The following is a 123,856-nucleotide window of genomic DNA, read 5'->3' on the forward strand; positions in this document are numbered from 1 at the left end:
AGCTGGGGGAAATGCCATGAGCCCCGAAGCCAGTCCAGTTCTCATAAGGTCTTCCATAAATTAAAGTCACACCTACTGCAAGATGAAAAGTATTCAACCAAGATGAACCACACAAAAGCAGAGCAGGATGGAGCAGGTTTGCACAGGGCCACACATTCTTTCTCTGCTCTCGGTTCCACCTCCACGATTAGTCAGTTCTGCTCTGATGGATAGAAACGTGATTTATAGATTTTTTTCTTCCAGAAAGTTATATTTTAATGAAATATGGTAATAGGAAAGTTTCTTTGTTTCATAGGTTTGTCTTCTGGAAAGGAAGCCTAGGGAGACACACAGACTGATCATTGGTTTAATGGTATGGGCACTGGCTGAAATGAGAACCTGTCCTTCCCTATCTTCAAATCTTAACAGGAGGCAGGAACTGGCATTTTCTTATGAACTCTCCTTTTCCTCCAGGATATCAAATGGTGTTTTACTTTTAATATGGAAAAGAATCAATGTTTGATGTCTTCCACTTTTGATAGAAGGGATTTCTGCATTTCAGGACAGCACCTTGGCTTGTAGAGAATGCAGGAGACAAGTTCCGTGTAGCCTTCATGAAATGTCCTTGCACAACCAATCTAATGGCCAACTTTGATAACTCTGTGAATCCTGCTCTTCTCCAAGTGGATTGTACTGGAAATAAAACTAAAAAGAGTAAGAACTACACTGCTGACTGGACAAGCTTGTGAGAGCTTCTGACATCCACAGATCTGATCCACATCCCTTCACTACAGAGTCACCCTCAGTCTCACAGTGGTTGATCCTCAGCTTCAGGAAATCTCTCCCTCCTTCCACAGGTCTACTTTTCTTTATAGACAGAAACAGCTGAAGTCAAGATGTCATTGCTCTCGTTACCCCTGAAGGCAGGAAATTACTTCTTGTGATGGTGCACATGGTAAAACGTCATTTCTCTCATTCAGTACTTTGCATTTACTTTACCTTTCTGTGGCTTTATATACTGCTATGGCCAATATTTAATGAAGTCTGGCACAGAGGCAGACCAATTTTCTTTCTGCTTCTATCATTTATAATTCAATCATTTATTAAATTTTGCATGTAGGAAAATGGAGAAGTCACAAAAAAACTGAGTTTGTTTTGTTTTATTTCTCAACTCCAAGGAATCTCTACAATATTTCTTTGTTTCCAGTGCTCTCATCCCCAAAGGCTCTCTATCTCCAACCACTCCAATGTTAATTTTATTAGACTATGCTGTACATAGGATTACTCTCTTATAATCCATTTGCTACTTGTTTATCTCATGTATGATTAGTGTTTCTCTCCTGATTCTTATCTAACACTTACTAAGTATAAGGGTAATCTCGGTACTGGGGTGAATGACTACCCTCAGATTCCCCAAGGGATTAGAATACCATGATTGCTTCATGATACAAATAGAGAAATGAGACCTGCAGGGTTCTTTGCCATTTTGCCAGCAAATTTGATTCCAGATAGATCAAGAGGCTTATGATGTGTTTGCTGCATATGTGACCAGGATGAGAATAGAACCAGTATTTCCTGGGGCTAAGTCCTGTGTTAATCCACAAGAACACCCTTTTTTCATCTCCATGATTTAATGTGAAGTAAAATGTGACACGATGGCTCTGTGGAAGAAGAAAACAAACAGTGTGCTGGTACAACATTCATGAGCACTAGAACTGATGGACTTTGAGGCTAACTGGAAATGGCTTTGGTTGCTTATGAGAAATCTGTTAGAAAACTGTGCTTAGAATTCCACAGGAAATACAGAGGATCCAAACTAGATGTGAATGTAACTCAAGAAGGGTCTGGATGGGGGCTCTGGCAGAGCCAGAGTTCTTTGTGAACCCCTATGAGGTTTTGGACACGGGTTTGGCATGGAGCAGAATAAAGATACATCACAGTTGAAAAGCATTTATTGGCTACCTATTCTACACTACAGGTGGTAGAACCAGTAACTCAGATTCTGATTCTGATCAGGTTCTGATGTCAAGTGATTTGTTGTCAGTTCTCTCATGGTTCTCCGGTCAGTTCTCCGGTGCCAGGATCTGCCACAGGGCATTCTGACCACGTGCATCATGTTTCTACGCTGCCGCCTGCATTGAACAGGCAATGGGACTGCCCAGCATGTGCAAGGCAGCACCTCTTTCACACCACCAGAATGTTTAAGGCTGTCGGGATTGTTGTTAGCGTCCCATTAACACTGAGGCTAGAGATACCCTTAGGACTGACATTACTATTAGCATTACTTTGATGGTGCCCTATCTGGGTCATTTCCAGGGGATGTCTGGAGTAAGGCACAGTGTCAGGAGAAAAAGAACAGACTCTGTTACTTTATAAACGTGATAATAGAGAGAGTTCATTGGAAAAAATACAACTCTTAAATAATGCAAAGCATGATTCTGATTGGATGCAGGCATCATCTGGGCTCCGATTAATATTACTTCTAAGGTAAAGATTATTGTTACCTTAATGATTGTTTTTTGGATTATGATCAGGGTTAAGGCTCCTTTTGCTACAAACTTGTAGCATCATTTTTGTTGTTACATTTGGAGTTAGAGACGATTTTAGAATCAGGGGAAGGGTTAGGATTAGAGTTACATTGCGGGTTAATGCTGTTGTCTTTACAGCTCCTGTGAGGGTTGGGGTCTGGGTCAGGTGTTTAAAAAATGAAATGAAAAAAGAATTAAAAAATATATATATTGAAAGCTTCAGATTTCATTAATCTTTGTGGGAATCATATAATGTGCAACTCAAATCTACCTCTTCGTGCAGTGACTACCTGTAAATTTGCTAGAGCCTGATATAATATGGCCTTGTGCTTTCCGCTAACTCACCTTCATTTCATTTTCATTACATTTGCTTGGTAGTCAGATTTTGGTGTGTGGATATTTTAAAACAATCTAACTGACATTGGCAAAAAATTAAAAATAAATAAAAAAATGCACGACAGCATCAATTGTATCAATTTTTATAGATAAGATAAAGAAGAGCAGTTTCCCTTAGTTTTCTGTGCCTCTTTACTTTCTTACCCTCTCCCCTTGTGTGAGAAACTCTCAAAGTCAAAGATTTCTAGTTAGGCAAAGCTGGCAGCGATAGCAGCAGTGCTTATTCATTACTGCAATACTGCGCGCACATCCCCTGTTGGCAAGGGAGAAATTGCTCACCAGTCAGTGACATTAATTCTGTTCTATGCCCTAAACCCAATGCAGGTGATGCTCTCATGGCTCTCATTGGTTGAGCATCTCAGGCTCACAGACTCCTCCAGACTGTTGCTAGGATTCATTTCCATAGAAGGTCAATTACCAACCTCTTGTTTTTAGGTCTGCCTTGTACTTTTCTGCAGACAGAGCAGGGCAATGTTTCCAACAGTCAGTACATTCATTCTGTGCTGTGCTGGGCTCTACCCACCCTGCGTATTTATCTTGTGCTTGTCTCAATTCTACCCATGTCAGAATGCCCCCAGTCTGAACTTAACTCTGTTCAGCAACTTTCTTGGTGGAAAAACTACTTATACAGCTGTTTTACAAGAGGGTTATACATTCAGTTAGGGCCTACACTGTGTACTGAAAATACTGGAAACTTCCACTGCAAAAACACAATCTACCTCTCCCATCTGTGCAGCCTTGCAGACCCAGAGCACGCCAGGTTATTCCTGCTTTCATAGCATTTGCATGCTGTAGGGTGAGCAAAAGGTTCTGCTGCTTGATTCTTCTGCAAGAGCTGCCTACCGGCAAATGGTTGCAGGGATGGAGGATGTGACAGAAAGCATTTGTCTCCACAAGAGCAGAGTTACATTCAGTGCAGAGTGTGAGAGTCAGGTTGGTGTGGAAAAGCACTGACACGCTGGGGATGATGCAGTGCTCACATGTCTAACACTCACAGACATTACTGTCAGAAGGATGGTGCTGTGTTGTGCTTCTACCTTTGGCAGCCCCTGGAGAAATGCTGTGGCACACAGAACACCTTTGTATTGCACTGACTGCTGCCATGCAGCATGGATTTAACACACCAAATCCAGAGGAGCGTGACTGCATCTAACTGCCCTGAGAAAAACTACTGTAGCTGAAGAGATGAGGAGGCAGCTGCTCATCTGCAGAACAAGCAGCACTGCCAGACACTGGGCCAGGTGAGCACCTCCTGCTGCAGCGTGATGATGACAGGGCTGGAGATGATCTGCAAAGCCAGCTTAAAAGTGGGAGACATGAGTCAACATGGCAGGAGGACAGAGGTGTTAGGGAGCAGCCAAGGCATCAAAGAGTATCAAAAGGCTTTAAAAGGTATCACAGAGCGACAGCCAGGAAGACTGGGATTATCATGAGCAGCAACCTGGATGCTAGAGATTATTTGCTGCCATACAAAATGGTAGAGATCTTGCTGCTGACATCCCAAAGCCATGCAAAATGGGAATCCAGAGCTCTGCCTGCACGAACCCCACAGCCATAGCATTGCAAGCTGAGCTGCCTTGCTGTTTGTTGCATTCATCCCAATCCCTGTGAATGAAGACTCGGAATGCAGCCAAGGCGATGACTGAGCATGAGAGGTACTTTATTCAATAGAAGACAGGAGGGCTTGAGAGGTCAAGGGTGAAGATAGGACTCCTCTTGTCAAGATGAGAGTGGCTCAGAGCTGGTGCTGCTGCCTGGTGCCTGGGACTGGCAGCCTGACTCTAAGTCCCCATCTAAGATGCTCAGCTTCACCTCACTGATGCTGCCCTGCTCCTGCATGGTGGTGCTGCTGTTGGGGCACTCAGGCTGTGCTTGGGATGGGCAGCACTGCAAAGGCGCTGGGTCACAATCCAGGCAGGTGACTGTGGTGTCTGGCAGGCTCAGGTCAGGAGCTTCAGCAGAGCCAGGAGATATGAGAGCATGAACGTGGATGAGCCCCTTGTGTCCATCACTGTTACCATGTGGAAGGCTGTCATCCGAATTGCAGCGATTTGTGCTTAATAAGAACTCTCCATTGATGGAAACACACTGCACATCACTACTTGGTTTGGATCTTTGGGGTTGACAAGGGCTCGAATCATCAAGGAAGGCACAGAAACACAAGGGTTAGTGTCAAACGTTTGCAAGTTAAATCATGCAAGAAGTTGTTGATATTTGGTAGTAGAGCGGTGGCAGGAAGAAGCAAATAAGCTTGAAGCAACAGAGCCACTGTCTTGAAAGTGATCCTCGTGCAGGTCCATAAGTTTTGACTCTGCCTGGACTTCATATGGGGCAGTATGACATCACAAAGGGGTGATATGATGTCACAAATGGGCATTATGACGTCACAAATAAGCATTATGACGTCACAGAGGGCATTATGACGTCACAAAGGGGCATTATAACGTCACAACTGGGGCATTATGATGTAACAAAGAAGCATTATGACATCACAAAGAGGCATTATGACATCACAAAGTGCATTATGACATCACAAAAGGACATTATGATGTCACAAAGGGGCATTATGACGTCACAAAGGAGCTTTATGATGTCGCAAAGGGGCATTACGACATCACAAAGGAGCATTATGACGTCACAAATAGGTATTATGACATCACAAAGGGGCATTATGAGATCAGAAAAGGACATTATGACGTCACAAAGGAGCTTTTTGATGACACAAAGGGCATTATGATGTCACAAAGGGGCATTATGACGTCACAAAGGGGCATTGTGACGTCACAAAGGAGCATTATGATGTCACAAAGGAGCATTATGACATCACAAAGGGCATTATGATGTCACAAAGGGACATTATGATGTCACAAAGGGGCATTGTGATGTCACAAAGGGGTGTTATGATGTCACAAAGGAGCATTATGATGTCACAAAGGGCATTATGACATCACAAAGGGGTGTTACCATCACCCTGCGCCCAACTCCTCTCTCCCTCCTATTGGCTCCCTCTCCCACCAATCCCCGATCTCCCCTCCCCTTAGGCATTGAATTCTCTTCTCACTACCTCCTCCCAGTCCTCCCCTAGGAACAGAAACCATTCAGATTCTACAGCAAACTACAGCATCTGCACTGCAAGAGCACACTGAACCACCTGCAACAGTGAAACATGGTTTTGGAGAGTGGGTTTGAAAACACACCTTTAGACAGCTGTCTCCCTGTAGCCAAAAGGAAACCAAGCAGCAAAAGAAGAGTCCAGCCTGAAACATGCCCATGCTACTAGCCCAGGTTTTTCACAGTCAATGCAGAATCCATCCAGCTCCTGAGGTAACAAATGACCAGTGGGTCTCCCTTTGCTCCACCCCTTCTCCTTCAAAGCCAGAAAAAGAAACAACTAGAAGAAACCCAGACGTACCTTTCCACACACAGAGCAGAAAGTGGAACAGCAGTTGTCTCCTTCCTGAGACATGGTGGGGAGCATCCCAGAGGAAGCCCAAGTTCTTTGCTTCTCTCCACAGGGACTTCAAGCACTCTTGGCAAGAGATGCTTTGGTTCTTTCTTCAACTGCTTCCATCACCAGAATCTCCTTTGGAAAAGGAACACTAAAGAAAGAATCAGCAAATGAGAAAGAATGAGCAATAACCACTTTCCCAGCTTTCTTCTGACATGCAATTTAGACTCTCAACTCGGGCAAGGTCTTAAAATCAGCTGGTTACAAGAACTGTCCCACAATATATCCAGCTTCTGTACAGCTGCCGTTCTTTCTGGCAGCAAGTGTAATCACAGAATCATAGAATGGCCCGGGTTGGAAGGGACCTCAAGGATCATGAAGATCAATCACCTCCCTGTCCCTGCTGGCCATCCCCTCTTCTGATGGAGCCCAGGGGACCATTTGCTCTCTGAGCTGCAAGAGCACGCTGATGGCTCATGTTCTGTTCTTCATCCACCAGGACCCCCAGGTCCTTCTCTGCGGGGCTTCTCTTAAGGCCTTTCTACCAATCCCTTATCCACCAGGTGGTCCACCTGTCAAATCCACATCCCTCCAGTTTAGAGATAAGGATGTGGTGGAGGGTCATGTCAAAGATCTTGCTCAAGTCCATGTCAATGACATCAGTTTCCTTCCTTTTGTCCACAAATGCCGTCACTCCATCATAGAAGACCACCAGATTGGTTAGGCATGGCCCTCCCCTGCTAAAGCCACGCTGGCTGTCTTGGATCACATGCTCATTCCTTATGAGATCAAGCATGTCTTTGAGGCGGATCTGTTCTTCAGCATTTTCATCACAGTTCTACATTTGAATCAAATAATCGGTGTTGCTGTCACCAAGAAAACCTCTTTGTCTTCTACTCCTGCTGCAGCTGCAATGGCTGCACCAGCATGACTCACGTGTTTGACAAACCTCCAGCTCTGGCCTAGCCATGCACAGCAGCAGTCCGTCTCCCTCCCAGCTCACTCACCAGTGTGCTGCTGTGCCCCAAATTCAGTGCAGCAGCATTGAGAGCAGGCAGCACCCATCACCCTCCTCTAACTCTCACTGCCAGCTGCGATGAGGACTGACACAGCACGCCCACCCCAGCCCAGCTTTTCTGCTCGGATACCTCCCAGCAACCACCCAGCACCAATCCCAGCTGCTGCAAGCTGTCTGAGAGACTGCTGGAGTGCACTGACAATAACTTTGTGGGCCAAGCATTAAGCACACCAAGCAGAAGGGAAGCATTACTGGACATGCTGCACAGCAGGGGTTAAGACTGGAGGCGGTCAGGGCTGTAGTGACCATGCCCTCCTAGAGTTCCTCATCTCAAGGAATGCGGGCCTGGCAAAAAGCAAAGTCATGTCATGTCATCCTGCTTCTCCACCAGGGGAGTTCTGCTAAGGAAAGATACTGGGCTGGCAATAGTAGTTACAATTCTTTCTATATCACCCTGCTCTACCAGGATGGCCTGGTATTTCGGGAATCTTTGGGGTGAGAGCCCATGTCCCCCTTTTGCCTCCAATACAGTAAACACTGCATGAGATATTAAAACTGGTATCCTTTGGCCCAGTGTAGATTGATGGGCTTCTTGAATATTGAGCAGCAGTGCACCCTGGCTATCCCTTACTCACTTCAAGCTGTTTGAAGTTTACCATCAGTCCATAGCTGTGTATCCATGGTCGGCACCCTCCTGTCATTCCTGGCAATGTATGGAGTTCCTTGGCAGTTTGCAGCTCAGGGGTTGAGCAGATGGCTTCTTTCTTGGCAGTCCTTAAGGTTCAAAGTCCAGCTGTCATCTCCTATCCCAAATATGTTACTTGCTGCTGAGTTAGTTGTGCTTTCTGCCAACCAAGAAACTCAGCAAACTCTCAGTCTATTGTACACAGTCCTTTTGTTTTGGTGGCATCCACGTGCTCCAGTAAAGTTCCACCCTAGGATGGAGGATGCCAGGTCTCAGGCTCACGAGTTGACCAGTTCTCAACAATCATTCAGCTGTTCTCACAACCCTGGGTAACACTGTCCAGGTTCACTGAGTCTCTTCTCCCTCTATTACGGAGAACAGATACATGCAAGTACTGGTATGCTATCATGAGGAATTCAGTAGGTTACATTTAATTTAGAAGCAAGATGCAATCAAAAGCATGCTTGAATAAAAGCATACCCGTTTCTTTCACTCAAAATAATAGCCCAGAAAAAAATAAAAACAAACCAAAACCCTCATGATGAATGTTAAAGAAATTATCTACTAGATCTCGATGGAAAGTGGAACCTCATGCTAGATTTAGGAACACAGCACTTGTCTCATTATCTGAATGCATCTCAAGGCATGATCCTTGTGAAACTGTGAAAACTTCTATCATTAATAGACAAGTACCGTGCCCTGATAGATGGTTAAACCGCTTGCAGTGCACTGTCAGATGTACAGGCTGGTGGCTGTATGTGCTGTGACCAAATAAACCCCACACTGAAACCTTTCAGAATTTTAGGACCTACAAGGCTTGCATTCATATTTAAATTAAAAAACTCCTAAGCTACACATGTTCTAAGTTTCCATTTGTTAGACACAACATACCTTTGGAAGTAGGTGCCTGAAAGGGTTCTTCTAAGTGCCTTCTACTTGCTTCTCTGACTCTTTGAAAAGAGCAGGAGCAGGAAGTGCAAAGGGCAGCTCATTTCTTAACGCTGACTCTGCATCAACATTCTCTGTGTTTGCATGCTTCTTAGATGCCACTTTTCTTGTCACTGGAGTTGACAGTGTGAATTCCATATCACCCAGTTGAGTATCATGCCTCGAATGCTGCCAGAGATGTAACAAAAGGTTTTCTGATCACAGCCGGAGAAGTTACTGTCAAGGAAATTCTAACAGCTGAGAAGGTCAGACACAATGCTTATAAAAACATCATACACTACTTGTCTATTGAACAAAAGAGTTGAAACCTCTGATTCTCTCCTAGAATAAGTTCGTTTCTTATACACTGTCAAACGCCATTTTTTTATTTGTTCATCTCAGTTCTCCATTTAGGATTAACCCTCACCAGCTTATCTAAACATAACTATGAATTATCACATAGTTTTGCTGCAAAATTTCAATCACATCACTGTGCATGTTCTTGTCTTGAATTTCTTTCGGTACCTTTCAAGCTCTGTCTACCTCCAGCCTAACTCCAGAATCTTATGAACTGTGCCTTATCGCTTCCCGATGTGTTTTAAAATCCTCCCTGACTCCTTTACTTGTTCCTTTGCTTGCTGTTTCTGTGCAAACCAAACACTGGAGTTAGGTTTCTCATCAAACCAACCATGTCCTACAGGCAGAAGGCACCAAAATTTATGCTTAACATGCTTCTTTGCTGAATCTGTATCTCCCTTTGGTCAAGGTCCACTAGATACTTAAATACAGACTAAGCTCTATATACAATGAGAAGCAGATTTCTGGATTAAGTGCTGTATTTTTTCTGTAAGAAACTAGCACTACATCTTCACACACCTGCTTTGTTCTCTGAGTATTTAGATCGAGCGGAGATTCTTCAAACACTGAAGCTACATCAGAAAATTCCATGGATCCAAACGCATCTGGCACATGGCTGCAGTCTGGCACATCTTCATACGTCAGAGCCTTTTCAGACAGAAATGTTCCATTGAGATTCTTTTGCAGAATTAAAAGGAAGATTTCATCAGAAGATTTCATCACTAAAATCTAAATAAGATTGCTTTGCAAGTTCCAAACTATGGCTAACAGCTAATGCAGGTCCACAAGCCAGCAGCACCAACTTTTATATTATGTTCTTAATACTGTAATTGTGGATTTGACGTTCATATCAAGAGCAGAAGGGAAATTACTCTTAGAGCTCAAGTCATCTTTCACAGCCTGCGTCAACAAGAGCAGCACCTCATAGCCTTTGGTTTGAAGACCCGGACCACAAGCTAGCTAATGATTTTACACAGAATTACAGAGTTTAAGTCATTGTTTCTATTAGGGCTGCAATTCTAATGAAAGCCTTCAAGTTCATCACACTGAATTATCACTGGCACCACAGATATCTCCACAGTACATATTTGATCACAAGCAACCTGGCAACTTCAGACAATTCCAAAGCACTCCACTTGCACTTGGCTACTAAAGTACAGAACAAGGAATTAACATCAGAAATAGCTGCAGCCAAAACCATCTAAGAATCCAAGTCTCCAGGAAACAAGGAAAGCAAATCCTCTCCAGGACTGTCTTCTAAAAGGAAACTGATCAGAAAGGTGAGATCTTCCCTCCTTTGACCACCCACTCATGTAATGTCCATGTCATTTCTAAGTATGCTGCCCAGACCAAGACTGAGGATGCTTCAGAAGAAGACCTTCCTTGCTAAGACAAACAGAACAAGTAAGGTACCAAAATATGTAGAGCCAAACGAGGAAAGGTGCTCTAAGAAGGTAAGCATCACAAGAGACCAACAGGAATGCTTACACAATCCAAACAATGCACAATTTCTGTTCCACAAGCTGCCAAGAGGAATGTGTGCAGTACTCACAGCGCACCATGTACACTGCTTACTGCAGTCATACTACTTCATAGGACCAGTCCAACTTACTAAAACATTTGATCATGAAACACTAAAACACAGACCTTTCCAATCCAAAAATTCTATGGTTCTGTTTTCATGAGGCTATTTTTGTTCTCTGATTTGTTGTGCTTCCTGAGTAGAATAATCTTGCCCAGAACTTGCCTAGAAGATGTAGTTAAACTTGCTGAAGCCAAAGGCCACAGACTGCTGGACTTTAGCCCAGCTGAGAGTAAGGAAGGCCACAGAGCTTACTCTAACTGCAAGAGAAGGAAGTCAGAAAGAGGAAATGGACAGACTCTGCAAGCATTGACAGATCTTACAGCCCTGATGACTGGAGAAAAGAGATAACACCACCAAGAGATAACAAAAGGAACCCATCCAGAGCAGAAAGATCTCAAACCTCAATAGTACTATTGGTCTACGTGGCTGAGCGAGAGGTTGGGAACATGCAGCCAAAGGGACAGGATCAAAGGCCTCCCTGAAATCTAGAAAGATTACATCCTTTGCCTTCATACACTGAGTGGGTGGCCTTATCATAGAACAAGATTTGATGACCAAGACTGGTTGCACACATGCTCCCTCACCGATGTTTAGGCCACCAGACTGTTTACCCGGGCAGAGCTTCAGCACACAGAGGCATTTTGACCAGAACCTTGTGCTGAACTCTAAAACTTACCCCCAGGCTTCCTGACTGTGTGGTACTGGCACGTCCTGTTTGGGATGGAAATCTCAAGGAATGTGCTTGCCACGAGCCTTCTTAGACTGAAGCAAGAGATAGGTTGCCACAACTGGTCATAATTCCACTAGAAAACAAGAGGATTTAGATCTCTTCAGAAACATTGTCAGTACAAAGAAAATTTCTGCATGTCTGCCATATTTTCCCCTTGATGTGCAACCTTCACGTCTGATCACATTAGGGTAGTTTCAGGCGTCAGCTGATTCACACAATATGTCTGAGATCAAGAAGAAGACTATTCTTGTTTTTGCTTGAAAGTTAGTGTATTGTACAATTGCTGGAAGTGAAAACTAAAGCTGGTGCCAGAATCTCTCTACTGAAGTGAATGGCAAAGCTCCTACTAATTCAGTTTGTACAGCATTTCAGCTGGACTCCCATTTCTGGGGGCCAAGTTTCAGCCCAGCTCCAAGGAGCATCGGCATTCAGCTGGATTTTCAGCAGCTTTTTGACTACTATGAGAACCGTGGGTACAATGCTTGACAGACTCAGTGTAGTATAAAAAGCTTGAATTACTTATCAGGCATTAGAAGTCTTTTGAATTAAGACTGTGAAAATATCACAGACTTAAACTGAAGAAGTCTTTCCCCATGTAGGTCGATTGTTCTCTTTATTCCCTGTACATAAAGAAAAGAAACAGTGACTCCACAAACGATCTCGCCTAGATAAAACTTACATTTTACATCTAGTCTTACTGAAGTTATATGGAAATCTTAACAATCCTTCAAATGCTACCACTTTCTATTTAATAGAAAGACAACTCAATTGCAAGAGACAACTTTCAGATTCAGGTTAAAGTCAGAGTACCCATCATGTTTTAAATCTCTTCTACAGCTTGGAATGTTATTATTGACATTTATACAGCATCTCTAGCAGCACTCAGTTCAGCTTTTCTCATTTGTTTTCGAAAGTTAGTGGAATTAATTTATTTCCTGAAGTATTTGTGAACTGTAATTCTCCAAATTTATTTGGTTGCCTTACCTGATGTGTTGTTATTTTCCACCTATTAATGAAACATTTCAAAGCAGGGAGTTAAGCCAGCATGTGACATCTGCTGTTCATCAATCAGTTTCTGTTTTGAGTCTGCCTGGACTTCCAGAGATTCATAAGGATTTCAGCATGGTAAAATATAACAGAAAGGTTGAAAAAACACAATTAAAGGAGAAAAAAGGAATAAATGTGAACTTCAGAAATATAGTTATTAGGTAGACTATGAAGTTCTGCAGTGGTACCTTACCTCTGAAAGGTGTGAAATATTTCATGTTTGAGAATAAGTGAGTGTTAGAGTCTGTTAATACAGTAAGGTTATTTACTGTAGGAGTGGGCTTAAATACAGAGAATTACTGACATACGTTTCTTACCTCTGATGTTAATGCTGATCTACTCTCTCTTCTCTTGTTGTGAAACACAGAAAGCTGTTACACAGTCTTCATCAAGGTGTCCCAGCTGCAAGAATAAGACCTATACTGAGGAAACAGCTTTCAAGTCATCTCACAGCCCAATCTCACCGTGGTAGTGTTCTGCTGTGCAGCAGTCAATAATTAGCCATGATTTCAGATTCTTTTTTAAATAGTTAGTGTTACGGCTACATATTACAAGGAGTAAACAGAAAGAGTCATCCAACTTCAGCAACTAGTCCCTCTGTGGCAACAGGTCCCGAGTGCTGAATTCAAGTACAAAAGCCTGTCAGCAGATGAGACCTTTTACTAGAGCAGAAGTGACGCTTCTATCTCTTCTTGATTCCTAGTTCCATGGCGTGCACAGCATGCTGTGCTGCATGCACAGCACAGCTGTTCTGCAGAGCAACAGTGGCACCCAGTGACCAACAGCAGCCATTGTCTGCAAATACACAGCAACTTCCCAGGATCTGCAGCAACAATCTCCCCACACACTCCACTTCACACAGACACTATGACCCTGAATAGACTCAAGCAGCAGACTGAAAACAAGTCAGAGTTTTAGATTTCAGGATATTTCAGGATCTATAATGTGTGAAATTCAGTTACACAACAGTGCCGAGGTGCCTGCGTTTCAAGCAACTTTCAGATCACGGCCATGTAAAATAAAAACAAATTCTGTGCAGAAATAGCAAGCCTGTACCTTAATACCCATGAGATTATCCATTTTTTACTGCAATCTGACTAAGTTCTAAAACTTGCTCATCCCAGTTCACTTCAACAAGTTCCACCAGTTCAAGCAATGCAGTTCTGAGATCCTGTGTATGTTAGGCAGAGAGAATTGAGCAGTGCAGAAATAATCTCTGACAGCTGTAAGTTGGATCATCTGCCATTTGCCGCATTCTGCTTCTTGGCATCATGATTAGCACAAAGGGTTTTCTGCTGTCCTGCACAGATGGACCAAGTCCTGCTTACAAATGGACCAAGTTTCAGTGTACAGATGAGTTTGTACCAGACTGAAAAGCCACGTCATTCAATTCATGTGCTCAGGTTGTTATGCACTCCCAAAGGAAACAGAACTAACTGTTAAATTCTGAAGGCAATCTGTGGGGTCCTACATTGCCTCCTGATTCTGGAAGAGGAAATTCTAATAGCAAATGCAGAACTTTGCTCTTCGTAGACATGAGAAGAGCTGGCATTTAGGAACATTCATTTCTGGGAAATCAAATGATGTGTCTCTATTTTTACTACAGATATTATAGGGAGCAGCCAGTTGAAGAACCAGATACAAAAACTGCAGCCCATTGGCAAGAAAATACTTCTCCTTAAATTCTGTATGCTATCATGGTATAGAATCAAGCTACAGTGCCACATAGGCCAACCAAGCGTAGAACCAAATCCACAAAATACTGGTAGACAAAGCAGCAAAAACAAGGACAATATTCAGCAGACAGGCCTTTCTACCCACAGCTCAGCATGTTCTGCCATCCGAAAAGCAAGGCCTCTTGTCAAGCTCAGCTATTTCCCTTCTCAGTGTATTCTAGCACCACTGATACCCACTGGTATCCTCCTGTAGAGTGCCATCATATTGTCATCATCCAAAGGGAAAACCCACACAGCAGAGCATACAGCAGTACACCCATGCTCCAAATATCCACCTGAAAAACAAAACGACAAGCTTACAAACCTGAAGCACCTCAAATGGCTTCCTGACAGACTGGATTGTCTGCCCTTGCCAAAGCCCACATATAGCCCATGAAAAGCTGGCTCTTTCCCTCAGGAAAAAAAACTTATCGTCCCAGAGAAAGCATATAACCCTCATTCAATTGTTCTTCCACTAAGCTTAGTGTAGTACTAAAACCAGGATTTGCTGCTGTTCTATTTATGTAGAGGCACAACAAGGTTCAGACACCTCACAGTGCAATTCTCACTTGGACTGTAAAGAAAAAGGAGGCTTGAAAAGCAGCGTGTGGAAAACAAAGAAACAAGAATTAGAGCAACAGTGGGGCCATGGCACTTGTAGGAATTGCTCCGCCTTTAACAGCAGAGCGATTCAAGAAGGATGAGGGCATTCCAAACCAGACCAGTTTGGACAGATTAACAACTGCAAGTAGTGGGTTCCAAAATTCCAGACATCTCTCTTAATTTTTAGTACATTATAAATCACAATGCAAATTAATCTTCACATACAACTTGGATGCTAAAGACAAGTCTGACAAAACAGACTGCACAAAAATGATGGATAATTAACAGAGTAAATTGCTCTTTCAAAAACTTAGTCATAGAAAGAGATCTCTGAAGCTGCTGTTCTGTAGAGCCCCAAAGCAGTCGCTTGAGGCAGTTCAGGATTAGCCAGAGACAAACCAGCCAGCTGTGTGAACTGAGACCAATTGCACTTTTCTAGTCTGTGGCCACTGACAGCTTCTGAGAGCTACCAAGCAATGCAACCTAGCAGAATTCAGAAGGGAAACCAAGAGAGCCTACCTGAGCTCCACTGCCTTTCAATGCTCTGTGCAGAGGGAAGGGAAAGAGGGGAAAACAAACACCGCTCCACATCCCTCTGAGCCAATAGACGCTTTGCCCTGGATTAGCTCTGGTGCTGCATAAGCTGGGCTTCCACAGCATGTGTTCAGGCGCTAATCAAGGCCTCCCTGGAAGAACACAAAAAATAGAAACGTTTGCTTTAACAGAGTTTATGTCTCCTGGTCATAACACTTCAGAAGCCTCAGAGGCTTCTTCTCCTGTGTATATTTTCATTCATCTTCTTTTTTGCTTTCATTCAGTGTGACCTCACTAAGCAAATATTGTCTAAGACCATGAGTATCCCATAAATGTGCAGATCTCAAGCTGCTCACTTATCTAGTACCCTTGGCATGATGCTGTATTTTCCTCAGCTGATCATCTAGATTGTGCCTGTTGATTGTGCAACAACAGCCTGTTGGTCTCGATTACCTGTGAGAGGCTCTAACTTTGGCCAGGAAAAATCATTTGAGGATAAGTAATTCTCTTGGAATCAGTAAGGCAGTCTTCCCATGCTTTCATAACAGCAGAGATACACACACACACAAACTCATGGAACCCCACTGCTTTGCACAATGCTGTGCACACTCACGTGTGTCATGCACTGATTTCCCAGCCAGTCCTCGTGGGGTCTCTTACTTAGGACGGGAGTGCAGGGGAGCAGCCAGAAGCTGTTTGCATTCCCTGCTGTCTGCTGGGCAGCTTTGCTGGAGATGCTTGGGTTGCTTTGCTTTTCCTTGGGAGGTGGGAAGGAGCTTTGGGTTGGAGGCACATCCCGTGCCAGAGCATCCCAATGGCACGTGTGGGGCACTGATCTGCAGCAGAGGAAGGGGAGGAGGTCCCAGCACAGCTCTGCACCATGCTCTGCCACACTGGGCAGCTTGTTCCTGGCTCAGCAGTGCCATCAGACAAGAAGCAGGGAAGGAAATCAAGGATGGGGGGTACCATCAAACGCAGTCGGTGCATGCCTTTGCAAGACAAACAGACCCAGAGCTTGCGGGTTGTTTCTGGCTTTGTAGCATTCGTGTGCTGTAGCTGAGCAAAAGGTTCTGTTGCTTGAATCTTCTTCTGCATGAGCCGCCTACAGGTAAATGGCTGTGGATGTGACAGAAAGCATTTGTCTCCACGACAGTGTAGTTACACTTGGTCTAGAGAGTGAGAGAGGCAGGCAGCACTGCCTGATGTTGGTCAGGGTGAGCTCCTCCTGCTGCAGCGCGATGATGGCAGGGCTGGAGATGATCTGCAGGGACAGCTCACAGGTGGGAGCCAGGAATGGACACGGTGGGAGGACAGAGGTGTTAGGGAGCAGCCATGGTGTCCAAGAGCATCAAAAGGCCCTGAAAAGCATCACAGAGCCACAGCTGGGAAGCTTGGGGTTTTCATGAGCAGCATCCAGGATGCTAGAGATTATTTGCTGCCATACACAATGGTAGCAGAGCTCTCGCTGCAGGCATCCCAAAGTCAGGCAAAATGGGAACACACCCAGATCTCAGCTGCATGCACACCACAGACAGAGCGTTGCAAGCTGAGCTGCCTTGATGTTTCTTGCACTCATCCCAATCTCTGCGAATGAAAACTCAAAATGCAGTCAAGGCGCAGACTGAGCACGAGCGTGCCTTTATTCAATGGGAGAAAGGAGGGTGTGTGAGGTCTGATGGAAAGATGGGATTCATTCTCTCTTGTCTTATGAAAGTGGCTCAGAGCCCGCGCTGCTGCCCAGAGCCTGGGACTCGTGTCCTGATTCTACACCCCCCTCTAAGATGTTTGGCTTTTCCTCGGTGACGCTGACCTGAGCCTGCATGGTGGTGCTGCTGTCAGGGCACTCGGGCTGCACTTGGGCTAGGCTGCACTGCAGAGGCATTGAGTCCAGGCTGGTGGCTGAGGTGTCTGGCAGGCTCAGGTCAGCAGCTTCAGTAGGGATGGGATGGATGAGGGCTTCAACAATGATGACATTCTTCTCTTGAAAGCTGATGTTATATGGAAGGCTTTCATCCGAACTGCAGCATCCTGTGCTTAGTATCAACTCTTCATTGATGGAAGATTCATCATCATAACATGCCTTGCGTCTTGGGGATACACAAGGGCTTGGGTCACCTAGGAAGGAGTAGATGCACAGCGGTTAGTGTTGAACGTTCGCAAGATGAATCATGAAGGAGGTTCTTGCCATTTGGCTATGTAGTGGTGGTGGGCAGAAGCAAATAGGCTTCTAGCAACAGTGTCACTGTCTGGAAAGTGATCCTCGTGCAGGTCCAGCTCTTGTGTTGACAAGAGACTCATTTGGGAAAGACAGGGGTCAACCAAAGATGTCAGGCACGGGCTTGAACGCCAGAAGGAGGTACAAGCCCACTGAAAGCATGAATTCTACCTGTGTTGCTGACAAGCAGTGTTTTGAAAGCTGGATTTGCATGCTTACCTGCCAGGACCAAGACTTCTGCTTCAGAGGGCTCCCTGGCACTGCTCTGCAGTTGGCGTTTGGCCACAGGGGATGGTTTGCCCAGGCAGAAGCAGGAACGCCAACTGCAAGCTGCTGACTCTGCCCTCTTACTGGGAGAACTCATTCTGCAGAGAAAACAGAGCATGCTGTCAGTCGTGGTGCAGGGTGAGGGAAGAGCTGCACCGAGCCCTTGCCTATAATTGCCTGCTCCCGGCATTGCCTGCTTTCTGCTGAAACACAGCTTAGAAACGCGCTCTGTTTCAAACAGCAGAGGATGTCTCCATTCCTACAGCTCAGCCCTCAAGTCCTGTTGGCTAAATACCTCTCAACGATGTCAAGCAACGACATGGATCCGGAGAGTGTCGGAGGCTCCGGCTGCTTCGCTCTCCTGGGCCGGGCCTTCACCAGAGAACGAAGGCAAGTGATGAGCTTGCCCCGTTTCTTTGGCACTGCACAACAAAACAAAGAAACCAGTTCATTTCAGGCCTGGCTTGGTTGGACGAGGCTGAGTGCATGGGAAGAACGTTCCCAACAAGGACACGCAAGAACGAATTTTCCCCCTCCCTGGAGGTGCCCAAGGAGCTTAATGCAGTCCTCTTGCTAAGCTTGCTCAACTTGGGCATTAACGAAACCCCTGAAAGCCACGTTCTGACCCCATTTTACTAACCCGTGTTGTCAAATGTAACATATGTACCTGGCTCTGGCAAGGAATTGAGGATGGAATCGGGAAGTTTTCCCCTGATGAGCTCCACGCAGTCACCAGGGAAAAAACCAACCTGTAATAAGAACAAAAAGACAGGTGGGCATTAGCCCAAGCCCAGAGCCAAAGGAAAGGTCTTCTGACACTCACACAGGGCAACTGTGCAGGCAGAGCAGCTCAAACCTGAGATTCCCGACTCTACTGAATTTGTGCTCTCTAGTCAAAAACGTGTGCCTACCTCAAAGCCACGCTTGCCTCTCCACCAGGGGCTCATCTCCTTTGGTGGCATATCAATGATGCACACCAGATCTCCAACCTGCAAGAGATTGAAACGTCAATCCCAGCTTCAGCACAGCTCAAACGACTGCCTTTTTCTACGACACAAAATACCTGAGAGTATTCCTGAGGTGTTAACACCCTATACAGCAAACTCCTCCCAACCCAGAACAAGTCTAAGCTGCAACAGAACCTTCGAAGCTTCATCTCACGAGATATTCTAAAGGTCTCTGAGACTATTCCTGTGGCGTTCACACCCTATACTAATCTCCCGTGCACAACAACAAGGAACACCTGGAACTGCTTACCTCCAGGGAGAGCTCATCCGGCCCCTGGGCGACGTGGCTCTTGATAACATGGGCTGCCGCAATCGCTGGTACGTTAACAGATGACATAGCACGCACCAGCTGCGGCTCCCGCATGTTATCAGCCTGCAAAACAGAGCACAGGCCGTGGTCAGGAGATGAGGACAAACCAGGAGGATTTCAAAGTGAGGAGCACATCTGCACAGAAAGCTGCAGCAAATGCGCTCCGTCCTTCTCAGGAGCACTTCAGTCAGAAGGAGCTGCACGTCTCATCACAGTTATTTCCCTTTCTGGCGTGCATTGCCAGGCCATGCAAAGATGCATCTCTCTCTACCCAGACTAATCAGCAATGGCACTGGCGCAGACAGCTGGCCAGGCCCTTTTTGGCTTATTCTTTCCTGCAGGAGAGTACATCTGCAGCTCCTTCTAATGGCTCAACATAGGGAACAAATACCAGACAGAGCTTCATACTGTACCTCCGTCGCCGCCAACTCAAGCTCACGGCTGATCCCACTGCAAGCAGCACCCATAACAGCAAGTGTGAACAGCTGGAACAGAGCAGAAACACACTTCTGTTTTCTCTATTCACACAGCACAGTATGGACAGACTTCTTCAGAACTACATTCACATACCATGCGGCAAAACCATGTGGGGGGACAAATCATTGCACGTACCTGGCAGTGAGATCACCTCAAGCTCTCTGCAGCAGTTCCTTGTCGCTTTGCTCAGATCGAATGAGAGCAAAAGCTGCACCGAGGCAGTGGGCGGAGGATGAGGAGAGGAGAGAGAAAGAGCAGGTCAGTGAGCAGGGCTAAGACAGCCATGGAATAACACACACAGCACAACTGTCCCACCCACTTGCTGCAAGACATACTGAGTCTCAGGCTACGTGATGCCTGTCCACCCAGCAACTTTACAATGCTTCCACTACTGAGCAAAGACAATAAAAGAAGCACGGGACAGGTGCCAACTTTATTGATACCCCCTTTGGAACGTGTGTACCGGGGAAAATTACGTCTGATCGTCAAGAGTAAGCAATACGGTGCTGTGAGCTCCAACAGCCAGCAGTTCTCAACACCTCACTGCCCACCCATCCATCCCACGCCAGCTCAACTTACCTACAAGCTGCTGCACACGACGGTTTGAAGAAAAAGGCACTAAAGGCAATAACTAAAGGCACTAACTAAAGGCACTAACTAACAACACTAACTAACAACACTAACTAACAACACTAACTAACAACACTAACAACACTAACTAACAACACTAACTAACAACACTAACAACACTAACTAACAATACTAACAACACTAACTAACAACACTAACTAACAACACTAACTAACAACACTAACTAACAGCACTAACGGCACTAAAAACACAACAACCACAACGCAACCAACCACTCCGACCACTAGCTCACCCACAAAGGAACACAGAACGCACCGCTCCTCCCCTCATTCCAGACGCTTATGACATCACCAACGGCCAACAGCCTGGTCCACCATGACCCCCCACAAGGCGGGGAGCCAAGACCACGTGGTCACATCTGATTCCAACACGGCACCACAACATTCCAGGACTCAGTGTGGGCTTGGAATTCTATCCTGGTGTGGCAGCGCAATGGGAGGTGTTAGGGCACAGCTGAAGAGCTGACAGACAACGGACGTTTCCAAAGGAGGGTGCCAGATTAACTCTCAGCATTCTCTTGCGGGGCTCTTAGGAATGCTTCAAACCCATTTTCACTGCCTAGCTCATTTCTAGAAAGTCCAGTTGAGAAATGCTCACTTTGTCTGGGGAACGCCTCTATGCATCATGAATGAAAAATAAAATAAAATGGGCACGCGACCCTATGAAACTTACCTCTCTGCTCTTGCTGTCAGCCAGACACCTCAGATGAGCATGACGTGTCCCTGCTCCTGAATGAAGATCCACCCAAGTCTGTGTTCCTCTCTGCTCCATCTCTGGCTCTAAAAGAAACACAGACAGAGATGATTACAAGATCCTTTGTGCAGACGAAAGACAAGGGTGCACACGAATTCTGTTTAGCAAGAAATACTACAGTCCCAATGGACTGCTGTGGTAGTACTTGAATCCTCCTTTGGGGCTGGAGCTCAACAGGTCAACACATCAGAAATAACACAAAGTGCATCTGGAAGACGTGTCTCAAAGCCCAGAAAATCCAACACGGGAGGGGGCTGGACAGTGGACCACAAGTGTCCATTTCCATTGCAGCTCCCTGTAGAGAACAGCACCAATCAGCAGGCGTGAATCAATTCATTCACAAGCTGCACAATGACTCTGTTCTTTACATGATAAAGAAACACACAGAGATTCCTGACCAAAAAGTTGGGAGTTAATAACGACCAAAGAGGTTCCTGTTCCTACGCCTCATCCTCTCACCCCAACTCCTGGGTGATGCCCACAGGCTTCAAGTCAGCTCTCAAATCCATTGAACTCCAGTCACAGAACTCCATCAAAAAGGATGTCACACATGTGACACTTACATACATTTTGCATCAGAAACAGTGACGCCAGCAGGAGCAGAGAGGTGACTGTCCCCCTGTACTCAGCACTGGTGAGGCCACAACTTGAATTCTCTGTCCAGTTTGTGCCCCTCACTGCAAAAAAGACACTGAGGCATTGGAACGTGTTCAAAGAAGGGCAACAAAGCTGGTGAGGGGTCTGGAGCACAATGGAGCCATATGAGAAGAGGCTGCCGGAGCTGGGAATGTCCAGCCTGGAGAAGAGGTGGCTCAGGGGAAACCTCATTGCTCTCTAGAACTTCCTGAAGGGAGGTTGCAGTGAGCTGGGGGTCGGCCTCTTCTCTCGTGTCATTACTGATAGAACTAGAGGGAATGGTTTTAAGCTGCAGCAGGAGAGGTTCAGGCTGGACATTAGGAAATATTACTTCTCAGAAAGGGTGGCCAGGCACTGGAATGGACTGCCCAGGGAGGTGGTGGAGCCATCCCACCTGCGGGTGTTCAAGGAATGACTGGATGTTGTGTTGAAGGACGTGGTTTATTGGGAGCTATTGGTAATAAGAGAACGGTTGGACTGAATGATCTTTTAGGTCTTTCCCAACCCTGGTGATTCTATGATTCTGTGATTCATACACTAAGAAGCAAGGAGAGGCTCTTTTGTTAAATCTTTCAATAGAGAGAAGAGTTGATATCTGCTTCTCCCAACAACAGAAACACGGAAACAACTTTCCAAGCCCACCTGCCATACAGTAGGCAGAAAACGCACATTGTAAAGGAGCACGCACATCCCCTCTGGCATAAGTCGAGCCCAAAACCCACCTTCAGATCTCTGTGCATTTCCCTTGTTTTACACCAATGCAGCCTCGCTGCAGCTCCGTCGGTGTCACACAAGGCTCCCATTCATCATCAGCTCCCATTCTGAACCCCTCTGTGCAAAACAGCAAAACTTCTACTGCAAATGGCTGCAGTCACCAAAGCTCAGCCCACTATCCAGGTATCAGCCTTCTCCCTTCTGTTTTCCATCTTAGCCCATAGTTTTGCTCCCAAAAATGGAACTGCACTCCAACAGTCAAAACACAAACTAATACATCACTTTCACTGCTCCTTCCCGCACCCCCATAGGAATGGTTACCTGACATCCCCTACAGCACAGCACCTGCTCACAACTATCATTCAAACTCTATTCTTTCATACTTCTTGAGTGAGGACGGTAAAAACTCACTTATGCGTGGCGGTAAGGACAGTCTGTCCCCATCACATCCCTCTGTGTGCTGAAAGCTGCCATTGGATCTCTTGCAGCCTGCTGGCTGCTGCTCACAAACACAGGGAACTGCACCACACTGATTCTAAAGAGAGAAAGGAAGAAATGCTGGTGGGAATGGGCACCCAAGGATTGCAGAGATGCTCCAGATTGTGCCAGAGATGGAATCTCAGAGTGCTGGGACATGATTGATCACTAAGGAAAACACTTGGAAGCACATTCAATCTGCAGAAGCTGTAATTACTGGGCACAGTCAGCTTTCCTATGGCTCATCTGGAGGAGGCGGGTGCTCTCACACATCTGCTCAGGGGCTTCAGCTGAGACACTTGCACAATGCTGGGATCATTCTGATGGAAACTATGTCTTCAGATACCATGGTTAAATCCATCCAAAATGATCAAGCGGAGCCTTAGCTCTTGAGCAGCACTTCTTCCCCACCCTTCACTACTCCAAGCAGCTCCAACAAACTTCTCAGAAGAAATCCAGGCCAGCACAGACCTGGCAGACCAGAACCAAGTGCAGCCTGTGGGACGGCAGTGCCCACTCCTTGCTTCCACCCTGCTCCAGCAGGTTAAGGAGTCTGAGCCTCACTGGCCTTTGACAGCTCAAGACTTTCAGCACCTCATGCCAACATTTCTCACTAAGATACACCTCAGGCATTGAATTCTCTTCTCACTACCTCCTCCCAGTCCTCCCCTAGGAACAGAAACCATTCAGATTCTACAGCAAACTACAGCATCTGCACTGCAAGAGCACACTGAACCACCTGCAACAATGAAACATGGTTTTGGAGAGTGGGTTTGAAAACACACCTTTAGACAGCTGTCTCCCTGTAGCCAAAAGGAAACCAAGCAGCAAAAGAAGAGTCCAGCCTGAAACATGCCCATGCTACTAGCCCAGGTTTTTCACAGTGAATGTAAAATCCATCCTATTCATGAGGTAACAAATGACCAGTGGGTCTCCCTTTGCTCCACCCCTTCTCCTTCAAAGCCAGAAAAAGAAAGAAAAAACAAGCAGAAGAAACCCAGACGTACCTTTCCACACACAGAGCAGAAAGTGGAACAGCAGTTGGTCTCCTTCCTGAGACATGGTGGGGAGCATCCCAGAGGAAGCCCAAGTTCTTTGCTTCTCTCCACAGGGACTTCAAGCACTCTTGGCAAGAGATGCTTTGGTTCTTTCTTCAACTGCTTCCATCACCAGAATCTCCTTTGGAAAAGGAACACTAAAGAAAGAATCAGCAAATGAGAAAGAATGAGCAATAACCACTTTCCCAGCTTTCTTCTGACATGCAATTAAGACTCATGACTTGGGCAAGGTCTTAAAATCAGCTGGTTACAAGAACTGTCCCAAAATATATCCAGCTTCTGTACAGCTGCCGTTATTTCTGTCAGTGAGTGTAATCACAGAATCATAGAATGGCCCGGGTTGGAAGGGACCTCAAGGATCATGAAGATCAATCACCTCCCTGTCCCTGCTGGCCATCCCCTCTTCTGATGGAGCCCAGGGGACCATTTGCTCTCTGAGCTGCAAGAGCACGCTGATGGCTCACGTTCTGTTTTTCATCCACCAGGACCCCCAGGTCCTTCTCTGCGGGGCTTCTCTTAAGGACTGCTCCTCCCAGGCTGTAGAAATGCCTGGGATTCCTCCAGCCCAAGTGCAAAACCTTGCACTTTGCTGTCTTGAACCTCATTAGATTCACCTAGGCCAACCTCTCGGTTGAGCTCCCTCTGAATGGCATCCCTTCCTTCCACTGCATCAGCCCCACCTCTCAGCAAACAGCAGAGGGTGCACTCCATTGCATCATTGGTGTCACTGATAACCATGTTAAAAAGCACTGGTCCCAAGACAGACTCCTGGATGACACCACTTGTTATCAGCATTCACCTGGACATCGAACCATGAATCACCACCCTCTGTCTGTGGCCTTTCAACCAATCCCTTATCCACCAGGTGGTCCACCTGTCAAATCCACATCCCTCCAGTTTAGAGATAAGGATGTGGTGGAGGGCCATGTCAAAGATCTCGCTCAAGTCCAGGTCAATGACATCAGTTTCCTTCCTTTTGTCCACAAATGCCGTCACTCCATCATAGAAGACCACCAGATTGGTTAGGCATGGCCTTCCCCTGCTAAAGCCACGCTGACTGTCTTGGATCACATGCTCATTCCTTATATGATCAAGCATGTCTTTGAGACAGATCTGTTCTTCAGCATTTTCATCACAGTTCTACATTTGAATCAAATAATTGGTGTTGCTGCCACCAAGAAAACCTCTTTGTCTTCTACTCCTGCTGCACTACTGTGCTTTCACCAGAAGCAAAGGGAGAGGCCACCTCCTAGATCCAAATTTTAAGAAACCAACACCCAATAGGTGTCATCTGAAGTAAAATAGCAGAGAAATCAAGATGACTCTTCTGCATCCAGCTTGGATCACTCCCTCACTCAGGCACACCACCATCAGATCAAGGAGATGCTGCCTTCAGCTTAGAGATTGTATGGGAAATCACACCTTGAACCTCTGATTAATCAGCTGAGGCAAGTGTTGGGTCAGCTGCGGGAGCACAGGTGAGAGTAATGGAGCTGTGCTCACAGAAGGGGTGGACCTCGACTCCACCTCCTCTGAGACCTCATTTAAAGGCTGACCACCACTGAGGCAGCATCTCTTGGAGATTGCTCCCCAGCTGAGACTGCCTCAGCTTTCTGGTCAAGGCATCAACATTGGTGAGTTTTCCTTTGCTAACAACCTTTGACTATTTACCACCATCTTGGTTAACATCTTTTTATTAGCCACCCTTACAGAGACCAAAAGGGTTTGGGCTTCCAAACTCTCAGCAAGCATTTGGATCAGACAGCTTCCTGCTGGGGAGCCCCCTGCATCACTGCTGCCTCCTTTGGTACTGTACCTGCAGATGCTTCAGAGCTCATTAGCATGGACTTCCTTCCTCCCCTCAGCAGCTGCTCCTGCACTCACCTTCATTCCTGCTCAGATACCGGCCACTTCCAGCACCAGCTGACCTGCAAGACACAGAAAGGAAAGGTGGGAGTCATGCAAATCCCCAAGAAGCCCAAGGCTGCATCACCACCACGTATGGCAGCCTCGGGAAGTCAGCTGCAACTACAGCCTTTGTCAGAATGGAAACAGGAATCGTCAGTTAAGTGTGACCTCTGAACTCATTGCCACCATCAGAAACAGGCACTGAAATCGTTCACTTCACTGACTCTGGTTACCTCCAAATTCTTTTACTTTTAGGAAAATGCGGACACGGAATTGAAGGACACTAGAAAAGTGACATCTACTTCCCCGTAGGTGGTTAAACTTGGAAGCAGGACTTGAGCAAGAAAAGCTTCTCAGCTCAGAATCACGGAATTATCAAGATTGGAAAAGACCTAGAAGATCATCTGGTCCAACCATTACCAATACTTCCCGGATAAATCATATTCCATACACCACATCCAAACGTTTCTTGAACACTCCCATGGTCGGTGACTCCACCACCTCCCTGGCAGTGCATTCCAATGCCTGACTACCCTTTCCGAGAAGTAATATTTCCTAATGTCCAGCCTGAATCTTCCCTGGCACAGCTTAAAACCATTCCCTCTAGTTCTATCACTGATTACTCGAGAGAAGAGGCCAAACCCCAGCTCACTACAACCTAACTTCAGGAAGTTACAGAGAGTTATAAGGTCTCTCCTGAGCCTCCTCTTCTACAGGCTGAACAATCCCAACACCTTCAGCTGCTCCTTGTAAGCTTTGTGCTCCAGACCCCTTACTACCTTCATAGCTGAAGATGTTCCAGAACCGTAAGGTTTTCTTGCATGGAGGGGCCAAAAACTGAGTAGGTCAGACCTCCTTCTCTCCATCATTGCTGTCATGTGGAAGGGTGTCCTTGGAACTGCAGTGACTCATGCATCCTAAGTGCACTCCATTGATGGAAGGACACCGTGCATCATTGCAACTTGCCGGTGGGTTCCTGAGTTGGCAAGGGCTCGATTCGCCTGGAAGAAGTAGACACACAGCAGTTAGTGTAAACTTTAACTATCCAAGAGGGCAAAGGCTTGGTGCTGCCGGTCAAGCAGGTTTCAAGCAGCTTGCGAGACTCATTTGAGAAAGACAGGAGTCAACCAAAGATGTCAGGCACGGGCTTGAACGCAGGAATACAGAAGGAGGTACAAGCCCACTGAAAGCATGAATTCTACCTGTGTAGCTGACAAGCAGTGTTTTGAAATCTGGGTTTGCACCCTTACCTGCAGGACCATGACTTCTGCTTCGGAGGGCTCCCTGGCACTGCTCTGCAGTTGGCGTTTGGCCACAGGGGATGGTCTGTGCAGGCAGAAGCAGGAACGCCAACTGCCAGCTGGTGACTCTGCCCTCTTACTGGGAGAACTCAGTCTGGAGAGAGAAAACAGAGCATGCTGTCAGTCGTGGTGCAGGGTGAGTGATGAGCTGCACCGAGCCCTTGCCTATATTTGCCTGTTCCCGGCACTGCCTGCTTTCTGCTGAAACACAGCTTAGAAACACGCTCTGTTTCAAACAGCAGAGGATGCTTCCATTCCTACAGCTCAGCCCTCATGTCCTGCTGGCTACATTCCTCTCAACCATGTCAAGCAAGATGCGGAGCATGTATGTGAGCAAAGGCTCAGCAGCAGGAAAGGACAGGAGCTGGCAGGTGTAACTGCTTTCTGAGGAAACGGTGCTCACAAGTCATCACTGAATGCTCTCTTGTGGGTCAGCTTCGGAGAAGGTAAAAAGTCCTTCACAGAGCGCTCCATGGACAGACTGCTGTGTCTGCTGGGGGACCTGGTTAGGTCTCTGATTCTTACGTTAAAACCTCCTCGGCCTCAGCTCACTGCCATCTTTAATTTGTAGTGCCTGCAAGTCTGACCAACAGCTCTGCTTACAGGAGAAGCACAATTGGTTTCAGGTGTGTGGCCCTGAAATCTGGAAAACCCCAGTGTTTCCAGGTACAGCCAACACAGACCAGGATAGACGTCAGTGTGGCTTTCTGCATCTCGTGACTGCCTGCCCAACCAGGAAGGAAATGCACCCTTGAGTGGCTCCACTGAGCCCGTAGGGCAACTGTGTGTAAGTTGAGTCCTTGGAGATGTAACGGACAAAAAGTAAACCAATAAAAATCACCCAAATAATGATGATGGAGGCTGGAAAGGGAATTCCTCTTTCTTTATCTTTCAGATGGAAAATCAATGATTGCATCCAAGTTCCTTAGTACAGCTGCGGGGCCTTCCTCCGCTTGTATCTTGCTGCTCTGTGTTGCAACAGGAGAGCTGCTCTGACCTCTCCTCTCAGCCTGTGCCTTCTGCACGGTGAGCAGCTTTGTGGATGGAGGAGACACCAACACAGACTTGGGCCCTGCCAGAGAACTGTGCCCTGCAAGGGAAAAACACAGGTGAGACGGAGGAGGAAGCAGCAGCACAGCCATCCCAGTTCTGCATATCTCTCAGAATTGCTCATCCAAGCCACTGGAAGAAGAGGAGCTCAAAATAACCGTGTGCTCAGTGGTATGCTCGTGGCAAAGGACACAGCCACAATTAAGAGCAACTCACTGTATCGAAAAAGGCAAACAAAAAGCGTAGAAAAACTAGGGGGCAGGGATCTCAGAAAGCTTCACAGCCACACTTCAATCAAGCTTCACCTGCTTGCAAAAAATCTTAACAGCAGTGATAGTTTTCTCCATGTAAGGCTTGGACACTCTCATGACCCAGCAACGGGGCACAGTATTCTAACCTAAGCCCAGAAGCCTGCTGTCTCCTCGACAGTAATAGAATTTTCAAAGGTCTTGGAGAAGCCCTGGATTGGATGAAGCTGTCAGATCAACATCAAGCTAATGGAGGAAGACACTCACCTACTCCCTCTCCCAAGGCTGGTGTGGATTTGGAGCAGAAGAGGACATCTGCGTGGCTGATGAGGAATTCCACAACAGCTGACTGGGTCTGCAGCTCCATGCAGGCAGCTTCACTGGCGCAGGGAGATTGGCTCTGCTGGGATCTGAAGAAAAGGCAGATCTTACAAGTCATTTCCCCAAGATCATTTCCCCAAGTCTGAATTTCTGTAGCCAAAAACTGTCAAACTGGGCTCCGGAGATTTCCGCAGTGGGCAAACAGTGATGCCACTGACGAAATTATCCTGGATGATCAGGGACACAGCAGTCCCAGCTAAACAAGTGAGTAGAAACTGTCATCTAGAAATTGTTCCCCTGGGGTTGGAGGAGAGCAGAACTAAGCATCGTGTTGAAAAGGAAAAAGAAGTTTACCTTAAGAGGTTTGGAGCCCACACAATTGCTAAGTTCTTCGCGTCCATGTTTATCACCGAGCAGATCCCAGCCAGAGACACCAAGTGTCTCATTAAGTCCCATGGGGACAGTGCACTGGTGGTCAGCACTGAGGCAGACTTGATGACTTCCAAGAGGCATCTGGGGAACACAGAATCACAGAATGACCCGGGTTGGAAGGGACCTCAAGGATCATGAAGCTCCACTCCCCCTGCCTGGTAGGGCCACCTATCTTCCACATTTATTAGACCTGTCTGTCCAGGGCCACATCTAACCTTGCCTTGAATACCTCTACAGATGGGGGATCCACAACGTCCCTGGGCAGCCTGTTCCAGGACCTCAGCACTCTCCTAGTAAAGAACTTCCCCTACCAACCAACGTAAATCTTCCCTCTTTCAACTTAAAACCATTTCCCCTTGTCCTGATATTATCAGCCCTTTCAAAGAGTTAACACCCCTCCTGATTATACACACAGCCCGTGCCATCAAGGACAAGCTTCTATCTCTTCTTGATTCCTAGTTCCATGGCGTGCACAGCATGCTGTGCTGCATGCACAGCACAGCTGTTCTGCAGAGGAACAGGGGCACCCAGTGACCAACAGCAGCCATTGTCTGCAAATACACAGCAACTTCCCAGGATCTGCAGCAACAATCTCCCCACACACTCCACTTCACACAGACACTATGACCCTGATTAGACTCAAGCAGCAGACTTAAAACAAGTCAGAGTTTTAGATTCCAGGATATTTGAGGTTCTATAATGTGTGAAATTCAGTTACACAACAGTGCCGAGGTGCCTGCGTTTCAAGCAACTTTCAGATCACGGCCATGTAAAATAAAAACAAATTCAGTGCAGAAATAGCAAGCCTGTACCTTAATACCCATGAGATTATCCATTTTTTACTGCGTTCTGACTAAGTTCTAAAATTTGCTCATCCCAGTTCACTTCAACAAGTTCCACCAGTTCACGCAACGCAGTTCTGAGATCCTGTGTATGTTAGGCAGATAGAATTGAGCAGTGCAGAAATAATCTCTGACAGCTTTAAGAGCTCCGTTCTGCTTACAAACTCTCAGTCCAAAACTATTCTCAGTTTTAAGGAAATGAACACCTGAAGCAGTTGGATCATCTGCCATTTGCCGCATTCTGCTTCTTGGCATCATGATTAGCACAAAGGGTTTTCTGCTGTCCTGCAGAAATGGACAAAGTCCTGCTTACAAATGGACCAAGTTTCAGTGTACAGCAGAGTTTGTACCAGACTGAAAAGCCAAATCATTCAATTCATGTGCTCAGGTTGTTATGCACTCTGAAAGGAAACAGAACTAACTGTTGGATTCTGAAGGCAATCTGTGGGTTCCTACATTACCTCCTGATTCTGGAAGAGGAAATTCTAATAGCAAATGCAGAACTTTGCTCTTCGTAGACATGAGAAGAGCTGGCATTTAGTAACATTCATTTCTGGGAAATCAAATGATGTGTCTCTATTTTTACTACAGATAGTATAGGGAGCAGCCAGTTGAAGAACCAGATACAAAAAATCAGCCCATTGGCAAGAAAATACTTCTCCTTAAATTCTGTATGCTATCATGGTATAGAATCAGGCTACAGTGCCACATAGGCCAACCAAGCGTAGAACCAAATCCACAAAATACTGGCAGACAAAGCAGCAAAAACAGGGACAATATTCAGCAGACAGGCCTTTCTACCCACAGCTCAGCATGTTCTGCCATCCGAAAAGCAAGGCCTCTTGTCAAGCTCAGCTATTTCCCTTCTCAGTGTATTCTAGCACCACTGATACCCACTGGTATCCTCCTGTAGAGTCCCATCATACTGTCATCATCCAAAGGGAAAACCTACACAGCAGAGCATACAGCAGTACACCCATGCTCCAAATATCCGCCTGAAAAACAAAAAGAGAAGCTTACAAACCTGAAGCACCTCAAATGGCTTCCTGACAGACTGGATTGTCTGCCCTTGCCAAAGCCCACATATAGCCCATGAAAAGCTGGCTCTTTATCTCAAGAAAAAAAACCTTATCGTCCCAGAGAAAGCATATAACCCTCATTCAATTGTTCTTCCACTCAGCTTAGAGCACTACTAAAACCAGCATCTTCACCTTAGCTCATCACACTGCTGCAGTTCCTTTTACAAGGATTTCACTGGCAAAAATGAAATCAAAGCCGTCACAAGGGATTTAGCACAGTTACGTGTTACTGGCTACGAGAGCTGTCAGCACAGTCACCTGTCAGGCTTTGCTGCTGTTCTCTTTATGTAGAGGCACAACAAGGTTCAGACACCTCACAGTGTAATTCTCACTTGGACTGTAAAGAAAAAGGAGGCTTGAAAAGCAGCGTGTGGAAAACAAAGAAACAAGAATTAGAACAACAGTGGGGCCATGGCACTTGTAGGAATTGCTCCGCCTTTAACAGCAGAGCGATTCAAGAAGGATGAGGGCATTCCAAACCAGACCAGTTTGGACAGATTAACAACTGCAAGTAGTGGGTTCCAAAATTCCAGACATCTCTCAGTTTTTAGTACACTGTGCATTACAATGGAAACAAGTCTTCACCTACAACTTGGGAGCTAAAGACACGTCTGACAAAACAGACTGCACAAAAATGATGGATAATTAACAGAGCAAATTGCTCTTTCAAAAACTTAGTCATAGAAAGAGACCTCTGAAGCTGCTGTTCTGTAGAGCCCCAAAGCAGTCGCTTGAGGCAGTTCAGGATTAGCCAGAGACAAACCAGCCAGCTGTGTGAACTGAGACCAATTGCACTTTTCTAGTCTGTGGCCACTGACAGCTTCTGAGAGCTACCAAGCAATGCAACCTAGCAGAATTCAGAAGGGAAACCAAGAGAGCCTACCTGAGCTCCACTGCCTTGAAATGCTCTGTGGAGAGGGAAGGGAAAGAGGGGAAAACAAACACCGCTCTACATCCCTCTGAGCCAATAGACACTTTGCCCTGGATTAGCTCTGGTGCTGCATCAGCTGGGCTTCCACAGCATGTGTTCAGGCGGTAATCAAGGCCTCCCTAGAAGAACACAAAAAATAGAAACGTTTGCTTTAACAGAGTTTATGTCTTCTGGTCATAACACTTCAGAAGCCTCAGAGGCTTCTTCTCCTCTGTATATTTTCATTCATCTTAGATTTTGCTTTCATTCAATGTGACCTCACTAAGCAAATATTGTCTAAGACCATGAGCATCACATGAATGTGCAGATCTCAAGCTGCTCACTTATCTAGTACCCTTGGCATGATGCTTTCTTTTCCTCAGCTGATCATCTCGATTGTGCCTGTTGATTGTGCAACAACAGCCTGTTGGTCTCGATTACCTGTGAGAGGCTCTAAATTTGGCCAGGAAAAATCATTTGATGATAAATAATTCTCTTGGAATCAGTAAGGCAGTCTTCCCATTCTTTCTTACCAGCACCCATCTTACATGTTAATAAAGGCTTCTGGAAATCAGTTTTAAGATCAAGGAACAATTCAGTTCAAGCATATGCAATCACAGGATCCGTACGTCACCTGCAAACGTCATTTTACTCTATCCACAATCTCATCCTACATACAGTTCCTTAGAGGGTTCCTTAGACACACCAACCCCATGCTCCTATTACAGACCCTTGCATAAGACAGGTGATATACCTACAAGATTATCTACAGCTCAGACAATGAAAACAGCTTCAAATTGTCAATCAGCAGATTTTCCCGGTGGATGAGAAAGCAGTCAGGAATGATTTCCACCCATGTGCCCAAGGAAACATCTTTTCTCTTCTCTTCTTTCCTGCTGTGGACAGTGGTTCCCAGTCTACTCAAAGCTCGCTCGCTCTCGCTGTCTCAGAGATCTTCACTGACTGCTGGCAAGTTCCCATCTTCCAATATCCCAGGTGGGAAATACTAGCTTGTATCTGTTGGAAAGGACCTGGGGACTAGGAGGACAAGTGGTGAGAGACCACAGGCTGAATGCAAGCCAGCAGTGTGCTCTGACAGGAAAGAAGTACAACAAGATCATCAGCTGCATTAAAAAGCAGCACAACCAGACCAGGACAAGTCATTCCTGCTTCAACACTCATTGCACCACATCTACAATACTGTATCTGGTTTTTGGCCAGGAAGGATAACAACCTGAAACAAACTCTGAAGCAAGTTCTATGGATGACCTCCAGCCTGTGCAGGGGGCTGAAGCTCCCACTCAGAGAAGAGAAGCTGGGGAGAATGATCTTTGTTCAGAGTGCCTTCCAGTAGCCTTAGATAGAGGGATTTCATAAGATGCCTAGGAAAATGCTCGTGCTGTAATGATTTGCTTTACTCCGAGATACCAGCAGCTTACAAAATGCAAAGCTCTAACCTACTGGTGAGGAAATATTCAAGCCTTCCAGTACCTAACCTGTGCTTCAAGTCTTCAGTGACAGAAAATCCATTGGATGGGGCCAGAGGAATGCATCTCACCCCATACCCTCTGTATAGCCACCATTTGTTTAAAGGATCACTCTTCCTTGAGGCACAAAACTAGAGCAGGTTACACAACAGACTGACACCACAAGGGCTTCTCTCGAGATACAAACTGCAGCAAAGAGCATCACAAAAATGTGAAACCAACACTCAGATCAGATCTGTGTCTCTGCTCCACTCATTAGGAGCATCATGTTTTACTCCCCTTTCAGAGGAAGACACTTCTTCAAGGATAACAAAATCCAGCTCAGCTACAGGACACAGTACCAAGTAGCAGTAATTATCTAACATTTCCTGTAGGGAAACAATCCTAAGCACAAGTTATTGTCTGAGTTTCGGCTGGAACTGAATTATTTTCTTCAGTGTCTGATTTAATACTACGTTTTCACTCTAGAGAAACAATGGAGATAGCGCAGTGATGCTTACAGCTGCTGCCAGGCAGCGTTGTACAGAGCCACAGTCAATCTCAGCTGAGAGCCCAAGGAAGTGAGAAGGAACAGAACTAGGACAGCTGACTTAAACTGGCCAAAGGATATTCCATACTATATGACATATTGTGGAAGGAGTTTTGAAGGGGGTAGAACTTCATGTAAATCTCTTCCACTACTAGGAGGCTAACTGGACACTGATTGGTAGGTGGTGAGCAATTGCTTTTGCATTCATCATAACTATTATCCTTTTCTCTATCTCAGTAAATAATTCTATCTCAACACATGAGTTCTACTTTGTGTTTTTTTTTCCCCCTTCAATTCTCTCCTGCAATCCACTGGAATGGAGTGGAGTACTGTAACTTTCTCTCCCAACAGAAAGTGCATAATGCTTTAATTAGATGAAGAGGTAATCAGCACCATCAATTTCCAACTGGTTTCAGAAATTCCATTTCAAGTTTATCCAAATGAAACCTGACTTAGAGAACTGACAAGAGCTGTTAATCTATTCTCAGATTAATTCTAGAGTGGTGAGACAGACTGTTAGGCGTGCTGTTTCTGTACAAAGATGACACTTACCCGTTCCAACTGTTTCATGGAATTCCTAGTACTGGAGAATTTCCTCGTAGTCACTGACAGACATCCTGAAATGTGCAAGAACTGAAGATCCTCCAAGCACGTGCAATGAGGAAGTGCCAGCAGTGTTCACATCCTACTTAGGACATATTCTTAGAGGCAGAAGGGACACTCGTGGCAGATCCAGCAATGCTCATCTTCTCACCAACGTGCATCCCCCTCTCACCCAGCAACAACAAAACACAGTGCATGAAGCTGGCTTCACTTAGGTTAACAATATGGAACATCCCTCAGGGCTTTGTGCCACAGAGCAGTAGCAGGGCTGGACTACAGCTTGAGGAAGCAGTGGAAGCCTTTCCCTGTATGGTTACAGTGTCCCTGCACGCACCCCACAGCCAGAGCGTTGCAAGCTGAGCTGCCTTGATGTTTCTTGCACTCATCCCAGTCTTTGTGAATGAAAACTCGGAATGCAGTCAAGGCGTTGATTGATCACGAGCGTGCCTTTATTCAATAGGAGAAAGGAGGGAATGAAAGGTCTGGGGTAAAGATGGGACACATCCTCTGATGTTAAGGGGAAAGTGGCTCAGAGCTTGAGCTGCTGCCTGGTGCCTGGGACTGGAGGCCTGACTCCAAGTCCCCCTCCAAGAGGCTCGGCTGCTCTTCAGTAACGCTGTCCTGGTCCTGCTTGGAGGTGTTGCTGTCAAGGCAGCTGGGCTGTCCTGGAAAGGCACCAGGCCACAGTCCACGCTTGTAACTGTGGCATCTGGTAGGCTCAGGTCAGGAGCTTCTGGAGGGATAGGATGAATGAGGGCTTCAACAACGATGACATTCTTCTCTGCATAACTGATGTTATATGGAAGGCTTTCATCAGAACTGCAGCATCCTGTGCTTCTCAACAGCTCTTCATTGATGGAATCACTGGATGCATGATCGTAACATGCCCTGCGTCTTGGGGATATACAAGGGCTCGGGTCACCTAGGAAGGAGTAGATGCACAACGGTTAGTGTTGAACGTTCACAAGATGAACCATTAAAGAGGTTCTTGACACTTGGCTATGTAGTGGTGGTGGCAGAAGCCAATAAGCTTCTAGCAACACTGTCACTGTCTTGAAAGCTATCCTCGTGCAGGCCCAGCTCTTGTGTTGACAAGAGACTCATTTGGGAAAGACTGGGGTCAACCAAAGATGTCAGGCATGGGCTTGAACGCCAGAAGGAAGTACAAGCCCACTGAAAGCATGAATTCTACCTGTGTTTCTGACAAGCAGTGTTTTGAAAGCTGGATTTGCATGCTTACCTGCCAGAACCAAGACTTCTACTTCAGAGGGCTCCCTGGCACTGCTCTGCAGTTGGCGTTCAGCCACAGGGGATGGTTTGCCCAGGCAGAAGCAGGAACGCCAACTGCCAGCTGCTGACTCTGCCCTCTTACTGGGAGAACTCATTCTGCAGAGAAAACAGAGCATGCTGTCAGTCGTGGTGCAGGGTGAGGGAAGAGCTGCACTGAGCCCTTGCCAAATGCTGCCTGTTCCCGGCATTGCCTGGTTTCTGCTGAAACACAGCTTAGAAAAGCGCTGTTTCAAACAGCAGAGGATGCTTCCATTCCTACAGCTCAGCCCTCAAGTCGTGTTGGCTAAATACCTCTCAACGATGTCAAGCAAGGACATGGATCCAGAGAATGTCATTGGTTCCGGCTGCTTTGCTCTCCTGGGGTGGGCCTTCACCAGGGAACGAAGACGGGTGATGAGTTTGCCCCGTTTCCTTGCCACTGAGCAACAAAACAAAGAAACCAGTTCATTTCAGGCTTGGCTCAGTTGGACGTGGCTGAGTGCAATGCATTCGACAGAGCACATAACAACAGGAATTACGTTCCCAACAAGGACACACAAGAATGGATTTTCCTCATCCCTGGAGGTGCCCAAGGAACTTAATGCAGTTCTCTTGCTAAGCTTGCTGAACTTGGGCATTTACAAACCCCCTGAAAGCCACATTCTGACCCTATTATACTAACCCGCTTTGTCAAATGTAAAATACGTACCTGGCATTGGCAAGGAATTGACCAGTGACTCAGGAAGTTTTCCCCTGATGAGTTCCACACACTCACCAGGGAAAAAACCAACCTGTAATAAGAACAAAAAGACAGGTGGGCATTAGCGCAAGCCCAGAGCCAAAGGGATGGTCCTCTGACATCGGCACAGGGCAACCATTTGTGGCAAGAAGCCATCCTGTGCAGGCAGAGCAGCTCCAACCCGAGATTCCCGATTCTGCTGAAGTTGAAATTATAGTCGGAAGCGTGTGCCTACCTCAAAGCCACGCTTGCCTCTCCACCAGGGGCTCATCTCCTTTGGTGGCATATCAATAATGCACACGATGTCTCCAACCTGCAAAAGATGAAACATCAATCCCAGCTTCAGCACAGCTGGCAGGAAAGAACAGCTCAAATAACTGCCTTCTTGTGTGCTGCAGAATACCCTCAAGCTTGACAGCAAACTCCTCCCAACCCAGAAAAAGTCTAAGCTGCAACAGAGCCTTCAAAGCTTCATCTTGCAATATATACTAAAGGTGTCTGAGACTATTCCTGCTGTGTTCACAGCTTATGCTACTTTCCCATGCATGACAACAAGGAACACTTGGAACTGCTTACCTCCAGAGAGAGCTCATCCAGCCCCTGGGCGACGTGGCTCCTAATAACATGGGCTGCCGCAATCGCTGGTACGTTTAAAGATGACATAGCACGCACCAGCTGCGGCTCCCGCATGTTATCAGCCTGCAAAACAGAGCACAGGCCGTGGTCAGGAGCTGAGGACAAACCAGGAGGATTTCAAGGTGAGGAGCACATCTGCACAGAAAGCTGCAGCAAATGTGCTCCGTCCTTATCAGGAGCACTTCAGAAGGAGCTGCACGTCTCAACAATCGTTTCTCTTCCTGGCGTGCATTGCCAGGCCATGCAAAGATGCATCTCTCTCAACACAAACTAATCAGCAATGGCACTGGCGCAGAAAGTTGGCCAGGCCCTTTTGGGCCCATTCTTTACTGCAGGAGAGTACATCTGCAGCTCCTTCTAATGGCTCAACACGGAAAAAAGAACAGCCAGAGCTTCATACTGTACCTCCGTCGCCGCCAACTCAGGTTCACGGCTGATCTCACTGCACGCGACGCCCATCACAGCAAGTGTGAACAGCTGGAACAGAGCAGAAACACACTTCTGTTTTCTCTATTCACACAGCACAGTATGGACAGACTTCCTCAGAACTACCCGCGCATACCCTGCGGCAAAACCATGGGGGGGGACAAATCATGGCACGTACCTGGCAGTGAGATCACCTCAAGCTATCTGCAGCAGTTCCTTGTCGCTTTGCTCAGATGGAATGAGAGCAAAAGCTGCACCGAGGCAGTGGGCGGAGGGTGAGGAGAGAGAAAGAGCAGGTCAGTGAGCAGGGCTAAGACATCCATGGAATAACACACACAGCACAACCATCCCATCCACTTGCTGCAAGACAAGCTGAGTCTCAGGCTATGTGATGCCTGTCCACCCAGCAACTTTATAATGCTTCCAAAATTGAGCAAAGAAGACAATGGAAGAAGCACGGGACAGGTGCCACCTTTACAGATACCCCCTTTGGAACGTGTGTACTGAGGGAAAATTACGTCTGATGGTCAAGAGTAAGCAATACGGTGCTGTGACCTCTGACAGCCAGCAGTTCTCAACACCTCACTGCCCACCCATCCATCCCATGCTGGTTCAGCTTACCTACAAGCTGCTGCACACGACGGTGTGAAGAAAAAGTCAATAAAGGCACTAACTAAAGGAACTAACTAAAGGCACTAACTAAAAATACTAACTAAAAGCACTAACTAAAGGCACTAACTAACGGAACTAACTAAAGGCACTAACTAAAGGCACTAACTAACAACACTAACTAACAACACTAACAACACTAACTAACAACACTAACTAACAACACTAACTAACAACACTAACTAACAACACTAACTAACGGCACAAAAGGCACAAGACCAACAAGACAACCAACCACTCCGACCACTAGCTCACCCACAAAGGAACACAGAACGCACCGCTCCTCCCCTCATTCCAGCCGCTTATGACATCACCAACGGCCAACAGCCTGGTCCACCATGACCCCCCACAAGGCGGGGAGCCAAGACCACGTGGTCACATCTGATTCCAACACGGCACCACAACATTCCAGGACTCAGTGTGGGCTTGGAATTCTATCCTGGTGTGGCAGCGCAATGGGAGGTGTTAGGGCACAGCTGAAGAGCTGACAGACAACGGACGTTTCCAAAGGAGGGTGCCAGATTAACTCTCAGCATTCTCTTGCGGGGCTCTTAGGAATGCTTCAAACCCATTTTCACTGCCTAGCTCATTTCTAGAAAGTCCAGTTGAGAAATGCTCACTTTGTCTGGGGAACGCCTCTATGCATCATGAATGAAAAATAAAATAAAATGGGCACGCAACCCTATGAAACTTACCTCTCTGCTCTTGTTGTCAGCCAGACACCTCAGATGAGCATGACGTGTCCCTGCTCCTGAATGAAGATTCACCCAAGTCTGTGTTCCTCTCTGCTCCATCTCTGGGTCTAAAAGAAACACAGACAGAGATGATTACAAGATCCTTTGTGCAGACAAAAGACAAGGGTGCACACGAATTCTGTTTAGCAAGAAATACTACAGTCCCAATGGACTGCGGTGGTAGTGCTTGAATCCTCCTTTGGGGCTGGAGCTCAACAGGTCAACACATCAGAAATAACACAAAGTGCATCTGGAAGACGTGTCTCAAAGCCCAGAAAATCCAACACGGGAGGGGGCTGGACAGTGGACCACAAGTGTCCATTTCCATTGCAGCTCCCTGTAGAGAACAGCACCAATCAGCAGGCGTGAATCAATTCATTCACAAGCTGCACAATGACTCTGTTCTTTACATGATAAAGAAACACACAGAGATTCCTGACCAAAAAGTTGGGAGTTAAGAACGACCAAAGAGGTTCCTGTTCCTACGCCTCATCCTCTCACCCCAACTCCTGGGTGATGCCCACAGGCTTCAAGTCAGCTCTCAAATCCATTGAACTCCAGTCACAGAACTCCATCAAAAAGGATGTCACACATGTGACACTTACATACATTTTGCATCAGAAACAGTGACGCCAGCAGGAGCAGAGAGGTGACTGTCCCCCTGTACTCAGCACTGGTGAGGCCACAACTCTAATTCTGTTTCCAGTTTGTGGCCCCTCACTGCAAAAAAGACACTGAGGCATTGGAACGTGTTCAAAGAAGGGCAACAAAGCTGGTGAGGGGTCTGGAGCACAATGGGGCCATATGAGGAGAGGCTGCAGGAGATGGGAATGTCCAGCCTGGAGAAGAGGTGGCTCAGGGGAAACGTCATTGCTCTCTATAACTTCCTGAAGGGAGGTTGCAGTGAGCTGGGGGTCGGCCTCTTCTCTCGTGTCATTACTGATAGAACTAGAGGGAATGGTTTCAAGCTGCGGCAGGAGAGGTTCAGGCTGGACATTAGGAAATACTACTTCTCAGAAAGGGTGGCACGGCACTGGAATGGACTGCCCAGGGAGGTGGTGGAGTCACCCACCCTGGGGGTGTTCAAGGAACGTCTGCAGAAATCCCTGCTGAAATCCTGACCTCTGCCACAGGTGGCTGAGTGACACAAAAGCTGTGTCCTTGGTTCCCGGCCTTACCTTCACATGCTGTTCATCTTGCTCTGCAGCTCCTGTTCTGAATAGTCTTCTTATATTCCCATGTGATGTACCCTGAAATACATCATTTAGTGAGTCTGAACAAAACATAAGACATTAATTGGAACTGTGAAGAAATGTTTTTTGCACTTTACTTGGAGGATGTTACATGCTATACCTTCTTTTCTCAATTGTAACACATGATTTTTTATAAAAAGAAACATAGCAAGTCAGCTCTTCAGTGTGCATATTGATGAAACTTGGTGAAATACAACTTTAGAAAAAGGTAATTTGAAAATTTAAATATTCTTATCAGAATCTCTGCTATTAGTTACGGTTCCCATGTTCTGATTTGATGATGATTCTCTCAGAGCTGTTTTGTCACTCGCCACCTCAAATGCACTTCAAGTGCTTTAGGAGCATCACTGGAATTTTGAATAAACTCGATATATTTTAGGAAAGCTGCTACAGATGCACGACTGCAGTACTTTGGAAAAATATAATCTTGATTGAACGCTGAACAGTGTTATTTAATTATAATCCAGGTAATTAAATTAATTAAACCAAGGGAATCACCTCCCAGTCAGTCAGCTCCCACCAGGGAAATCGCTTTTCTGCCAAGCAGATGTAACCAACACAAGCTGCTACATCACTCTAGGGCCCCACTGAGTCTTCCCAAGGGGTCTGCAAAGGGTTCCCTGTTGACTTCTGGGAACCTGAGAACACTCACATGGAAGCCAGTGCCCCCTAATGTGCCCCAGAGGTTTCTCAGGGCCCTGTAATTAGCTCTACAGACATCCAGACATGCCCCAGAGCAAGTATGTGTGCTGTAGGGAGCCCAAGAGACATTCCAGAGCACCCTAGTACTCCTCAGTGCGCTCAAGGGTTCTTCACCTGTCTCTAAATATGCCATACTTGACTTTGTTTTCTCTTCTGGAGCCTTCCTTAGTTCTCAGCTTTGCTTTCTCATGCCATTTATCATTCAGTTTAGAGATTATTTTAACTAAAATATTTTAATCCACCATATTTTCTGAAAACTAAGAATTGATCCCGCTCAAGGAAACAGAAGAGAAAAACATCACCCACAGGCTGCAGATATTTACCTCGACTTCTCTACATGCCATCCCCAGTGTGCTTTTCAACTCACCTTGCACAGTGACCCTGGCTTTTGTTTCAGAGTCCTCTGTCTCACAGGTGTACTCCCCGCTGTCCTTGGCGGTAGAGTCATGGATGATCAGAATGGCCCCAGTTCCCTCCTGCTGCAAGTCGTACTTGTGGCTTTTTCTGATTGCTTTGCCATCCTTGTACCACCTGATGTTCACATCTGGTTTCGACAGCTCACGGCTCAGGCTGATGTCCTGCCCTGCTGCTGCTGTCTTATCCTCCAGCTGTTTTGTTACCTCAGTAGGTTTTTCTGAAAGAAAACATGCTTTTTGAATAACATCCACTTAGGGTAGGATGCCTCTCTCAAAATACACGCATCTACATGCTGGAGATAAGTTAGAGAGGCACTTGCAACAGAGGCCATCCTACAGCCAGCAGTAATCTGTAAAGTACAGACAATAGAATTCCAGGCACCATTAATTCTCTCTTAAATCTACCCCATTGAGGATGATGAACCATGTCTGAAAACTGCCTCTTCCTTCTCTCCACTCATCACACTGGGAGCCTCAGATGATGCTCTCAGATGCACATGTTCTAGATAGGAATTTGTTGTACAGCTAGATGATGTGAAGGCCATCCCTTCAGCTTATACTTAGAGGATATTGCTCCCACAGTTCCCTCAACAGATCATTCCTGATTTACTGTTAATGGAACAAGCTGTAGTGAGATGCCCATTTCCAACACTACCCCAGTGCTTTGGGTAGTTCTCACATTTGTGTCAAATGGTTCCTCCTTTTACTTATTTTTAAGAGAAATTCTCAGTGCTTCAAGGTTCAAGTAGAAGGTTGCTATTCACTTTAACCATATTATGAGTTAGCTCTCATGACAATCTTATCAGAAGACAGTTGAAGGAATCAGACCCCAGAATCTCTCCCATCTCGTTACCTTTCACAGACAGAGAGGCTTTGGAGGTTAGACCACGGGCAATAAAAACGACTTCCCCAGAGTCAGTAGGAGTCACACTTTTGATAAGGAGAGTCTCTTACCAACCCACGTTAGAAGCTTTAAATCGCCCACCACTTTCCACTCTGCTTCCATTCAGTGTCCACTTGAACTCATCAATGCTTTCATGGGACAGAATGCATTCAAAAGTGCAATCTTCTACCTCCTGGATTTCATTGTTTTTCAGCCGTTTGCTAATGCCAATATTCAGCTCTGGAAGATAAGAGATAGGTTAGTATGAGGTTTAGATGGAGAAAAGGCATTCGTGACCAATGTGAGTAGCAGTACTGGTGTTTGAACTCAGGATTTGCAGATCATGGCTGCGTTCCTCACTGATGTATTCTCTAAGACATTCTCCTCTCAGAATTACCAGAAAGCTATAAAAAAAAAGAGACGTGAATCTCTTGGCTTTGCTCTGGAAGAACTACAAGGAGAGCAGCTCAGTCCATGGAGCAGAATGAAGATTCAATGAGCTACAGAGGGAAAAACCTAACAGAGAGGACAACTCTAGGATGCTGCGTGAGAAAAAGGGTTTTGCCTACGACAAGACATTAAATGTTTCTATTAGCTAATTTGTTACCATCCTACCCCTACTGGTGTTCAAACCATTTCTCCATTTTAGGGATGTTTAGAAAGGAAACATTTCCAGGACATTCTTGACGTGTTTTGTGATTTTCATGGCAAAAGGAGATACATTTACTTCAAAAGCAATGGGAATTTTCCAGACATCACTGCGCTAAATTGCAGAAATACAGTTCTATTGTAGAAACTATTAAGGCTCGTGGGGGAATAGGTGTAAGACATAGTGACCACACTGAATGTGCTTTTAGCACTCCTTCACTTTCCACAGTACTTACCCTGAACGCCGACATTTGACTTGGCAACATCAGTGCCAATATCACAGGTATATAAACCTGCATCTGACTTCTCGAGGTCATGGAGAAGGAGACATAGGGTCTTCCCAGACTGCAGCAGCTCAAACTTGTTGCCAGAAGTGAGCACAACACCGTCCTTTTTCCACACTGGTTTGACCTTCTCTTTAGAGACTTCGCATTCCAATTTAATCACACCCCACTCCTCAACAAAAGCATCATTCAAACACTTCATGAAGACAGCAGGCTTCTCTGCAATTAAACAGGCAAAACAGAACAACGTGATACAGAAGTTGAGACATTTCCAGTTGTGTTCAGAGTTTTAAAGAGGTATCAATAAATCTTTACCAGTACTGACGACACCAATATAGAACCTAAAGTGGTTTCATGTCTGTTGACTGAATACGCTTTATGGAATTCTCAAGTATTCAGTAGGAGAATACAGGGAACAGGAGGGACAGCCTGCATTGCCGTGGGTGGGACTGATATCATATGAAAAAATTGGGATGTAGCTCTTCTAAAGCTGGAGAGCTGGCATTGCCCTCACGTGGAGCAGAGCTCATACAGCAGGCCACAGTATTAAGAGGATAAGCTGCTGAACACTTTTGATTTTCCTCTTTATTGACTCCTTTTATCTATCTTCTATTTCACACATCAGAGGTTTACACGGGGGAAAAAACATCCACCAAATGCAAAAGAAAGGAGAAAGAGGAAATCCTTCAAACTCTGAGCGCGTAGAGTAAAAGAGCTTAATTACTGGGGAGAGCAGATTAGAATCACAGTATCCTTAGAATTGGAAGAGACCCTTAAAGGCCATCTAGCCCAGCTCCCCTGCAATAAACAGGGACATTCACAGCTAGATCGGGTTGCTCACAGCCTGGTCATTAGTCATTCCAGAGGCAAAACACACACTGAATGATCTCTCCTTCAGTCATAAATCCTTGGAGACAACAGCATTGACACTGCATGGCACTGAAGCAGTAAAAAAATTTGCTCCTGTAACTCTCCTTGTGTTAAGTAAAATGATGATAAAAAGCAATTGAATGCTTTGGCAGGACACCAAAACCATCCTCCTTCGTTGATATCTGCTGCAATGGAACCTTCCACTGGAAGAAAGCCCCTGATGACTTGTCACCCCAGAGAGGTGAGCTTTAGAAGCAGGACTGCTGCACAATAGAATGAACTGTCGCTCCTTAGCATCTCTTACATCCAGGAGGGCTGTGATCAGACCCACCTATCACCTTCAGGCGCGCGCTTTCTGACACCTTGTCTGACTTCACTGTCACTGGGCCAGCATCCTCAGGCTTAACCTGCTTCATTGTCAGTGTGCAGCAGTTGCCAACGTTCTTGATGTCATTGTAATTGTTGGTGTAAAGGAGGTTGCCATTCAGAAACCATTCCACATCCTCGTCATCATGGGACAGCTCGCAGGAGAAGACAGCAGAGCTCTCTTCTTCAATTTCCACATCCTGCAGGTGCTTCCTTACTTCTATGTCGTGGGCTGTAGGGAAACAAGGTGAACTGTTACCACTGTTACTATAAAGCATACTGGGATGTGGTAGAATGGCTGGACTAGATAATCTTTGTGTAATCTTCTCAGTGAAGTTTATACATTTGCAAAGTTAGCAGGAGAGAACGGCAGAAATCAACCTCAAGAAGAGAAATCTGAGGTGAAATAGGACATGGAAGAGGCCACCCTCCCTGCTCATACCTTCAGCTGTCAGCGTGGCCTCAGTCTCTGCAATTCCCGCCTTGCACTTGTACACACCAGCATCATTGGGCTTCAGCTTCAGAATCTGGAGCTCTGCTGAATGCTTATCCCTCTTGATCTTGTACTTCTCAGAGGGCTCGATGGGTGTGTGGCCCTTGAACCATTTCACAACCTTTGGAGAAGGCCTGAAGTCACAGGACAGGATGACAGAATGACATTCCAAAGCTGTCTTGTCCTCCAACTTGCTGGTGATTTGTATATGGTAATCTGAAAAGCAGGGGTGGAAGAGAAGAAAGGATGAGGACAATTGGAAGAAGAGGAAAGTCTCTTGCATCTATTCCATTCCAATTAATTTCATGTTCACAATGGTTCTTTGAACAACTCTAAAGATAAAACAAATGATTGTCTATAGGGAAGGCCATTGATTACATTTCTATAAAGTAATACTGTATAGTATCTACCAAATGCAAGCTCCAGCTCTTGCTCTGTGCTTATTAAATTGCTCCCAGTTGAGGCTTTTATTCAAATAAGAGTGACTTGAAAATATAATAAGTACTTTAGGATGTGAATGGAGACTCTTACACTGGGGACAACAGGAGATAAAAATTCTTTCAGATAAAATCAATGACAAACTGCATCAAATTTAGGTGCTACCAAACTTAAACTTGTCTACTTCAGAAATACAATTAATTTCACCTGATTTGACTTCTTTGGTATAGCCAAGGACAAAACCTCAGCTCTGTAGATCTGAACAGTAAGCACATCACAACTATTCATACAGATCTTTTACTGAGACGCAGCTGTCTCATTTAGTGTCCAATGACTTTGAACTGGAAATGGAGCAGAACCTCCAGACACACACACAATATTTCAAAGACCCCAGTGAAGGAAGACTGGACATTAATTAATTGTCCATCTTCATGATGTAAACCAAGCCAGGATATGTTACCTCTAACAAGCAGATTGGCTGTGGATTTGGATCTGCCAATTGAGAACTGAATGGTGCCTGTCATATCAGTGGTGGTTTTCAGTATGGTCAGCCGGTGGATGGTGCCTTCTTGCTGCATAATCAAGTTTCTGCCAGCCTGTAAGACTTCCCACGTAGATACCACCTGCGAGGTTTCACAGAAGGAATGGATACCTCGCATTCAAAGTTGGCTTCTTCAGGCTCAGTCACATCCTCATCACACAGCTCCTTTACTAGATTAATGGATTGCTCTTTAAGAAAGATGGAACAAGAGAAAGCAGAGATATAGAAGGAATGTAAAAAACCCTTACATTATCACCCTACTTACTCATGTCAGCATTACTGCACATGAACACTACACCTATCAGCTCAAAATGCCTTAAAACATCATTAAAAAATAATAGAAAGAAAGGAATGTTGTTAAGAAGTAAGACAATAAGACTGACAACCTGAAGAGAGCCCAGATCTTTTGATTCTTACTCCAACATCCAAATCAAACCATGACCTTCCCATCCCGATATCAAACTCCTCACATTATGAAATGGAAAATAGGTTCAATGAAACATGGACATTGATAATTACTTTGGTTAAATACAGCAACTTAGCTCTGAACAACAAGTTTTCTCCTAGTAAAGGTCTCTGTAGCTCAAACGTAATGACTCTCCTTAAGAGAAATTCATTTTCCAGAATGTTCTTGCCCTTATAATTGTAACAGTGGCAAAGCTGGGGACTGAACTCTTGAGTAGTGTGCTAACTCAAATGTCTCCCTTTTCTTTATCGCACTTAACATCATATATATACCCTAACATTGTATATATTAAAAAAAGAACCCTGTGCTCTTTTCAAACAGACAGAAAAAATGAAGAAAAAGTCAAGCTATGTTTTTTATCCCTCAACGTTCAAACACAAATCTCAAGTCTAGAGGTAGAAAATCAACCTCCTAAGAAAATAATCTGTTTTACTTAGCAAAAGTAAATCCCAAAAGACAAGCTGGATACTTTGTGGGCAGAAAGGTAGGTAGCTAGGAGTTTTTATTTCTGTGAAAGGTCCTGGTGGTGTTTAACTTCTTAGACATTAAAGCAAAGGATGTTAGCTGGTTTATAATATAAGATAATTTAAGCAAAATTGTCATCAGAAGCATAATTACCTTTAACTGTAAGATGGGCACGAGATTCTGCCTTTTCTGCTACAGATTTGATTTCTGCTGCATCCTTGACTTGGACACGTGTGCAAGTCAGAGAGTAGGTCTTTCCTGAAGCAGAGAACCACAGAGTCACTAAGGCTGGAAAAGACCACTAAGCTCATCTAGTCCAACCGCCAACTCATCCCTACCAAACTGTGCTCTTGAAAGCAAACCCACAACTACACTTGGCTTCCTTGAGCAAAGAGCTCTGAGGCACATGGCCAGGCTGAGCATCATCCATCTGGTTTCACAGCATCACTGCCTGTTCTCTCATGTCAATGAAACCACCCATTCCACCCCAACCACATCCCACCAAAGCTGCTTAGTGCTCCCAAAGCGAATGCTCACCAGTTGATTCCAACTTGAAGGTCATCTTCTGGCCAGCAGCCTCGCAGATGTATTCTCCAGCATCTTTCTTCTCCAGCTGCTCCACAACCAGATGCCGTGTTTTGCCCACAGATTCCATTCTGAACTTTCTGGAGGAGGCAAGCAGTCTTCCATCCTTGTACCATTTTACTCCAGTTGGATCCTGTGCTACTTCACAGCTGAGGGAGGCACTTGCTGCCAGGGCAGCACTCACCTCTTTCTGCACCTTCTCCTGGTTTATAAACACAGGTTTTGGCTCTGAGGGAAGAAAAGAAAAAGTATTGACTGAGGGACTGAAATGAGACCATCTTGCAGGTTTGTATGTACAGCTTGGAACAGGTTTAGGTTACCACTTGTGCCCAAACTAATAGCCTTCACTAGAGAATATCAGCTCTTCTGTTGAAACAAAGTGTCAAATCTAGGCAAGAAAGAACCGAGGAACTGAAGGAACCAAGAGGGTCCTTGAACACCAGTCCCATGGTTGCAAGTCACTATGCAAACATATTGAACCCAAAAGAACATCTGTCCTGCAGGCAACCAAAACCTGAGTTCCTTTTACTTAAGACCCACTGTGAAACATCAAAACATATAAACATGTGATAGTCAAACCACTGGCTGCCTTTTCATGACCCAGAACAGTACTCCTGGCTTCCTGAACAGACTCCTCATGGCCTCTACCATTGCCACAACTGTGACTGTCAAAGGCACAAAGGAAATATGCTCACCAACGCAGTCCTTTCTTCTTTGTGTGTGATTTGCAGATATCTATTTTACTTTGAGCTCTGGCAATAGTCAGCTCTACCAGGTCTCTTACTGGGAGTAGCAGACTCACCTATCCAGATGCAGCCTCCAACATAAAGGCATAGTAAAAAGGCAGTGTACTACTAGGAGAAGTTCCTGCTTCTCCTGCCATGAAAGGCTGCACGTACAACATGCACTCCAGCCTCACTGCACATACTTATCTTAGTCAAATGTTTCGGTGAACAGGAATTACAGTTTGGGATCTCAGGCACAGGAGAGATTTGAATAATATCTTGAATATTGCTTCCACTGTACATATATCAGTAATTATTATTCTACAGACAGACTGAAACAGGTCTTTGTGCCATACTAAAACCAAATACTTTCTACAAACCCAGGCAATCAAGTCTAGGGAAAAAACCTCAGCACAGACTACTGCAACTGGATCACTGTATAATAGAAACTAGATTTTACTTTACTGTTCTCTGCTGTATTTCAGACAACACCTGTCTTACCTGTGACATGAATCTTGAAGGTGAGTTTCTGGCCAGCAGCCTCGCAGCTGTACTCCCCTGCATCTTTCTTCTCCACCTGGCTCACCACCAGCCGACGCTGTTTGCCCTCTGACTCCACCCTGAACTTCTTGCTCCAGGTGATCAGTTTCCCCTCCTTGTACCACTTCACCTCCGTCTTCTCCTGGGCCACCTCGCAGCTCAGCGTGGCATTTTCTGTTGGTGCAGCCTTCACCTCCTTCTGCACCTTCTGCTTGTTGATAAAGGCATCCTCTGCTTCTGGAACTGGAAAACATTGGGTAAAATACACATTAGATATGAACAGCTTGTGACTGGAAGATATTTAAAGCTGCTTCTGTGTCGTATTGGGCCATTTCCCGGAGCAACACTGCTTTACAGTGTTTATCACACATTCTACAGTCCTTATGGTCATCCCATCCCTCTGGGTAGTCTTTACTATCAGCAGGGACTCTTTATTTTCAGATTTCTTCGAATGAAGACAATGACAGATCTATATATATAGATATATATATACCACACCTACACCCCCACAATCTGCTACAACTCCATATTCCTCCCCATATTTGCCCCCGACAGCCCCCAGTAGCCCCATATCACCCTAAGGCCCCCACAACCCTCTATCTCTCCATACACCACCCCTTAAAGCCCCATACCTGCCCATATCCTCCAATAGCTCCCCACAACCCCTACACACCCTCAGAGCCCCCTAGAGCCCCTAGTCCTCCTATGGCCCACCAGAGCCCCATATCCCCCCTACAGTCCCCCTCAGCTCCCTTTACAGCCCCTGCACAGCTCTATAGAACAGTCTGATAGAACTACCTCTAGTAGAAGCAATCTCCACACAGAGATCCTTTCCCAGTGGCACTCGGCCCTTCAGTGGGGTCTAAGAGAGCTGCAGCCAGACTCAAACACAACTGCTCACACAGCTCAGCTGCCTTCACCTGTGCTCCTGACGCTGACACATTGCAGCCCCACATCCCCCTCTGCCCCCCCACAGCCCCACACCCCCCTGTCCTCCCCGCACTCCCCATCAGCCCATCCCACCTCAGTGCTGCCTCTGTCTCTTCTCTCCTCTCCCCGTCCCAGCGCCGGCCTCCCCCGGCCTCCCATTGGGCAGCGGCAGCTCCGCCGGCTCCGATTGGCTGAGCTGCAGTGCGCGGGAGTGGCCGTTGTGGGGGGGGGCAGAGGGGGATGTGGGGACTGCTTCCCAGTTGAGACTACCTCAGCTTTCTGGTCAAGGCATCGGCATTGGTGAGTTTTCCTTTGCTAATAACTTTTGACTAAAAAATAACAAAATAAATAAATAAATAAATGCCACAACACAAAGCAGAACACACACACAAAAACCCACAAAAACAAGGAACTTGGATTTAATGGATGCTGAAGATTCAACACCTGTGCATTTGTCATGTGAGTTACTTATTTCTTTTGCCCTTAGTTTGGACACAAATGGCATTATTTTCTTCACAGTAACAGAAATGGGAAAAGGAACTGAACTTCTGAAGTTCAAACTTCTGGGTTGTTTTTTTTCTTTTTCTTTTTTTTTTTTTTGCCTCTTGGAGACACCTGTATTTGGTGGTGGAATGGAATTCCCCCATCCCATTTTAGTGCAGATTTTGTTGTGCTCGATGTGGAATAAACCCTACCCAGCCTGTTCCGCACCGTTCCCTCTGTTTGCAGTACGTAGCCTTTCAGGAGTGTTTATTTGTCATTTCTTGTTCTATGTGACCCTCTGTTTGGCTGACTTTCTTTTTAATTCCGTGCTTTAATCAAGCATGTTGTGAGCTTGTTAGTGCACCAATTATTCTGGAGGGCCAGACTCAATAAAATGTCAGGCTGAGAAGTTGTTTGGCTGTGTTATGTGGGACAAGACCAAATTCATATAGAATCCAGCCCCAGAGAAAAGCAAATGTAGCCAGCAGGACTTGAGGGCTGAGCTGTAGGAATGGAAGCGTCCTCTGCTGTTTGAAACAGAGGGCTTTTCTAAGCTGTGTTTCAGCAGAAACCAGGTAGTGCTGGGAACAGGCAACTATTGGCAAGGGCTCAGTGCAGCTCTTCCCTCACCCTGCACCACGACTGACAGCATGCTCTGTTTTCTCTCTCCAGACCAAGTTCTCCCAGTAAGAGGGCAGAGTCACCAGCTGGCAGTTGGCGTTCCTGCTTCTGCCTGGGCAAACCATCCCCTGTGGCCGAGAACCAACTGCAGAGCAGTGCCAGGGAGCCCTCTGAAGCTGAAGTCTTGGTCCTGCAGGTAAGGGTGCAAATCCAGCTTTCAAAACACTGCTTGTCAGCAACACAGGTAGAATTCATGCTTTCAGTGGGCTTGTACCTCTTTCTGTATTCCTGCGTTCGAGCCGTGCCTGACATCTTTGGTTGACACTTGTCTTTCCCAAATGAGTCTCGCAAGCTCCTTGAAACCTGCTTGACAGGCAGCACCAAGCCTTTGCCTCCTTGGATAGTGAAAGTTTACACTAACTGCTGTGTATCTACTCTTTCCAGGTGAATCCATCCCTTGCCAGTGCAGGAACACCCCGGCAAGTAGCGATGATGCACGGTGTGCTTCCATCAATGGAGTGCAGTTAGGATGCATGAGTCACTGCAGTTCCAAGGACAGCCTTTCACGTGACAGCAATGATGGAGAGGAGGAGGTCTGACCTATTCAGTTTTGAGCCTCTCCATGCAGGAAAACCTTGCGGTTCTGGAATGTCTTCACCTACGAAGGTAGTGAGGGATTCGGAGCACAGGCCTTACAAGGAGCAGCTGACGGTGTTGGGATTGTTCAGCCTGTAGAAGAGGAGGCTCAGGGGAGACATTATAACTCTCTATAACTTCCTGAAGGTAGGTTGTAGTGAGCTGGGGGTTGGCCTCTTCTCTCGAGTAATCAGTGATAGAACTAGAGGGAATGGTTTTAAGCTGCGCCAGGGAAGATTCAGGCTGGACATTAGGAAATATTACTTCTCAGAAAGGGTAGTCAGGCACTGGAATGAACTGCCCAGAGAGGTGGTGGAGTCACCGACCATGGGAGTGTTCAAGAAACGTTTGGATGTGATGTATGGAATATGATTTATCCGGGAAGTATTGGCAATGGTTGGACCAGATGATCTTCTAGGTCTTTTCCAACCTTGATAATTCTGTGATTCTGAGCTGAGAAGCTTTTCTTGCTCAAGTCCTGCTTCCAAGTTTAACCACCTATGGGGAAGTAGATGTCACTTTTCTAGTGTCCTTCAATTCCGTGTCCGCATTTTCCTAAAAGTAAAAGAATTTGGAGGTAACCAGCTGCAGTGAAGTGAGCGATTTCAGTGCCTGTTTCTGATGGTGGCAATGAGTTCAGAGGTCATACTTAATTGACGATTCCTGTTTCCATTCTGACAAAGGCTGTAGTTGCAGCTGACTTCCTGAGGCTGCCATACGTGGTGGTGATGCAGCCTTGGGCTTCTTGGGGATTTGCATGACTCCCACCTTTCCTTTCTGTGTCTTGCAGGTCAGCTGGTGCTGGAAGCGGCCGGTATCTGAGCAGGAATGAAGGTGAGTGCAGGAGCAGCTGCTGAGGGGAGGAAGGAAGTCCATGCTAATGAGCTCTGAAGCATCTGCAGGTACGGTACCAAAGGAGGCAGCAGTGATGCAGGGGGCTCCCCAGCAGGAAGCTGGCTGATCCAAATGCTTGCTGAGAGTTTGGAAGCCCAAACCCTTATGGTCTCTGTAAGGGTGGCTAATAAAAAGATGTTAACCAAGGTGGTGGTAAATAGTCAAAGGTTGTTAGCAAAGGAAAACTCACCAATGTCGATGTTTTGACCAGAAAGCTGAGGCAGTCTCAACTGGGGAGCAATCTCCAAGAGATGCTGCCTCAGTGGTGGTCAGCCTTTAAATGAGGTCTCAGAGGAGGTGGAGTCGAGGTCCACCCCTTCTGTGAGCACAGCTCCATTACTCTCACCTGTGCTCCCGCAGCTGACCCAACACTTGCCTCAGCTGATTAATCAGAGGTTCAAGGTGTGATTTCCCATACAGTCTCTAAGCTGAAGGCAGCATCTCCTTGATCTGATGGTGGTGTGCCTGAGTGAGGGAGTGATCCAAGCTGGATGCAGAAGAGTCATCTTGATTTCTCTGCTATTTTACTTCAGATGACACCTATTGGGTGTTGGTTTCTTAAAATTTGGATCTAGGAGGTGGCCTCTCCCTTTGCTTCTGGTGAAAGCTGCAGCAGGAGTAGAAGACAAAGAGGTTTTCTTGGTGGCAGCAACACCAATTATTTGATTCAAATGTAGAACTGTGATGAAAATGCTGAAGAATAGATCTGCCTCAAAGACATGCTTGATCATATAAGGAATGAGCATGTGATCCAAGACAGCCAGCGTGGCTTTAGCAGGGGAGGGCCATGCCTAACCAATCTGGTGGTCTTCTATGATGGAGTGACGGCATTTGTGGACAAAAGGAAGGTAACAGATTTCATTGACCTGGACTTGAGCGAGATCTTTGACATGGCCCTCCACCACATCCTTATCTCTAAACTGGAGGGATGTGTATTTGACAGGTGGACCACCTGGTGGATAAGGGATTGGTTGAAAGGCCACAGACAGAGGGTGGTGATTCATGGTTCGATGTCCAGGTGAAGGCTGATAACAAGTGGTGTCATCCAGGAGTCTGTCTTGGGACCAGTGCTTTTTTACATGGTTATCAGTGACACCAATGATGCAATGGAGTGCACCCTCTGCTGTTTGCTGAGTGGTGCGGCTGATGCAGTGGAAGGAAGGGATGCCATTCAGAGGGAGCTCAACCGAGAGGTTGGCCTAGGTGAATCTAATGAGGTTCAAGACAGCAAAGTGCAAGGTTTTGCACAGGGCTGGAGGAATCCCAGGCATTTCTACAGACTGGGAGGAGCAGTCCTTAAGAGAAGCCCCGCAGAGAAGGACCTGGGGGTCCTGGTGGATGAAAAACAGAACGTGAGCCATCAGCGTGCTCTTGCAGCTCAGAGAGCAAATGGTCCCCTGGGCTCCATCAGAAGAGGGGATGGCCAGCAGGGACAGGGAGGCGATTGATCTTCATGATCCTTGAGGTCCCTTCCAACCCGGGCCATTCTATGATTCTGTGATTACACTCGCTGACAGAAATAACGGCAGCTGTACAGAAGCTGGATATATTGTGGGACAGTTCTTGTAACCAGCTGATTTTAAGACCTTGCCCAAGTCGTGAGTCTTAATTGCATGTCAGAAGAAAGCTGGGAAAGTGGTTATTGCTCATTCTTTCTCATTTGCTGATTCTTTCTTTAGTGTTCCTTTTCCAAAGGAGATTCTGGTGATGGAAGCAGTTGAAGAAAGAACCAAAGCAGCTCTTGCCAAGAGTGCTTGAAATCCCTGTGGAGAGAAGCAAAGAACTTGGGCTTCCTCTGGGATGCTCCCCACCATGTCTCAGGAAGGAGACAACTGCTGTTCCACTTTCTGCTCTGTGTGTGGAAAGGTACGTCTGGGTTTCTTCTGCTTGTTTTTTCTTTCTTTTTCTGGCTTTGAAGGAGAAGGGGTGGAGCAAGGGGAGACCCACTGGTCATTTGTTACCTCAAGAGCAGGATGGATTTTACATTCACTGTGAAAAACCTGGGCTAGTAGCATGGGCATGTTTCAGGCTGGACTCTTCTTTTGCTGCTTGGTTTCCTTTTGGCTACAGGGAGACAGCTGTCTAAAGGTGTGTTTTCAAACCCACTCTCCAAAACCATGTTTCATTGTTGCAGGTGGTTCAGTGTGCTCTGGCAGTGCAGATGCTGTAGTTTGCTGTAGAATCTGAATGGTTTCTGTTCCTAGGGAAGGACTGGGAGGAGGTAGTGAGAAGAGAATTCAATGCCTGAGGTGTATCTTAGTGAGAAATGTTGGCATGAGGTGCTGAAAGTCTTGAGCTGTCAAAGGCCAGTGATGCTCAGACTCCTTAACCTGCTGGAGCAGGGTGGAAGCAAGGAGTGGGCACTGCCGTCCCACAAGCGGCACTTGGTTCTGGTCTGCCAGGTCTGTGCTGGCCTGGATTTCTTCTGAGAAGTTTGTTGGAGCTGCTTGGAGTAGTGAAGGGTGGGGAAGAAGTGCTGCTCAAGAGCTAAAGCTCTGCTTGATCATTTTGGATGGATTTAACCATGGTATCTGAAGACATAGTTTCCATCAGAATGATCCCAGCATTGTGCAAGTGTCTCAGCTGAAGCCCCTGAGCAGATGTGTGAGAGCACCCTCCTACTCCAGCTGAGCCATAGGAAAGCTGACTGTGCCCAGTAATTACAGCTTCTGCAGATTGAATGTGCTTCCAAGTGTTTTCCTTAGTGATCAATCATGTCCCAGCACTGTGATATTCCATCTCTGGCACAATCTGGAGCATCTCTGCAATCCTTGGGTGCCCATTCCCACCAGCATTTCTTCCTTTCTCTCTTTAGAATCAGTGTGGTGCAGTTCCCTGTGTTTGTGAGCAGCAGCCAGCAGGCTGCAAGAGATCCAATGGCAGCTTTCAGCACACAGAGGGATGTGATGGGGACAGACTGTCCTTAGTGCCATGCAGAAGGGAGTTTTTACTGTCCTCTATCAAGAAGCATGAAAGAATAGAGTTTGAATGATACTTGTGAGCAGGTGCTGTGCTGTAGGGGATGTCAGGTAACCATTAATTTGGGGGTGCAGGAAGGAGCAGTGAAAGTGATGTATTAGTTTGTGTTTTGACTGTTGGAGTGCAGTTCCATTTTTGGGAGCAAAACTATGGGCTAAGATGGAAAACAGAAGGGAGAAGGCTGATACCTGGATAGTGGGCTGAGCTTTGGTGACTGCAGCCATCTGCAGTAGAAGTTAGAAGTTTTGCACAGTGGGGTTCAGAATGGGAGCTGATGATGAATGGGAGTTGCTCAAGGGACAGACTTCCACATACAAGTTCCAGTGCCTCAATGACTTTCTTGTAGCGAGGAGCCCAAAACTGAACATAAGACTTGAGGCGCAGCCTCCCCAGTGTTGAGTCCAAGGGGATGATTACCTCTCTGCTCCTGCTGGCCACACTATTTCTTATACAGGCCAGGATGCCGTTGGCCTTCTTGGCCACCTGGGCACACTGTTGGCTCATGTTCAGCTGAGCATCGACCAACAGCCCCAGGTCCATTTCCTCTGCACAGTCCTGCAGCCACTCAGCCCCAGGCCTATAGCGCTGCATGGGGTTATTGTGGCCAAAGTGCAGGACCTGGCATTTGGCCTCACTGAACCTCATCCCATTCACCTCAGCCCAGTGAGGTTGATCCAGCTTATCTAGATCCCCCTGAAGGGGCCTCCCTTCCCTCAGGCAGATTGACACCAGCTCCCAGACAAAAGACAAAAAGAGAAGAAAGCAGAAATGAAGAAGGCTTCTCTGAGAGCTGCCCCTGCACCTGCAGAGGTGAGTCCTTGTTATGGACAGACACAGCTCTTGTTGTCAGGGCCTCCATCTGTCAGACATGAATGAGACTGTAAAATCCTGAGGGAAGTGGCGTCCTGTTTCTGCACTTGCTTTGTTTCTTTGCAGTGTTTGAAATGTTACACAAAATGAAGGATAAATCTCTAAGCAGGTGGTCGGGATGCTGGCATGATGATGTTACTTATGTAATTAGTGCTATTATTTTGTAGTATGTTAGCAGTTTGCTAATAAACAAAAAGCAAGGGGGGGTTGGAGGGGTCGGTAACAGAGGAAGGGGTTCTGGTAACAGAGGATGCTGAGAAGGCGGAAATACTGTATGCTTTCTTTGCTTCTGTCTTTAGTGAAAAGGCATTCCCTGAGGAATCCCAGAACCTGGAGGTTAATGAGAGAGTCTGGGGAATGGGAGATTTCCCTTTAGTCAGGGAAGAGGTGGTCCGTGAGTGCCTAGGAAACATTAAGGTCCATAAATCCATGGGACCTGATGGGGTGCATCCACGGGTGCTGAGAGAGCTGGTGGAGGTCATTGCTGAGCCGCTCTCTGTAGTCATTCAGAGGCCTTGGAAACTGGGGAGGTGTCTGAAGACTGGAGGATGACCAGTGTCACTCCGGTCTTTAAAAAATGGCAAGAAGGAGGACCCAGGTAACTATAGGCCAGTCAGCCTCACCTCTGTCCCAGGGAATGTGATGGAACAGCTTGTGCTGGATGCCATCTCCAGAGAACTGGGAGTAAAGCAGGTTATCAGGAGTACTCAGCATGGGTTCACCAAGGGGAGGTCGTGCTTGACCAACCTGGTGGCCTTTTATGAAGATGTCACTGGCTGGGTGGATAGGGGGAGAGTGGCAGATGTAGTCTACCTTGATTTCAGAAAGGCTTTTGATATTGTCCCCCATGACATCCTTATAACAAAGCTGAGGAAGCATGGAATAGATGAGTGTACAGTGAATTGGGTCAAGAACTGTCTGACTGGCAGAGGGCAGAGGGTTGTCGTTGGCGGTGCTGAGAGGGGATTTGATCCAGGTTTATAAATACCTGAGGTGTGGGGGCCATAGTGGCACGGCTGGTCTCTTTTCAGTAGTGCGTGGGGACAGGACTAGGGGTAATGGGGTGAAACTTCTGCATAGGATGTTCCGCACGAATGTGTGCAAGAACCTCTTTACAGTGAGGGTGACAGAGCACTGGAACAGGCTGCCCAGGGAGGTGGTGGAGTCTCCTTCTCTGGAGATATTCAAGACACGCCTGGACACCTACCTGTGCGACGTGGTGTAGGGAACCTGCTTTGGCAGGGGGGTTGGACTCAATGATCTCTAGAGGTCCCTTCCAACCCCTACAATTCTGTGATTCTGTTGGAATGTGGTAATGCAAGAAAGAATATTCTGAACAGTAGCTGTGGAGCGAGATAAATGGCATGAGAAAGCAAAGCTGAGAAGTAAGGAAGGCTCCAGAAGAGAAAACAAAGTCCAATATGGCATATTTAGAGACAGGTGAAGAACCCTTGAGCGCACTGAGGAGTACTAGGGTGCTCTGGAATGTCTCTTGGGCTCCCTACAGCACACAAACTTGCTCTGGGGCATGTCTGGATGTCTGTAGAGCTAATTGCGGGGCCCTGAGAATCCTCTGGGGCACATTAGGGGGCACTGGCTTCCATGTGAGTGTTCCCAGGTTCCCAGAAGTCAACAGGGAAGCCTTTGGAGACCCCTTGGGAAGACTCAGTGGGGCCCTAGAGTGATGTAGCAGCTTGTGTTCGTTGCATCTGCTTGGCAGGGAAGCGATTTCCGTGCTGGGAGCTGATTGACTGGGAGGTGATTCCCTTGGTTTAATTAATTTAATTACCTGGATTATAATTAAATAACACTGTTCAGCATTCAATCAAGATTATATTTTTCCAAAGTACTTCAGTCATGCATCTGTAGCAGCTTTGCTAAAATATATCGAGTTTATTCAAAATTCCAGTGATGCTCCTAAAGCACTTGAAGTGCATTTGAGGTGGGGAGTGACAAAACATCTCTGAGAGAATCATCATCAAATCAGAACATTGGAACGGTAACTAATAGCAGAGATTCTGATAAGAATATTTAAATTTTCAAATTACCTTTTTCTAAAGTTGTATTTCACCAAGTTTCATCAATGTGCACACTGAAGAGCTGACTTGCTATGTTTCTTTTTATAAAAAATCATGTGTTACAATTGAGAAAAGAAGGTATAGCATGTAACATCCTCCAAGTAAAGTGCAAAACCATTTCTTCACAGTTCCAATTAATGTCTTAGGTTTTGTTCAGACTCACTAAATGATGTATTTCAGGGTACATTACATGGGAGTATAAGAAGATTATTCAGAACAGGAGCTGCAGAGCAAGATGAACGGCATGAGAAGGTAAGGCCGGGAACCAAGGACACAGCTTTTGTGTCACTCAACCACCTGTGGCAGAGGTCAGGATTTCAGCAGGGATTTCTGCAGACGTTCCTTGAACACCCCCAGGGTGGGTGACTCCACCACCTCCCTGGGCAGTCCATTCCAGTGCCTGGCCACCCTTTCTGAGAAGTAATATTTCCTAATGTCCAGCCTGAACCTCTCCTGCCGCAGCTTGGAACCATTCCCTCTAGTTCTATCAGTAATGACATGAGAGAAGAGGCCGACCCCCAGCTCACTGCAACCTCCCTTCAGGAAGTTATAGAGAGCAATGAGGTTTCCCCTGAGCCATCTTTTCTCCAGGCTGGACATTCCCATCTCCTGCAGCCTCTCCTCATATGGCCCCATTGTGCTCCAGACCCCTCACCAGCTTTGTTGCCCTTCTTTGAACACGTTCCAATGCCTCAGTGTCTTTTTTGCAGTGAGGGGCACAAACTGGAGACAGAATTAGAGTTGTGGCCTCACCAGTGCTGAGTACAGAGGGACAGTCACCTCTCTGCTCCTGCTGGCGTCACTGTTTCTGATGCAAAATGTATGTAAGTGTCACATGTGTGACATCCTTTTTGATGGAGTTCTGTGACTGGAGTTCAATGGATTTGAGAGCTGACTTGAAGCCTGTGGGCATCACCCAGGAGTTGGGGTGAGAGGATGAGGCGTAGGAACAGGAACCTCTTTGGTCGTTATTAACTCCCAACTTTTTGGTCAGGAATCTCTGTGTGTTTCTTTATCACGTAAAGAACAGAGTCATTGTGCAGCTTGTGAATGAATTGATTCACGCCTGCTGATTGGTGCTGTTCTCTACAGGGAGCTGCAATGGAAATGGACACTTGTGGTCCACTGTCCAGCCCCCTCCCGTGTTGGATTTTCTGGGCTTTGAGACACGTCTTCCAGATGCACTTTGTGTTATTTCTGATGTGTGACCTGTTGAGCTCCAGCCCCAAATGAGGATTCAAATACTACCACAGCAGTCCATTGGGACTGTAGTATTTCTTGCTAAACAGAATTCGTGTGCACCCTTGTCTTTCGTCTGCACAAAGGATCTTGTAATCATCTCTGTCTGTGTTTCTTTTAGACCCAGAGATGGAGCAGAGAGGAACACAGACTTGGGTGAATCTTCATTCAGGAGCAGGGACACGTCATGCTCATCTGAGGTGTCTGGATGACAACAAGATCAGAGAGGTAAGTTTCATAGGGTCGCGTGCCCATTTTATTTTATTTTTCATTCATGATGCATAGAGGCGTTCCCCAGACAAAGTGAGCATTTCTCAACTGGACTTTCTAGAAATGAGCTAGGCAGTGAAAATGGGTTTGAAGCATCCCTAAGAGCCCCGCAAGAGAATGCTGAGAGTTAATCTGGCACCCTCCTTTGGAAACGTCCGTTGTCTGTCAGCTCTTCAGCTGTGCCCTAACACCTCCCATTGCGCTGCCACACCAGGATAGAATTCCAAGCCCACACTGAGTCCTGGAATGTTGTGGTGCCGTGTTGGAATCAGATGTGACCACGTGGTCTTGGCTCCCCGCCTTGTGGGGGGTCATGGTGGACCAGGCTGTTGGCCGTTGGTGATGTCATAAGCGTCTGGAATGAGGGGAGGAGCGGTGCGTTCTGTGTTCCTTTGTGGGTGAGCTAGTGGTCGGAGTGGTTGGTTGTCTTGTTGGTCTTGTGCCTTTTGTGCCATTAGTGCTGTTAGTTAGTGTTGTTAGTTAGTGTTGTTAGTTAGTGTTGTTAGTGTTGTTAGTTAGTGTTGTTAGTTAGTGTTGTTAGTGTTGTTAGTTAGTGTTGGTAGTTAGTGCCTTTAGTTAGTACCTTTAGTTAGTTACTTTAGTTAGTGCCTTTAGTTATTGCCTTTAGTGCTTTTTCTTCTCACCGTCGTGTGCAGCAGCTTGTAGGTAAGTTGAGCTGGCGTGGGATGGATGGGTGCGCAGTGAGGTGTTGAGAACTGCTGGCTGTTTGAGCTCACAGCACCATATTGCTTACTCTTGACCATCAGACTTAATTGTCCCCTGGTACACACGTTCCAAAGGGGGTATCAGTAAAGTTGGCACCTGTCCCGTGCTTCTTCCATTGTCTTTGCTCAGTAGTGGAAGCATTGTAAAGTTGCTGGGTGGACAGGCATCACGTAGCCTGAGACTCAGCATGTCTTGCAGCAAGTGGATGGGACGGTTGTGCTGTGTGTGTTATTCCATGGCTGTCTTAGCCCTGCTCACTGACATGCTCTTTCTCTCTCCTCTCCTCGCCCTCCGCCCACTGCCTCGGTGCAGCTTTTGCTCTCATATCATCTGAGCAAAGCGACAAGGAACTGCTGCAGAGAGCTTGAGGTGATCTCACTGCCAGGTACGTGCCATGTTTTGTCCCCCCGCATGGTTTTGCCGCAGGGTATGCGAGGGTAGCTCTGAAGAAGTCTGTCCATACTGTGCTGTGTGAATAGAGAAAACAGAAGTGTGTTTCTGCTCTGTTCCAGCTGTTCACACTTGCTGTGATGGGTGCTGCGTGCAGTGGGATCAGCCGTGAGCCTGAGGTGGCGGCGACGGAGGTACAGTATGAAGCTCTGTCTGGTATTTGTTCCCTATGTTGAGCCATTAGAAGGAGCTGCAGATGTACTCTCCTGCAGGAAAGAATAAGCCAAAAAGGGCCTGGCCACCTGTCTGCGCCAGTGCCATTGCTGATTAGTCTGGGTAGAGAGAGATGCATCTTTGCATGGCCTGGCAATGCACGCCAGAAAGGGAAATAACTGTGATGAGACGTGCAGCTCCTTCTGAAGTGCTCCTGATAAGGACGGAGCGCATTTGCTGCAGCTTTCTCTGCAGATGTGCTCCTCACCTTGAAATCCTCCTGGTTTGTCCTCATCTCCTGACCACGGCCTGTGCTCTGTTTTGCAGGCTGATAACATGCGGAAGCCGCAGCTGGTGCGTGCTATGTCATCTGTTAACGTACCAGCGATTGCGGCAGCCCATGTTATTAGGAGCCACGTCGCCCAGGGGCCGGATGAGCTCTCCCTGGAGGTAAGCAGTTCCAGGTGTTCCTTGTTGTTGTGCACGGGAGATTAGTATAGGGTGTGAACGCCACAGGAATAGTCTCAGAGACCTTTAGAATATCTCGTGAGATGAAGCTTCGAAGGTTCTGTTGCAGCTTAGACTTGTTCTGGGTTGGGAGGAGTTTGCTGTATAGGGTGTTAACACCTCAGGAATACTCTCAGGTATTTTGTGTCGTAGAAAAAGGCAGTCGTTTGAGCTGTGCTGAAGCTGGGATTGACGTTTCAATCTCTTGCAGGTTGGAGATCTAGTGTGCATCCTTGATATGCCACCAAAGGAGATGAGCCCCTGGTGGAGAGGCAAGCGTGGCTTTGAGGTAGGCACACGTTTTTGACTAGAGAGCACAAATTCAGTAGAGTCGAGAATCTCAGGTTTGAGCTGCTCTGCCTGCCCTGTGTGAGTGTCAGAGGACCTTCCCTTTGGCTCTGGGCTCGCGCTAATGCCCACCTGTCTTTTTGTTCTTATTACAGGTTGGTTTTTTCCCTGGTGACTGCGTGGAGCTCATCAGGGGAAAACTTCCCGATTCCATCCTCAATTCCTTGCCAGAGCCAGGTACATATGTTACATTTGACAACACGGGTTAGTAAAATGGGGTCAGAACGTGGCTTTCAGGGGTTTCGTTAATGCCCAAGTTGAGAAAGCTTAGCAAGAGGACTGCATTAAGCTACTTAGGCACCTCCAGGGATGGGGAAAATTCGTTCTTGCGTGTCCTTGTTGGGAACGTTCTTCCCATGCGCTCAGCCTCGTCCAACCAAGCCAGGCCTGAAATGAACTGGTTTCTTTGTTTTGTTGTGCAGTGCCAAAGAAACAGGGCAAGCTCATCACTTGCCTTCGTTCTCTGGTGAAGGCCCGGCCCAGGAGAGAGAAGCAGCCGGAGCCTCCGACACTCTCCGGATCCATGTCGTTGCTTGACATCGTTGAGAGGTATTTAGCCAACAGGACTTGAGGGCTGAGCTGTAGGAATGGAGACATCCTCTGCTGTTTGAAACAGAGCGCATTTCTAAGCTGTGTTTCAGCAGAAAGCAGGCAATGCCGGGAGCAGGCAATTATAGGCAAGGGCTCGGTGCAGCTCTTCCCTCACCCTGCACCACGACTGACAGCATTCTCTGTTTTCTCTCCAGACTGAGTTCTCCCAGTAAGAGGGCAGAGTCAGCAGCTGGCAGTTGGCGTTCCTGCTTCTGCCTGGGCAAACCATCCCCTGTGGCCAAACGCCAACTGCAGAGCAGTGCCAGGGAGCCCTCTGAAGCTGAAGTCTTGGTCCTGGCAGGTAAGCGTGCAAATCCAGCTTTCAAAACACTGCTTGTCAGCAACACAGGTAGAATTCATGCTTTCAGTGGGCTTGTACTTCCTTCTGGCGTTCAAGCCCATGCCTGACATCTTTGGTTGACCCCAGTCTTTCCCAAATGAGTCTCTTGTCAACACAAGAGCTGGACCTGCACGAGGATCACTTTCCAGACAGTGACACTGTTGCTCGAAGCCTATTTGCTTCTGCCCACCACCACTACATAGCTAAATGGCAAGAACCTCCTTCATGATTCATCTTGCGAACGTTCAACACTAACCGCTGTGCATCTACTCCTTCCTAGGTGACCCAAGCCCTTGTGTATCCCCAAGACGCAAGGCATGTTTTGATGATGAATCTTCCATCAATGAAGAGTTGATACTAAGCACAGGATGCTGCAGTTCGGATGAAAGCCTTCCATATAACATCAGCTTTCAAGAGAAGAATGTCATCATTGTTGAAGCCCTCATCCATCCCATCCCTACTGAAGCTGCTGACCTGAGCCTGCCAGACACCTCAGCCACCAGCCTGGACTCAATGCCTCTGCAGTGCAGCCCAGCCGAAGTGCAGCCCGAGTGCCCTGACAGCAGCACCACCATGCAGGCTCAGGTCAGCGTCACCGAGGAAAAGCCAAACATCTTGGAGGGGGAGGTAGAATCAGGCCAAGAGTCCCAGGCTCCAGGCAACAGCACGACTTCTGAGCCACTCTCGTGAGACAACAGAGGATGAGTCCCACCGTTCCTCCAGACCTCACACACCCTCCTTTCTCCTTTTGAATAAAGGCATGCTTGTGCTCAATCTGCGCCTTGACTGCATTTTGAGTTTTCATTCGCAGAGATTGGATGAGTGCAAGAAACATCAAGGCAGCTCAGCTTACAACGCTCTGTCTGTGGTGTGCATGCGGCTGAGATCTGGGTGTGTTCCCATTTTGCCTGACTTTGGGATGCCTGCAGCGAGAGCTCTGCTACCATTGTGTATGGCAGCAAATAATCTCTAGCATCCCGGATGCTGCTCATGAAAACCCCAAGCTTCCCAGCTGTGGCTCTGTGATGCTTTTCAGGGCCTTTTGATGCTCTTGGACGCCGTGGCTGCTCCCTAACACCTCTGTCCTCCCACCGTGTCCATTCCTGGCTCCCACCTGTGAGCTGTCCCTGCAGATCATCTCCAGCCCTGCCATCATCGCGCTGCAGCAGGAGGAGCTCACCCTGACCAACATCAGGCAGTGCTGCCTGCCTCTCTCACTCTCTAGACTAAGTGTAACTACGCTGTCGTGGAGACAAATGCTTTCTGTCACATCCTCCATCCCTGCAGACATTTACCTGTAGGCAGCTCTTGCAGAAGAAGATTCAAGCAGCAGAACCTTTTGCTCAGCTACAGCACACGAATGCTACAAAAACAGAAACAACCCGCAAGCTCTGGGTATGTCCGTCTTGCACAGGCATGAACTGACTGCATTTGATGGTACCCCCCATCCTTGATTTCCTTCCCTGCTCCTTGTCTGATGGCACTGCTGAGCCAGGAACAAGCTGCCCAGTGTGGCAGAGCATGGTGCAGAGCTGTGCTGGGACCTCCTCCCCTTCCTCTGCTGCAGATCAGTGCCCCACACGTGCCATCGGGATGCTCTGGCACGGGATGTGCCTCCAACCCAAAGCTCCTTCCCACCTCCCAAGGAAAAGCAAAGCAACCCAAGCATCTCCAGCAAAGCTGCCCAGCAGGGAATGCAAACAGCTTCTGGCTGCTCCCCTGCACTCCGGTCCTAAGTAAGAGACCCCACGAGGACTGGCTGGGAAATCAGTGCATAACACACGTGAGTGTGCACAGCATTGCGCAAAGCAGTGGGGTTCCATGAGTTTGTGTGTGTGTGTGTGTATTTGTGCGCGGATGGTGTTGCACACACATTTGTGTCCATGAGTGTACAACATTGTACTTCTAACATGCACAGTGAGTACATCTGTCCTGCCATGCCGTCTCTGCTTCTTTTTGATGCAGTCATCATTACACCCACGCGTTGTGCCTGTTTGCTTGTAGAAGGAAGAATGTTAGGTGCAGTTCTCACCGAGAACGTCTGCAAGGATTTCTGTGTAAGCTGAATCTGAACTACCAGAAGGAGTGCTGCAAGGAAGGGCCCTGCCACTGCCAGTAAGTTCCTTCTCAGCTCTCCTGGACGGACCCCACTGTGGAGGTAAGTGTAAACAAGGGCAGTTCAGAATCATCTTTTGCCAGCTTGATGTGCTGTATTTTGAGCTTGTGAAGCCTGCTCTGTCTTTCTGTGGTGTTTCCTTCTGTTCTAAAGGAGAAGGGCAGCATGGTGACTTTTCTCCTGCGGCGTGCAGCTGCGCTCCTTGGCACAGAGCTTTGCTTCCAAGCGGCAGACTATTTTGCAGACATGGGATGTTAGGAGACAGAGATGTCCAGACTGTATCTGTTGTGCAGCTCCAGCGGCAGCCAAGCACTGCCATGCAGGGTGCACCCTTCATGGTTGCTCTCTACCTCCTCTCCTTTGATCCTGCTGCCATGAAGTGATGCCAGAGAAGGGCTCAGCTGGTTATTAAGAATCTACTTTTCAGCTTTGTTTCTCCAGTCACTGCCTTTCCTGCTAAGCATTCTCTTCATGAAATGATGCAAATAAAACTCTTCAGCCATCTCCTTACTGGCCTCTGTGTGGTAGTCTTAAGACAGCATATTCACTGGCTGTGCCTGCAGCCTTAAACTAAAGGCATCAATCCCACCCCAGTCTAAGAGAACTAACATTTTAAAGTAGATACTAAATATATACAAATTTTACTTACAAAAGCAAGACATTTAAAGGATTTGCCATAGATACACAAGCTCTGCATCACTGATCCATGCTGACCTACTTCAGAGCTTCACTTGTTGAGCAAAGCTCTGTGCTGAGATCTGTCAGATATCCCTGAAGCACAAGTGTTTGAGTCCAGTGTGTGCAAAAAGGCAGCAAAATGTACAGGGAGGTTGTTATTTGCATACAGGAGGTTTTCAAATGCTCAAGGAAAAAAGGTTTTGACACAGGGATTTGCTTGTTCACCTACAGGGTGAACTCAGTGTCCCCTTTCCAATGAAAGAAGACAGGATACCGAAATGGCCAACAAACAGCATAAAAGTGAAGAAGGAGATGCCGTGTAGAGTCACAGAATCATAGAATGGTTTGAGTTGGAAGGGACTTTAAAGGTCCCCTGGAATAAACAGGGACATCTATAGCTAGATCAAGTTGCTCAGACCCATACAGCCTGACCTTGAGTGCCTCCAACGTCTCCACCACCTCTCCAGGCAACTTGTGCCTGTACCTCACCGCCCTTAGTGTAAGAAATTTCTTCTTTATATCCAATCAAAATCTCCCCTCTTTTGGTCTGAGCTATTCATGATGAGATTTGTTAGCACCTTCCTGCAATAATCAGTGTCATATGTCAAAGTAGAATTAAAACATATGCAGCTACTTATACAAGTGTTGGCTCCTAGAAGCATGCAGATCAGGGTGATAATGACAGTTTGTTAAAGCCAAAACTTGGGATCTAATGACTGTTTGAAAGATGTGTTCATACCACAGACCTGCTCTCAGTTCTCTGTGGTAGATGCCTTATCCACTCCAATTACACACAACTTCTGCTCTACTATTAATTGAATGAAGGCTTTTCTAAAGCAGAAAATAATTAAAATACATGACCAATATACATGTAAAGATATTCCTAAAATGCATATTATACGATGAAGATGTCAGTTATGGATTTGTTTAGGCAGGCAGGCAAGAGATGATCATTGTGAAGAAGGGGTTTCACTAACGATGTCCTTCATGAACTGCTTTTGAAATTACTAGGAACAGACTTCAGGTCATGGTAAGAATCCTGAACCACATTCTTGCTGACAGAAGACAAAATGAATCTAAAACCCAAGGGCTGGAGAATGGCACTGCTCCTTTCAAATCAGCCTGAGCAGGCATGGAGTTGGATGACCTAAAAGCAGGGTTATTTTGGCAATTGATATGTTCCCAGTGTAGCAGATCTTTCGTCAGACTCATCTCTCCCCACATTCCAGCAAGTTCCTTATTGCAGATAACACCAGATGAGGGTCAACAGCTTTTGTACCAGTCAACAATGGTTTAAAGGAAGATAAGTGGTTCTCATATCCTCTCCTATTCTCTGAGACCACTAAAATAGAAAGCTTCCAACACCTGCTGCAAGCATATTAAGAATCAGATGAAAAATTGATGCCTACGCAGCCTCAGAGCTAACTCTACCCTTCAGCCACTGTCAATTAATAAGAAAGAGGAATGCCTGAAGGAGGGAAATGGGCCAAAGTATCTGTCCTGGAGACAGCCTTAGAGAGCATAATTTCTTGTAGGGGTTTGGGGATCTGTAGTGAAGCACAGAGAATTTCTCACTGGAAGAGCTATGAGGTGTGCCAAGGGGCAAAAAGTCCCATTGTGCCTTTCACACTGCAGGAGAAGCCGCCTTACTGAGCCACTGCTCATCACATACAGGAGCCCCTGGCTCCTGTCCTGTCACTAGCTGAGTCAGTTTGGCCAGATGTTATTCCTTGTCTCTGCCTCAGTTTCCCTTACTATGCAGCATGGAAACAGCTCTAAGCAGAGCTTGAAGTCAAAGCTTCCAAGCTGTCCCTCAGCCATATTAGCTTTTCCTTTGCAAGGAAAGAGAACAGCAATTCTCTATGGCCTCACCAGGGGCAGAGAAAAGCCCCATGCAGAACTGGATGATGAACAATGCAGGAGCAGCATGAAACCTGGCAGCTCTGTGAGCACCCAATTGAGCCACTGTAGAAATGAAAAGCTGATCATACTTTTTCCTTTCCTTCTGCTGGAACCTTGGATTTCTGGCTAACTGGTGTTATTACTTACTCTGGATGATTTATGGTGGCAGAAATGAAGCAAAGTGCCCTTTAAGGGTTACAATTGCTAGACTAGCAGAATAGAAGTATTATCTTGCGTAACTACCTGTTATCCCTCACTTATTGGCAGCAGCAATGCAAATAGATCCTTGCAATTATAATATACAGGGAAGCTCACCTTCTTCATGGGTTGCAATGGAGAACTGGCAGCAGGTTCTGGGCTTCCCTGTTTTGCGGCTGACAGTTGTCACACTGCATGTGTCCAAGGTTAATGGCAATGGAGAATTTATTTGGTTAACAGTTGACTACTTTGCTGTCTGCATGTGGGCTGAGCTGTCCATGTTTCTCTCTTCTCCTTCAAAATCCCCATGTGTGCATGGTAAAGGCAAGTGCCTTCGTTTCTATTCTGCATCAAAGAAACTCTTTCTGTTCTGGGAAAAATAAAGGTTTTTGTTTGTTTGTTTTGCTCTATCTACCTGCTTATTGGCATGAAACCTGCAATACAATCCATTTGAATCCTCCATCACTCTTCCAAACTTGGTTTAGATTCGCCATTAGAAAAAAAATAAGGATGAGAACTGTAAGTGGAGGAATTACATTCATATCCTAATGTACATAAAGGGGAATAAATGATGGGGAAGATGTCCCTTTTAGGAAAAGGAAATGTGATCCTGAGCACAACTGTATTGGAAAGCAAAGCCAAAGTCTTGTCTCAATTCACAAAGCCATGCTTCCTGAAATAGCTGTTTTCTACCCAGGTTTATCCAGGCAGATCATTAATCTGTCCCTAGAAATGATCCAAGAAGGATGCTGAAACACATGCATTGTGCTTGCTATTTCATATTCTTAAGATGATAGGCTAGGCATCACCTGATCACTGAATCAGAGAACCATAGTATCATTTCAGCTGGGAGGGACCCTTAAAGGCCATCTAATCCAACTTTCCTGCAATGGACAGGGGCACTTACAGCTACCTTAGGTGCTCAGAGCCCTGTACAGCCTGACTCTGAATGTGTCTGGGACAGGGATTCTACCACACCTCTGGGCAATCTATCATACTTTGTGTTCAGTCTGTGTCCAAATCTGTGTAACTCACTCGTCAAAACATCTGGTAATCTCATGATCAGAGCCCGTCCTTGTTAAACATCTGTTTTTCTTGGTCTTGTTTTCTAAAGAAAATACTTCATAATAACTGCTGATTAAATATAATCACTGCAGACATAGGGATTAGTAAGATTCGACTGTGACTCTTTCCATCATTAATTTTCCTCCACTGCTTACTACGGAGCAGATTGATAAGAAAGGTGTAATTTAGTTATGAATTTGTACTACATTTTACTTCTAATAATAATATACCCTTTTGTGAGCAGCTTGATAAAATTAATAAAGGCGTGGTTCTGGACATGTAAAGATTTTGCAGTACCTGGTGTTCTGAAATTTGCTCTAAAGCCTTTTGGGAACAGATCAGTGTACATGAAATTCCTGGCCATGGATGGCTGTCTCAGAGCAGAGGGGTCAGTATGCAAGTGGGTCTCTGCAGTGTTATTTTCTGTGTCCACAATAAAAGGCAACATTGACTCCTTAGAGCATCCACATACGTGCAGGTGGGAGAGAGTTATGAAACGAATTAAGGCTGATGAAGACCAAATGAATAATTCTGTGTTAAACAAGAGGATTTGGGAACAGAGAATTGAACTTTGCAAGCCCTTCTTTCTGAAGTTATCTTAGATTTGCACAAATGGATTTTCACATGTACAGTTAAACATTTTAACAATGTAAAATTTCTATTTCAAACTCTACCAAATCTAACACAAAGACTTCCAGGAGAACACTCTTTTAACACTTAGCTGGGATGGAAATGACTGAACATTGCATCATTCTAGACATGTATCATATTTAAAGAAAAAATCTAATTTTATTCAGGATTTGATTTTTAAAAGAATCATAAGGTGTCAAAAATGATATAATTATACATCAACACATTTTTCAAGCATGCTCTAGGAAAAACATCAATAGAATTATTATCATTTTCTATTGAACCCTAGTGGTTGGATGGTTTGCAAGAAAGCATATATTCAGGTAGGTACCTGGACAGACTGGATTGATGGGCCAAGGTTAACAGCATGAGTTTCAATAGGGCCAAGAGTCGGGTCCTGCATTTTGGTCACAACAACCCCAGGCAACCCTACAGGCTTGGGGAGGTGTGGCTGGAAAGCTGCCTGATGGAAAGGGACCTTGGTGTGCTGATGGACAGTCGGCTGAATATGAGCCAGCAGTGTGCCCAGGTGGCCAAGAGGGCCAATGGCATCCTGTCTTGTATCAGGAATGGTGTGGTGAGCAGGACTAGGGAAGTCATCCTGCCCCTGTACTCGGCATTGGTGAGGCCTCACCTCGAGAACTGTGTTCAGATTTGGGGAGCTGAGCACAGGAAAGACATGGAGTTACTGGAGCAGGTCCAGAGAAGGGCAACAAGGCTCATGGAAAACTTGGAGAATCAGCCCTATGAGGAAAGGCTGAGGGAGCTGGGGCTGTTTAGTCTGGGGACTAAACAGTTTTAGGACTTGGCTGTGAGTTTACCACTTGAAAAGCAAGAGTACCTTTCTCATCTTTAAAAATTATATATATATATATTTAAAAAAAAAAATAAAAAAAAAAAGGATTCAGTACTCCTGCTTAGTGATCAGCAAAGTAATGTCAGGGAGGATAAAACTTAATGTGTGTTTGGTCTACAGCACTCACTGTGTGTATACACACAACCTCTACCATCTAATTATAACCCATTAAATCAATTAAATTGCCTTCTCTTGGTATTTGTGAGTCGGGGAAGAAACCAATTAATCTACAAGGGAATCACTGAGCATATCAATCAGTCTCTGCTTGGGACACTTCCCTTGATGCAGAAGGCTGTCCTCTCCTACTTCAGACCTGCATCATGGCTTCCTTTTTACATTATTTCCTCAACTGCTGTGACTCCAGAAGGAGAAGTTTTCTCTGTTGACAGTTAAACCTTTTCTGTAGTTAAAGAGGAAAGAAAAATAAATAGAATAAACTCATTCAAGGACTGATAGACTTTAGAATGGAATAACCTTCCTTCTAGAAATATCTGGAGAGGTAATATCTCTCAAGAGGCAAAGGCTTTAAGTTGTGCCAGAAGAGGATCAGGTTGGAAATTAGGAAAAATAGTTTTTCTCTGAAAGAGTAGTAATGCATTGGAGCAGGCTGCCCAGGGTGGTGGTGGAGTCACTGTCCCTGGAGGTACTAAAGAATTGTGTAGATGTGGCACTGAGGGACTTGGTTTAGTAGATATGGTGGGGATTAGTTGATGGTTGGATTACATGATCTTAGAGGTCTTTCCCTGCCTTAATTATTCTATGATCATATGATTCTGTTGATTTTTCTCACTGACTATGGTGGGAGCTGAGGATAACTTTTCAGGGAATCACAGGATTAGTTCGATATGTGCCAAAAATATTTTTTAAAGGCTATTTGCCCCTTACTAGGGAGTCTGGTAGTTGGTGATGCTTAGATGCTATCTCCTAGAGATATCACTTGTCCCTCAACTGGTAGGTTTGATGGTACGATTTTTGGATGATCCTATGTGGAACTAGGAGCTGGACTCCTCCTTCCATCTTGGGCTATTCTATGATTCTATAGCTTCCTTCTTCAAGGCTTAGTACTGTTTTGACTCTTCTGTTTAGTTATATTTACTCTGAGGCCAAAAATAACTCCACTAGAAAAACATAAGTTTTACAAGTCTTTTGTTCCAGCCTGGCAGGGCCACTGCCATGCTCAAAGTAATGGTGCAGAGCCAGCCACATGGAGAGGAGGAAAATAAAAAGGGAAACCTTGCTCTTGGCAACACTGTAAAACCTACAAGGACAGGATTAGATCCGTGCTAAATAATTCAGGCCTGGATCCAGCTGTCTATCATTTGTGCTTCTTTAGCACAGTGGCTGGTCTTGGCTATTCTTGAGATGCTGCTTTGAGGAAGAATTGTGATTATGATTAAGGTTTATACTGTAAGCAAAGAAAAAACCTTCCATGATTTTTTTTTTTTTTTTGCTGCTTGCATTCAAGGCATTACCAGTCTTCTCATTAACTATTGTTACAGCCTTTTGCTTAGTTATGGAAGGTTTTCTTCTGTCACTGGTAATTCTCTTTTTATAGTAGATATCAGCGATGTTTGAGATTTGTGGGCTTCCTATTTTTTGTTTTCTAGAATACTGGACAGACGGGCAAAATGGCTACAGTAAGTTGTCCACATGACCTGCATATGGATAAACTGCTCTTCAGGGCAGACAAGGAAAGATCATGTTGTTTAAAGGAAAATAGGAAATTATATAAAATCAAACATGTTCAACAGTCATCCACTAAATATTCACATGCAGTTTGCACCAGTGAATTGTCCATTACATGAAGTGGTAGGGAGTGACATGTAAGAGTGCCATTCATGGGCTATTTTCTTTTTATAGCCTAAATCAGTAAGTTGATTGAGCTGGGCTAGATTGATTGAGTTTTATTTACAGTTATCCTTTCATGCTTAATACAGTAGTGCTCTACAGCTGAACATACTACAGCAGTTCTTTATGAGGCCATATATCTTCAGCTCAGCCTGCTGAATTCAGTGTCTCTATAATAGAAAAATGGTTCCTTAGCCTGTTGCAAAGTGGGGGCCTCAGCAAGGATTTGTGAGACACCACAAACAGTTTTTAGGCAATGAAGAAGAGAAATACACGTTTCCTCATTAGTTGATAGCTGTGCTCAAGGGCAGGCAGTGCAAGGGTCATTTACAGATGGGCCATTTACTTTCAACACCTTGAATAAATTGCCAGTTGCTGACTTGTTTCTTTGTGTAAATCTGTTGATGCACACACAAAAATGGATCAGAGCACGGGGTCTTATCTGGAGATGGGAAAACAATTGGATAAACAGAAAATTGTTATTTGCAAGTTTTGCAGATCTGTAAGTGGCTTTTCAAGAGATTGTACCACTTCTGCACATTGATTGTCTGACAGTTTCCCTATGATTTTACTTAAAAATGAAGCAATGAAAAGCTCTGTGCTCTGTGGGTGTGCATGGCTGGCTCTGCCCTTCTCATAGAGGAGAAAATCAACATTTTCACCCCTGGTTCCTACACTTAGATAAAATCCCCTCCACTTACCTGCAATTTTCCTATGTGTGGAAACAGCCTGACCTCAGATGGGGTGAAGCAGCTTCTATTTGTCCTTTCCCATTATTGAGGGAATAATCTGTATTCTTTTATCGTAAGAAGAAAGGAAATTTTGGATGAGGGAAGTACCTACAACATGTAGAGACTCTTAGGAAACAGAAAAATAAAAATAATAAAAAAATAAAAACAGTATCACAAAGAAAATCTTGAAAAGAGCCAAATAATAAGGGAAAATAGCTGACTGCTGCAGGTGCACTTTGAAGACCCACAACAGAGGAAGCTGAGGTCTCTCCTTCTTGTCCCTTCACTGTTTCTCAGTGTGCCTCATTGTGCCCAGGCGATGGCTTTTTTTATTATTTTACTTCTGTTATTACAGCAATTCACCTGCCAAAGAATTTAATTTGCTATGGAACTATATAGAATATCAGAGGAAAGACAGTGACAGTGCATGGACCCCCTTCTCTCTCCTCCTGGTATCTACATGTGCTGGAGAACTTTGCTTTTACCATAATAAGCCTTGAAAGTGTTTGCAGCCTCATGATCTTTCTGGCTCTGCACAAACCTGCCTTCTCCAAGAGATTTTACTTTGAGATGTTGATGGCAGCTTGTAGTTTCCCCTTTTGGGAACCCTACTTGTCCTGGGCATCCTGATGTCTGAGTGGAGTCAGTCCTTGCTCTACAGCATCTTTCAACACCAAATATGCTGACCCCACTGCCAAGAGAACATTTCCTTGTAAAAAGCAACACAAAGAATTGAAGTCAGGGGTCATATTTGATATGGTCAATAAATCCATCCCTGGCTGACTTTCTTTATTAAGTTTCAGACATTTTTAATGAAAGAGCTATAATCCCTGTAATAAATTTTCTCTTGGTTTTCTATGTATTCAGATCTTAGTCTATGAAGAAGTAAAAGTGAATACAACTGAATTTACCATTGAATTGTAATATTTATTTCTTTTTCTGGTAGTATGTAGCAAATCATCTGTGCCTTACTGACTTCCCTTACTGACTGTGTTGCAAAATATCCTAATGGAAATCTCTTTTATTTGTATTTCTTTCTCCTTTCCCCTGTTAAGGATTTCATGGCTGCTCTCAGGTCACCGTGGAGCCTTTTGTACTCCAGGCTGAACAGCCCCAGCTCTTTCAGCCTGTCCTCATAGGAGAGGTGTTCCAGCCCTTGAATCAGTTCTATGGCATGTATCAGTGACCTGTCCATGCTCCAACAGGTCCATGTCTCTCCTCTACTGAGGACTCTGCATCTGGATGCAGTACTCCAGATGAGGCCTCATCAGCACAGAGTAGAGGGGCAGGATCGCCTCCTTTGCCCTGCTGGCCGTGCTTCTTTTGATGCAGCCCAGGATATGGTTAACTTTCTGTGCTGTGAGAGCACACTGCTGGCTCATGTTCAGCTTCCCACCAACAGGAACCCCAGGTATTTTTCGCCAGGACTTTGCTCAATCCTTTCAGGCATTTCCCTTCCACTGAAAGCTTGATCCAGGATCTTGCCTTGTTCATGTGCACGGTGCTTTCTCACTTCATTGTGTGCACGGTGATTTCCCAAATAAGTCCAGATTTGCAGCATTTCCTTTCCAAAAAGAACTGAAGGTGGGGAATAAAGTGGGGAGGAGAGAGATAGATTCCAGCTGTATCTGCTGATCCATCTTTGCCTCATAGCAGGAAATAATCAAACACCTGTCTTAGTTCCTGGTGCTGTTCAAAGAGGAGCTCCTCATGAAAGATGAATTTCTTCCTCAAGTTCTATTGATCACAGTACCGGTCTGTTTATCAGTGTTCTGTTTTGGACCCCTCACTGTAAGAAAGATATTGAGGCCCTAAATCTTGTCCAGTGAAAGGCAACAAAGCAGTGAAGGATCTGGAGCAAAATTAAGCTGGGCAGTTCTTTTTTTTTTTTTTTTTGAGAACCAAAGCAATAATATTTTTATTTTATTTCTTTATTTATTGCTTACATCCCACTGAATGCAGCAAGAATATTCAGAAATATAAGTGTGAGGTGCCACTTCTCTCTTGCTGGTGCAAAAGCTGATCAAACCTCTGCACATCAGGAGCAAAAAGAGACAGATTGTGCAGAGCACTCCATAGCTGGGACTGCAGGAGGGCTCAGCCTGCTGTGCATAGCAAAGTTTCTCTTGTGTCCCTTGTCTCACTGCAGCTTTAAGGAATTCCCGAGGGGAGCTGCCTTAATAGCAAGTTGTACCACTTTTAAAGCTACATTTGTATCGCTCACACAGCAAGAGCTCTTGTCACATGGAAGCCATCGAATGAAAACACTGACATGGCAAGAGAATAAGGCGAGATAATGAGAAATTAAGAGCATGAAAAGTAAATGCTCTAGAAAAGCTGACACTTCATAACACTTCAAGTGAACACTTGCCTGAATTTCAAAGTCGACCGATAAAAAATTATTTGCTTTTCTTATGTAACAGAAATAGATAAAGAATTCTGTTTGGATAGGAAAAGATTCCACTAGGCTGCAATTTACGTATGGATGCTCAATATTTAAGGAAATTGATTCTTTTACTTTGTAAAAGTGCTGTGCGTCACAGGGCAACCATGGGTCCTGTGATCCATCCTGCCCAGCCCCACAGCACGGGGCTCAGCTGTGACCCAGGAGCAGCCACCATCCTGTCCATGGCAGGGTGACCCTGCGCATGCCATCGTGCCCTCCACCAGGCCATGGAAACTGCATTTTCTTCTTCCCCCCCCCATCCCCAGAATGATAAAAGACAGACTCCATCAAGTCAATAGAGATGCTCCTGTTTCAAGGTGTGCAGAAATTCCCACCCTGCAGTGGTTTGAACAAGGACTGGTGACACGAAACAAACGGGGCTGCAGAAAGCAGAAAGAAATTGGTCTGTGCTTTATGGGGCACATCCTGGAGCTCCTCTGAGATCCGAGTTCAGCACCAATGGGATCATGCAGAGAAATCCTTAAGTCCGAGTTCAAAAGTCGTTTCTTCAGTGACCAAAGGGAAGTGAGAGCGCATAAGGAGAGAAGACCACTCCCAGGGCTCAACGCAGCCATTCCCCTGCAGCATTTGAAGCACGGACTCAGATGTGAATGATCCAAATCCTTTATTACAAGTTCTCACATCCATTATAAACCTTCACAAGTTTTTTTTTTTCTAACATATCCAATCAGAGCCGTGAGTCCCTTCTTCTCCTTCCAGAGGTGTCCTTGGTTCTCAGGCTGTTGATCTGGCTCCACAGCTGCTGCTCTGAACAGCTTTTCTTGTATTCCCACATTCCCCCACGAGCCCAGCGCGGGGCAGGGCAGGATGGAGCAGGGGATGCTCCAAGGGACCACAGGAGAGGTAGAAGAAAGCTCCAGTGTGAGACCAGGGCCTCGTCGGCCCCCTGAGCAGAGAAACATGAGCAGGGCAGCTGGAGAGGCTGCGTCCTCATTGACACTCCTGGGCTGAGCCTTCAGCCTTCTGAAGGGCTCCAGCCATGCACCATCGTTCTCTGTAGGATTGTCCTTCAGGTGTGCAGCCGTGGGGGAGTCGTGCAGGATCAGGGTCCAACCCGTCCACACTCCGCTCCTGGCACAACCATCTCCATCCTCACCCATCTGCAGCCCTTCCCCACCCCACTGCAGAGCAAAGTGGGTACCCAGGGAAGAGCAGAGGGTCAGCAGACGTTGCAGTTGGGATTCAGAGATCTCTGCAGGGAAGCTCAGGGTGAGCCAGGTCAGATGCGCAGCTCCGGCTGCTGCACAAACAAAAGAGAGTGGATTTCAGAGTCTTGCTGCCAAAATGCTCCCCAAGAACAGCAGGGGATGCCCAGCGCCAGGGAAGAGGGGACCCTGCATGGGGATATCCCAGAGAGCGGGCAGGGGACAGACTAAGACAGCAAGGTGAGAGGAAGGCACTGAGGGACCAGAAAGCTGCAAGATCCCCTCTGCCCTCTTCGCCCTCCAGGCTCCTGGCCCCACTCAGTGCAAACCCACCCAGGCCCAGGGATGACAAGTCAACACAGGGCACTCTCACCTCCTGCAGGATCTGGGGAGCACCAAGCCCGAGGCTCACCTGGAGGCAGTGAAGATGTGCTTGGAGTTGGTGCAGATGGCGTTGATGGGGCTGCCCTTTGATCTCCCCAACTGGGCCGAAGTTATCCATGTTCCAGACTTTGATCACGCCTCCTTGGTACGCACTCAACAACATGGGGCAGCCAGGGATGAAGGCCAGGGTACAGACCCAATCTTTGTGTGCTCTTGGGATTTGCTGTAGGTACATGGCAGAGCAGAGATCACAATCAGCCTCATGCACTCAGCTGCAGGGCTGCAGATCATCCACTGCTGCCCCAGAGTCAATCCAAATCACCAAGCTGGACTCAAGACTTGGGGCCTGAATCCTCTTCTCAGAGAGTAACATAGCAACTGATGCTCCAAGCCTATGTCCCAAGGGGAAGTGGCAGTTCTGGGTGCCCTTCAGTACACACCCATAGGCACACAGAGCCACTTGGCACACACACTGCCAGATCCCCAGGCTGCCTTTCCAGGATAGCAGGACCTAGACCAGGTCCCTCAGCCTTCCTCCTTCCACACTTCCACATACCCTCGATCACAATTCCACATACCCTCTATTACACTTCCACATACCCTCAGTTACACTTTCTTATACCATCAGAACAGTTTGTCCCATTCAAACACCTTTAATACCATATAACGTTCCCTTAGCAATCCGTATTGTTCAGTTATAAACAAAAAGTTACTTTCTCTTTAACCCTTTTTCCTTTGTACATGATTCCACTATTTATACCCTCAATCAATGATTCATACTGCATGTGATGTTATGATGTGGAATATGGACAGCAACAGCACAAAACCATGACACAGTGTTACCGACCCAACAGGCTCCGACCTTAGAGCCGCTCAGGGCTTTGCTAGCAGATCTCAGCAAGGAGGCTCCCACCTCCGTCTTCGGCACTCCATGGGAAGATTGTCGGGGTCACTGAGCTGCAGCAATACAACAGGGCTGGCAAAAATGTTCTTGGTTGGTGTGAGAGAACCTGAGCTGGGGCTCATCCAAGGAGATTCAGCGATCACAGCTTCTAGTCCTGCACTTCACACATAGCTCCAGGCAACAGCAAATTAACTGTCCCTAAACACTGCAAAAAGAGGATGGATCCAATTGGATGGCCCCTGAGATAGACAAAACTCAACACCCAACACAAAACACAGTCCTCTCACCTGCTGGTCAGCAAACAACAGAGCACAACACACACCAGCATCCAGGACTCGTGCAAAAAAAGAAGAAAAAGAAATTGCTAGATGGTGTTTCTCAGAAGCACAGAAGCACAAGTCAACAAGAAGATAGCTGCAATTATTCTTGAAAACAATGTCCTTTGTTATCTTGATGTGGCCAGTGTTGAGCGAAGCAAACAAAGTCAGCCCGATTTTCTTACATTCAGATTAATCTGCAAGGCACAAAGTAATAAAGGAATGATTTTTATTAATAAACTGAGTGTTAGCAGCTGTCAGAAGAATGAATGTGTCACACACAGAGGTAAATTCCCACAGCAAAACTAGATGTAACATTTCCTATCCGTGTTTCATCCTCACAGGAAAAGCCTTTCTTCGCAAGATCTTCTGGAAGAGAGATGGTAAGAGACATGAAAACTGAAGGATCCAACGTTAATGAACAAGAATTATCCCTCAGAAGGCTATGCAGGACCAGCGGAAAAGTGCTGGGAGCCTTCTCCGTGCTGGTGCCGCCTTCTGCCTTTGGTGTCTCAGCTTCTGGATGGTCTCAGATGCCATAGAACAGACTGTCAGATGGGGGTCATCTTCCAAAGGCTGAAGGGCTGCAACAGAAGGAAACAGAGCAGAGATGGGACCCCCAGTCTACAGAGAGCCACCAGCTTCCACTCTGGGCCTTGCCAGCCCCACTCCTTGCTTTTCCTGGCCAGGAGGAGCACGGGAGACTGACGGGTCAGTGGAAGACACTGCTCAGGACTGCCATGAATGATCCTCTGCCCCTGCAGCATTTCCTTGCAGCAGGGCAAAGCACAGCTGCATGCTGCCCAGCTCTGCCCCCAGCCCCAACACACACAGCACTGCCCTCACTCACCACTGCAGAGTTCATTCAGCATCTCCTCACTCTGCTCCCTGGCGTGCTTCCCAATCAGCCCTAGGGAAAGAGCTCTGTCAGACACCCACTCCCCAACATGCTGCCAGAAGCTCAGACCCCAACCCCGCCAGCCCAGCTGCTTCCCCTTCCATGCTGCAGGCAGGGACGGCACCCGAGGGGGGACCTGAGCAAGGCACCCACTGTGGCTACCGGCATGGGCAGGCTGTACCTGGGGGCTTCAGGGCTGTGCCTTCCTGCCAGGGCAGGGCCCAAAGAGGGACGCAGGGGTTGGGCTCACCAATGAATCTGACAGCCTCGCATCGTAAGGAGGCCTGAGAATCCTCCAGGTATGGCAGGCTCTGCTGCAGGTACCCTTCCACTCCCTTTCTGTCCTGCTGCAGCTGAAGAAGAGCACAAGAGCATGGGGCTTGCAGAGCAGCCACAGCTGCTGCTGCAACCCCTCCTCCAGCATCCCCTTTCCCCCAGCAAAAAGGTGGGGGCTGTGAGATTGTCCTCACCAAACACTTCATGATCCCCACTGTGTTCTTCTGCCGGACCTGCTGCTTGAGCTCCTTCCACTTCAGGAACTTTGCACAGGACACAAGGGCTTCCCCAGATGCCTGCAGAACAACAGATGCAGGGACATGGCACCACACACACAGACACACATCCCAGTGTCTGAATGCTTGTTCAACTTGCTCTCAATTGCACATCACAGCTGAACTGTCAGCACACCACTGCCTGCACACTGCTCAGCTCTGAAATTCGTACCTGTGCTACGCTCGGGGTCTCGTCACTCATGTGAAAGAGCAGAGGGAGCAGGGCCCTGCGCACGATCTTCTTCATGCTTCCCTTCTGAGACCACAGCACAGCATCCATCACATCCATGAAGAGGCGGATGGAACCTTCTCGCACTTCAGATGATGCCTGAGGGAGAACAGGAGGACGTCAGACCTCAGCAGCACACTCTCACTGCCCATGGTGAGCATGAGTGTAGGCTGAGCCCCAGCACAGGGGCCTGACATCACCAAGAACAACCAAGCTGCACTAGCAGGGACATGGCCAGCAGTGCTACAGAGCCCACAAGACATCTCATTCCTGAGAGCCCAGAGAAGGAAAGAAAGGAGAAGACGCTCCTGTCAAGCACCCACCCGCAGAGCTCAGCCTCCCACAACAGACTTACGTGATTAAAAAGAGGCAGGATCTTCTCAGCCAGCTCCAGAGCAAAGGGACTGGCGTGCCTCTTCCCCAGATGGTGCATTGCATTCCTGAAGATATTCAGCACCTTCACAGTAATGGCTGTGTTGGCAAACAGCAGGTTCTCCATGACGCCTGGAAGCAGGGCCCGGATTTCAATTGCCTGTACAAAACACACAATTTCCTTTCCATCAGGAGGACAGATGCCAAGGCACAGTGTTGCCCATTGCCCCAGCGCCAGGCTGTCAACATGAGGCCTTTGTTTGACAAGGTCCTGCTCACCGTCTCAGGTCTATCCGACAGCAGCACGAGACGTCTGAGCACCAGCCAGAGCACTGGCAGGCTTTCCACATTCAGAAGCTTCTGGAGCAGTGCTGGCTTACACAGCTCCTTCAACAGCTCTTCAGTGGGAGGCATCGCCTGAAACCAACACAGCAGTGAGAGGCAGGCAGAGGCAGCAGGACATCCTGCACCCTGCAGTTCCTGGCTGCTCTGGCAGCTCAAGGCAGGGCACTAGGGAGACACAGCCCAGCCTGAGCTACCAGTGCTCTGTAGGAGAGCACGGTGCATTGTCCAGTAACTCACAGTCAAGCGAAGGAGGCCCAACTCCTCTGTGCTGATGCTCAATATCTCACACAGCTGTTGGTCCTGTAGAACACTGCTGAGCTCATCCCAGATCCGCTTGGATGCTTCCAGCAGGGTCAGCACACTCTTCAGTATGTCCAGGGTAGTGCTATAAACAGAGAGCAATGCTGCGTCAGCAGGGCTGCCTTAGCCACAGCACCATGGCTCAGGCAGGAGCCTGATGGGGGGCTCTGGGCTGCCATGGTTGGTATTGGCTGCTGCAGCCCTGAGCTGCCCACCAGCACTGGAAAGCACAGTGGGATGGAGGGCCTGCTCCTCGGGATGTCCTGCAGCTTTCCTTGGCTCTGGCACCCAGACCATTTCTGAGCCCTGTTCTTCACATGGAACAAACGTGTGCGGCTGTCTGGGCTGATACCTGTCATTCTGTGGGAGGTCGGTCAACACACTCCTCAGCACATCCCTGGGAAACTGGACGGTCAGCACATCGAGCACTGAGAGCAGGATCTGCTGAACTGATGTGCTCTGGATCTTCAGGTTGGCGTGGATGAATCCCAGAATCTCTGGCACCTGTTGTGAGAACACAGGGAGACTGCTGCTGCCACTGGACTGCAGCCATTTGCCTCCCAGGCTGTGTTATTACTGCCCTTCCCACAGCTCATTGCTGCCTTCAAATGGCTTCAGTTCCCAAGAGCTGTGGCAGGCAGGGTTGCCTCACTCTGCTTACATCCATCAGCCAGGTGCCAGGGTTTCTCCGAAGCACATCCAGCATAGTCTCAGCCCACTTCTTCTCATCAAAACCATAGTCCCCAATGATCTTCTCCAGGGTTACAAGGGCAATGTCTGTCCTCTGAGAAGGGGCAAGGTTTTTTCCAAGGGGCTGCAGTAAGAAGGAAAAAAGGAGGGAAGGCATGTTAAACAGAATGAGAGAATAGCATCTGGAGCAGGATGAGCACAGGCAAAAGGAAGGATAAAGACCCTCCCTTCATGTCAAAAGCATTCTGAGGGTTCACACCTGAGCCGCAGCTTTTCTCACAGGTACACAATTTTCATGTCTCCTTACCTGCTGCCAGAAACTGCTGGTCATGAAGCCACTAAGCTTCCAGATGCGCCCCAAAGCCCTCTCACACACAGCCTGTGTCTTGGAGATGCTGAAAGGCAGCAGCACCTGTGAGGAGAGGAGCTGCTGGTTAGCCTGGGAGCTGTTGATGCCCACTGCAGGTCTGCTGAGCTCCTAGCTGGAATCACAGCATCCATCCAGGCTTCCCCTGAGCTTAAGCCAAGCCCATCATGGGGCTACTGCCGCCAGGGTCCCTTGCCGGCTCCAGCTGCTGCCAGTGCCGTTTCCATGGAGTGGGATAAACTACTAGAAGGGAGCTGTGGGGGCAGAACTTCACAATAGACAGACCTCCAAGATTCCCTGCAGCCGACTCTTGACACTGGCAATGGGACAGACATCTAGTACAATCTGCAGCATGTCGTCCATAGCTTCCAAGGTCTGTAAAGAGAACAGTGGGTTGTGGAAGTCTTTCAGGGTTCCCTTTCATACCCAGTAGACTGCTGTGAACCCCTCTGGCTGCCAAGGAAGGATACCCACAGATCTGTGCACAGGGGCACCCTGCAAGGCTGCTGCACTCAGAGCAGGCTACAACACAGGCTGTTTGCCAAGCCCAAGGCAAGAGTGAGAGGGGTGAGGGCAAGCAAGGCTGCTACCTTGTCCCACAAACATCTAAATAGATCTCTGGACACAAGTAATGCAAGCGGCAGCCCAGAGGCATGGGGTCAACAGTAGATTGCCCAGTACATACCTGGTTGTAGAGGGAAATGTTCAAGGCCCTGGCTGGAGGAAGATAGAAGACGACGCTGCAGCACACCTTGAAGAGATGGAGTATTTCTTCCTCCGTAACTGCATTCACAGTGCTGCAATTAGAGAGACACTGATGCTAGGAGAGGTGCCTGGGTGCTGAGGCAGGGCTGGAACAGGTCCTCCCCTGGGCAAGGCTCCCTGAGAGGGATGGGGAGCCCTGCCAGGAGGTGCCTCCTCCCCCACGGGGCTGCTCTGGGTCAGAGGACAGTCCTGATGTCACCAGCTTTGGGGCGAGGGCCAAGACTTAGCGGGGAGCTGCGTCAGGGCCACCAGGATGGTGCCCGGGGGATGTGCTGGCAAAAGCAGGGGCTGGGCAGGTACCTCAAGGCAGCAATGGTGTTCATGCAGCAGTATCTCAGGCCGGTGCTCAGCTGCTCCATGGGCTCCTCACACAACAGAACCTGCAAAGCACAATCAGGATGGCACCTGGCAGCTGCCAGCACCCAGCAACAGCAAACCTGCCACCGGCCGCTAGGGCCTGAGTCGCCCCAGTGGCCCTTGACAAACACTGGCACACTGGTGCTGCTGTCCACCTCCACTGCTGAGCTCTCAGCAGCACCTGGAGTCCCATCTGGGGCACTTGGGTGTCTGTGCATCATTTCCCTGCCTCCCTCTCCCCCTGTCCTGTCCTTCTCACAGGGTGCAGCTACCTGGGTGCCATGTCCCCTCACCTCAATCTTCTTGCACTGATTTTTCAGCAAGCAGAAGATATCATGGCTCAGTGTGAGGCCCTCCTGTCCAGCGGTGCTGCACAGTATGCAAATGCTGTTGAGGAACCGCAGCTTCTGCACCAGATCCTGGCAAGCACACAGAGACCGAGGAGAGTGAGTGGGGACAACCATGGCCAGGGGGACCAGGCGTTGCGGGGTGTGGAGCAGCACAGGACAGCTGCAGGACAGCAGCAGCTCTGCCCGGCCAGCAGCCCTCCTGCAGCCTGAAGGCAGAGCCAGAGGGACCGTCTGGAGATGCAGGTATAGCCACGATGGAGATGGCTGCTCTTACCATTTCCTTGCTGATGCTGTTGGCTTGGATAAAATCCACTGCCTCCTGTTCCACATCAGATAGAGGCAGCAATTCAGCATCTGAGCAAGGAGAGAGAGCAGTGCTATAGAGGGGCCAAAGGCAGGCAGGAGCAGAAGGAGCTCTGCCCTCTCCGGCCCTGGGCTCGCTCCCATGGCAAAGTCTGCCCGTGACAAGGGTTCCTGGTGTGGAGCAGGGGGCACTCGCTGCCCCAGCCCTGCCCACCCCGCTTTAGACCCTCACTCACCAGCATGCAGAGGGATGACCTCGGTCACTTGGTAGGGCTCCGCTGGAGATCTTCTGTCCTGGGGAGCCCCACTCTCCTCCCCGGCCATGCACGTGACGTCCATCACAGCAGCTGTGACGTGCTGGAACAGAACGGAAACACACTTCTGTTTTCTCTATTCACACAGCACAGTATGGGTACAATTCGTCAGAACTACCCTCGCATACCCTGCAGCAAAACGATGTGCGGGGACAAAATGTGGCACGTACCTGGCAATGAGATCACTTCAAGCTATCTGCAGCAGTTCCTTGTCGCTTTGCTCGGATGAAATGCGAGCAAAAGCTGCACCGAGGCAGTGGGCGGAGGGTGAGGAGAGGAGAGAGAAAGAGCAGGTCAGTGAGCAGGGCTAAGACAGCCATGGAATAACACACACAGCACAACCGTCCCATCCACTTGCTGCAAGACATGCTGAGTCTCAGGCTACGTGATGCCTGTCCACCCAGCAACTTTACGATGCTTCCACTACTGAGCAAAGACAATGGAAGAAGCACGGGACAGGTGCCAACTTTACTGATACCTCCTTTGGAACGTGTGTACCAGGGGAAAATTACGTCTGATGGTCAAGAGTAAGCAATACGGTGCTGTGAGCTCAAACAGCCAGCAGTTCTCAACACCTCACTGCCCACCCATCCATCCCACGCCAGCTCAACTTACCTACAAGCTGCTGCACACGACGGTGTGAAGAAAAAAACACTAAAGGCACTAACTAACTAACGGAACTAACTAAAGTCACTAACTAACAAACAGAACTAACTAACAAACAGAACTAACTAACTAACGGCACTAAAGGCACACGAACAAGACAACCAACCACTCCGACCACTAGCTCACCCACAAAGGAACACAGAACGCACCGCTCCTCCCCTCATTCCAGACGCTTATGACATCACCAACGGCCAACAGCCTGGTCCACCATGACCCCCCACAAGGCGGGGAGCCAAGACCACGTGGTCACATCTGATTCCAACACGGCACCACAACATTCCAGGACTCAGTGTGGGCTTGGAATTCTATCCTGGTGTGGCAGCGCAATGGGAGGTGTTAGGGCACAGCTGAAGAGCTGACAGACAACGGACGTTTCCAAAGGAGGGTGCCAGATTAACTCTCAGCATTCTCTTGCGGGGCTCTTAATGATGCTTCAAACCCATTTTCACTGCCTAGCTCATTTCTAGAAAGTCCAGTTGAGAAATGCTCACTTTGTCTGGGGAACGCCTCTATGCATCATGAATGAAAAATAAAATAAAATGGGCACGCGACCCTATGAAACTTACCTCTCTGCTCTTGTTGTCAGCCAGACACCTCAGATGAGCATGACGTGTCCCTGCTCCTGAATGAAGATCCACCCAAGTCTGTGTTCCTCTCTGCTCCATCTCTGGGTCTAAAAGAAACACAGACAGAGATGATTACAAGATCCTTTGTGCAGACGAAAGACAAGGGTGCACACGAATTCTGTTTAGCAAGAAATACTACATTCCCAATGGTAGTACTTGAATCCTCATTTGGGGCTGGAGCTCAACAGGTCAACACATCAGAAATAACACAAAGTGCATCTGGAAGACGTGTCTCAAAGCCCAGAAAATCCAACACTGGAGGGGGCTGGACAGTAGACCACAAGTGTCCATTTCCATTGCAGCTCCCTGTAGAGAACAGCACCAATCAGCAGGCGTGAATCAATTCATTCACAAGCTGCACAATGACTCTGTTCTTTACGTGATAAAGAAACACACAGAGATTCCTGACCAAAAAGTTGGGAGTTAATAACGACCAAAGAGGTTCCTGTTCCTACGCCTCATCGTCTCACCCCAACTCCTGGGTGATGCCCACAGGCTTCAAGTCAGCTCTCAAATCCATTGAACTCCAGTCACAGAACTCCATCAAAAAGGATGTCACACATGTGACACTTACATACATTTTGCATCAGAAACAGTGATGCCAGCAGGAGCAGAGAGGTGACTGTCCCTCTGTACTCAGCACTGGTGAGGCCACAACTCTAATTCTGTGTCCAGTTTGTGCCCCTCACTGCAAAAAAGACACTGAGGCATTGGAACGTGTTCAAAGAAGGGCAACAAAGCTGGTGAGGGGTCTGGAGCACAATGGGGCCATATGAGGAGAGGCTGCAGGAGATGGGAATGTCCAGCCTGGAGAAGAGGTGGCTCAGGGGAGACCTCATTGCTCTCTATAACTTCCTGAAGGGAGGTTGCAGTGAGCTGGGGGTCGGCCTCTTCTCTCATGTCATTACTGATAGAACTAGAGGGAATGGTTCCAAGCTGCGGCAGGAGAGGTTCAGGCTGGACATTAGGAAATATTACTTCTCAGAAAGGGTGGCCAGGCACTGGAATGGACTGCCCAGGGAGGTGGTGGAGTCACCCACCCTGGGGGTGTTCAAGGAACGTCTGCAGAAATCCCTGCTGAAATCCTGACCTCTGCCACAGGTGGCTGAGTGACACAAAAGCTGTGTCCTTGGTTCCCGGCCTTACTTCCCATGCCGTTCATCTTGCTCTGCAGCTCCTGTTCTGAATAATCTTCTTATATTCCCATGTGATGTACCCTGAAATACATCATTTAATGAGTCTGAACAAAACATAAGACATTAATTGGAACTGTGAAGAAATGTTTTTTGCACTTTACTTGGAGGATGTTACATGCTATACCTTCTTTTCTCAATTGTAACACATGATTTTTTATAAAAAGAAACATAGCAAGTCAGCTTTCCAGTGTGCACATTGATGAAACTTGGTGAAATACAACTTTAGAAAAAGGTAATTTGAAAATTTAAATATTCTTATCAGAATCTCTGCTATTAGTTACCGTTCCCATGTTCTGATTTGATGATGATTCTCTCAGAGCTGTTTTGTCACTCCCCCCCTCAAATGCACTTCAAGTGCTTTAGGAGCATCACTGGAATTTTGAATAAACTCGATATATTTTAGCAAAGCTGCTACAGATGCATGACTGAAGTACTTTGGAAAAATATAATCTTGATTGAATGCTGAACAGTGTTATTTAATTATATTCTAGGTAATTAAATTAATTAAACCAAGGGAATCACCTCCCAGTCAATCAGCTCCCAGCACGGAAATCGCTTCCCTGCCAAGCAGATGCAACCAACACAAGCTGCTACATCACTCTAGGGCCCCACTGAGTCTTCCCAAGGGGTCTCCAAAGGCTTCCCTGTTGACTTCTGGGAACCTGGGAACACTCACATGGAAGCCAGTGCCCCCTAATGTGCCCCAGAGGTTTTTGAGGGCCCCACAATTACCTCTACAGACATCCAGACATGCCCCAGAGCAAGTATGTGTGCTGTAGGGAGCCCAAGAGACATTCCAGAGCACTCTAGTACTCCTCAGTGCGCTCAAGGGTTCTTCACCTGTCTCTAAATATGCCCTATTGGACTTTGTTTTCTCTTCTGGAGCCTTCCTTACTTCTCAGCTTTGCCTTCTCATGCCATTTATCTCGCTCCACAGCTACTGCTCAGAATATTCTTTCTTGCATTCCCACATTCCAACAGAATCACAGAATTGTAGGGGTTGGAAGGGACCTCTAGAGATCATTGAGTCCAACCCCCCTGCCATGGCAGGTTCCCTACACCACGTTGCACAGGTAGGTGTCCAGGCGTGTCTTGAATATCTCCAGAGAAGGAGACTCCACCACCTCCCTGGGCAGCCTGTTCCAGTGCTCCGTCAGCCTCACCGTAAAGAGGTTCTTGCACACATTCGTGCGGAACTTCCTATGCAGAAGTTTCACCCCATTACCCCTAGTCCTGTCCCCACGCACTACTGAAAAGAGACCAGCCGTGCCACTATGGCCCCCACACCTCAGGTATTTATAAACCTGGATCAAATCCCCTCTCAGCACCGCCAACGACAACCCTCTGCACTCTGCCAGTCAGACAGTTCTTGACCCAATTCACTGTACACTCATCTATTCCATGCTTCCTCAGCTTTGTTATAAGGATGTCATGGGGGACAATATCAAAAGCCTTTCTGAAATCAAGGTAGACTACATCTGCCACTCTAGCCCTATCCACCCAGCCAGTGACATCTTCATAAAAGGCCACCAGGTTGGTCAAGCACGACCTCTCCTTGGTGAACCCATGCTGAGTACTCCTGATAACCTGCTTTACTCCCAGTTCTCTGGAGATGGCATCCAGCACAAGCTGTTCCATCACATTCCCTGGGACAGAGGTGAGGCTGACTGGCCTATAGTTACCTGGGTCCTCCTTCTTGCCATTTTTTAAAGACCGGAGTGACACTGGTCATCCTCCAGTCTTCAGACACCTCCCCAGTTTCCAAGGCCTCTGAATGACTACAGAGAGCGGCTCAGCAATGACCTCCACCAGCTCTCTCAGCACCCGTGGATGCACCCCATCAGGTCCCATGGATTTATGGACCTTAATGTTTCCTAGGCACTCACGGACCACCTCTTCCCTGACTAAAGGGAAATCTCCCATTCCCCAGACTCTCTCATTAACCTCCAGGTTCTGGGATTCCTCAGGGAATGCCTTTTCACTAAAGACAGAAGCAAAGAAAGCATACAGTATTTCCGCCTTCTCAGCATCCTCTGTTACCAGAACCCCTTCCTCTGTTACCGACCCCTCCAACCCCCCCTTGTTTTTTGTTTATTAGCAAACTGCTAACATACTACAAAATAATAGCACTAATTACATAAGTAACATCATCATGCCAGCATCCCGACCACCTGCTTTAGAGATTTATCCTTCATTTTGTGCAACACTTCAAACACTGCAAAGAAACAAAGCAAGTGCAGAAACAGGATGCCACTTCCCTCAGGATTTTACAGTCTCATTCATGTCTGACAGATGGAGGCCCTGACAACAAGAGCTGTGTCTGTCCATAACAAGGACTCACCTCTGCAGGTGCAGGGGCAGCTCTCAGAGAAGCCTTCTTCATTTCTGCTTTCTTCTCTTTTTGTCTTTTGACTGGGAGGTGGTGTTGATCTGCCTGAGGGAAGGGAGGCCCCTTCAGAGGGATCTAGATAAGCTGGATCAACCTCACTGGGCTGAGGTGAATGGGATGTGGTACACCCAGGCCAAGTGCCAGGTCCTGCACTTTGGCCACAATAACCCCATGCAGCGCTATAGGCCTGGGGCTGAGTGGCTGCAGGACTGTGCAGAGGAAATGGACCTGGGGCTGTTGGTCGATGCTCAGCTGAACATGAGCCAACAGTGTGCCCAGGTGGCCAAGAAGGCCAACGGCATCCTGGCCTGTCTAAGAAATAGTGTGGCCAGCAGGAGCAGAGAGGTAATCATCCCCTTGGACTCAACACTGGAGAGGCTGTGCCTCAAGTCTTATGTTCAGTTTTGGGCTCCTCGCTACAAGAAAGTCATTGAGGCACTGGAACTTGTATGTGGAAGTCTGTCCCTCGAGCAGCTCCCATTCATCATCAGCTCCCATTCTGAACCCCACTGTGCAAAACTTCTACTGCAAATGACTGCAGTCACCAAAGCTCAGCCCACTATCCAGGTATCAGCCTTCTCCCTTCTGTTTTCCATCTTAGCCCATAGTTTTGCTCCCAAAAATGGAACTGCACTCCAACAGTCAAAACACAAACTAATACATCACTTTCACTGCTCCTTCCCGCACCCCCATAGGAATGGTTACCTGACATCCCCTACAGCACAGCACCTGCTCACAAGTATCATTCAAACTCTATTCTTTCATACTTCTTGATAGAGGACAGTAAAAACTCCCTTCTGCATGGCACTAAGGACAGTCTGTCCCCATCACATCCCTCTGTGTGCTGAAAGCTGCCATTGGATCTCTTGCAGCCTGCTGGCTGCTGCTCACAAACACAGGGAACTGCACCACACTGATTCTAAAGAGAGAAAGGAAGAAATGCTGGTGGGAATGGGCACCCAAGGATTGCAGAGATGCTCCAGATTGTGCCAGAGATGGAATCTCAGAGTGCTGGGACATGATTGATCACTAAGGAAAACACTTGGAAGCACATTCAATCTGCAGAAGCTGTAATTACTGGGCACAGTCAGCTTTCCTATGGCTCAGCTGGAGTAGGAGGGTGCTCTCACACATCTGCTCAGGGGCTTCAGCTGAGACACTTGCACAATGCTGGGATCATTCTGATGGAAACTATGTCTTCAGATACCATGGTTAAATCCATCCAAAATGATCAAGCGGAGCTTTAGCTCTTGAGCAGCACTTCTTCCCCAACCTTCACTACTCCAAGCAGCTCCAACAAACTTCTCAGAAGAAATCAAGGCCAGCACAGACCTGGCAGACCAGAACCAAGTGCAGCTGGTGGGACGGCAGTGCCCACTCCTTGCTTCCACCCTGCTCCAGCAGGTTAAGGAGTCTGAGCCTCACTGGCCTTTGACAGCTCAAGACTTTCAGCACCTCATGCCAACATTTCTCACTAAGATACACCTCAGGCATTGAATTCTCTTCTCACTACCTCCTCCCAGTCCTTCCCTAGGAACAGAAACCATTCAGATTCTACAGCAAACTACAGCATCTGCACTGCAAGAGCACACTGAACCACCTGCAACAATGAAACATGGTTTTGGAGAGTGGGTTTGAAAACACACCTTTAGACAGCTGTCTCCCTGTAGCCAAAAGGAAACCAAGCAGCAAAAGAAGAGTCCAGCCTGAAACATGCCCATGCTACTAGCCCAGGTTTTTCACAGTGAATGTAAAATCCATCCTGTTCATGAGGTGACAAATGACCAGTGGGTCTCCCCTTGCTCCACCCCTTCTCCTTCAAAGCCAGAAAAAGAAGGAAAAAACAAGCAGAAGAAACCCAGACGTACCTTTCCACACACAGAGCAGAAAGTGGAACAGCAGTTGTCTCCTTCCTGAGACATGGTGGGGAGCATCCCAGAGGAAGCCCAAGTTCTTTGCTTCTCTCCACAGGGACTTCAAGCACTCTTGGCAAGAGCTGCTTTGGTTCTTTCTTCAACTGCTTCCATCACCAGAATCTCCTTTGGAAAAGGAACACTAAAGAAAGAATCAGCAAATGAAAAAGAATGAGCAATAACCACTTTCCCAGCTTTCTTCTGACATGCAATTTAGACTCTCAACTCTGGCAAGGTCTTAAAATCAGCTGGTTACAAGAACTGTCCCCAAATATATCCAGCTTCTGTACAGCTGCCGTTATTTCTGACAGCGAGTGTAATCACAGAATCATAGAATGGCCCGGGTTGGAAGGGACCTCAAGGATCATGAAGATCAATCACCTCCCTGTCCCTGCTGGCCATCCCCTCTTCTGATGGAGCCCAGGGGACCATTTGCTCTCTGAGCTGCAAGAGCACGCTGATGGCTCACGTTCTGTTTTTCATCCACCAGGACCCCCAGGTCCTTCTCTGCGGGGCTTCTCTTAAGGACTGCTCCTCCCAGGCTGTAGAAATGCCTGGGATTCCTCCAGCCCAAGTGCAAAACCTTGCACTTTGCTGTCTTGAACCTCATTAGATTCACCTAGGCCAACCTCTCAGTTGAGCTCCCTCTGAATGGCATCCCTTCCTTCCACTGCATCAGCCCCACCACTCAGCAAACAGCAGAGGGTGCACTCCATTGCATCATTGGTGTCACTGATAACCATGTAAAAAAGCACTGGTCCCAAGACAGACTCCTGGATGACACCACTTGTTATCAGCCTTCACCTGGACATCGAACCATCAATCACCACCCTCTGTCTGTGGCCTTTCAACCAATCCCTTATCCACCAGGTGGTCCACCTGTCAAATCCACATCCCTCCAGTTTAGAGATAAGGATGTGGTGGAGGGCCATGTCAAAGATCTCGCTCAAGTCCAGGTCAATGACATCAGTTTCCTTCCTTTTGTCCACAAATGCCATCACTCCATCATAGAAGACCACCAGATTGGTTAGGCATGGCCTTCCCCTGCTAAAGCCACGCTGACTGTCTTGGATCACATGCTCATTCCTTATGAGATCAAGCATGTCTTTGAGGCAGATCTGTTCTTCACCCTCTTCATCACAGTTACACATTTGAATCAAATAATTGGTGTTGCTGTCACAAAGAAAACCTCTTTGTCTTCTACTCCTGCTGCACTTCTGTGCTTTCACCAGCAGCAAAGGGAGAGGCCACCTCCTAGATCCAAATTTTAAGAAACCAACACCCAATAGGTGTCATCTGAAGTAAAATAGCAGAGAAATTAAGATGACTCTTCTGCATCCAGCTTGGATCACTCCCTCACTCAGGCACACCACCATCACATCAAGGAGATGCTGCCTTCAGCTTAGAGACTGTATGGGAAATCACAGCTTGAACCTCTGATTAATCAGCTGAGGCAAGTGTTGGGTCAGCTGCGGGAGCACAGGTGAGAGTAATGGAGCTGTGCTCCCAGAAGGGGTGGACCTCGACTCCACCTCCTCTGAGACCTCATTTAAGGGCTGACCACCACTGAGGCAGCATCTCTTGGAGATTGCTCCCCAGTTGAGACTGCCTCAGCTTTCTGGTCAAGGCATCAACATTGGTGAGTTTTCCTTTGCTAACAACCTTTGACTATTTACCACCACCTTGGTTAACATCTTTTTACTAGCCACCCTTACAGAGACCATAAGGGTTTGGGCTTCCAAACTCTCAGCAAGCATTTGGATCAGACAGCTTCCTGCTGGGGAGCCCCCTGCATCACTTCTGCTTCTTCTGATACCGAACCCGCAGATGCTTCAGAGCTCATTAGCATGGACTTCCTTCCTCCCCTCAGCAGCTGCTCCTGCACTCACCTTCATTCCTACTCAGATACCGGCCGCTTCCAGCACCAGCTGACCTGCAAAACACAGAAAGGAAAGGTGGGAGTCATGCAAACGCACAAGCCCAAGGCTGCATCACCACTACGTATGGCAGCCTCGGGAAGTCAGCTGCAACTACAGCCTTTGTCAGAATGGAAACAGGCACTATCAGTTAAGTGTGACCTCTGAACTCATTGCCACCATCAGAAATAGGCACTGAAATTGCTCACTTCACTGTAGCTGGTTACCTCCTTCTTTTGGAAAATGCGGACATGGAATTGAAGGACACCAGAAAATTGACATCTACTTCATTGTAGGTGGTTAAGCTTGGAAGCAGGACTTGAGCAAGACAAGCTTCTCAGCTCAGAATCACAGAATTATCAAGGTTGGAAAAGACCTAGAAGATCATCTGGTCCAGCCATTACCAATAATTCCTGGATAAATCATATTCCAAACGTTTCTTGAAAACTCCCATGGTTGGTGACTATACCACCTCCCTGGCAGTGCATTCCAATGCCTGACTACCCTTTCTGAGAAGTAATATTTCCTAATGTCCAGCCTGAATCTTCCCTGGCACAGCTTAAAACCATTCCCTCCAGTTCTATCACTGATTACTCGAGAGAAGAGGCCAAACCCCAGCTCACTACAACTTAACTTCAGGAAGTTACAGAGAGTTATAAGGTCTCTTCTGAGCCTCCTCTTCTACAGGCTGAACAATCCCAACACCTTCAGCTGCTCCTTGTAAGCTTTGTGCTCCAGACCCCTTACTACCTTCGTAGCTGAAGATGTTCCAGAACCGTAAGGTTTTCTTGCATGGAGGGGCCAAAAACTGAGTAGGTCAGACCTCCTTCTCTCCATCATTGCTGTCATGTGGAAGGGTGTCCTTGGAACTGCAGTGACTCATGCATCCTAAGTGCACTCCATTGATGGAAGGACACCGTGCATCATTGCAACTTGCCGGTGGGTTCCTGAGTTGGCAAGGGCTCGATTCGCCTGGAAGAAGTAGACACACAGCAGTTAGTGTAAACTTTCACTATCCAAGAGGGCAAAGGCTTGGTGCTGCCTGTCAAGCAGGTTTTAAGCAGCTTGCGAGACTCATTTGAGAAAGACAGGAGTCAACCAAAGATGTCAGGCACGGGCTTGAACGCAGGAATACAGAAGGAGGTACAAGCCCACTGAAAGCATGAATTCTACCTGTGTAGCTGACAAGCAGTGTTTTGAAAGCTGGGTTTGCACCCTTACCTGCAGGACCATGACTTCTGCTTCGGAGGGCTCCCTGGCACTGCTCTGCAGTTGGCATTTGGCCACAGGGGATGGTCTGTGCAGGCAGAAGCAGGAACGCCAACTGCCAGCTGCTGACTCTGCCCTCTTACTGGGAGAACTCAGTCTGGAGAGAGAAAACAGAGCATGCTGTCAGTCGTGGTGCAGGGTGAGTGATGAGCTGCACCGAGCCCTTGCCTATATTTGCCTGTTCCCGGCACTGCCTGCTTTCTGCTGAAACACAGCTTAGAAACACGCTCTGTTTCAAACAGCAGAGGATGCTTCCATTCCTACAGCTCAGCCCTCATGTCCTGCTGGCTACATTCCTCTCAACCATGTCAAGCAAGATGCGGAGCATGTATGTGAGCAAAGGCTCAGCAGCAGGAAAGGACAGGAGCTGGCAGGTGTAACTGCTTTCTGAGGAAACGGTGCTCACAAGTCATCACTGAATGCTCTCTTGTGGGTCAGCTTCGGAGAAGGTAAAAAGTCCTTCACAGAGCGCTCCATGGACAGACTGCTGTGTCTGCTGGGGGACCTGGTTAGGTCTCTGATTCTTACGTTAAAACCTCCTCGGCCTCAGCTCACTGCCACCTTTAATTTCTAGTGCCAGCAAGTCCAACCAACAGCTCTGCTTACAGGAGAAGCACAATTGGTTTCATGTGCGTGGCCCTGAAATCTGGAAAACCCCAATGTTTCCAGGTACAGCCAGCACAGACCAGGATAGACACCAGCGTGGCTCTCTGCATCTCATGAGTGCCTGCCAATCAGGAAGGAAATGCACCTTGTGTGGCTCCACTGAGCCCGTAGGACAACTGTTTTTTAGTTGAGTGCTCGGAGATATAATGGACAAAAAATAAACCAATAGAAATCACCTGAACAATGATGATAGCGGCTGGAAAGGGAATTCCTCTTTCTTTACCTTTCAGATGGAAAATTAATGATTGCGTCGAAGTTCCTCAGTACAGCTGCAGGCCCTTCCTCCACTTGTATCTTGCTGCTCCGTGTTGCAACAGGAGAGCTGCTCTGGCCTCTCCTCTCAGCCTGTGCCTCCTGCACGGTGAGCAGCTTTGTGGATGGAGGAGACACCAACACAGACTTGGGCCCTGCCAGAGAACTGTGCCCTGCAAGGGAAAACCACAGGTAAGACAGAGGATCAGAAAGCAGCAGCACAACCATCCCAGTTCTGCATTTCTCTCAGACTTGCTTATCTGAGACATTGGAAGAAGAGGACCTCAAAATAACCATGTGCTCAGATGTATGCTCGTGGCAAAGGACACAGCCACAATTAAGAGCAACTCACTATACTGAAACAGGCAAACAAAAACCCTAGAAAAACTAGGGGGCAGGGATCTCAGAAAGCTTTGCTGCAACATTTCAATCAAGCTTCACCTGCTTGCAAAAAATCTTAACAGCAGTGACCGTTTTCTCCATGTAAGGTTTGGGTTTGGACACACTAAGGATCCAGGAATGGGGCACCATATTCTAATCTAAGCCCAGAAGCCTGCTGTCTCCTCGAGAGTAATAGAATTTTCAAAGGTCTTGGCGAAGCCCTGGATTGGATGAAGCTGTCAGATCAAGATCAAGCTAATTGAGGAAGACACTCACCTGCTCACTCTCCCACGGCTGGTGTGGATTTGGAGCAGAAGATGACATCTGTGTGGCTGATGAGGTATTCCACAACATATGACTGTGTCTGCAGCTCCATGCAGGCAGCTTCACCACTGGCGCAGGAAGATTGGCTCTGCTGGGATCTGAAGAAAAGGCAGATCTTACAAGTCATTTCCCCAAGGTCATTTCCCCAAGTCTGAATTTCTGTAGCCAAAAACTGGGCTCTGGAGACTTCCGCAGTGGGCAAACAACGATGCCACTGACAAAATTCTCCTGGATGATCAGGCACACAACAGTCCCAGCTAAACAAGTGAGTAGAAACTGTCATCTAGAAATTGTGCACCTGGGGTTGGGGGAGAGCAGAACTAAGCATCATGTTGAAACGGAAAAAGAAGTTTACCTTACTATGTGGACATGCAGAGAGAGATGGGGCTCTGCAGCCTGGAGAAGACTCCAAGGAGACCTTAGAGTGGCCTTCCAGTATCTGAAGAGGGCCTTCAGGGAAGGCTGGGGAGGGACTTTTTATAAGGGCAGGTAGCAACAGAATGAGGGCAAATGGCTTTAAATGGGAAGAAGGTAGATTTGGATTGGATATTAGGAAGAAATTCTTTACTGTGGGTTTGGTGAGACACCAGAGCAGGTTGCCCAGCAAGGCTGTGAATGCCTCCTCCCTGGAAGCATTCAAAGCCAGGCTGGGTAGGACGTTCCAGCAACCTGGTCTACAGGGAGGTATCCCTGCCTATAGCTTGGGTGTGGGACTACGTCATCTTCAAGGACCCTTCCAATCCAAGCCATTCTATGCTTCTATTTTCATGAGGCTATTTTTGTTCTCTGATTTGTTGTGCTTCCTGAGTAGAATAATCTTGCCCAGAACATGCCTAGAAGATGTAGATAAACTTGCTGAAGCCTAAGGCCAGAGACTGCTGGACTTTAGCCCAGCTGCGAGTAAGGAAGGCCACAGAACTTACTCTAACTGCAAGAGAAGGAAGTCAGAAAGAGGAAATGGACAGACTCTGCAAGCATTGACAGATCTTACAGCCCTGATGACTGGAGAAAACAGCCCACCAAGAGATAACAAAAGGAACCCATCCAGAGCAGAAAGATCTCAAACCTCAATAGTACTATTGCTCTACGTGGCTGAGCGAGAGGTTGGGAACGTGCAGCCAAAGGGACAGGATCAAAGGCCTCCCTGAAATCTAGAAAGATTACATCCTTTGCCTTCATACACTGAGTGGGTGGCCTTATCACAGAACAAGATTTGATGACCAAGACTGGTTGCACACATGCTCCCTCACCGATGTTTAGGCCACCAGACTGTTTACCCGGGCAGAGCTTCAGCACACAGAGGCATTTTGACCAGAACCTTGTGCTGAACTCTAAAACTTACCCCCAGGCTTCCTGACTGTGTGGTACTGGCACGTCCTGTTTGGGATGGAAATCTCAAGGAATGTGCTTGCCACGAGCCTTCTTAGACTGAAGCAAGAGATAGGTTGCCACAACTGGTCGTAATTCCACTATAAAACAAGAGGATTTAGATCTCTTCAGAAACATTGTCAGTACAAAGAAAAGTTCTGCATGTCTGCCATATTTTCCCCTTGATGTGCAACCTTCACGTCTGATCACATTAGAGTAGTTTCAGGCCTCAGCTAATTCACACAATATGTCTGAGATCAAGAAGCAGACTACACTCATTTTTGCTTGAAAGTCAGTGTATTGTACAATTGCTGGAAGTGAAAACTAAAGCTGGTGCCAGAATCTCTCTACTGAAGTGAATGGCAAAGCTCCTACTAATTCAGTTTGTACAGCATTTCAGCTGGACTCCCATTTCTGGGGGCCAAGTTTCAGCCCAGCTCCAAGGAGCATCGATATTCAGCTGGATTTTCAGCAGCTTTTTGACTACTATGAGAACTGTGGGTACAATGCTTGACAGACTCAGTGTAGTATAAAAAGCTTGAATTACTTATCAGGCATTAGAAGTCCTTTGAGTTAAGACTGTGAAAATATCACAGTCTTGAACTGAACAACTTTTTCCCCTTGTAGGTCGATTGTTCTCTTTATTCCCTGTACCTAAAGAAAAGTAACAGTGACTCCACAAACGATCTCGCCTAGATAAAACTTACATTTTACATCTAGTCTTACTAAAGTTATATGGAAATCTTAACAATCCTTCAAATGCTACCACTTTCTATTTAATAGAAAGACAACTCAATTGCAAGAGACAACTTTCAGATTCAGGTTAAAGCCAGAGTACCCATCATGTTTTAAATCTCTTCTACAGCTTGGAATGTCATTATTGACATTTATACAGCATCTCTAGCAGCACTCAGTTCAGCTTTTCTCATTTGTTTTCGAAAGTTACTGGAATTAATTTATTTCCTGAAGTATTTGTGAACTGTAATTCTCCAAATTTATTTGGTTGCCTTACCTGATGTGTTGTTATTTTCCACCTATTAGTGAAACATTTCAAAGCAGGGAGTTAAGCCAGCATGTGACATCTGCTGTTCATCCATCAGTTTCTGTTTTGAGTCTGCCTGGACTTCCAGAGATTCATAAGGATTTCAGCATGGTAAAATATAACAGAAAGGTTGAAAAAACACAATTAAAGGAGAAAAAAGGAATAAATGTGAACTTCAGAAATGTAGTTATTAGGTAGACTATGAAGTTCTGCAGTGGTAACTTAACTCTGAAAGGTTTGAAATATTTCATGTTTGAGAATAAGTGAGTGTTAGAGTCTGTTAATATAGCAAAGTTATTTACTGTAGGAGTGGGCTTAAATACAGAGAATTACTGACATACGTTTATTACCTCTGATGCTAATGCTGATCTACTCTCTCTTCTCTTGTTGTGAAACACAGAAAGCTGTTACACAGTCTTCATCAAGGTGTCCCAGCTGCAAGAATAAGACCTATACTGAGGAAACAGCTTTCAAGTCATCTCACAGCCCAATCTCAGCATGGTAGTGTTCTGCTGTGCAGCAGTCAATAATTAGCCATGATTTCAGATTCTTTTTTAAATAGTTAGTGTTATGGCTACATATTACAAGGAGTAAACAGAAAGAGTCGTCCAACTTCAGCAACTAGTCCCTCTGTGGCAACAGGTCCTGAGTGCTGAATTGAAGTACAAAAGCCTGTCAGCAGATGAGACCTTTTACTAGAGCAGAAGTGACGCTTCTATCTCTTCTTGATTCCTAGTTCCATGGCGTGCACAGCATGCTGTGCTGCATGCACAGCACAGCTGTTCTTCAGAGCAACAGTGGCACCCAGTGACCAACAGCAGCCATTGTCTGCAAATACACAGCAACTTCCCAGGATCTGCAGCAACAATCTCCCCACACACTCCACTTCACACAGACACTATGACCCTGAATAGACTCAAGCAGCAGACTTAAAACAAGTCAGAGTTTTAGATTCCAGGATATTTGAGATTCTAAAATGTGTGAAATTCAGTTACACAACAGTGCCGAGGTGACTGCGTTTCAAGCAACTTTCAGATCACAACCATGTAAAATAAAACAAATTCAGTGCAGAAATAGCAAGCCTGTACCTTAATACCCATGAGATTATCCATTTTTTACTGCATTCTGACTGAGTTCTAAAACTTGCTCAGTTCACTTCAACAAGTTCCACCAGTTCACGCAACGCAGTTCTGAGATCCCGTGTATGTTAGGCAGATAGAACTGAACAGTGCAGAAATAATCTCTGACAGCTTTAAGAACTCCGTTCTGCTTACAAACTCTCAGTCCAAAACTATTCTCAGTTTTAAGGAAATGAACACCTGAAGCAGTTGGATCATCTGCCATTTGCCGCATTATGCTTCTTGGCATCATGATTAGCACAAAGGGTTTTCTGCTGTCCTGCAGAAATGGACAAAGTCCTGCTTACAAATGGACCAAGTTCCAGTGTACAGCAGAGTTTGTACCAGACTAAAAAGCCACGTCATTCAGTTCATGTGCTCAGGTTGTTATGCACTCTGAAAGGAAACAGAACTAACTGCTGGATTCTGAAGGCAATCTGTGGGGTCCTACATTACCTCCTGATTCTGGAAGAGGAAATTTTAATAGCAAATGCAGAACTTTGCTCTTCGTAGACATGAGAAGAGCTGGCATTTAGTAACATTCATTTCAGGGAAATCAAATGACGCGTCTCTACTTTTCCTACAGATAGTATAGGGAGCAGCCAGTTGAAGAACCAGATACAAAATACTGGCAGACAAAGCAGAAAAAAAAGGGACAATATTCAGCAGACAGGCCTTTCTACCCACAGCTCAGCATGTTCTGCCATCCGAAAAGCAAGGCCTCTTGTCAAGCTCAGCTATTTCCCTTCTCAGTGTATTCTAGCACCACTGATACCCACTGGTATCCTCCTGTAGAGTGCCATCATATTGTCATCATCCGAAGGGAAAACCCACACAGCAGAGCATACAGCAGTACACCCATGCTCCAAATATCCGCCTGAAAAACAAAAAGACAAGCTTACAAACCTGAAGCACCTCAAATGGCTTCCTGACAGACTGGATTGTCTGTCCTTGCCAAAGCCCACATATAGCCTATGAAAAGCTGGCTCTTTCCCTCAGGAAAAAAAACCTTATCGTCCCAGAGAAAGCATATAACCCTCATTCAATTTCCCTTCCACTCAGCTTAGAGCACTACTAAAACCAGCATCTTCACCTTAGCTCATCACACTGCTGCAGTTCCTTTTACAAGGATTTTACTGGCAAAAATGAAATCAAAGCCGTCACAAGGGATTTAGCACAGTTACGTGTTACTGGCTACGAGAGCTGTCAGCACAGTCACCTGTCAGGCTTTGCTGCTGTTCTCTTTATGTAGAGGCACAACAAGGTTCAGACACCTCACAGTGCAATTCTCACTTGGACTGTAAAGAAAAAGGAGGCTTGAAAAGCAGTGTGTGGAAAACAAAGAAACAAGAATTAGAACAACAGTGGGGCCATGACACTTGTAGGAATTGCTCCGCCTTTAACAGCAGAGCAATTCAAGAAGGATGAGGGCATTCCAAACCAGACCAGTTTGGACAGATTAACAACTGCACGTAGTGGGTTCCAAAATTCCAGAGATCTGTCAATTTTTAGTACATTATAAATCACAATGCAAATTAATCTTCACATACAACTTGGAAGCTAAAGACAAGTCTAAACAAAACAGACTGCACAAAAATGATGGATAATTAACAGAACAAATTGCTCTTTTAAAAACTTAGTAATAGAAAGAGATCTCTGAAGCTGCTGTTCTGTAGAGCCCCAAAGCAGTCGCTTGAGGCAGTTCAGGATTAGCCAGAGACAAACCAGCCAGCTGTGTGAACTGAGACCAATTGCAATTTTCTAGTCTGTGGCCACTGACAGCTTCTGAGAGCTACCAAGCAATGCAACCTAGCAGAATTCAGAAGGGAAACCAAGAGAGCCTACCTGAGCTCCACCACCTTTAAATGCTCTGTGGAGAGGGAAGGGAAAGAGGGGAAAACAAACACCGCTCTACATCCCTCTGAGCCAATAGACGCTTTGCCCTGGATTAGCTCTGGTGCTGCATAAGCTGGGCTTCCACAGCATGTGTTCAGGCGGTAATCAAGGCCTCCCTGGAAGAACACAAAAAAGAGAGAGAAACGTTTGCTTTAACAGAGTTTATGTCTCCTGGTCATAACACTTCAGAAGCCTCAGAGGCTTCTTCTCCTGTGTATATTTTCATTCATCTTAGATTTTGCTTTCATTCAGTGTGATCTCACTAAGCAAATATTGTCTAAGACCATGAGTATCACATAAATGTGCAGATCTCAAGCTGATCACTTATCTAGTACCCTTGGCATGATGCTTTATTTTCCTCAGCTTATCATCTAGATTGTGCCTGTTGATTGTGCAACAACAGCCTGTTGGTCTCGATTACCTGTGAGAGGCTCTAAATTTGGCCAGGAAAAATCATTTGACAATAACTAATTATGTGGGACTCAGTAAGACAGTCTTCCCATGCTTTCATAACAGCAGAGATACACACACACACAAACTCATGGAATCCCACTGCTTTGCACAATCCTGTGCACACTCACGTGTGTCATGCACTGATTTCCCAGCCAGTCCTCGTGGGTTCTCTTACTTAGGATGGGAGCGCAGGGGAGCAGCCAGAAGCTGTTTGCATTCCCTGCTGTCTGCTGGGCAGCTTTGCTAGAGATGCTTGGGTTGCTTTGCTTTTCCTTGGGAGGTGGGAAGGAGCTTTGGGTTGGAGGCACATCCCGTGCCAAAGCATCCCGATGGCACGTGTGGGGCACTGATCTGCAGCAGAGGAAGGGGAGGAGGTCCCAGCACAGCTCTGCACCATGCTCTGCCACACTGGACAGCTTGTTCCTGGCTCAGCAGCGCCATCAGACAAGAAGCAGGGAAGGAAATCAAGGATGGGGGGTACCATCAAACACAGTCGGTGCATGCCTTTGCAAGACAAACAGACCCAGAGCTCGAGGGTTGTTCCTGCTTTTGTAGCATTCGTGTGCTGTAGCTGAGCAAAAAGGTTCTGCTGCTTGAATCTTCTTCTGCAAGAGCCACCTACAGGTAAATGTCTGCAGGGATGGAGGATGTGACAGAAAGCATTTGTCTCCATGACAGCGTAGTTACACTTGGACTAGAGAGTGAGAGAGGCAGGCAGCACTGCCTGATGTTGGTCAGGGTGAGCTCCTCCTGCCGCAGCGCGATGATGGCAGGGCTGGAGATGATCTGCAGGGACAGCTCACAGGTGGGAGCCAGGAATGGACACAGCGGGAGGACAGAGGTGTTAGGGAGCAGCCACGGTGTCCAAGAGCATCAAAAGGCCCTGAAAAGCATCACAGAGTCACAGCTGGGAAGCTTGGGTCTTTCATGAGCAGCATCCGGGAAGCTAGAGACCATTTGCTCCCATAAAAAATGGCAGCAGATCTCTCGCTGCAGGCATCCCAAAGTCAGGCAAAATGGGAACACACCCAGATCTCAGCCGCATGCACACCATAGCCAGAGCGTTGTAAGCTGAGCTGCCTTGATATTCCTTGCACTCATCCCAATCTCTGCGAATGAAGACTCGGAATGCAGCCAAAGTGTTGATTGAGCACGAGCGTGCCTTTATTCAATGGGACAAAGGAGAGCAGGCTTGAAGATGGGGCCAATCCTCTGTTGTTATGGAGAGAGTGGCTCAGAGCCTGTGCTGTTGCCTGGAGCCTGGGACTTGTGGCCTGATTCTGTGCCCCCCTCCGAGAGGTTCGGCTTCTCCTCGGTGACACTGACCTGAGCCTGCATGGTGGTGTCACTTTCGGGGCACTCGGGCTGTGCTTGGGCTGGGCTGTTCTGGAAAGGCTCTGGGTCACAATTTAGGCTATTCCTTGTGGTGTCTGGCAGGCTCAGGTCAGGAACTTCAGCAGAGATAGCATGAATTAGGGCTTGAACGGGGATGATATTCTTTTCTCCATAGCTGCACTCACATAGAATGCTGTCTTTTGAACTGCAGCATCCTGTGCTTCCTAACAGTTCTATATTGATGGAAGCACAGGATGCTGCATCATCATATGCGCTGCGTCCTTGGGCTTCACATGGGCTGGAGTCACCTAGGAAGGAGTAGATGCACAGCGGTTAGTATCGAATGTTCACAAGATGAATCACGGAAGAGTTTCTTGACATTTGGCATTTTGTAGTGGTGGTGGGCAGAAGCAAATAGGCTTCTAGCAACAGTGTCAATGTCTTGAAAGTGATCCTCGTGCAGGTCCAGCTCTTGTGTTGACAAGAGACTCATTTGGGAAAGACAGGGGTCAACTGAAGAAGTCAGGCACGGGCTTGAACGCCAGAAGGAGGTACAAGCTCAGTGAAAGCATGAATTCTACCTGTGTTGCTGACAAGCAGTGTTTTTGCTTGAACGGGGATGATATTCTTTTCTCCATAGCTGCACTCACATAGAATGCTGTCTTTTGAACTGCAGCATCCTGTGCTTCCTAACAGTTCTATATTGATGGAAGCACAGGATGCTGCATCATCATATGCGCTGCGTCCTTGGGCTTCACATGGGCTGGAGTCACCTAGGAAGGAGTAGATGCACAGCGGTTAGTATCGAATGTTCACAAGATGAATCACGGAAGAGTTTCTTGACATTTGGCTATGTAGTGGTGGTGGGCAGAAGCAAATAGGCTTCTAGCAACAGTGTCAATGTCTTGAAAGTGATCCTCGTGCAGGTCCAGCTCTTGTGTTGACAAGAGACTCATTTGGGAAAGACAGGGGTCAACTGAAGAAGTCAGGCACGGGCTTGAACGCCAGAAGGAGGTACAAGCTCAGTGAAAGCATGAATTCTACCTGTGTTGCTGACAAGCAGTGTTTTTGCTGGATTTGTTTTTGCTGGATTTGCACCCTTACCTGCCAGGACCACAACTTCTGTTTCTGATGGCTCCCTGGCACTGCTCTGCAGTTGGTGTTCATCCTCAGGTGATGGTCTGCGCAGGCACAAGCAAGAACACCAACTGCCAGCAGGTGACTCCATCCTTCTTCTGGGATGCCTTGGTCTGGAGAGAGAAAACAGAGCATGCTGTCAGTCATGGTGCAGGGTGAGGGAAGAGCTTCACCAAGCCCTTGCCAATAGTTGCCCCTTCCAGGCACTGACTGCTTTCTGCTGAAACACAGCTTAGAAACGCGCTCTGTTTCAAACAGCAGAGGATGTTTCCATTCCTACAGCTCAGCCCTGACGTCCAGCTATCTAAATTCCTCTCAACAATGTGAAGCAAGATAAAGAGCATGTGAGCAAAGGCTCCACAGCCGAACAGGACAGGAGATGGCAGGCTCATGTATATATAATGGACAAAAAATAAACCACCCGACCAATGAAGACAGGGGCTGGAAAGGGAAGTCCTCTTTACCTTTCAGATGGAAAATCAATGACCGTGTGGAATCTCTCTTGTTCAGCTGTGGGGCCCTCCTCCACCTCGGCGTTGCTGCTCTGGCAGCTTCTCAGAGCCTGGGCCTCCTGCACGGTGAGAAGCTTTGCAGATGGAGGAGACACCCACACAGACTTGGGCCCGGCCAGAGAACTGTTTCCTGCAAGGGAAAACCACAGGTAAGATCGAAGATCAGAAAGCAGCAGCAGTGCCATTCCAGTTCTATATATCTCTCAGACTTGTTTATCCAAGCCACTGGAAGAAGAGGAGCTCAAAATAACCGTGTGCTCAGAGGTATGCTCGTGGCAAAGGACATAGCCACAATTAAGAGCAACTCACTATACTGAAACAGGCAAACAAAAACCCTAGAAAAACTAGGGGGCTGGGAACTCAGAAAGCTTTGCTGCCACAATTCAATCAAGCTTCACCTGCTTGCAAAACAGCTTAATGGCAGTGATGGTTTTCTCCATGTAAAGTTTGGGTTTGGACACACTAAGGACCCAGCAACAGGGCACCATATTCTAATCTAAGCCCAGAATCCTGTTGTCTCCTCGACAGCAAAAGCATTTTCAAAGCTCTTGGAGAAGACCTGGATTAGATCAAGATGTCAGATCAAGATCAAGTTAATGGAGGAAGACGCTCACCCTCTCCCACGGCTGGTGTGGATTCTGAGCTGAAGAGAACATCTGTGTGGGTTATGATGAACTCCACAATATCTGATTGTGTCTGCAGCTCCACGCAGGCAGCGTCATTACTGGCACAGGCAGACGGGCTCTGCTGGGATCTGAAGAAAAGGCAGATCTTACAAGTCATTTCCCCAAGATCATTTCCCCAAGTCTGAATGTCTGTAGCCAAAAACTTGTCAAGTTGGGCTCTGGAGACTTCCGCAGTGGGCAAACAGCGATGCCACTGACGAAATTCTCCTGGATGATCAGGGACACAGCAGTCCCAGCTAAACAAGTGAGTAGAAACAGTCATCTAGAAATTGTGCCCCTGGGGTTGGAGGAGAGCAGAACTAAGCATCGTGTTGAAACGGAAAAAGAAGTTTACCTTAAGAGGTCTGGAGCCCACACTATTGCTAAATTCTTTGCATCCATGTTGGTGATGGAGCAGTTCCCTGCCAGAGACGCCAGGTGTGTCATCAAATACTCCAGTGTCCTGGAAAACAAGAGAGGCAGATGTTCAGCACGAAAAAGCAACCGTACTGCAGTGCACAAAACAAACTTCACTTCATGCTAGTTGATGTCATTGCTACATACCCTTAATATGAACTACATAAAATGGTCCCAGTGCCACCACGCTGCAGCACCAAGCCCAGCACAGCACAGCAGCAGCCATCGGCTGCACCAACCGTGCCCCCGTGCCAAGGAACTGACCCAATCAATTGACCCGATGCAGCCTTCAGCCGCTGCAGCGTGCACAGGCATGATGTTGCAGCTGTGAGACAACACCTGGAATCGCATCATTGCCCTCTGAAAGGCAGCAGGGCTGAACTCAGCAGACCGAGCGCAGCACTGACCTGTAGTGAGGAGCGGGCAGCTGCTGGATGGCATCCTTCATTCTTAGCAACCGCTCCTCCTCTGTGGCAGCGCAAACAGCGTCCTGGAAAAAGGCAGGAAGGGATTCAGACACCAGTCAGGCTGGAGAGCTGCCACAGGTTTGGGAACCGTGGGGACAGCGCGCTGGTGGTCAGCACCGAGGCAGACTCGATGCCTTCCAAGAAGCATCAGTGGAACACAGCAGCACGCAGCCTGTGCCATCAAGGCCAAGCGGTGCAGGCTCTGAGGAGCTTTACTGCCTGATTGCGCAGTGCAGCTCCTCGCAGCAGGCATTTGTCTCCAATTTGCTATTAACCCCATTCTACCAATAGCTGGGAAACAGCAAAGGAAAGGGAATTCTCACAAGCATTGTGAATAGCTTAAATAAGCACCTCATGGCACCACCACAAGTGCCATCAGTGAGAGGCAGGATGTGGCAAAGACATGCCTCATGGGGCTAACAGAAAGAAGACCTCAGAGCTGGGGCACTGCTGCAACCACTAGCCAGGACGCCCAGGGAACAGGTACGTGTCATTTCCAAGACATTGCCCTGAGCTTACCGAGAACTTGTCATACAGCTGCTCGGTCAGGAGAGGGTTCGGGAGCTCCCTGAAGTACAACTTGCAAAGGGAGCTCACGCTGTGAAGTTCTCGGACGCTGAGCTCGGGAACTTGCTCCGAATCAAATTCATGGCTGCAGAGAAGGACACAGAATTGGGCAGAGGGCTTTGAGAAAGACGAAAACAAGTCCAAAGCCACACAAATAACAGTCAAGAAAAGGAAGGGGTTCCTCTGAACACCCGCAGCATGGCACGGGCCCCTACTGACAGCTGTGTCAGTCGCAGCACTCTTACCGTAGTCGCTGGATCCTGGACGCCACGCCGGACAGGCGGTATATCCCCTGCACTACACCATGCTCCTCAATGAAGTCAGCGCAGCTCTGCAGGACCTGGGGGACTACAGAACAAGAGCCAGCAGTTAGCTCAGCTTCTTAAGTCCTGTTTCAGGCCGCGCCCTTCTCACATCCCATCCTCTAAGCCCAGCCGGGCTACCGCTTGCTTCCTCCAGAGAGGAGAAAGCTGGCAGAGACAGCTGTGAGGAAACTGCACAGAGATGTGTTCTTGGCTTTCCAGAAATGCCACGACATATCAACAGCCTGGAGAAAGTAAGTCTGGCAAAGCCACAGACACTGCAAGTCCCATCACAGCTCCCTCAGGAATCGAAAGACCAGAAGAGCTACAAAAAGGATGCAGGATGCACTTTGTGGCCAGAAGGCTTCCTGCATTTTCAGACTGAAACAATTGCTGGCTATGATCTCCCTTTCACCTTTGCATGCCCAACGGAGGAAGATCTCAGGAATGGGCTGTTCCTTACCATCACGGCCAGAGCGCAGAAGGTGCTCCCCCAGGTCACACCCAAACACCCCTTCCTTCTTCGGCTCCGGCTCCGTTGCTCTCCTGGAGCGGGCCGTCACCAAGGAGCGAAGGAAGGGGATGAGCTTGCCCCGTCTCCTTGGCACTGCACAACAAAACAAAGAAACCATTTCATTTCAGGCTTGGCTCGGTTGGACGAGGCCAAACATAATGCATTCAACAAAGCATGTAACAACGGGAAGAGAATTCCCAACAAGGACACGCAAGAACAGATTTTCCCTATTCCGGGAGGCGCCCAAGGAGCTTAATGCAGTCCTCTTGCTGAGATTTCTGTACTTGGGCATTAACGAACCCCCTTAAAGCCACATTCTGACCCCATTTTACTAACCCGAATTATCAAATGTAACATATGTACCTGGCTTTGGCAAGGAATTCAGGAGGGACTCGGGAACGTTTCCTCTGATGAGTTCCACGCACTCACCAGGGAAAAGCCCAACCTGTAATAAGAACAAAAAGACAGGTGGGCATTAGCGCGAGCCCAGAGCCAAAGGGAAGGTCCTCTGACACCGACACAGGGCAACTGTTTGCGTCCAGAAGCCATCCTGTGCAGGCAGAGCACCTCCAACCTGAGATTCCCGACTCTAGTCAAGTTGTGCTCTCTAGTCGGAAACGTGTACCTACCTCAAAGCCACGCTTGCCTCTCCAAAAGGGGCTCAGCTCCTTTGGTGGCATATCGATAATGCTCACCAGATCTCCAACCTGCAAGAGATTGAAACGTCAATCCCACATTCAGCAAATCTGGTAGGAAAACACAGCTCAAATGACTGCCTTCTTCTATGCATGACAACAAGGAACACCTGTAACTGCTTACCTCAAGGGAGAGCTCATCCGGCCCCTGGGCGACGTGGCTCCTAATAACATGGGCCGCCGCAACCGCTGGTACGTTTAAAGATGACACAGCACGCTCCAGCTGCGGCTTCCGCATGTTATCAGCCTGCAAAACAGAGCACAGGCCGTGGTCAGGAGATGAGGACAAACCAGGAGGATTTCAAAGTGAGGAGCACATCTGCAGAGAAAGCTGCAGCAAATGCGCTCCGTCCTTATAATCAGCACTTCAGACGGAGCTGCTATTTTGCATTGCCAGGCCATGCAAAGATGCATCTCTCTCAACACAGACTAATCAGCAATGGCACTGGCGCAGAAAGTTGGCCAGGCCCTTTTTGGCCCATTCTTTCCTGCAGGAGAGTACATCTGCAGCTCCCTCTGCTGGCTCAACACGGAAAAAAGACCAGCCAGAGCTTCATACTGTACCTCCGTCGCCGCCACCTCAGGCTCACGGCTGATCCCACTGCACGCGACGCCCATCACAGCAAGTGTGAACAGCTGGAACAGAGCAGAAACACACTTCTGTTTTCTCTATTCAAACAGCACAGTATGGACAGACTTCCTCAGAACTACCCGTGCATACCCTGCAGCAAAACCATGCGGGGGGACAAATCATGGCACGTACCTGGCAGTGAGATCACCTTAAGCTATCTGCAGCAGTTCCTTGTCGCTTTGCTCAGATCGAATGGGAGCAAAAACTGCACCGAGGCAGTGGGCAGAGGGTGAGGAGAGGAGAGAGAAAGAGCAGGTCAGTGAGCAGGGCTAAGACATCCATGGAATAACACACACAGCACAACCATCCCATCCACTTCCTGCAAGACATGCTGAGTCTCAGGCTACATGATGCCTGTCCACCCAGCAACTTTACGATGCTTCCAAAATTGAGCAAAGAAGACAATAGAAGAAGCATGGGACAGGTGCCACCTTTACTGATACCCCCTTTGGAACGTGTGTACCGGGGAAAATTACGCCTGATGGTCAAGAGTAAGCAATACGGTGCTGTGAGCTCTGACAGCCAGCAGTTCTCAACACCTCACTGCCCACCCATCCATCCCATGCTGGTTCAGCTTACCTACAAGCTGCTGCACACGATGGTGTGAAGAAAAAGCACTAAAGATACTAACTAAAGCCACTAACTAAAGGCACTAACTAACAGCACTAACTAACTAAAGGCACTAACTAACAACACTAACTAACAACACTAACAACACTAACTAACAGCACTAAAGGCACTAAAGGCACAAGACCAACAAGACAACCAACCACTCCGACCACTAGCTCACCCACAAAGGAACACAGAACGCACCGCTCCTCCCCTCATTCCAGCCGCTTATGACATCACCAACGGCCAACAGCCTGGTCCACCATGACCCCCCACAAGGCGGGGAGCCAAGACCACGAGGTCACGTCTGATTCCACCATGGCACCACAACATTCCAGGACTCAGTGTGGGCTTGGAATTCTATCCTGGTGTGGCAGCGCAATGGGAGGTGTTAGGGCACAGCTGAAGAGCTGACAGACAACGGACGTTTCCAAAGGAGGGTGCCAGATTAACTCTCAGCATTCTCTTGCGCGGCTCTTAGGGATGCTTCAAACCCATTTTCACTGCCTAGCTCATTTCTAGAAAGTCCAGTTGAGAAATGCTCACTTTGTCTGGGGAACGCCTCTATGCATCATGAATGAAAAATAAAATAAAATGGGCACGCGACCCTATGAAACTTACCTCTCTGCTCTTGCTGTCAGCCAGACACCTCAGATGAGCATGACGTGTCCCTGCTCCTGAATGAAGATTCACCCAAGTCTGTGTTCCTCTCTGCTCCATCTCTGGGTCTAAAAGAAACACAGACAGAGATGATTACAAGATCCTTTGTGCAGACGAAAGACAAGGGTGCACACGAATTCTGTTTAGCAAGAAATACTACAGTCCCAATTGACTGCTGTGGTAGTATTTGAATCCTCATTTGGGGCTGGAGCTCAACAGGTCACACATCAGAAATAACACAAAGTGCATCTGGAAGACGTGTCTCAAAGCCCAGAAAATCCAACACGGGAGGGGGCTGGACAGTGGACCACAAGTGTCCATTTCCATTGCAGCTCCCTGTAGAGAACAGCACCAATCAGCAGGCGTGAATCAATTCATTCACAAGCTGCACAATGACTCTGTTCTTTACATGATAAAGAAACACACAGAGATTCCTGACCAAAAAGTTGGGAGTTAATAACGACCAAAGAGGTTCCTGTTCCTACGCCTCATCCTCTCACCCCAACTCCTGGGTGATGCCCACAGGCTTCAAGTCAGCTCTCAAATCCATTGAACTCCAGTCACAGAACTCCATCAAAAAGGATGTCACACATGTGACACTTACATACATTTTGCATCAGAAACAGTGACGCCAGCAGGAGCAGAGAGGTGACTGTCCCTCTGTACTCAGCACTGGTGAGGCCACAACTCTAATTCTGTTTCCAGTTTGTGGCCCCTCACTGCAAAAAAGACACTGAGGCATTGGAACGTGTTCAAAGAAGGGCAACAAAGCTGGTGAGGGGTCTGGAGCACAATGGGGCCATATGAGGAGAGGCTGCAGGAGATGGGAATGTCCAGCCTGGAGAAGAGATGGCTCAGGGGAGACCTCATTGCTCTCTATAACTTCCTGAAGGGAGGTTGCAGTGAGCTGGGGGTCGGCCTCTTCTCTCGTGTCATTACTGATAGAACTAGAGGGAATGGTTCCAAGCTGCGGCAGGAGAGGTTCAGGCTGGACATTAGGAAATATTACTTCTCAGAAAGGGTGGCCAGGCACTGGAATGGACTGCCCAGGGAGGTGGTGGAGTCACCCACCCTGGGGGTGTTCAAGGAACGTCTGCAGAAATCCCTGCTGAAATCCTGACCTCTGCCACAGGTGGCTGAGTGACACAAAAGCTGTGTCCTTGGTTCCCGGCCTTACCTTCCCATGCCGTTCATCTTGCTCTGCAGCTCCTGTTCTGAATAGTCTTCTTATATTCCCATGTGATGTACCCTGAAATACATCATTTAGTGAGTCTGAACAAAACCTAAGACATTAATTGGAACTGTGAAGAAATGTTTTTTGCACTTTACTTGGAGGATGTTCCATGCTATACCTTCTTTTCTCAATTGTAACACATGATTTTTTATAAAAAGAAACATAGCAAGTCAGCTTTTCAGTGTGCACATTGATGAAACTCGGTGAAATACAACTTTAGAAAAAGGTAATTTGAAAATTTAAATATTCTTATCAGAATCTCTGCTATTAGTTACCGTTCCCAGGTTCTGATCTGATGATGATTCTCTCAGAGCTGTTTTGTCACTCGCCACCTCAAATGCACTTCAAGTGCTTTAGGAGCATCACTGGAATTTTGAATAAACTCGATATATTTTAGCAAAGCTGCTACAGATGCATGACTGAAGTACTTTGGAAAAATATAATCTTGATTGAATGCTGAACAGTGTTATTTAATTATATTCCAGGTAATTAAATTAATTAAACCAAGGGAATCACCTCCCAGTCAATCAGCTCCCAGCACGGAAATCGCTTCCCTGCCAAGCAGATGCAACCAACACAAGCTGCTACATCACTCTAGGGCCCCACTGAGTCTTCCCAAGGGGTCTCCAAAGGCTTCCCTGTTGACTTCTGGGAACCTGGGAACACTCACATGGAAGCCAGTGCCCCCTAATGTGCCCCAGACGTTTCTCAGGGCCCCGCAATTAGCTCTACAGACATCCAGACATGCCCCAGAGCAAGTATGTGTGCTGTAGGGAGCCCAAGAGACATTCCAGAGCACCCTAGTACTCCTCAGTGCGCTCAAGGGTTCTTCACCTGTCTCTAAATATGCCCTATTGGACTTTGTTTTCTCTTCTGGAGCCTTCCTTACTTCTCAGCTTTGCTTTCTCATGCCATTTATCTCGCTCCACAGCTTTTGCTCAGAATATTCTTTCTTGCATTCCCACCTTCCAACAGAATCACAGAATTGTAGGGGTTGGAAGGGACCTCTAGAGATCATTGAGTCCAACCCCCCTGCCAAAGCAGGTTCCCTACACCACGTTGCACAGGTAGGTGTCCAGGCGTGTCTTGAATATCTCCAGAGAAGGAGACTCCACCACCTCCCTGGGAAGCCTGTTCCAGTGCTCCGTCAGCCTCACTGTAAAGAGGTTCTTGCACACATTCGTGCGGAACTTCCTATGCAGAAGTTTTAGCCCATTACCCCTAGTCCTGTCCCCACGCACTACTGAAAAGAGACCAGCCGTGCCACTATGGCCCCCACACCTCAGGTATTTATAAACCTGGATCAAATCCCCTCTCAGCACTGCCAACGACAACCCTCTGCACTCTGCCAGTCAGACAGTTCTTGACCCAATTCACTGTACACTCATCTATTCCATGCTTCCTCAGCTTTGTTATAAGGATGTCATGGGGGACAATATCAAAAGCCTTTCTGAAATCAAGGTAGACTACATCTGCCACTCTCCCCCTATCCACCCAGCCAGTGACATCTTCATAAAAGGCCACCAGGTTGGTCAAGCACGACCTCCCCTTGGTGAACCCATGCTGAGTACTCCTGATAACCTGCTTTACTCCCAGTTCTCTGGAGATGGCATCCAGCACAAGCTGTTCCATCACATTCCCTGGGACAGAGGTGAGGCTGACTGGCCTATAGTTACCTGGGTCCTCCTTCTTGCCATTTTTTAAAGACCGGAGTGACACTGATCATCCTCCAGTCTTCAGACACCTCCCCAGTTTCCAAGGCCTCTGAATGACTACAGAGTGCGGCTCAGCAATGACCTCCACCAGCTCTCTCAGCACCCGTGGATGCACCCCATCAGGTCCCATGGATTTATGGACCTTAATGTTTCCTAGGCACTCACGGACCACCTCTTCCCTGACTAAAGGGAAATCTCCCATTCCCCAGACTCTCTCATTAACCTCCAGGTTCTGGGATTCCTCAGGGAATGCCTTTTCACTAAAGACAGAAGCAAAGAAAGCATACAGTATTTCCGCCTTCTCAGCATCCTCTGTTACCAGGACCCCTTCCTCTGTTACCGACCCCTCCAACCCCCCCTTGTTTTTTGTTTATTAGCAAACTGCTAACATACTACAAAATAATAGCACTAATTACATAAGTAACATCATCATGCCAGCATCCCGACCACCTGCTTTAGAGATTTATCCTTCATTTTGTGTAACACTTCAAACACTGCAAAGAAACAAAGCAAGTGCAGAAACAGGATGCCACTTCCCTCAGGATTTTACAGTCTCATTCATGTCTGACAGATGGAGGCCCTGACAACAAGAGCTGTGTCTGTCCATAACAAGGACTCACCTCTGCAGGTGCAGGGGCAGCTCTCAGAGAAGCCTTCTTCATTTCTGCTTTCTTCTCTTTTTGTCTTTTGTCTGGGAGCTGGTGTCAACCTGCCTGAGGGAAGGGAGGCCCCTTCAGAGGGATCTAGATAAGCTGGATCAACCTCACTGGGCTGAGGTGAATGGGATGAGGTTCAGTGAGGCCAAATGCCAGGTCCTGCACTTTGGCCACAATAACCCCATGCAGCGCTATAGGCCTGGGGCTGAGTGGCTGAAGGACTGTGCAGAGGAAATGGACCTGGGGCTGTTGGTCGATGCTCAGCTGAACATGAGCCAACAGTGTGCCCAGGTGGCCAAGAAGGCCAACGGCATCCTGGCCTGTATAAGAAATAGTGTGGCCAGCAGGAGCAGAGAGGTAATCATCCCCTTGGACTCAACACTGGAGAGGCTGTGCCTCAAGTCTTATGTTCAGTTTTGGGCTCCTCGCTACCAGAAAGTCATTGAGGCACTGGAACTTGTACATGGAAGTCTGTCCCTCGAGCAGCTCCCATTCATCATCAGCTCCCATTCTGAACCCCACTGTGCAAAACAGCAAAACTTCTACTGCAGATGGCTGCAGTCACCAAAGCTCAGCCCACTATCCAGGTATCAGCCTTCTCCCTTCTGTTTTCCATCTTAGCCCATAGTTTTGCTCCCAAAAATGGAACTGCACTCCAACAGTCAAAACACAAACTAATACATCACTTTCACTGCTCCTTCCTGCACCCCCAAATTAATGGTTACCTGACATCCCCTACAGCACAGCACCTGCTCACAAGTATCATTCAAACTCTATTCTTTCATACTTCTTGATAGAGGACAGTAAAAACTCCCTAAGTTTTCTAAGGCACTAAGGACAGTCTGTCCCCATCACATCCCTCTGTGTGCTGAAAGCTGCCATTGGATCTCTTGCAGCCTGCTGGCTGCTGCTCACAAACACAGGGAACTGCACCACACTGATTCTAAAGAGAGAAAGGAAGAAATGCTGGTGGGAATGGGCACCCAAGGATTGCAGAGATGCTCCAGATTGTGCCAGAGATGGAATCTCAGAGTGCTGGGACATGATTGATCACAAAGGAAAACACTTGGAAGCACATTCAATCTGCAGAAGCTGTAATTACTGGGCACAGTCAGCTTTCCTATGGCTCAGCTGGAGTAGGAGGGTGCTCTCACACATCTGCTCAGGGGCTTCAGCTGAGACACTTGCACAATGCTGGGATCATTCTGATGGAAACTGTGTCTTCAGATATCATGGTTAAATCCATCCAAAATGATCAAGCGGAGCCTTAGCTCTTGAGCAGCACTTCTTCCCCACCCTTCACTACTCCAAGCAGCTCCAACAAACTTCTCAGAAGAAATCAAGGCCAGCACAGACCTGGCAGACCAGAACCAAGTGCAGCTGGTGGGACGGCAGTGCCCACTCCTTGCTTCCACCCTGCTCCAGCAGGTTAAGGAGTCTGAGCCTCACTGGCCTTTGACAGCTCAAGACTTTCAGCACCTCATGCCAACATTTCTCACTAAGATACACCTCAGGCATTGAATTCTCTTCTCACTACCTCCTCCCAGTCCACCCCTAGGAACAGAAACCATTCAGATTCTACAGCAAAATACAGCATCTGCACTGCAAGAGCACACTGAACCACCTGCAAGAATGAAACGTGGTTTTGGAGAGTGGGTTTGAAAACACACCTTTAGACAGCTGTCTCCCTGTAGCCAAAAGGAAACCAAGCAGCAAAAGAAGAGTCCAGCCTGAAACATGCCCATGCTACTAGCCCAGGTTTTTCACAGTGAATGCAGAATCCATCCTGCTCTTGAGGTAACAAATGACCAGTGGGTCTCCCCTTGCTCCACCCCTTCTCCTTCAAAGCCAGAAAAAGAAAGAAAAAACAAGCAGAAGAAACCCAGACGTACCTTTCCACACACAGAGCAGAAAGTGGAACAGCAGTTGTCTCCTTCCTGAGACATGGTGGGGAGCATCCCAGAGGAAGCCCAAGTTCTTTGCTTCTCTCCACAGGGACTTCAAGCACTCTTGGCAAGAGCTGCTTTGGTTCTTTCTTCAACTGCTTCCATCACCAGAATCTCCTTTGGAAAAGGAACACTAAAGAAAGAATCAGCAAATGAAAAAGAATGAGCAATAACCACTTTCCCAGTTTTCTTCTGACATGCAATTTAGACTCTCAACTCTGGCAAGATCTTAAAATCAGCTGTTTACAAGAACTGTCCCACAATATATCCAGCTTCTGTATAGCTGCCGTTATTTCTGACAGCGAGTGTAATCACAGAATCATAGAATGGCCCGGGTTGGAAGGGACCTCAAGGATCATGATGTTTTTCATCCACCAGGACCCCCAGGTCCTTCTCTGCGGGGCTTCTCTTAAGGACTGCTCCTCCCAGGCTGTAGAAATGCCTGGGATTCCTCCAGCCCAAGTGCAAAACCTTGCACTTTGCTGTGTTCAACCTCATTAGATTCACCTAGGCCAACCTCTCAGTTGAGCTCCCTCTGAATGGCATCCCTTCCTTCCACTGCATCAGCCCCACCACTCAGCAAACAGCAGAGGGTGCACTCCATTGCATCATTGGTGTCACTGATAACCATGTAAAAAAGCACTGGTCCCAAGACAGACTCCTGGATGACACCACTTGTTATCAGCCTTCACCTGGACATCGAACCATGAATCACCACCCTCTGTCTGTGGCCTTTCAACCAATCCCTTATCCACCAGGTGGTCCACCTGTCAAATCCACATCCCTCCAGTTTAGAGATAAGGATGTGGTGGAGGGCCATGTCAAAGATCTCGCTCAAGTCCAGGTCAATGACATCAGTTTCCTTCCTTTTGTCCACAAATGCCGTCACTCCATCATAGAAGACCACCAGATTGGTTAGGCATGGCCTTCCCCTGCTAAAGCCACACTGACTGTCTTGGATCACATGCTCATTCCTTATGAGATCAAGCATGTCTTTGAGGCAGATCTGTTCTTCACCCTCTTCATCACAGTTACACATTTGAATCAAATAATTGGTGTTGCTGTCACAAAGAAAACCTCTTTGTCTTCTACTCCTGCTGCACTTCTGTGCTTTCACCAGAAGCAAAGGGAGAGGCCACCTCCTAGATCCAAATTTTAAGAAACCAACACCCAATAGGTGTCATCTGAAGTAAAATAGCAGAGAAATTAAGATGACTCTTCTGCATCCAGCTTGGATCACTCCCTCACTCAGGCACACCACCATCACATCAAGGAGATGCTGCCTTCAGCTTAGAGACTGTATGGGAAATCACAGCTTGAACCTCTGATTAATCAGCTGAGGCAAGTGTTGGGTCAGCTGCGGGAGCACAGGTGAGAGTAATGGAGCTGTGCTCCCAGAAGGGGTGGACCTCGACTCCACCTCCTCTGAGACCTCATTTAAGGGCTGACCACCACTGAGGCAGCATCTCATGGAGACTGCTCCCCAGTTGAGACTGCCTCAGCTTTCTGGTCAAGGCATCAACATTTGTGAGTTTTCCTTTGCTAACAACCTTTGACTATTTACCACCACCTTGGTTAACATCTTTTTATTAGCCACCCTTACAGAGACCATAAGGGTTTGGGCTTCCAAACTCTCAGCAAGCATTTGGATCAGCCAGCTTCCTGCTGGGGAGCCCCCTGCATCACTGCTGCCTCCTTTCGTACTGGACCTGCAGATGCTTCAGAGCTCATTAGCATGTACTTCCTTCCTCCCCTCAGCAGCTGCTCCTGCACTCACCTTCATTCCTGCTCAGATACCGGCCACTTCCAGCACCAGCTGACCTGCAAGACACAGAAAGGAAAGGTGGGAGTCATGCAAATCCCCAAGAAGCCCAAGGCTGCATCACCACCACGTATGGCAGCCTCGGGAAGTCAGCTGCAACTACAGCCTTTGTCAGAATGGAAACAGGAATCGTCAATTAAGTGTGACCTCTGAACTCATTGCCACCATCAGAAACAGGCACTGAAATCGCTCACTTCACTGACTCTGGTTACCTCCAAATTCTTTTACTTTTAGGAAAATGCGGACACGGAATTGAAGGACACTAGAAAAGTGACATCTACTTCCCCGTAGGTGGTTAAACTTGGAAGCAGGACTTGAGCAAGAAAAGCTTCTCAGCTCAGAATCACGGAATTATCAAGGTTGGAAAAGACCTAGAAGATCATCTGGTCCAACCATTACCAATACTTCCCGGATAAATCATATTCCATAGACCACATCCAAACGTTTCTTGAACACTCCCATGGTCGGTGACTCCACCACCTCCCTGGCAGTGCATTCCAATGCGTGACTACCCTTTCCGAGAAGTAATATTTCCTAATGTCCAGCCTGAATCCTCCCTGGCACAGCTTAAAACCATTCCCTCTAGTTCTATCACTGATTACTCGAGAGAAGAGGCCAAACCCCAGCTCACTACAACCTAACTTCAGGAAGTTACAGAGAGTTATAAGGTCTCTCCTGAGCCTCCTCTTCTACAGGCTGAACAATCCCAACACCGTCAGCTGCTCCTTGTAAGCTTTGTGCTCCAGACCCCTTACTACCTTCGTAGCTGAAGATGTTCCAGAACCGTAAGGTTTTCTTGCATGGAGGGGCCAAAAACTGAGTAGGTCAGACCTCCTTCTCTCCATCATTGCTGTCATGTGGAAGGGTGTCCTTGGAACTGCAGTGACTCATGCATCCTAAGTGCACTCCATTGATGGAAGGACACCGTGCATCATTGCAACTTGCCGGTGGGTTCCTGAGTTGGCAAGGGCTCGATTCGCCTGGAAGAAGTAGACACACAGCAGTTAGTGTAAACTTTAACTATCCAAGAGGGCAAAGGCTTGGTGCTGCCGGTCAAGCAGGTTTTAAGCAGCTTGCGAGACTCATTTGAGAAAGACAAGAGTCAACCAAAGATGTCAGGCACGGGCTTGAACGCAGGAATACAGAAGGAGGTACAAGCCCACTGAAAGCATGAATTCTACCTGTGTAGCTGACAAGCAGTGCTTTGAAAGCTGGGTTTGCACCCTTACCTGCAGGACCAAGACTTCTGCTTCGGAGGGCTCCCTGGCACTGCTCTGCAGTTGGCGTTTGGCCACAGGGGATGGTCTGTGCAGGCAGAAGCAGGAACGCCAACTGCCAGCTGCTGACTCTGCCCTCTTACTGGGAGAACTCAGTCTGGAGAGAGAAAACAGAGCATGCTGTCAGTCGTGGTGCAGGGTGAGTGATGAGCTGCACCGAGCCCTTGCCTATATTTGCCTGTTCCCGGCACTGCCTGCTTTCTGCTGAAACACAGCTTAGAAACACGCTCTGTTTCAAACAGCAGAGGATGCTTCCATTCCTACAGCTCAGCCCTCATGTCCTGCTGGCTACATTCCTCTCAACCATGTCAAGCAAGATGCGGAGCATGTATGTGAGCAAAGGCTCAGCAGCAGGAAAGGACAGGAGCTGGCAGGTGTAACTGCTTTCTGAGGAAACGGTGCTCACAAGTCATCACTGAATGCTCTCTTGTGGGTCAGCTTCGGAGAAGGTAAAAAGTCCTTCACAGAGCGCTCCATGGACAGACTGCTGTGTCTGCTGGGGGACCTGGTTAGGTCTCTGATTCTTACGTTAAAACCTCCTCGGCCTCAGCTCACTGCCATCTTTAATTTCTAGTGCCAGCAAGTCCAACCAACAGCTCTGCTTACAGGAGAAGCACAATTGGTTTCATGTGCGTGGCCCTGAAATCTGGAAAACCCCAATGTTTCCAGGTACAGCCAGCACAGACCAGGATAGACACCAGCGTGGCTCTCTGCATCTCATGAGTGCCTGCCAATCAGGAAGGAAATGCACCTTGTGTGGCTCCACTGAGCCCGTAGGACAACTGTTTTTTAGTTGAGTGCTCGGAGATATAATGGACAAAAAATAAACCAATAGAAATCACCTGAACAATGATGATAGCGGCTGGAAAGGGAATTCCTCTTTCTTTACCTTTCAGATGGAAAATTAATGATTGCGTCGAAGTTCCTCAGTACAGCTGCAGGCCCTTCCTCCACTTGTATCTTGCTGCTCCGTGTTGCAACAGGAGAGCTGCTCTGGCCTCTCCTCTCAGCCTGTGCCTCCTGCACGGTGAGCAGCTTTGTGGATGGAGGAGACACCAACACAGACTTGGGCCCTGCCAGAGAACTGTGCCCTGCAAGGGAAAACCACAGGTAAGACAGAGGATCAGAAAGCAGCAGCACAACCATCCCAGTTCTGCATTTCTCTCAGACTTGCTTATCTGAGACATTGGAAGAAGAGGACCTCAAAATAACCATGTGCTCAGATGTATGCTCGTGGCAAAGGACACAGCCACAATTAAGAGCAACTCACTATACTGAAACAGGCAAACAAAAACCCTAGAAAAACTAGGGGGCAGGGATCTCAGAAAGCTTTGCTGCAACATTTCAATCAAGCTTCACCTGCTTGCAAAAAATCTTAACAGCAGTGATGGTTTTCTCCATGTAAGGTTTGGGTTTGGACACACTAAGGATCCAGGAATGGGGCACCATATTCTAACCTAAGCCCAGAAGCCTGCTGTCTCCTCGAGAGTAATAGAATTTTCAAAGGTCTTGGCGAAGCCCTGGATTGGATGAAGCTGTCAGATCAAGATCAAGCTAATGGAGGAAGACACTCACCTGCTCACTCTCCCACGGCTGGTGTGGATTTGGAGCAGAAGATGACATCTGCGTGGCTGATGAGGAATTCCACCACAGCTGACTGAGTCTGCAGCTCCATGCAGGCAGCTTCAATGGCGCAGGAAGATTGGCTCTGCTGGGATCTGAAGAAAAGGCAGATCTTACAAGTCATTTCCCTGAAATCATTTCCCCGAGTCTGAGCTTTTGCAGAGAAAAACTGTCAAGTTGGGCTCTGGAGACTTCCGCAGTGGGCAAACAGCGATGCCACTGACAAAATTCTCCTGGATGATCAGGCACACAACAGTCCCAGCTAAACAAGTGAGTAGAAACTGTCATCTAGAAATTGTGCACCTGGGGTTGGGGGAGAGCAGAACTAAGCATCGTGTTGAAACGGAAAAAGAAGTTTACCTTACTATGTGGACATGCAGAGAGAGATGGGGCTCTGCAGCCTGGAGAAGACTCCAAGGAGACCTTAGAGTGGCCTTCCAGTATCTGAAGAGGGCCTACAGGGAAGGCTGGGGAGGGAATTTTCATAAGGGCAGGTAGCAACAGAATGAGGGCAAATGGCTTTAAATGGGAAGAATGTAGATTTGGATTGGATATTAGCAAGAAATTCTTTACTGTGGGTGTGGTGAGACACCAGAGCAGGTTGCCCAGCCAGTGAATGCCTCCTCCCTGGAAGCATTCAAAGCCAGGCTGGGTAGGACGTTCCAGCAACCTGGTCTACAGGGAGGTATCCCTGCCTATAGCTTGGGTGTGGGACTACGTCATCTTCAAGGACCCTTCCAATCCAAGCCATTCTATGCTTCTATTTTCATGAGGCTATTTTTGTTCTCTGATTTGTTGTGCTTCCTGAGTAGAATAATCTTGCCCAGAACTTGCCTAGAAGATGCAGTTAAAGTAGCTGAAGCCCAATGCCACAGACTGCTGGACTTTAGCCCAGCTGCAAGTAAGGAAGGCCACAGAGCTTACTCTAACTGCAAGAGAAGGAAGTCAGAAAGAGGAAATGGACAGACTTTGCAAGCATTGACAGATCTTACAGCCCTGATGACTGGAGAAAAGAGATAACACCACCAAGAGATAACAAAAGGAACCCATCCAGAGCAGAAAGATCTCAAACCTCAATAGTACTATTGGTCTACGTGGCTGAGCGAGAGGTTGGGAACATGCAGCCAAAGGGACAGGATCAAAGGCCTCCCTGAAATCTAGAAAGATTACATCCTTTGCCTTCATACACTGAGTGGGTGGCCTTATCACAGAACAAGATTTGATGACCAAGACTGGTTGCACACATGCTCCCTCACCGATGTTTAGGCCACCAGACTGTTTACCCGGGCAGAGCTTCAGCACACAGAGGCATTTTGACCAGAACCTTGTGCTGAACTCTAAAACTTACCCCCAGGCTTCCTGACTGTGTGGTACTGGCACGTCCTGTTTGGGATGGAAATCTCAAGGAATGTGCTTGCCACGAGCCTTCTTAGACTGAAGCAAGAGATAGGTTGCCACAACTGGTCGTAATTCCACTAGAAAACAAGAGGATTTAGATCTCTTCAGAAACATTGTCAGAACAAAGAAAATTTCTGCATGTCTGCCATATTTTCCCCTTGATGTGCAACCTTCACGTCTGATCACATTAGGGTAGTTTCAGGCGTCAGATGATTCTTACAATATGTCTGAGATCAAGAAGCAGACTATTCTCCTTTCTGCTTGAAAGTTAGTGTATTGTACAATTGCTGGAAGTGAAAACTAAAGCTGGTGCCAGAATCTCTCTACTGAAGTGAATGGCAAAGCTCCTACTAATTCAGTTTGTACAGCATTTCAGCTGGACTCCCATTTCTGGGGGCCAAGTTTCAGCCCAGCTCCAAGGAGCATCGGCATTCAGCTGGATTTTCAGCAGCTTTTTGACTACTATGAGAACCATGGGTACAATGCTTGACAGACTCAGTGTAGTACAATAAGGTTGAATTACTTATCAGGCATTAGAAGTCCTTTGAATTAAGACTGTGAAAATATCACAGTCTTGAACTGAACAACTTTTTCCCTCTGTAGGTCGATTGTTCTCTTTATTCCCTGTACCTAAAGAAAAGTAACAGTGACTCCACAAATGATCTCGCCTAGATAAAACTTACATTTTACATCTAGTCTTACTAAAGTTATATGGAAATCTTAACAATCCTTCAAATGCTACCACTTTCTATTTAATAGAAAGACAACTCAATTGCAAGAGACAACTTTCAGATTCAGGTTAAAGCCAGAGTACCCATCATGTTTTAAATCTCTTCTACAGCTTGGAATGTCATTATTGACATTTATACAGCATCTCTAGCAGCACTCAGTTCAGCTTTTCTCATTTATTTTCTAAAGTTACTGGAATTAATTTATTTCCTGAAGTATTTGTGAACTGTAATTCCCCAAATTTATTTGGTTGTCTTACCTGATGTGTTGATATTTTCCACCTATTAGTGAAACATTTCAAAGCAGTGAGTAAAGCCAGCATGTGACATCTGCTGTTCATCCATAAGTTTCTGTTTTGAGTCTGCCTGGACTTCCAGAGATTCATAAGGATTTCAGCATGGTAAAACCATAAGAAAAAGGCTGAGAAAACACAATTAAAGGAGAAAAAAGGAATAAATGTGAACTTCAGAAATGTAGTTATTAGGTAGACTATGAAGTTCTGCAGTGGTACCTTACCTCTGAAAGGTGTGAAATATTTCATGTTTGAGAATAAGTGAGTGTTAGGGTCTGTTCATACAGTAAGGTTATTTACTGTAGGAGTGGGCTTAAATACAGAGAATTACTGACATACGTTTATTCCCTCTGATGTTAATGCTGATCTACTCTCTCTTCTCTTGTTGTGAAACACAGAAAGCTGTTACACAGTCTTCATCAAGGTGTCCCAGCTGCAAGAATAAGACCTATACTGAGGAAACAGCTTTCAAGTCATCTCACAGCCCAATCTCACCGTGGTAGTGTTCTGCTGTGCAGCAGTCAATAATTAGCCATGATTTCAGATTCTTTTTTAAATAGTTAGTGTTATGGCTACATATTACAAGGAGTAAACAGAAAGAGTCGTCCAACTTCAGCAACTAGTCCCTCTGTGGCAACAGGTCCTGAGTGCTGAATTGAAGTACAAAAGCCTGTCAGCAGATGAGACCTTTTACTAGAGCAGAAGTGACGCTTCTATCTCTTCTTGATTCCTAGTTCCATGGCGTGCACAGCATGCTGTGCTGCATGCACAGCACAGCTGTTCTTCAGAGCAACAGTGGCACCCAGTGACCAACAGCAGCCATTGTCTGCAAATACACAGCAACTTCCCAGGATCTGCAGCAACAATCTCCCCACACACTCCACTGCACACAGACACTATGACCCTGATTAGACTCGAGCAGCAGACTTAAAACAAGTCAGAGTTTTAGATTCCAGGATATTTGAGGTTCTATAATGTGTGAAATTCAGTTACACAACAGTGCCGA

At 47.2% G+C, this 123,856-nt stretch overlaps 8 protein-coding genes and 3 long non-coding RNA genes across 14 annotated transcripts; 1 reads left to right on the top strand and 10 right to left on the bottom strand.

Moving 5' to 3' along the window:
* Positions 1-8,673: 8,673 nt before the first annotated feature.
* LOC146753479 (uncharacterized) lies at positions 8,674-14,043 on the bottom strand. Of its 3 annotated transcripts, XR_014940000.1 has the most exons (5): positions 13,018-14,043; positions 12,638-12,743; positions 11,600-12,273; positions 9,858-9,986; positions 8,737-9,170 (listed from the first exon to the last, which is right to left on the bottom strand). It is a non-coding gene; the product is annotated as an uncharacterized LOC146753479 (long non-coding RNA). The 3 variants fall into 3 exon arrangements; XR_014940001.1 differs by lacking the exon at positions 13,018-14,043 and having other exon boundaries at positions 8,674-9,232; positions 12,638-13,005; XR_014939999.1 differs by lacking the exon at positions 13,018-14,043 and having other exon boundaries at positions 8,738-9,170; positions 12,638-13,005.
* Positions 14,044-16,170: 2,127 nt separating this feature from the next.
* Positions 16,171-19,206, bottom strand: LOC146753480 (uncharacterized). Its single transcript, XM_085530556.1, has 5 exons — positions 18,946-19,206; positions 18,702-18,783; positions 18,330-18,456; positions 17,987-18,132; positions 16,171-17,667 (listed from the first exon to the last, which is right to left on the bottom strand). The coding sequence occupies exons 1-5, from the start codon at positions 18,994-18,996 to the stop codon at positions 17,258-17,260; spliced, it is 816 nt and encodes a 271-aa protein (XP_085386682.1). The 5' UTR covers positions 18,997-19,206; the 3' UTR covers positions 16,171-17,257.
* An 8,957-nt stretch (positions 19,207-28,163) lies between these two features.
* LOC146753481 (rho GTPase-activating protein 32-like) lies at positions 28,164-32,855 on the bottom strand. The gene is made up of 6 exons (XM_085529372.1): positions 32,838-32,855; positions 32,182-32,348; positions 29,300-29,458; positions 28,892-29,034; positions 28,343-28,416; positions 28,164-28,187 (listed from the first exon to the last, which is right to left on the bottom strand). Exons 1-6 carry the CDS (start codon positions 32,853-32,855, stop codon positions 28,164-28,166), a joined length of 585 nt encoding a protein of 194 aa, XP_085385498.1.
* A 2,399-nt stretch (positions 32,856-35,254) lies between these two features.
* On the bottom strand, positions 35,255-36,258 carry LOC146753482 (rho GTPase-activating protein 32-like). Its single transcript, XM_085530558.1, has 2 exons — positions 36,068-36,258; positions 35,255-35,749 (listed from the first exon to the last, which is right to left on the bottom strand). The coding sequence occupies exons 1-2, from the start codon at positions 36,231-36,233 to the stop codon at positions 35,277-35,279; spliced, it is 639 nt and encodes a 212-aa protein (XP_085386684.1). The 5' UTR covers positions 36,234-36,258; the 3' UTR covers positions 35,255-35,276.
* Positions 36,259-36,751: 493 nt separating this feature from the next.
* On the bottom strand, positions 36,752-37,546 carry LOC146753483 (rho GTPase-activating protein 32-like). The gene is made up of 3 exons (XM_085530567.1): positions 37,412-37,546; positions 37,071-37,148; positions 36,752-36,887 (listed from the first exon to the last, which is right to left on the bottom strand). The coding sequence occupies exons 1-3, from the start codon at positions 37,523-37,525 to the stop codon at positions 36,774-36,776; spliced, it is 306 nt and encodes a 101-aa protein (XP_085386693.1). The 5' UTR covers positions 37,526-37,546; the 3' UTR covers positions 36,752-36,773.
* Positions 37,547-40,477: 2,931 nt separating this feature from the next.
* Positions 40,478-43,107, bottom strand: LOC146753484 (myosin-binding protein C, slow-type-like). Its single transcript, XM_085530566.1, has 3 exons — positions 42,626-43,107; positions 41,623-41,889; positions 40,478-40,550 (listed from the first exon to the last, which is right to left on the bottom strand). The coding sequence occupies exons 1-3, from the start codon at positions 42,675-42,677 to the stop codon at positions 40,492-40,494; spliced, it is 378 nt and encodes a 125-aa protein (XP_085386692.1). The 5' UTR covers positions 42,678-43,107; the 3' UTR covers positions 40,478-40,491.
* Positions 43,108-61,855: 18,748 nt separating this feature from the next.
* LOC146753485 (rho GTPase-activating protein 32-like) lies at positions 61,856-63,873 on the top strand. The gene is made up of 5 exons (XM_085529373.1): positions 61,856-61,948; positions 62,255-62,336; positions 62,582-62,708; positions 62,906-63,051; positions 63,371-63,873. The coding sequence occupies exons 1-5, from the start codon at positions 61,856-61,858 to the stop codon at positions 63,778-63,780; spliced, it is 858 nt and encodes a 285-aa protein (XP_085385499.1). The 3' UTR covers positions 63,781-63,873.
* A 14,673-nt stretch (positions 63,874-78,546) lies between these two features.
* LOC146753486 (uncharacterized) lies at positions 78,547-84,213 on the bottom strand. Its single transcript, XM_085530544.1, has 17 exons — positions 84,095-84,213; positions 83,830-83,909; positions 83,499-83,624; positions 83,149-83,228; positions 82,769-82,880; positions 82,369-82,458; positions 82,024-82,128; positions 81,688-81,840; positions 81,379-81,530; positions 80,964-81,111; positions 80,661-80,798; positions 80,365-80,541; positions 79,953-80,108; positions 79,700-79,801; positions 79,480-79,582; positions 79,182-79,241; positions 78,547-78,915 (listed from the first exon to the last, which is right to left on the bottom strand). Exons 1-17 carry the CDS (start codon positions 84,195-84,197, stop codon positions 78,767-78,769), a joined length of 2,034 nt encoding a protein of 677 aa, XP_085386670.1. The 5' UTR covers positions 84,198-84,213; the 3' UTR covers positions 78,547-78,766.
* A 9,228-nt stretch (positions 84,214-93,441) lies between these two features.
* On the bottom strand, positions 93,442-97,237 carry LOC146753487 (uncharacterized). Of its 2 annotated transcripts, none has more exons than XR_014940002.1 (5): positions 97,113-97,237; positions 95,723-95,868; positions 94,990-95,238; positions 94,100-94,244; positions 93,442-93,850 (listed from the first exon to the last, which is right to left on the bottom strand). It is a non-coding gene; the product is annotated as an uncharacterized LOC146753487 (long non-coding RNA). The 2 variants fall into 2 exon arrangements; XR_014940003.1 differs by having other exon boundaries at positions 93,443-93,850; positions 95,037-95,238.
* A 5,552-nt stretch (positions 97,238-102,789) lies between these two features.
* LOC146753488 (rho GTPase-activating protein 32-like) lies at positions 102,790-108,899 on the bottom strand. The gene is made up of 13 exons (XM_085530550.1): positions 108,823-108,899; positions 108,383-108,505; positions 108,193-108,270; positions 107,927-108,008; positions 107,513-107,656; positions 106,993-107,095; positions 106,700-106,832; positions 106,121-106,203; positions 105,652-105,759; positions 105,246-105,385; positions 104,584-104,761; positions 104,087-104,232; positions 102,790-103,755 (listed from the first exon to the last, which is right to left on the bottom strand). Exons 1-13 carry the CDS (start codon positions 108,874-108,876, stop codon positions 103,505-103,507), a joined length of 1,623 nt encoding a protein of 540 aa, XP_085386676.1. The 5' UTR covers positions 108,877-108,899; the 3' UTR covers positions 102,790-103,504.
* Positions 108,900-118,779: 9,880 nt separating this feature from the next.
* Positions 118,780-122,963, bottom strand: LOC146753489 (uncharacterized). Its single transcript, XR_014940009.1, has 5 exons — positions 122,818-122,963; positions 121,780-121,906; positions 120,384-120,526; positions 119,698-119,899; positions 118,780-118,905 (listed from the first exon to the last, which is right to left on the bottom strand). It is a non-coding gene; the product is annotated as an uncharacterized LOC146753489 (long non-coding RNA).
* Positions 122,964-123,856: the final 893 nt, after the last annotated feature.

This window comes from Coturnix japonica, chromosome Z (genome assembly GCF_054131305.1).
Source record: "Coturnix japonica strain WE chromosome Z, WE-NBRP24, whole genome shotgun sequence".
In the NCBI taxonomy this organism is placed as follows: Eukaryota; Metazoa; Chordata; class Aves; order Galliformes; family Phasianidae; genus Coturnix; species Coturnix japonica.

Excerpts from the sequence above, each read along its gene's own strand:
- LOC146753480 (XM_085530556.1), bottom strand. The coding sequence starts at position 18,996 with ATGCCACCAAAGGAGATGAGCCCCTGGTGGAGAGGCAAGCGTGGCTTT. Across the intron at positions 18,133-18,329 it reads TTGCTTGACATCGTTGAGAG|AATGAGTTCTCCCAGTAAGA; the intron begins GTATTTAGCCAA and ends TTTTCTCTGCAG. Across the intron at positions 17,668-17,986 it reads AGAAGTCTTGGTCCTGGCAG|GTGACCCAAGCCCTTGTGTA; the intron begins GTAAGCATGCAA and ends ACTCCTTCCTAG.
- LOC146753481 (XM_085529372.1), bottom strand. Across the intron at positions 29,035-29,299 it reads TGGGCTCCAAACCTCTTAAG|ATCCCAGCAGAGCCAATCTC; the intron begins GTAAACTTCTTT and ends CCTTTTCTTCAG. Across the intron at positions 28,417-28,891 it reads AGCCTTGGGAGAGGGAGTAG|GGCACAGTTCTCTGGCAGGG; the intron begins GTGAGTGTCTTC and ends TTTCCCTTGCAG.
- LOC146753482 (XM_085530558.1), bottom strand. The coding sequence starts at position 36,233 with ATGCTCTGTTTTCTCTGCAGAATGAGTTCTCCCAGTAAGAGGGCAGAG. Across the intron at positions 35,750-36,067 it reads AGAAGTCTTGGTTCTGGCAG|GTGACCCGAGCCCTTGTATA; the intron begins GTAAGCATGCAA and ends ACTCCTTCCTAG.
- LOC146753483 (XM_085530567.1), bottom strand. The coding sequence starts at position 37,525 with ATGCGGGAGCCGCAGCTGGTGCGTGCTATGTCATCTTTAAACGTACCA. Across the intron at positions 37,149-37,411 it reads TGGATGAGCTCTCTCTGGAG|GTTGGAGACATCGTGTGCAT; the intron begins GTAAGCAGTTCC and ends CATCTTTTGCAG. Across the intron at positions 36,888-37,070 it reads GAGGCAAGCGTGGCTTTGAG|GTTGGTTTTTTCCCTGGTGA; the intron begins GTAGGCACACGC and ends TTCTTATTACAG.
- LOC146753484 (XM_085530566.1), bottom strand. The coding sequence starts at position 42,677 with ATGGAAGCAGAGTGGAAAGTGGTGGGCGATTTAAAGCTTCTAACGTGG. Across the intron at positions 41,890-42,625 it reads AAAGCTTCTAACGTGGGTTG|AAAAACCTACTGAGGTAACA; the intron begins GTAAGAGACTCT and ends GTTTTCTTTCAG. Across the intron at positions 40,551-41,622 it reads AGCCAGGGTCACTGTGCAAG|GGTACATCACATGGGAATAT; the intron begins GTGAGTTGAAAA and ends GATGTATTTCAG.
- LOC146753485 (XM_085529373.1), top strand. The coding sequence starts at position 61,856 with ATGAAGCTTCGAAGGTTCTGTTGCAGCTTAGACTTGTTCTGGGTTGGG. Across the intron at positions 62,337-62,581 it reads CAATTCCTTGCCAGAGCCAG|TGCCAAAGAAACAGGGCAAG; the intron begins GTACATATGTTA and ends TTTGTTGTGCAG. Across the intron at positions 63,052-63,370 it reads TGAAGTCTTGGTCCTGGCAG|GTGACCCAAGCCCTTGTGTA; the intron begins GTAAGCGTGCAA and ends ACTCCTTCCTAG.
- LOC146753486 (XM_085530544.1), bottom strand. The coding sequence starts at position 84,197 with ATGGACGTCACGTGCATGGCCGGGGAGGAGAGTGGGGCTCCCCAGGAC. Across the intron at positions 81,841-82,023 it reads CCAGCAGTTTCTGGCAGCAG|CCCCTTGGAAAAAACCTTGC; the intron begins GTAAGGAGACAT and ends TTCTTACTGCAG. Across the intron at positions 81,531-81,687 it reads CTGGCACCTGGCTGATGGAT|GTGCCAGAGATTCTGGGATT; the intron begins GTAAGCAGAGTG and ends TTCTCACAACAG.
- LOC146753488 (XM_085530550.1), bottom strand. The coding sequence starts at position 108,876 with ATGGGCGTCGCGTGCAGTGGGATCAGCCGTGAGCCTGAGGTGGCGGCG. Across the intron at positions 105,760-106,120 it reads CTGCCCGCTCCTCACTACAG|GACACTGGAGTATTTGATGA; the intron begins GTCAGTGCTGCG and ends CTTGTTTTCCAG. Across the intron at positions 105,386-105,651 it reads TGGGCTCCAGACCTCTTAAG|ATCCCAGCAGAGCCCGTCTG; the intron begins GTAAACTTCTTT and ends CCTTTTCTTCAG.